At 34.5% G+C, this 101,226-nt stretch overlaps 7 protein-coding genes across 18 annotated transcripts; 5 read left to right on the forward strand and 2 right to left on the reverse strand.

Annotated features, from left to right (window-relative positions):
• The first annotated feature begins 3,019 nt into the window (after positions 1 to 3,019).
• Positions 3,020 to 7,200, forward strand: LOC132177203 (pfkB-like carbohydrate kinase family protein). The gene is made up of 9 exons (XM_059589456.2): positions 3,020 to 3,133; positions 3,260 to 3,385; positions 4,151 to 4,253; positions 4,617 to 4,664; positions 5,465 to 5,562; positions 5,665 to 5,779; positions 5,967 to 6,049; positions 6,294 to 6,846; positions 6,972 to 7,200. Exons 1-9 carry the CDS (start codon positions 3,050 to 3,052, stop codon positions 7,028 to 7,030), a joined length of 1,269 nt encoding a protein of 422 aa, XP_059445439.2. The 5' UTR covers positions 3,020 to 3,049; the 3' UTR covers positions 7,031 to 7,200.
• Positions 7,201 to 8,121: 921 nt separating this feature from the next.
• On the forward strand, positions 8,122 to 11,098 carry LOC132177179 (LOW protein: PPR containing-like protein). The gene is made up of 2 exons (XM_059589427.2): positions 8,122 to 10,412; positions 10,902 to 11,098. Exon 1 carries the CDS (start codon positions 8,263 to 8,265, stop codon positions 10,294 to 10,296), a length of 2,034 nt encoding a protein of 677 aa, XP_059445410.2. The 5' UTR covers positions 8,122 to 8,262; the 3' UTR covers positions 10,297 to 10,412; positions 10,902 to 11,098.
• A 144-nt stretch (positions 11,099 to 11,242) lies between these two features.
• Positions 11,243 to 14,221, forward strand: LOC132177188 (arabinosyltransferase RRA3). Of its 2 annotated transcripts, none has more exons than XM_059589436.2 (2): positions 11,243 to 12,100; positions 12,851 to 14,221. In XM_059589436.2, exons 1-2 carry the CDS (start codon positions 11,909 to 11,911, stop codon positions 13,982 to 13,984), a joined length of 1,326 nt encoding a protein of 441 aa, XP_059445419.2. In that variant the 5' UTR covers positions 11,243 to 11,908; the 3' UTR covers positions 13,985 to 14,221. The 2 variants fall into 2 exon arrangements, with proteins under 2 accessions (XP_059445419.2, XP_059445426.2); XM_059589443.2 differs by having other exon boundaries at positions 12,866 to 14,221.
• Positions 14,222 to 38,041: 23,820 nt separating this feature from the next.
• Positions 38,042 to 62,260, reverse strand: LOC132187299 (uncharacterized). Of its 11 annotated transcripts, none has more exons than XR_015911363.1 (11): positions 61,961 to 62,257; positions 59,443 to 59,475; positions 59,122 to 59,248; positions 58,290 to 58,358; positions 53,219 to 53,462; positions 51,609 to 52,986; positions 51,252 to 51,419; positions 40,645 to 40,759; positions 38,968 to 39,219; positions 38,823 to 38,862; positions 38,042 to 38,229 (listed from the first exon to the last, which is right to left on the reverse strand). XR_015911363.1 is itself a non-coding variant. In XM_088512930.1 (11 exons), exons 3-6 carry the CDS (start codon positions 59,126 to 59,128, stop codon positions 52,983 to 52,985), a joined length of 324 nt encoding a protein of 107 aa, XP_088369056.1. In that variant the 5' UTR covers positions 59,129 to 59,248; positions 59,443 to 59,475; positions 61,961 to 62,260; the 3' UTR covers positions 38,042 to 38,229; positions 38,823 to 38,862; positions 38,968 to 39,219; positions 40,645 to 40,759; positions 51,252 to 51,428; positions 51,609 to 52,982. The 11 variants fall into 11 exon arrangements, 7 of the variants coding, with proteins under 7 accessions (XP_088369056.1, XP_088369052.1, XP_088369055.1 ...); XM_088512930.1 differs by having other exon boundaries at positions 51,252 to 51,428; positions 61,961 to 62,260; XM_088512926.1 differs by lacking the exon at positions 51,609 to 52,986 and adding an exon at positions 39,333 to 39,368 and having other exon boundaries at positions 51,252 to 51,428.
• Positions 62,261 to 65,664: 3,404 nt separating this feature from the next.
• Positions 65,665 to 68,544, reverse strand: LOC148587417 (defensin-like protein 19). The gene is made up of 2 exons (XM_088512599.1): positions 68,523 to 68,544; positions 65,665 to 65,852 (listed from the first exon to the last, which is right to left on the reverse strand). Exons 1-2 carry the CDS (start codon positions 68,542 to 68,544, stop codon positions 65,665 to 65,667), a joined length of 210 nt encoding a protein of 69 aa, XP_088368725.1.
• A 13,160-nt stretch (positions 68,545 to 81,704) lies between these two features.
• LOC148587418 (uncharacterized) lies at positions 81,705 to 82,810 on the forward strand. Its single transcript, XM_088512655.1, has 2 exons — positions 81,705 to 82,131; positions 82,649 to 82,810. The coding sequence occupies exons 1-2, from the start codon at positions 81,711 to 81,713 to the stop codon at positions 82,693 to 82,695; spliced, it is 468 nt and encodes a 155-aa protein (XP_088368781.1). The 5' UTR covers positions 81,705 to 81,710; the 3' UTR covers positions 82,696 to 82,810.
• Positions 82,811 to 95,034: 12,224 nt separating this feature from the next.
• Positions 95,035 to 96,049, forward strand: LOC132167554 (uncharacterized). Its single transcript, XM_059578565.2, has one exon. The coding sequence runs from the start codon at positions 95,257 to 95,259 to the stop codon at positions 95,899 to 95,901; it is 645 nt and encodes a 214-aa protein (XP_059434548.2). The 5' UTR covers positions 95,035 to 95,256; the 3' UTR covers positions 95,902 to 96,049.
• The last annotated feature ends 5,177 nt before the right edge of the window (positions 96,050 to 101,226 follow it).

The raw sequence follows: 101,226 nt of genomic DNA on the forward strand, positions 1-101,226 counted from the left end.
TTGGGTTATTTTTTTTATTTATTTTTTAACAATGACCGATCTAAGAGTGGATTGTCATTACCAAGTTAGCATAGTAGGATGAGAGTGTGGTATTTAGCATTATACTAAGGAGTAATAGTAAGATCCCGTTTGGTTTGCGGAATAAACTCTTGAAATGAAATGGAATAGGCATTTCTTTATTTGGTAAGGGCCTATTCCTATGAATAGTTATTCCCGTGGGAATAACTAATTCCTTACATAGAAGAATAGCTAAAATGAGAGAAACAACTATTCCTTAAGAAATGTAATACATTTTTCAATATTACCCATATTATTTTTTATTTTATTTTAAACTTAACATACTTTATTTTCTGTGTTATTTTTTTATTTTTTATTTTTTTTTAATATAAGTTGAAAAAACTAAATAAAAAAATATGGGGCTTTTAGTAATTTTGATTCAATTTCAGTTAGAGAATGTGTGATGTTACCAAACTAAGGAATATGAATAACTATTAAATTCCATTCTCCTCTATTTCTAGTAATAAGTAATAACTATTCACTTTTCATAATGGAATACGCATTCCATGAATCAAACGGGCCCTAAATATTACACCCTCATTTCACTTGCATCCCACTATGCTGACGTGGCATTGTCAATTAACTATTAGATTATTATTATTATTTTTTCTTTTAACAAGGGCTAATTTAAGGGTAGATTAATAATATCATCTTAATATAGTGGGACAGTGGTGTGTATATAGCATTACTCTATACCACATTTAATCCCATAACTATTCCACAAAGGCAATCCCAATCAAACCTTGATTTTTTTTTTTTTTTGTTTAACAATGACTAATTAAAATTAAATGGTTGGTTTGGACTACCACATAGGCATTGTGAGATAAAATTGTGGTTTCTAGCATTATTCTTATGCAAAAAATCATCTTAAACACATTAAAACAAATGCTGATAATACATGAAGCAATTTGACACGCATAAGGTTCTACATTCACATTTTGGATGAGGAGGAAATATGATCTCAATTCTCACGTCTCTAATGCCATATGTAGTTGGTCACTAAATAATAAATTTAGGGTTAAATACTTAATACCCTCTAGAGTTTCATTTCTTTATTTTTTTACCCCTTAGGGTTTGATTTTTGATTTTTATTTTTTTACCCCTTAGGATTTGATTTTTATCACAGGAAGTAGGCCTGGATATCGGTCAAAACGGTCCGATTTTGGCTCTTATCGGTTATTAATCGATAATTTTCGGTTAAACGATTTATTAACCAATACCGAACCAATAAAAATTTTAACCGAAATTATCGGTTATAACGGTACACGATTAAACCGTGAGCTTTATATTGATTTATTTTGTTAGGCCAAAAATGAGTTTTTTTTTTTTTACTTTTGAGAGCCCAAATACTTTTTGTTGGGCTAAAATAACTTATTAAAAATGAGTTGTTTTAAGGTCCAAATACTTTTTGTTGGGACTGAAATATTTGTTTTTTGGGCTAAAAATTGAAGCTTTTTTATATTGATCCACCACAAATTTTTTCTTTATATTATAAAATACATTTTTCCAAAGCAAATGGACTAATTAACATAATGAATGCTAGTTACTAATTAGACTAACAAAATTAGTTAATGAAAAATGCTTTCACCAAAGGCAAAGAAATCCCATCTAATGCCATCACTAAAAAAAAAGTCAAACCTACTCAATCCCAAATTTAGATAAGGTGGTTACATAGGTATATATATAATCCCAAAACTACGTGGTTTTGGCATCCCTACTTAACGGCTTATATCAGTTAAATGGTTAACCAATATGAAATTTCTAACCGAACCAAACCGAACCGATAAGCATATCGGTATAAAAAAATTAAATGATAAGGATATCGGTATATCGGTTCGGTCGAAACCGGCATACGACCGGTAATCGGTAACCGGTTAATCTGCCCATCCCTAACAGGAGGTACCTGTAATTTTGATAAAGACCAAATTGGTCATTTCGTTCATTGATTGTTAGTTGACTTAACGGAAGTCCATGTTACTGACACGTGGACCAATGGGTCTTGGGGGTGGTTTCGGCTACCTCCTTGGTGCCCTCGGCCACCCCCATCCGGCCAGATAGAGGTGGCCAGGTCACCCCCATGGCCAAATGGCAAGGCCCCAATTTTTAATTTTTTTTTTTGAAAAGAAATATTTTTTTAATTTTTTTTTTAAAATAAAAAATTTAATTGGTCCACATGTTAGTGACATGGACTTCCGTTGAGTCAACTAACGGTCAATGGACGGAATGACCTATTTGGTCTTTATCAAAACCATTGTGTATCTCATGTGATAAAAATGAAACCATAAGGAGAAAAAAAAAAAAAAAATGAAACCCTAGGGGTATTAGGTATTTTAACCCTTAAATTTATTGGTCAAATTTTGTTGTTTAATTTTTTTTATTTGTATAGCAACATGTGGCACTCTTATGGACTGCCAACGTAATATTATAAGAAAAGAGTAATGTTAGGTACCATATTTTTATCCTCCTAAAGTTGATGTGGCTTTTAAAATCACTATTAAATTTTAAATGAATCATACTTAAATTTTGATCCAATAGTAATTTTAAAAGCCACATCAGTTTTAGAAAAATTTTAGGAGGATAAAAAGATAATACCTAACATTACTATATAAGAAAATTGTCTATACCAAAAGCATGGCAAATATAAGAAAATTGTCTATACCAAAAGCATGGCAAAACGTGGCACTCTTATAGGATAAGTAATAGATTCCTAAATAGGCCCAAAACTTGGATTGATTAGGTTCCAAATTAGGGCCAACTTAAGCGGATTTGTCTGTTAATGGTGGGCTTTTTCCAGACTAGTCCGAGATCTGCCCGGCTTGAATCAGTCGGATTCTTTAAATCCGGAGCGGTCCTTTAAGCCTAAATGAGACATTCGGCCCATAATGTCTGATTGAGGCCCAATTTCTGATCCACCAGGATTTTCTGTCAATTTTACTTCATAGCTGATCACAGAGTTGCCGAGCAACACCTACAGTCTCACAGAGATGCGAAAATGGAGAGCAGTGTTCAGAGGCGAGTGGAGGCTATTTACCGTCACCTGTTACTGCCACGTGAACCCATTTCTGTTCTTCATACGGTGAGATTATTTCATGAACAATTTTTTTTTTTTTCCTAATAATCGAGTATATGTAGCAAATATTTGGACTGACAATTTTTGTTTTGTTTTGTTTTGTTTTGTTTTTGTTTTTGGGGTTATTGTAAGGTTTCATTAAAGGGTGAGGAAGTGAAAAATGGTGAGGCTGAAGCTGTGGTCATAGGGGGTATGGTGTTGGACATTCATGCCACACCTTCAATCCCTGCAAATCCCAGAACCACCACTCCTGGCAAGGTAATTTCTTTTTCTTTATATATATTTTTAATTTCTTCTTATTTCCCATGTATTTTTAATGTTTATTTAGATTTTGATTAATATCTGCAACGGTGTTTCTGGTGGATTTATAAACTGTAAGTTGATAAACATGGCAAAGTCTTATGTTGTTCAAAAGTATGCAATTTATGAGTGGCTTTGGCCCAACAATTCATTGTTAGACTATTTTAAAAGTAGTCTAAGGCTCTATTTTTTCAAATAGGCAGGTTTTATTAAAAGCTTAACTGTGTTTTTAAAAATTGCATTTTGAAATTGCAATTTTTTTCAAACCACATGATTTAAAACTGCTAAACCAAACAGACACTATGTCCTTTAACTATAAAAGATAGAACAAGAACCCCATTTGAGTATTGTTATTCTAAGCTGATCTGGAGTAATTGGATAGTTTCCAGAATATCAGTGCACCAAAAGACATGCTTTTCTTCTTCTTTAAATTAGAGCTTGACATTAAATGTTGTTAATTGATGAAGAGTTAGTTTAAATTCCAATACAAACATAGGTGTGGATTCATTTATATCTGATGATAACTTGTGCATCTCATTGCTAAAATGAGAGAAAACAAAGATGCTAAAATCAAGTTGCTCTATATATATATATATATATACACACACACACTTGATACTTAGCCATGTTCTTGGGATGTGCCCCTATGTGCTTTTAATAAGATTGAATTATTTATCAAAAAATATATTCATGATACTTACTGTTACAGAGTCTTCTGCTCAGGTTCGTTATGCGTTAGGAGGTGTCGCAAGGAATGTTGCAGACTGCATGTCGAAGGTTGGAACAAAGCCTTTCATGATTAGTGCTGTGGGGCTTGATATGGCAGGTTGGTTTTTGCATCCCTTTCTTTTGGGTTATCTTGATAGTTCTGTGGCTTTTACAGGAGGCATGCCACCTCCAGGTGATAGTGGCACTTGTGGTTTGTTCACAGGTGGGATTGTGTGGGAAAACTATATGTCGGTTTAATCATTTTTTTTTTTGGTTCTTTCTCTTTCTCTAGAAGTGTTCTATGAATAATATGGTGAATTTGTTAGAAGCTAGAACTTTTTCATCACATATATGGATTGATTAAAATGCATAGCTAATAGGCCTGTTGGTGAATTTATTTATTTGTTTTTCTCCTCATCCAATTCGACCAACAGCAAATATAGCTTCTTCCAAATCTGACAATTTTTACTTTTCTTTATAGGAAATTTGTTGTTGGAGCACTGGAAATCTGCTGGGCTATCTACAGAAGGTTGTTCTTCTCACATTTACGACAGCCTTTTGTTATTATCTGTGGAGATCATTGCTTTTCAATATTGCTTAAATCCTTGATTCACATGTAAATTTGAATGTATTTAAAACTCAATAAGCCTGTGTCTTTTACTCCTATTTTGACTTGGCCATGAAACTGTAAAACTCAAAACAATCTTGTTGTAGGTTGGGGTGGTTTGATCTCTGGCACAAAAATTTTTGTCACTAAAACAAGGTAGTCTCACTCATAGTCTTCGCAACTCCCAGTTCAATGGTGGACATCTTGGTTCCACCATGATGTTTTCCTTGAACATTTTTCATGCTGGATTCGCTGGTGTGACTACTATAATTAATAATTTAGTACTTTGCATAGTTTTATTGGCTCTGGTAAAATACCGAGAATAACTTGGGAATTTTAGAGTGACAAGAATAATTAGAAATATGTATGAAGGAAAAAAAATTATAAAATGAATTAATGATACAGAACCTCAATGAGGGAGATAATTATACTTGAAAATTTAGGAGTTCTGAGATAAATAGGAATGTAGTCCTAATTCATATATAATCTACTGGCACTCTGTTTGATAGAAGTTTTAGGAGCTGAAAAAAAAAATTACGTTTTAGGAGAGCCAGTTCAATGCTAGCCACTAGTAACATTGCAAGTTTTGTTTTCTTCACATCTTAGTGGAAGTCAAATTGAAGTATTAATGAATGAGGTTCAGTCCTCTTTCCTCCTTGAATATGGAAATAATTCAGTACAAAGCGTCCTAGTCTATTCTTACATATTTTTGCTTGGAGTAGGGATTCGGAAGCAACAAGATATTGGGACTCCGGTTGTATGCAACATACTTGATGTCAGTGGAGAGTTGGCGGCTGCTGTTGCAAGCGTGGAAGCTATTGTGAGTTAATTTAGGTGGCTTTAGGTAATCTGCCAATTTATACAAGCTTAAGAATAGTACCTTCAGGGTGTTATATATTTTTTTCCTATTACCTTGACACAGGAAAAGTTTCTTACGCCTGAGTGGATTAGGCAATTCAAGTACAATATATGTTCTGCTCCAATATTGATGGTTGATGCAAACCTGAATCCTCCTGCTCTAGAAGCTTCTTGCCAAAGTACTTCCAAACTCTCTCTCTCTCTCTCTCTCTCTCTCTCTCTCTCTCCTCAATACATTTATTATTTTTAATTGTTGGCCGTCAACTGTGCTGATTATATTTATTTCTCAATTTTCCACTCTTATCTTATCTTTATTATTATTATTATTATTATTTCTCAGTTTTATTTTCATTTGGGTGTTCTCAGTTGCCGCAGAATCTAATATTCCAGTGTGGTTTGAGCCCGTATCGGTTGCAAAATCCAGAAGAATTGCCTCGGTTGCCAAGTATGTGAGTGCTATGCTTTTTGGGTGCACGCACATTTACAATCAATTCTTCTTAGCTTAAAGCCGAAACTTGGGAATTTTTGAGAAGGTGGTCATTTATGTTCTGGGTTCTACTCTGCCACCTCATTCTGTGTGGCACATGCTTAGGACTTAATTCAGCCAAACTTTTAGGATATGGAATTTGTGTAGCACATGCTACCCTTGATCCTACACTTTATTCACTTATCTTTTCTGGAGGTTTTCTGCAGGTAAGTATTGCTTCACCCAACGAAGATGAACTTATTGCCATGGCAAATGCTGTGTCTTGTGCAAATGCATTTCCTCCAATCGAAAGGGGAAATAAATATTCAACAGAATCATTGTTCCAAAAGCTAAAACCAGCAATCTGGGCTTTGCTAGAAAAGGGTATCAGAATAGTTGTTGTGACCCTTGGTTCAGATGGAGCCTTCTTATGCTCTAGAGGAGGGCCAAGCTTTATGAGAGCTGTTTTAGAGAGAATCAAACCACATGGTTCTAGCAGACAGTTCTATCAGATTGTGACATCAAGTTGTCCTCCGCATTGGTATGGTGCTACAAATTTGGAAAGGGATTCTCATCTTTTCGCTGTGCATTTTCCCGCGCTTCCTGCGTCAGTGGTGAGGCTCACAGGGGCTGGTGATTGCTTGGTCGGCGGAATGCTTGCTTCTATTTGTGCAGGTTTAAATGTTATGCAGAGTGTGGCGGTTGGAATTGCGGCAGCCAAAGCTTCTGTTGAGGCAGAGACCAATGTGCCGACTGCATTTAATTTGGCCAATATTGCAGGTAAGTGTTCATATATTGTATTTACAAAACTGAATGGTAATGTTACAAAAGAAAGGATTCATCACCAAAATAACTAAAAAGTTGGTAAACATTGCCATTTTTTTAAGTGAATTTCTTCTGTGCAGATGACGCGAGGTCAGTGTACTCCGGTGGCAAAGTTGTATTCAATCAATCGATGTTGTAAAAGCATCATAAAGTAATTTGACTCTGAAATTGCTAGCTAAACTGGTGCATGTGTTATTGATCTGATAGAAATTTCGACTTGAACACCATGTCAATCTTTCTCTTTTTTGCCAATAGTCTTTCTTATCTTTGGTTGTTAAATATGTTGAGGCTGTCTCTGGATTGATCCTTGATTTTTGGTTGATATTCATGGAAACATCATTCAGCATACCCCTTTTATGGGGATCCGGCTCCTCTCCGGTCCTGTTGGACTGGAGAGGCCTCCAGTTAATGGCCAAGATGGCCCTAGGAAAAATTCTAAGGCCATCATTCTGCCACGTGTTCCAATATTAAAAAAATAATAAAATATTATTTACTATTTTTAAAATAAATAAAAACTAACATATATATTGTTTGTTATATTGCCCTTGGGGGTGGCCGGACCACCCCCAAGAGCCACCGTTTGGCCATGGGGTGGCTCCCTACCCCCAAGGGCTCAAATAAAAAAAAAAAAATTATTTGTTTGGCCTTTGGGGGTGGCCGAACCACCCCAAGGGCCACCGTTTGGATGAGCCCGCCACCACCACCACCAAATGAATCCCGCAGCCGCATTACATTTTCATGTGAGCATTACATTTTTTTTTTTTTAATTTTATTAAAAATGCATGTAAGAATTATGTGTTTTAAGGCTGTATATTTAGTTTGATAAATTGAGTTGGATAAATTTTGTCTTAACTCAATTTGGAGAAAAACTTTGTTATCTTTTTTTTCTTATCCCAAACAATTAAAGAATAAATAAATTTGACCATTTGGTAAGTAAAAGATTTGATCTTGTCAATTTTTTTTTTTTTTTTAATTACGTGGAACTTACTAAGCATAGCCTTTTTGACTCATGGAGAATAAACCTTGAATACCCGACCCCACTTGCAGAATCGCATATCAAGTAATAAAAAAAAAAACACTAATTAGTTAATGGTCAACAACTATATGTTCTTAATTATTTCACTAATTAAGGAAATTTTATACGTTTTTCATTTTAATGGATCAAAATTCATATAAAATAAATAAATAAAAGAAAGCGAAAATTGACGTCATATATATTTTTTTCTGCTGACATGTCATTAACTTTCTCGTCCACTCTTAGACGACGTCGAGTCGGTTCTCAACAAGAGGAAAAAGCAAGAAAAAGAACTCGCGCTGTTTTTCCTTTTCTTCTACGTTATTCAACTCTCAGATCGTATTCATGCCTGTGTGATGTGGTCCCTGAAAGAAGGCCTTAAGTATCAAGTTCAAGCCATAAAAGCTGCTCTTACACCAACCATTTTCACGTCCAATCAACTCATTCACCTGTACTCCAAACATGGCCTTCTGCGTGAAGCTCGCAGACTGTTCGAAGAAATGCCTGAACGAAACGTCTTCTCTTGGAATGCAATAATCTCCGCGTATATAAAATCAAAAAACTTGACACAAGCGCGAGCATTATTTGATGGTGCTTCCCAAAGAGATTTGGTTACGTATAATTCAATGTTATCCGGGTATGTAAGTGCTGATGGGTATGATTATGAAGATCAGGCACTCAAGTTGTTTATTGACATGCAGTCGGCACGTGAGGGGATTGGATTTGATGAGTTTACTCTCACGACGATGCTTAACTTGGCTGCCAAGCTAAGTGTGGTATCATATGGGAGGCAGTTACATTCTTATATGGTGAAAAGTGCTAACGATTTAAGCAGGTTTGCGGTTAGCTCTCTTATAGATATGTATTCTAAATGTGGTTGTTTTGAAGAAGCATTGTGTGTGTCTAGTGGATGTGGTAGTGGGGTGGTTGATTTGGTTTCCAAGAATGCAATGGTGGCAGCTTGCTGTAGGGAAGGCAAATTGGAGATGGCTTTGGATATTTTTTTGAGAGATCCCGAGTTAAATGACACGGTTTCTTGGAACACATTGATCTCGGGATACACTAACGTTGGTTGTGAGGAGGAGTCGTTGAGGTTGTTTGTTCGTATGGCTGAGAATGGCTTTAGATGGAATGAACATACTTTTGCGAGTGTTTTGAGTGCTTGCTCAGGGCTGAAAAGTATGAAGCTTGGAAAGGAAGTCCATGCTTGGGTTTTGAAAAATGGGTTGAGTTTCAATCCATTTATAAGCAGTGGCATTGTTGATGTCTACTGCAAGTGTGCAAATATGAAATACGCAGAGTCAGTTCATGCAGCAATTGGGATTGAAAACTCCTTTGCAATCACTTCGATGATTGTGGGGCATGCATCACAAGGCAACATGGTAGAAGCCCGAAGGCTTTTTGATTCATTACCAGAGAAGAATTTTGTTGTCTGGACAGCTTTATTTTCAGGTTATGTCAGATCACAGCAATGTGAAGCTGCAATTGGACTTTGGCATGAGTTTAAAGCTAAGGAAGAAACTGTTCCTGATGCTTTGATCCTCGTCAGTTTGCTCAGCACTTGTGCAATACAAGCTGCCCTGGGGCCTGGAAAGCAGATTCATGCTTATGTACTAAGAGTGGGGATTGGGATGGATGAGAAGCTGATCACTGCTTTGGTTGATATGTACTCAAAATGTGGGAAGATCGCATATTCAGAAAAGATTTTCCAAAGAGTTATTGTCAGAGATTCAGTGCTTTACAATGTAATGATAGCTGGTTATGCTCACCACGGGCATGAAAATCAAGCTATCCTGCTTTTTAGGGAAATGGTGGAGAGAGGTTTCAAACCTGATGCAGTCACCTTTGTTGCACTTCTATCAGCTTGTCGTCATTGTGGATTAGTAGAACAGGGTGAGGAGTTCTTCCATTCCATGAGAAAAGACTATAACATATTGCCTGAAATTGACCACTATGCATGTATGATTGATCTGTACGGAAGGGCTACTCAACTAGAAAAGGCTATAGCTTTCATAAGAACGATTCCAATAAAACTGGATGCTGTAATCTTGGGGGCATTTCTTAATGCTTGTAGGATAAATGGAAATACAGTACTTGCTAGAGAGGCAGAGGAGAAACTACTAAAAAGTGCAGGAGATGACGGCGCTCGGTATGTTCAGTTGGCCAATGTCTATGCTGCAGAGGGCAATTGGGATGAGATGGGGAGAATAAGGAAGAAGATGAGAGGGAAGGAGGTCAAGAAGCTTGCTGGTTGCAGCTGGGTATACTTGGAAAACAGAGTTCACACATTCACTTCTAGTGATATGTCTCACCCTAAAACAGAGGATATGTATAAAACCTTAGCCTTCTTGACTGAAGAACTATATGAAATATCCAGGACATCACTTTGAGGTCATCTTCAAATTTCAGCATGACAACATGATTGATTTCAGATGCTTTTGGATATAGAAATTCCTGGTCTAGTTGGATGTGGAAAAACTAAGAGACCGCCATTCATTTTCAAAAGGTATCTCTCCATCCTACTGACCTCATACAATAGAGTCGGATTCTATTTTGTTCCTTGTTCTTTGTCATGCAATGTTGTTACGGTGCAAATGATTAAGATTCTTTTATTCTGAATATATCTCCATGCTCATTCATTCATAACTTGTTTATCTATCAGAAAGCCTAAACATGGAGAAAAGAATATGTGAATATTGGACTCAATGATAAAAAATAAAAATAAAAAACCCAACTGAGGCAGGAACAGTCCAGATCCTGATTTTCTCTTATAGAAGAGAGAGACCACTCTTCTTGTCATTCTACTGCACTTTGAGGTATACTCCTCTCCCGCTTTTCAGGCGGTGTTTCTTTAGGGTTTGGCATATACAAAGAAATGAAAAAAGAGGATCTCCAACAATTAGAGTGTCTGAATTTCGCTAAGATTCTGTTTGTTTCGACCTAGCATATTTATTGTTAAAAAATATTTTTAAGGAAATTATTTTTTCGGGAAAAGAATTTCAGCTGGAAACATTTTCGGCATTGACTCATACGGAAAATTAGTCACGGCAATCGTAACGGCAATGGCAGTGACAATGACTTCCGACGACCTCGGCGTTGGAGACAATTACCAGCAACTTTTGAAGACCTTAGGCAACGGTGGCTAATGGCAGTAGAAAATGAACGGTAAGAAAGAGTGTGTGCGAGAAGGAAATCTAGTATTATGGGTTGAGAATAACAAATTCAAATTCAGAAAATGGTTTACAAAAAAATAAAAAAACCATTTGATGCGGCTTAAAGGAAGTTTTCCTAATGAATCGAAAATATTTTTGATTTAACCAAGATAAAAAAAAATAGGGTTCGAAACAAACAATAACCTAAAATTCGGACACTCCATATACAGGAAGTGTAGAACTCACCTTTCTTGGCCAGTGTAGGGGGCTAGGGTAATTTGCCCCACAACCTCTTTTGTGTGGGCTGTCCAAATTTCAATCCAGTTGTAGAGAATCCCATCCTTAAATGAAAGCTGTTTTGTTTGATTGACCATGCACCGAGTTGTCCAAATTCTTGCACTTGGTCGTAATCTTACCATACCAAATTATAAGCTGATCACCATCATCTTATAATCTAAAAAATTACTTAGACAAACTAACAGGATGTGTACCCTGACTAGTCGTTTCTCTTGCATTTGGACATTACACAACCAACTCTCATTAAATTAATCAATTAAATAAGAATTAAAAGCTCATTAATTTGGTCAACTCTGCTTGTTACCTTCTTTCACTGCTCCATGATTCAACTCTACCTCCCCCAGGCTATTGCTAGCTCTGCCCAACCACCCTCTGAACTTCCCATACAGCGAAGTACCGCTCGCTCTCTGACACTCAGTTGCCCACAATCTCTCTCTCTCTCTCCTCACAAACCCAGAAATGTCTTCCTTTGCCGACAATATGAACTAACTCTGCCCACTTGCTTTCCTCTCCCTCTGAGACCCCGAGTCCGTACACCCATTAAAGCCCACCAATGAGTAGCCGGAGAGACGGGCCCTTGATGCGGAACACGGCGCAGTCGCTTGACAAATCGAGGGTCGCAATCACCGCGGCGATCGGAGTCGGAGTCCTGTTGGGTTGCGTCTTCGCCTTCTTGTTTCCTCACGGCCTCTTCTCCCCAGCCCGTGTTTACACTTCCCGCGTCTCCAATTCTAACAATGCGCAGGTTCGGATCTCCATGCCCGCAGTTTAGTTTTTCAATAAAAGAAGGTTCTTTTTGTTTTGGGATATTGAATTGTTATTTTCCAACTGGTGGTTTTTAGTGTTTGATTGTGAAAGTTTGGTGATCCGTGATTGGATTGGTGGGTCTGATTTAGGATCCTGAAATTTGGTGGGAACGAAGTCGTTGACTTTGAGTTTCTGTTGTTTGACTTTGAATTCAACTAGCAAATAATCTCTGTATGCCCTTCATCCCAATTTATGTGTCTTGGTTAGAAATGACAAGATTATTGAAGTATAATAAATTTTACTTAAGAAAGAGGACATGCATTTAGGGACGTTGCAAAAAGGAAAGCAACACATTTAGATTGGGACAGAGGGAGTAATTTTGGACGGTTTGGCTGAGTCTGTAATAATGAAATGGATGAGACACTTGGTGCTTGTTTACTCTACTTTTCTGTTTCTGGGAATTATTTTTAAATCTTAAATTCTCTGATAATTCACTGAGAATATGTGATTGGTATATGCTCAGTCCCCATTTTGGTCTTTGTGTGAAATGTGAGATGAGGGGGAGTTCATTTCATTCGTGCCGATACATCTCATATAGTGTGCATCTTTTATACGGTTTTTTTATAATCTTTTCATCTTGTGGCCATGAGTATGGTTTGTATGGAGTTGCCATGGTTTTGAATATATGAATTCAGTAGATTCTAAGAAAAACATTTCAGGTCTATGGAAATAATATTCGTTTTTCTAGTTGTTTGTTCACCAGGTTGGTTCAGCCCCTTGTGAATCGTCTGAACGGATGAACATGTTGAAATTGGAGTTTGTTGCAGCATCGGTGAAAAATGCCGAGTTGAAAAAAACAGTCAGGGAGCTTACTGAAAAGCTTAGATTGGCTGAACAAAGGAAGGATCAGGCGCAGAAGCAGTTTCTTGTGTTGGGTAAACAGCAGAAAGCTGGACCTTTTGGTACTGTCAAGGGCTTAAGAACCACCTATACCATGGTGCCTGATGAATCTGTGAATCCAAGATTGGCAAAGATACTAGAGAAAGTTGCTGTTGAGAGAGAGCTTGTAGTTGCTCTTGCAAACTCAAATGTGAAGGACATGTTGGAAGTCTGGTTCACTAATATTAAGAGAGTGGGTATAACCAATTATCTGGTTGTTGCTTTAGATGACGAGATTGCTAGGTTCTGCAAGTCAAATGATGTTCCAGTGTATAAGAGAGACCCGGATGAAGGTATCGATTCGGTTGCGAGGAATGGAGGGAACCATGCTGTCTCCGCGTTGAAGTTTCGTATTCTGAGGGAGTTTTTGCAGCTGGGTTATAGTGTTCTTCTATCAGATGTTGATATTGTGTATTTGCAGAATCCTTTTCATTATCTCTATAGGGATTCTGATGTGGAGTCCATGACTGATGGTCATGATAACATGACAGCTTATGGCTACAATGATGTCTTTGATGAACCTGCAATGGGATGGGCGCGATTTGCTCATACGATGCGGATTTGGGTCTATAACTCTGGTTTCTTCTATATTAGACCAACAATCCCTTCAATTGAGCTTCTGGATCGTGTAGCTGGTCGACTTTCTAGAGAGCCAAGGTCTTGGGACCAGGCAGTTTTTAATGAGGAACTGTTTTACCCTTCTCATCCTGGGTATGATGGGCTTCATGCTGCCAGGAGAACCATGGATTTCTATCTTTTTATGAACAGCAAAGTCCTCTTCAAGAGTGTGAGGAACGATGATAACCTGAGCAAGTTCAAACCGGTAATTGTTCATGTAAATTATCACCCTGATAAGCTTCAGAGAATGAAAGCAGTTGTGGAATTTTATGTTGATGGGAAGGAAGATGCACTCAAACCCTTCCCTGATGGTTCAGATTGGTAACATGTTTCTGGAAATGCCTTTAACAATTTAAGAGAGATTTCATCTTTTGTGAGTTTTGCTCTTTTTTGCTACATTTTAAATTTGTGAATTACTTTTGAAATATATTCCTTCTACCATGGGAAGGAACTGTGATGAATTTTTTTTTGACATGTCCGCACAAGAGGGGGGAGGGGGATTCGAATTAGTGACCTCCGCTTCATTTAAGCGTGGTCCCAATCGATTGAGTTACCTCTTGGGGACGGAACTGTGATGATATTGTGATTACGTCTATGTTTTCCAAGATACCATCCAATATAACTCTTTGTTGGTTCTCTTTTAAAAGCAATCCAGGTAGCAAAATTTTTGAAGATCTTTATTAGGTTATTTTAGAATATAGAAAATCTTCATTATGTTCTTTCCTATTGTATCTAAAAACGTATATTCGTCAATAATTAAAGTACCATATATGGAAATTAGATTGCAATATTTCAATTTTCATAATACATAATTTCATTTAGATTGGAAAATCAAAATTACTCCAAAATCAAATGGTTTAAAGTATAGGATTCATATAATGGCATAGTACCAACTAAAATCGTGACTTGTGTCAAATTGTAAATCAGATAAACTTTTAACTAGGTCTGAATCATATAATCAATTATCAACCATCACATTAAGTATTAGAAAACTGATCAACGACCAAGATTTCTTCACATATTTAATATTATTTTTAATTCAATAGCCAAGATCTAATATTGTGAAAATCGAGGATTTAAAACAGAAAGGCTCATATTATTTCTTCCATTTAAGCAAAATCAGGTTGCACATAAAATCTTCTTTCAAGCATTAAAATCTTCATAGAGAAATCTGAAAGGCTCATATTGTTTCTTCCATTTAAGAAAAATAAGGTTGCACATAAAATCTTCATTCAAACATTAATATAACTCCCCGTGAATATCAATTTATTGGTAATTGACTCTATGGTTTGTCACACAGCTTTGTTCATCACAGAACAAAACTCAAGAATTATAATATATCCTAAGAGAGGCTACAACGAAAGACTCTAGCATTATATATATATATATATATATATATATATATAGTGTTTCTTGCTTTTAAAAGAGAACTATGAAATAGAAGTAGCGATTGTTAATTATTGACCAAGATACATTAGGAAGGAACATAACGAAGATTTTCTAGATTTTTTAGAATAACCCCATACAAATCTTTGAGAATTTTGCTTCTCGAATTGCTCTTAAATTTTTTTAGAATAACCCTCAATTATTATTATTTTTTTGAAGGTTAGGAATTTTTTGAAATTCATCATCACAAATTTTTTTGAAATTTTTTTTTTTTTGTTTTTGTTTTTGTTTTTTTAAGATTGAGAAATGCTAAAATCTAATAAAAATTTCATATTTTGCTCATAAAAGTCCATGTGGCAAGATGCTACATCATCTTTTTTGTAGAGAGAAAAAGATCAAACAAAAAGAAGATGATATGGCATCTTGTCACATGGACTTTTATGAGCAAAATATGAAGTTTTTATTTGATTCTAACATATCTTTTGAAGATTATATCTTCGCAGTTTTGTAATGTCAACCTATAAGTTTACTTGTATAAAAAGTTGAAAAGTGCTAGAGAGCCAAACAAATGAACACAGAAAAATTTCCAAACTAACGTGACAAGGGTTTTTAAATTAAAAAAAATGTAATTATTTCTCCTTTGTTTGCCACTCACGGTCTGTCACGACAGTTTAGAAATTTTTCTGAGCTCATTTGTTTGACTCCCTAACACTTCTCTAAAAAGTTATATGTGCTTGGGTATTAAATTAGGGGAAGTGTTGGATTTACAAACAAATTTTACAGAAAAATTTTACAAACTGATGTGGCATAACACGATTAGGTTTTTCAAAATTTGAACTTATCTTATATCCAATCATGTTATACCACATCAATTTGTAAAAGTTTTTCTGTAAAATTTGTTTGTAAGCTTAGCATTCCTCTTAAATTAGATATTATCTTTATATTATAAATATATTTTATATATGGTATTAAATTTTTAACGTTAACATAATAATACCTACCACAGGGAAATTAGGCACCTGCCTTTCCAACTAGTGTTAAAAACAAACGCCCCAAAATGCTGCGTATCGCAACATGACAATCTAAAGATGACACCGTCACACCAAACGCTAAATCGTGGAAGCTTGAGTGGCTAAGCCGCAAGACCTTAACAGTTAACACCAGGCCAATTAAGCGAAACCCCTAAAATAAAATAATCTCAGGAGTAAATATATTTACCCCCGTATATGGCTCGATGTATTTTAAGGCGAAAAGTTTTTTTTTTTTTTTTTTAATAAATTAAATAATATTTATTGTAATATTAATATTATATTTATATTTAAAAATCATTCTTTTTGCTTTTTGAGATGCAAAATTTATTGTGGTCCGAAATTTTGGCTGCTCAACACTTCTCACAAGGCCAAAAAAATATTTTACCCGAAACATTCAATTCAAGAATGGAACATTTAAGATTTGGATGGCAATTAGGTCTTTAATTGTTTTTTTTTTTTTAATTTTTTATTTATGTAAATTGTTTTATTAGGATTCATTAATTGAGGGCTTTATTAAATTGGGGGTATTTATTAAATTACTTATTAACTATGATTAGGGGCTCTAATTAAAGAATATGGACCATAATAAGGGCTTATTATTATTTTTTAATGGAAATTATTTTTATTAACATTTATTAATTGATGGCCTTCTTAATTTGAGGGCCCTAGGCAGCCGCATAATCCGCCTAGGGGTTGAGCCGGGCCTTTTCAATTTAGCCTCCAATGTTTAAAAATTTATAAAATACCTTAACAAAGTATCAAAAATTTGCAATGTAGCAATGTAGCAATTCTGTTAGCCATTTCCGTCTTATTTGACAGAAAAGTATTTTAAGGAGTAAACTTTTTAAAATTACCCCTTTTTTTTGTGGAATTTCAAACACGTCCCCAATTAAAAAAAAAAAAAAAAAATCTAAATATCTATAAAATTTTTGACGCCCACTTTTTGATGGGCCTAGCCACCCCCATAAAAAAAAATCTATGAAATTCATTTCATTTTTGATGAAATAATAAAGTACTTGATCATCGTTGGCCTCAATCAGAAATCATGGGCTGAATGTTTCATTTGGGTTCAAAGGACCGCTCCGTCTTACTGCTTTCAATAAAAAAATCTATGAAATTCATTTCATTTTGATGAAGTTAAAAAGTTGCTTAATCTATTATCAGCAAAGCACTGAAATGTGCACATGATTGTCCATTTATGTTGAGATAACTTTAATTAAGGTGAAAAGGCATTTGATGCTTATCCAATTGGCTGCATTGAATAACTTGAATTCATACCACTTTGTGCAAATTCTATCTTACTTCTTTTAATGAGAAGTGTATTAAAAAAAAAAAGAAAAAAAAAAGAGAAGTGACAATTTTTTTTGAAATTTTTGCTGAATTAAGCGTAACCATGCATTGATTGTAATAAGGATTAGGGGGTGGGGCATGGTAGAATTCAGCTTTAATCTAATAAGGATTGATTGTAAATGTGCATGCATTTAATAATAAGAATAATAATAGCAATAAAGAAAAAGAATCATAAAATCTTAATGGAGATGGTTGTGAGATGATTAGGAGAATGAAGTGTTATTCATTTCGTAAAATGTATAAATGGACTAAATATTCTAATTGAAAGAGCAAATTTTTTGTTGAATTAAGCGTAACTATGCATTGATTGTAATAAGGATTTTGGGGGGGGGGGGGGGGGGGGGGGGGGGAATTTTATTTATTTTTGTTGTTGTTGAATTAAGTGTAACCATATGCATTGATTGTAATAAGGATTTTGGGGGGGGGGGGGGGGGGGGACTTTTGCTTCTTATTTAGCCTCCAATGTTTAAAAGTTTACAATATACCTCAACAAAGTATCAAAAATTTTCAATGTAGCAATTCCGTTAGCCATTTCTATCTTATTTGACAAAAAAACATTTTATGGAGTAAACTTTCCAAAATTGCCCCCCCTTTTTTTTGAGGAATTCCAAACACGCTCCCAATTAAAAAAGAGAAAAAAAAAAAAAAACCAATCTAAATATCTATCAAATTTTTGAGGCCCACTTTCTGATGGGCCTAGCCACCCCCATCAAAAAAATTTATGAAATTCATTTCATTTTGATGAAGTAATAAAGTACTTGACCATCGTTGGCCTCAATCAGAAATCATTGGCTGAATGTCTCATTTGGGCTCAAAGGACCACTCCATCTTACTGCTTTCAATTAAAAAAATCTATGAAATTCATTTCATTTTGATAAAGTAAAAAAGTTGCTTAATCTATTATCAGCGAAACACTGGAATGTGCACATGATTTTCCATTAATGTTGGGATAACTTTAATCAAGGTGAAAAAGCATTTGATGCTTATCCAATTTGGCTGCATTGAATTACTTGAATTCATACCACTTTGTGCAAATTCTGTCATACTTCTTTCAATGAGAAGTGACAAATTTTTCTGAAATTTTTGCTGAATTAAGCGTAACCATGCATTGACTGTAATAAGGATTGTGGGGTGGCGCTGGGGGGAGGGTAGAATTCTTCTTCTTCTTTATATATATATATATATATATATATATATATATATATATATATATTTTATAAATGGACTAAATATTCTAATTGAAAGAGCAAAATTTTTGCTGAATTAAGCGTAACGATGAATTGATTGTTAATTTGTTATAAGGATGGGGGGGTAGAATAATTCTTCTTCTTCTACTTCTTTTAGAGAATAACTTATATATGGAGGTTGCACAAAACTCTACTTTTGTGCCCACCATTCATAGCCTGACACATTAGCATGGAACACAACAAGAAAAGAGAGACAACCACACCAGATTATATCAAATATGAGATAAAAAATTATTATTTAAAAAAAAAAAAAAAAAAACCAAAATTGAAGGGGTGGCTGGCTGGCCACCCCTCCCCCACTTGCGGCCACCCAAAGGGAGGCCGCCGCCGCCAGCTCATGGGGTGGCCAGCGCGGCCACCCCATGGCCTGGATGGGTGGTGGCGTGCCACCTTGTGTCCGACAGAACAATCTTCTTAGATACGGTCTTGTCCTTGTTGTTGACATCTTGAGGGGTCTTCAGCTTGGAAGTGAAGGTGAATGAGAGAACTCTTGAACCATGGAGCCTTTGAGATTTGGCGATGTTGGGGACGATTGAGCTGGGGTGTGAAGGTGGAATGGAGAGGATAGGATTTGAAGAAAACGGTCTTGGTTAGAGATGGGTTCAAAGCCTCCATTGGTGGAGATTATGGAACTGGGTTTCTCAGTTTCAGAACTGGGTCTCCCTTTAGGGTGGCTGCCGGCCACCCATGTATTTACATTTTTTTGTTTTTAAAAAAACTTAAATAGTTTTTAAAACTTTTTTTGTTTATATTTGGTATGATCAAGTGTGACTATATCTTTGTTTTAAGTTTTAAGTCTAGTGAAATTGGCTGATGTGTCAATTTTTTATTAGTGGCACAAAAGTCACCTTTTGTGCAACCTCCACACCAAAGATGCTCTCCTTCTTTTATAAATGGACTAAATCTTCTAATTGAGAGCAAAGTTTTTGCTGAATTTTGATTGTAATAAGGACTTGGGGGAGGGTAGAATTCTTCTTCTTCTACTTTTTTGTTGTTGAATTAAACGTAACCACACATTCATTATAATAAGGATTGGGGGGGGGGGGGGGGGGTGGTTGAATTCTTCTACTTCTTCTTCTTCTTTTATAAATGGACTAAATATTCTAATTGAAAGAGCAAATTTTTTAATGAATTAAGCGTAACCATGCATTGATTGTAATAAGGATTTTTGGGGGGGAGGGTAGAATTCTTCTTCTTTGGAGAATGAAGTGTTATTCATCTCGTAAAATGTATAAATGGACTAAATATTCTAATTGAGAGAGCATTCTTCTTCTTCTTATAAATGGACTAAATATGTCCCCAAGAGGTAGTTCAATCGGCTAGGACCACGCCTAATGAAGCGATGGTCACTAGTTCGAATCCCCCTCCCCCCTCTTATGTGGACATGTCAAAAAAAAAAAAAAAAAATAAATAAATAAATGGACTAAATATTTTAATTGAAAGAGCAAAACTTTTGCTGCCTTAAGCATAACCATGCATTGATTGTAATAAGGATTTGGGGACTAAATATTCTAAAGGGTTAAATACTCCAGACCCCCCTGGGGTTTTCCAACTTTATTTTTTCTCTCCTGGGGTTTCATTTTTATCGCACCAAGGGAGTGGCTCGGCCACCCCCAGTGGGTACTGGGGGTGGTTTCGGCCACCTCCTTGGGCTCCAAGGGGGTGGCCGAGCCACCCCCAAATGGCCAAGCCACCCCCGATCTTTTCTTTTCTTTTTTTTTTTAGAAAATACTTTTTTTTTAATTAAAAAAAAAATAAGTGAGTGCCATGTGTCAACATGTGATTGGTCCACGTGGAATTCCGTTAAGTCAACTAACGGTCAACTGACGGAGGACTAACTTGGTCTATTATCAAAACCACATGGACATCCTGTAATAAAAATGAAACCTCATGAGGAAAAAAATAAAGTTGGGAAACCCTAGGGAGGTCTGGAGTATTTAACCCTATTCTAAATGAGAGAGCATTCTTCTTCTTCTTCTTCTTATTATTATAAATGGACTAAATATTCTAATTGAAAGAGTAAAATTTTTGCTGCTTTAAGCGTAACCATGCATTGATTGTAATAAGGATTAGGAGGGGCCATGGTAGAATTCTTCTTCTTCTTCTACTTCTTTTTGCTGAATTAACCGTAACCATGCATTGATTGTAATAAGGATTTTGGAGGGGGAGGGTTAGAATTCATCTTCTTCTTTTATAAATAGACTAAATATTCTAATTGAAAGAGCAAAATTTTTGCTGGATTAAGTGTAACCATGCATTGATTGTAATAAAGATTTTTTTTGGGGGGGGGGGGGGGGTAGAATTCTTCTACTTCTTATTTATCTTCCAATGTTGAAAAATTTATAATGTACCTCAACAAAGTATCAAAAATTTGCAATGTCGCAATTCCTTTAGCCATTTCCATCTTATTTGACAGAAAATCATTTTATGGAGTAAACTTTCCAAAATTGCCCTCCCCCCTTTTTTTAAGGAATTCCAAACACGCCCCCAATTAAAAAAAAAAAAAAAAAATCTAAATATCTATATAAATTTTGAGGCCCACTTTTTGATGGGCCTAGCCACCCCCATCAAAAAAATTTATGAAATTCATTTCATTTTGATGAAGTAATAAAGTACTTGATAATCGTTGGCCTCAATCAGAAATCATTGGCTGAATGTCTCATTTGGGCTCAAAGGACCGCTCCATCTTACTGCTTTCAATAAAAAAAATATGTATGAAATTCATTTCATTTTGATGAAGTAAAAAAGTTGCTTAATCTATTATCAGCGAAGCACTAGAATGTGCACATGATTTTCCATTAATGTTGGGATAACTTTAATTAAGGTGAAAGAGCATTTGATGCTTATCCAATTGGCTGCATTGAATAACTTGAATTCATACCACTTTGTGCAAATTCTATCTTACTTCTTTCAATGAGTAGTGACAAATTTTTCTGAAATTTTGGTTGAATTAAGCGTAACCATGCATTGATTGTGATAAGGATTTGGGGGGAGGGTAGAATTCTTCTTCTTCTTCTTCTTCTTCTTCGTCAGATTTTCACTGACAATAGGTGTTCCTCAGTTAGCAAGCCAAATATTGTAATCATCGGGCCTATAAATTATTCCTAAACATGAAACACCATCCGGACTTTGTGATAAGCATAATTAGAATTTGCCATTAGTAGAAACAAGCACCCCCTTGAGCGAAGAATCGCATTGCCCGGTTTGATGGTGTTTGTTACCTAAGCATATGAAAGTTGGCAGCAACACCAACATGAGAAGAATGAGAGAAATATTGTTGTTGGGCTAGCCATTGTTGCTAGTTGTTTTTTTTTTTTTTTTTGTTGATTACAAATATGCTTGCGAAATCTCGTGAACTTTTGAGTCAAATCCGTGGTCTTGCAATCATGTGAACATTTATCAAATGTTAATGTGAACTCAAGACCATGGATTTAACTCAAAAGCTCACGAGATTCTGCAAGCATATTTGACTCAAAAGGCTATATAATCTACTTCTGATTCACTTTAACAAAAAAAAAAAAAAAAAAGAAAGTCACAACTCATAACGTTGCTTTTCAAAGATGCTTTAAAGCTTTAATGAAATGCTGGGCTTTGTAACTTGAGTAGGGGCATTAATGTGATGGGACTCTAGCCCAGCCCAATTGGTCGGGTTCTGGAAGCTTCTCTCTGGCCTGCCCGTTCCAAGCAAAGAGTTGATCCATGCTACTTAAAAAAGAAAGCCTTTAATGAAATGACGCTTGAATGAAACGCTCCGTTTCAATTGTTTTCTTCGTGAGTTTTGTCTTAAACTAATCTCTGCAACTTGTGCTCTAATCCTCTGAATTTGAAACCAGAAGACAAAAACAATGAATCGGGAATGGGAAGCAAAGCAAGTGTCTTCTAAGACTTTCATCTATACGTTAGGAAATCTTTGAAACTGGTTTCCATTTCAAAGACTTCCTAAAATATACATTCCCTTGGCGTAGACAGCTTTACAAGCCCATGGTGAAAGTCTAATAAAATAAAAATGCTTCCCATCTCTAATCAAGCAGCAGTAAAACTCAGAAGCTCCAAGCCAATACAAGTATGCAATTTATACTGTTGCGAGAAGCGATTGAGAAGCTTGCCTCAAGACCCAGTGGCCCAGTGTGAGAGAGAAAGAGGAGTCACAAGTATGCAATTTATACTGTTGCGAGAAGTGATTGAGAAGCTTGCCACAGACCCAGTGGGCCAGTGTGAGAGAGAGTGAGAGAGAGAGAGAGAGAGAGGAGTCGCAAGTATGCAATTTATACTGTTGTGAGAAGCGATTGAGAAGCTTGCCCCTGGACCCAGTGGGCCAGTGTGAGAGAGAGAGAAAGAGAGAGATCGCTTCTCGCAACAATATAAATTGCATACTTGTATTGGCTTGAAACATTTGAGTTTTACTGCTGCTAGATTAGAGATAGGAAGCATTTGTATTTGATTAGACTTTCACCATGGGCTTGTAAGGCTATCTACACCAAGGGAAGGTATATTTTAAGAAGCCTTTGAAATGGAAACCAGTTTCAAAGATTTCCTAACGTATAGATGAAAGTCTTAGAAGATACTCACTTTGCTTCCCATTCCTGATTCTTTGTTTTTGTCTTCTGGTTTCAAATTTAGAGGATTAAAGCACAAGTTGTAGAGATTAGGTAAAGACAAAACCCACGAAGAAGACAATTGAAACGGAGCGTTTCATTCAAGCGTCATTTCATTAAAGGCTTTCTTTTTTAAGTAGCGTGGATCAACTCTTTGCCTGGAATGAGCAAGCAAGAGAGAAGCCTCTAGAACCCGACCAATTGGGCTAGGCTAGAGTCCCATCACATTAATGCCCCTACTCAGGTTACAAAGCCCGACATTTCATTAAAGGCTTTAAAGCATCTTTGAAACGCAACGTTGTGAGTTCTGATTTTTTTTTTTTTTTTTTTGTTAAAGTGAGTAAAATGTAGATTATATAGCTTCTTGAGTCAAATATGCTTGCAGAATCTCGTGAGCTTTTGAGTCAAATCCGTGGTCTTGGGCTCACGTGAACATTTGATAAATGTTCACATGATTGCAAAACCACGGATTTGACTTAAAAGTTCATGAGATTCTACAAGCATATTTGTAATGAAGAAAAAAAAAAAAAACAACCAGCAACAATGGCTAGCCTTACAATAATATTTCTCTCACTCTTCTCATGTTGGTGTTGCCGCCAACTTTCATATGCTCAGGTAACAGACACCATCAAACCGGGCAATGCGATTCTTCACTCAAAGGGGTGCTTGTTTCTACTAATGGAGAATTCCAATTAAGCTTATCACAAGGTCCGGATGGTGTTTCATATTTAGAAATAATTTTTACAGGCCCAATGATTACAATATTTGGCTTGCTAACCGAGGCACACCTATTGTCAGTGAAAATCTGACAATAGGTGCTAACGGTGTTGAAGATTCTGCACGATGGAGGGAGCCCCATCCTGTTAAATGCTAATAGCTAAGCTCTAAACACCATCGCTACTACTGAAAATTCTTGCAATTTCATAGTGAAACAGGTGAATCCCGATAGATCTATCATGAAGGTTCTGTGGCAAAGCTTCGATTATCCTACCGACACACTACTACCTAGTATGGAACTAGGCATGGATTTCAAAACAAAGTGAAAATCGACGCTCAATTCGTGGGTAAGTGGCCGAATCCTTGCTTACGGAGGTGGCTTTTCTCTCGAATAAAGCCCTACAACTAGTGGAACAGGACAATTGATTATGAGTTACCAAGGACATACATATTGGGTTAGTGGGATCTGGGATGATTCTCACTTTCCAAATTTTTCGATCAAGTTTGGTGTCAATTATAATTTCATTTTTGTCACCATTGAAAACAAGAGTTACTATATGTACTCTGTTCCAAATGGGCATGATTATGATTCGATGTGGGTCTTGGAGTTTGATGGGCTACTTAATGATCAAGCAAATCTTCTTTCGTGGGATAGTAACACGTGTTTTTTTAATTTTTCGTACATTGGTTGTGTGGAGCAAAATGCAACCAAGTGCAACAATGGCAATCAACCCTTCAATCAAAAGAGGGGTTCTTTTCAGAGACAAACACATCGTCTAGATTACAAATCAAGCTTGATTATCAGTGATTGTTGGGATCAATGCAAGAGCGATTGTTCATGCATTTACGGTGTCCAAAATTGATATTGGATGCTGCTTCTACAAAAGTGAATTTGTAGAAGAAAAAGATGGCAATCAAGAAAAAACTTTTGTTCGTGAAACTGGTAAGTAGGCCTCATTTGCAATTTTTTAAAGTCATTTTCACTTAATTTTGATTGGATTGGTTCAATTTGAAACTAGGAAGCTTATTTTGAATATTGCAAAGGATTAAGGAGGATTAGAGATAGAAACTAAACCCCTGAAAATTCTATATAGGAAAATTTTATGCATATAAATGTATTGATCAATGTTGACATATAGAGAGTCTGTTATTTAATTAATTAGTGGCTTATTCTGAATATTGTAAAGGTTTTTGCTCGGTATCCTCCGGTCCATCAAAACTAATTTTATGTGTATTTTGAATTTTTCTTCTAAGATTTGCTTTTAAGTTTTTGCTTACGTGAACCTTACATTGTCAATAGACTTTTGGATGGCTAGTTGTATGTAGATTGAATGTTTGTTTCATTTTTAGCTAACTTTTTGAACCTTTTTTACTAAATGTACTTCATAAACTTTTGATTATGAGACACTAGTAGAAAACAACCATAGTGGATGTAGGTTATATCAGCAGTAGCCGTGGTTGCTTTAGTTTTCATGTTGGGATGCTTTTGGTGTTGGAAAAAGCTTCAAGGTAAGATTTTAGCTACTAAATATAAGATCAAATCATTTATAGACCCATATAAGCATTGGGTTCAACTATGAATATTTTGTGCAACAGGGAAGGATCAAAATGACGAAGAAGAAAATTTGTTTGATAGGATACAATTTCAAGTGGAACGATTTACATGTGTGTCCATTTTGGAGGCCACTGGAAATGCGCCACAACAAATAAACTTGGAGAAGGTGCTTTTGGCCTTGTAATAAGTTATGGTTTGGTCTACTACAACTTCCATTGTGCTTTTGTCAACAAGTTTCAATGCTCTCTCTTGTATCACTAATTCAGGGAACATTACCGGGAGGGGGCAAGAGATAGCTATCTAGAGTATCTAGGCAAAGACAAGAAGTGTTTAAGAATGAGGTTCATATCATTGGCAAACTCCAGCCCGTGAACGTTGTCACATTTTTGGACTTTTGTGTTAAAAGAAAATTGGGGATTTTGTTCAATAGGGTGCTTAATTTTTATACTTTCCTTACTTGACATTCAAGTGATTATATCATGTAAAGATATAGGTGGCCACATTTTTTTTCTTAATTAAATTTGGTACAAACTTTAGTAGAAAAGAAGACCGAGCCACAAGTATTGGGAATGGTTGGAGAGCAACAAGTGACATTGGAGACAACTGGAACAGGTAAGATAAAACTTAGTTTTCATTTATTAGTCATTTTGAGTTCTTCTGATGTTTTAATGAGACTAAATTAGGTTATGGTTCAGTTGGATTTGAGGAAGCGTCCGTGGTTCTTATCGTTTAGGTCCCTCCTATGCGACTACCAACTAGTTTCTCCACCTGCCTTTTTATTTTATTTTTTAAAATATCAGAAAATATAGTTTAATTAGTTTCTACTTTACCGTGGAGTTTGTAAAATCTTATCCATTATTTTTAAATTAAAGGAAAATGTTTGGATTATTCTAACTTTTACTCTAAAGTAATTTATAAATTGACTTATAGATTGATGGTCCATAATTAATTGCCATCTAGTGAGGAGAAAGTAACGTACACTCTTTAATCAAAGTACACGTGGAAGTAACTCTAGAAACTTAGAAAGAAATTAAACAATGTACAATACATTGTATAACAAACCAAAATTAAAAGTGATATTTAGTAGACTCTCATATGATTGCCATATAATTATGATGACGTGACTGTGAATATCAGTCATTACAATATACATTTTTAGAATTGCTTGTAATTAGCAAGGGGGCGCATAGTAGCAAAAGCATGCGCTATTAATTACCCATGATGCTTGACATGCTCCCACAAACGCGTTTTCACCCAATGCTTGCACTGTTGATTACAGCTGTTGGATGAAAAAAATGAACAAAATCCCATCCACGTTTTGCTTTTACGTTTACAAAGTGGAGATTGTGCAATTGCCATCTCTGCATGATCATGCATGTGAAGAAATCATAGAAAGTTAGTAAGATCATCGTACAATAGAAGCCTCTAAAACATGTTCCTCCACAAGAATACGATGAGAATTTGATGTTAATTAGAATATGTTGAATGATTCTGCAGTACTATGAATATATGATATGAATGTTTATGACTACTTACTCATGTTGGTGGAGAGGATCATGAAGACTAAAAGGATGGGTAGCAAGTGAATAGATTTGGAAGTATTAACCATGTTTAAGGTGTATAAGAAGGGTAATTAGGTGTTATCTATGTGTTCTATTGATAGCATAAGATGCTAATTACACAAATAATATGCTACGGCTATTACTTTTGAGCAGTATTAATGAATATATCAAAGCATATTGCAAGTTTGTCCCTTGGATATAATGAAGTGTTTTAGCCAATCAACTCTAACCCAAACACTACTGATTAATCCCTCATGTGAGTCCAAAAAAAAAAAGTGTTTGGATATGAGTCATGAGAAAAAGTCTAGAGCTATATATATATATATATTCAGGCCAAACAAAAACCTATAGTATATATATATACTCCTGTACGTATTCCACCCCATAATTAAGTGTTTGTAATTCTATTTCCATTTTTTTTTTTAAAAGAAATATTATTCTTTTTTGGGAAAGTGCCAATAATAGTAGAAAAATGTCAATAAATCTAGCTAGCTAATATCTTGATGATTCATTTGATAAATGATTAACAATAGATTAACTAGAGTTTGCAGCGCTACTTTGGCCTCTAAACCAACGAAGAGGTCGGTACATATTATGTATCAACCTCTTTCTTCTTGTGACACATGACTAACGGTTACATTTTTTCTTCTCAATTTTTGGACATAAATTAGTAATCAATTCTTGCCCAAACAAATTAAAAGAAGAAGTATTGTAATTGGACCTCACCTTTTATTTATTTCAAAAAAAAAAATTGAATTAGCCTTTGCATATATATTATTTCACGAAGTCGGCAACATCTATATATATAGCAGGTCGGTAGCCCTCTAGAGCTCTCAAAGAATCATTACTTATCATGAAAATTTAAGTAGATAGGTAAAAATTAATTTATTAATTTAATTAATATTTAAAATTATTAAATTACCACCCATTTCAAAAATTTAAACTAATAAAATAATTAATTATATTTAATTATTTAATTAATATTCCCTCACTATGAGTTTAACATTCCTAAAGTGGACCCCCCTCCTCTATATACAATTGTTTACTCACAAGCTGCTATGTCATTCCTTTCCTCTAAAAAAAGAAAATTAAATCTCTCTCAAGTTGCTCAACCTTTCCTATTCTTTCTCTTTCTCTTTCTTTTTCTCTAATACTTGAATAACTTTCAGACCCTAATTGGAAGAGAAAATGGCAGTTTCTTCTTTTTCTTTGAGGGCCTTTTTTTGGAGTTTTGGCCTTCTTTGCTCTACTCTTTCCTATTGTTTTGCCTGCTTTGGCTCCTACTCCTGTTCCCGTTAAATGTTTCTTTTCACTCGTACTCTACTTGTATGCATGGATGGGTTGTACACAGGTTTTAATTTGATGGGTCATTTGAGTTAATTATTTGCACATATTATGCAATTTTTTATTTTATTAAGCATATATAGGCATTCTAATCTCTTATTTATTTATTTATGTGATAATATACAGTAACGAGGCCACCATGTGAAAGTTTAATTAAGCAAAACTTGGCATGGGAGATGTAGTTCCATAGGAAACTATAATGAGCATTGCAGGAATAAGGAGAAGGCAAACCATGGGGCATGTCATGGGTTTTGCCATAAAAAGTGCTACTGCTATCTCACATATGCTGAGTGCAATTGGTAGACAATGAAAAGTGTATTGTTATTGAATATTTGAGTTGTTTTTTTAACAAAAATAAATATACTGTTGGGAATAAATTCACACTACAAGCCCACCAAATTCTGGGCCCAATGGCCAAGGATAGGCCTATGAAGATATTAATTAAATGACAAGAGCTATTTAATTAATTAATAGTCTTATATTCCAATCAGGATAATATTGGAATAAAGACGTCCTACTTATCTCTACAAGATAACTACTCAAGATTATCTCTACATGATATCTGTTGAAGGTTTATCTCTACATGATAGCTGTTGAGTTCTATCTCAACTCTGGACTCTCAAATCAATTCAAATGAGAAGGTCCAGTCCAAGTCTACTTCAACAGCCCGAGCCTCTACATAAGGTACTGAAAGATGTTAGATCTTGAATACTGAAATATTGTCACATATTATTGAGTTAGAAACTTTCTGACTTTGGCATCGGAGTGTCCCCGGTTCCTCGGGGACCCCCTTGACAATATTATTTTTTGTATTGAAGACTCCGAAGAAAGCGCATCTACCGTGTTGAAAACTGTTCTAACAGTTTGGCGTCGTCTGTGGGAAAGATTATTTGTTTCTCATTAAAAAAAAAAAAAATCATCACGGTGTGCATTGGCAAAGCAGATCTGCCTCTTACATTGCAGATCCACGTTAACTGAAGCCCAAACGATCAGTCCCGCCGTCACTAACCCACATTTGCGCATCGAAGAAAATCGTAGAAGAAGAAGCCTCTGTGCGTAAAGTATCTGGTAGACAAAAAAGAAAAAAAAAAAAAAAAAAAAAAAGGGTGCTGCGCAGGGGAGAGAAGAAGAAAGAAAAAGAAAAAAGAGAAAAGAAGAAAAGAAAGAAGAAAGAAGAAAGAAGAAAAAGAAAAGAAATAAAAAAATATATATATATAACAGCACGTGAAGGGCTGTACGTTGGAGGAATTTGGAGAAGAAAATTGGCATTTGACAACAGGTTTTTATGATTTAAGTTTATATTCCTATTCTGGTTTAGGAATAGCTTATCCTGATTTAAGTTTATATTCCTATTTTGGTTTAGGAATAGGTTATTCTGGTTCAAGTTTATACTCCTATTTTTGCTTAGGAATAGGCAATTTTGGTTTAAATTCCAAATTTGGTTTCGATTGGTTGTAAGAATAAGGTAATTCTTATTCCAAATTATTACATTCCGGGGATACTCTATCCCGAATAAGAAGAACCGGGTATATCACTCCCGGATATCCGCGGATATGAAAAAGGAAGAACCGGGTATATCACTCCCGAATATGGAAAAAGGAAGAACCGGGTATATCACTCCCGGATATGGCAAAGGAAGAGCCGGGTATGTCACCCCCGGATATGTCACCATCGGAGACAAGGAGAAAACGTTGGTTAAAAACAATTAACGGGAGACAACCCGGTAAAAAATAAGAAGATTCACCCCGGAGACAAGGAGAAAACCTTGGGCAAAAACAAGAATAGGGAGACAACCCTCTAAAACAAGGACAAGGAGAAAACCTTGGACAAAAACAAGGATAGAGAGACAACCCTCTAAAACAAGGACAAGGAGAAAACCTTAAGCAAAAACAAGGATAGGGAGACAACCCTCTAAAACAAGGACAAGGAGAAAACCTTGGACAAAAACAAGGATAGGGAGACAACCCTCTAAAACAAGGACAAGGAGAAAACCTTAAGCAAAAACAAGGATAGGGAGACAACCCTCTAAAACAAGGACAAGGAGAAAACTTTGGGCAAAAGCAAAAACGGGAGACAACCCGGCAATAAACAAGGACAAGGAGAAAACCTTAGGCAAAAACAAAACAGGAGACAACCTGGTAAAAAATAATGAGCTACCCCAAGACAAACGGGGAACAAAGGTTAGTCTGTTGAAAGATTTGTGAATTATTGTTTGAAGATTATTATGCAAGTCTGGAGCATAGTTTGTAAAAACGGGCATTTGAGAGATGACCGGGCATGATCCCCGAGTATCTCAAGGATATGACAAGCTTAGCCCCCAAGCAAAGGAAATAGTTGGGGTACTCTCGGCAATCATGAGACAAGGAGACAACCTTAGGCTAAAAACAAGCAACATGAGACAATTCAGTCACAAAACAAGGTGAACGAGGAACAAATGTTAGTCTATCGAAAGACTTACAAATTACTGCTTAAAGTTTATTGTGCAGATTTGGATTATCTTAATGAATTGGAGAGGGACCCGGGCATGATCCCCGGGTATCTCGAAACTTGGATGGGTTTAACCCTCGTGCAAAGGATAGAGCTGGGGGGTGCTCCCAGGAACTCAGGCGATGCCAAAAACAGAGCAGAAAAGCTCCAACTTACGAGCTCAAAGCGCACTCACTAGGGAGACACGAGTCTCGGATAAGGTCAAACAACAAGCCGCCAAAAGGCTTTGACTAAATTCTCATTACCCAAGTACCTTGGCTAAGGGAATTGGGGGTAACTGTTAGGAATAAATTCACACTACAAGCCCACCAAATTCTGGGCCCAATGGCCAAGGATAGGCCTATGAAGATATTAATTAAATGGCAAGAGCTATTTAATTAATTAATAGTCTTATATTCCAATCAGGATAATATTGGAATAAAGACGTCCTACTTATCTCTACAAGATAACTACTCAAGATTATCTCTACATGATATCTATTGAAGGTTTATCTCTACATGATAGCTGTTGAGTTCTATCTCAACTCTGGACTCTCAAACCAATTCAAATGAGAAGGTCCAGTCCAAGTCTACTTCAACAGCCCGAGCCTATAAATAGGCCTCTACATAAGGTACTGAAAGATGTTAGATCTTGAATACTGAAATATTGTCACATATTATTGAGTTAGAAACTTTCTGACTTTGGCATCGGAGTGTCCCCGGTTTCTCGAGGACCCCCTTGACAATATTATTTTTTGTAGTGATTTGTAGTGCACGACGACGTATTGAAGACTCCAAAGAAAGCGCATCCACCGTGTTGAAAACTGTTCTAACATATAGTAATTAATCTTGGCTGCTCATACGTACGATTAATTTTGTTGTATTAAAATATCATGTTTAATTTGTTTGTTTGAAGACGATTTTCTAAATTTCCCTGTCCCATGTACAATATTGCTGATCAAATTTAATTTGGTCATTCTCATATATATATATATATATATATATATATATATATACCAATACTGGAAAAATAAATAAATGGTTGGAATTACTAGCTATACGTACAAGAGTTACGTGAAAGATGATGTCTCACATACAATTCATGCCACACAAGAATATCCAATATAATCAAATTCAAGCATGAATTAATGCCTGTGCTCATGATAATGCAAGTTTAATTCTTCTACTCATCATTTGGAATGTTGAAGAAGATATCAGTAGTTCAAAGTTACTTCAAACCCTTCAGATTTTTGCCATATTCACATTTTTGCAATTTATTTTGGGTCCACTTATTAGTTCAGGATTAAAAGGTTTAGGCGAAAGAATAGTGTAACTGTTTTATCTCAATTGTTAATGGTTTCAACTCAAATCAAAAAGATGTTCACATAGATAACGTGAAATGTTATTAGTCAATAAGTTTTCTATATTTTATTTATATTCTCTTATAAATTCAGTAGATCAACCATTAGATTTGTGGGGACCATTGACTTAATTATGTAGAGTTTACATAAGTCAACAAATCTGATGGTTGATTTGTAAGATGAGATGGGCCAAATATGCGAAAAATATTGACCCCTAACATTTCTCAAAATTAAAATATAGAGTTGAACAAAATTTGATTAAAAGATTAAAGAATATAACTAACTAATTCATTAAAGAATTCAACAAAATTTAATTATTGTTTAAACTATAAATATGTAACGTACTTTATTTTTTCACTCTCAGTGTTAATTTATGAAGTTATCTTTGACGAGATTTCATATTTTCAAATCATTGTTGATAGTTTCGAATATATCGTTTTCAACATATATGACCAAAAATCATTCTTTCATTGATCTCCCACTCAATTGTGTAAGTGATTTTTAACATTATTCATTGTTGAAAATGCTCTTGCAATAGTAACTGTCATAATTGGCAAAATCAATGGCTCCAATGAATAAACTTATAGATACACAATGTCCTTTTATTTTTTTAGAAAAGAAAAAACAAAAACAAATTATCTATACCATCTTTTTGGCAAGCTGTCCACTTTCTTTTAAGGGTTACAAATTCTTCACTAGAATGCATATTAAGGATATATGTTTCAAACTAGTAACATGTTGAACTAAAAAAATCATTCAGATGAAACTGAGGAAGTTGAATTAATTCATCCTTATTGTTAAAGGCAGCAAATTAATAAATTAAACTATCTAAATTTAAACACGCAATACCAAGTAATTGTTCAAAATTCACTTCATTAAAACGACTTTTATGTTCTCGAAGTTTCATATCTATATAACAATATAATAAAGCTACACACAATATGATGTGAACTTTTCATGCTTTGAGTATTTTGTCGTAATCGCGAATATTGGTATATATAATTTCTGTGAGGGACTCATCAATGACAAAATATCATGTTGCTTCCCATTTAAAACACAAATGGTTGCATGATCCCAAAACTTGGGATCCAACTCTTGATGTCTTCATACCAAGATTAGCTTTGTATCGAGCTTATGAATGTCACTATATATGCTACAAGACGTTTCAATTGTAATAATAATCAAAATTAATCATTTAAAAAGTTACACATAAGGTGTTAATTTCCACTTTCTAAAAATTCAATGCAGGGCCGGCTCAATATATGTATATATATATGTGTGTGTGTCTTTCAATTTATCAGATACTTCCAAAATATCATTTCAAAACGGGACATCAATTCATTAGTACGTGGTTCATTATTTTCTTGTTGAACATCAAGAAACGCAACAAACTCATCCACGCTGGCAATTGTCTCCATTCTTGTCAGCCACTTAAAGATGGTGCTTCTCTTTCGTTTGTTAGCTCAAATATGGCATGCATGCAAATTTAAGCATGCATGCATGCATGTTTAACAATTGGATATAATGAAGTGTTCTAGCCAATGAACACTATTAATTAATCCTCCTCATGTGTGATCTACCGATCAAAAAACAAATTGCTTAATTTTAACCAATGAATATATCAAAGTGTGTGGATCTGAGTCATGAGAAAAAAGTTTGGAGCTATATAGCGTCAGACATATATTAAAAAAAATAATAAAAAATAATTTTGTTTTTTTTTTTTTGGTTAGTTAAATTTTTATGAGTTAATATTTAGTTTATAATGCATCAAAACTTGTTTTTGGATTCAAAACTAAAACTTAGGGGTGAAAGGTTAACCCTTTAGAGATGGTATCACCAAAAAGGGATTCGATCATCTCAAATTTGGTGCTAATACCTCAAATTTAGATTCCTCTTTAATATCTCTCTTCTTCAATTTACCAAAAAAAAAAAAAAAAAGCAAGATGTCTAACGCTTGGCTGCCTCAATTTGGCAGCCAGAAATCTCTATTCTATGATATTAGTCAGATAGTTGTTTGTATAAGGCTCGAATTGGTAGTTGCTCACATAGTTACTCATATTAATATTAAAAATTGATGATTTTCTTTTTCTTTTTCTAATAGCATCCTTTTATTATAAAATGATGCATATCCTCTATCTTCGAAATCAAATACCTTGCTGTATTGACTTGGCTAGTCAGGCTAAACAAATGCTCATATGCAAGCTGACTTTTTAAGCCGTTTAACAGTACTTGAAGTTTAAATTTATTATTAAAAAAATTAAATTAAATTAAATATATGATCGATTTATTATGAGCTCGAGATCGTTTACACCCCTATTAACTAATACATGGTGTGTAAGTCCCTACTATTCATCTCAAAATCAACTTTAACATTCTTACTTTTTAAGTCACATCAATCATTTTTTATTAAGAGTACATTAATATACATAATTGAACACAACTCTAACCCAAAAGCCTAAGCTAATAGGCTAAGGTCCACTTAGGTATATTAAGCCCTCTTTTCTTTTATATTTTCTCAACGTGAGACACAATATTCACGAGAGCACTCACAACAACAACATTTTTTTTTTTTTTTTTTTTTTTTTTTTTCACTTTTTCATACAAAACATTATGGGAAGTCTAAAGTGATGGGGGTATTGTAGCCATTCCGTGATAAGTGCTATTGCAAAAGACTAGTTTCTAGCTCGTCAAACGGATACGTGGCAGCTAAGGAAGAGAGCCAATTTGTCTTCGCTTACCACTTTAGCTTACACTTATCTTAAATTACGGGACGGCCCCACACGAAATGTTTATTTACGAGGTTATCAACCTATTATTCACATAAATCAGCACGCGGTTTAGGGGGTATTATAGACACTTACCCTATATAAGATTTGATCATTTAAGTAAATCCATCATTATTATAAATCTGAACGGTGGTGAATGATCCTTCCTGCTAGAAACAACAACACAGTACTTAAGCAACCTTCTAAGTTTTACACTCTGCCGCCTGAAATCAACACACAAAAATGATCGGCAACAATGGCTAGCCTCAAATTAATCCTGAAAACAATATTTCTCTCCTTCTCATGTTGGTGCTGACTTTCGTACGCTCAGGTAACAAACACTATCAAACGGGGCGAAGTGCTTCTTCACTCAAAGGGGGCGTTGGTTTTAGCTAATGACAAATTTTAGCTAAGCTTCTCACAAAGTCCGGATGGTGTTTCATATTTAGAAATAATTTACGGGCTGATGATTACAATATATGGCTTGCTAACCGAGGCACACCTATTGTCAGTGGAAATCTGACAATAGACGCAGACGGTGTGCTGAACATTTTGCACGATCGAGAGAGCCCCATCTTGTTGAATGCTAATAGCTCAACTCCAAACTCCATCGTTACTATTGAAAACTCTAGAAATTTCAGAGTGAGACAAGTGAATTCTGATGGATCTATTAAGAAGGTTCTGTGACAAAACTTCGATTATCCTATTGACACACTACTACCTGGTATGAAACTATGAATGAAATTCAAAACAAAGCGAAAATCAATACTCAATTCCTAGGTAAGTGGCCGAATCCCTGCCTCCGGAAGGCTTTTCTCCCGAATGGAGCCCCACATCTAATGGAACGAAACAATTGATAATAAGACACCAAGGACATCCATATTGAGTTAGTGGGATTGGGAATGATTCTCACTTTCCAAACTTTCAATGATGACCAGTATCGATTACAATATCAGTTTCGCCACCAATGAGAATGGGAGTTACTTTATGTACTCTGTTTCAGATGGCCATGATTCTGATTTGATATGGGTCTTGGAGTTCGATGGGCTATTTAAGGATCAGAAAAACTTCTTTTTTTTGGATATTAACACGTGTTTTTTTAATTCTTCTTACCTTGGGTGTGTGTTGCAAAATGCACCCAAGTGCAGGAGTGACAATCAAAAGTTCGATCAAAAGAGGGGTTCTTTTGAGAGACAAGCACATCGTCTAGATGACAACTCGAGCTTGAGCATCAGTGATTGTTAGGATCAATGTAGGAGCGATTGTTACTGCATTGGTTTCAGTAGGCTGCCCAAAAATGGAATTGGATGCCGCTTCTACAACAGTGAATTTGTAGAAGAAAAAGACAGCAATCAAGAAAAATTATATGTTCGTGAAACTGGTAAGCAAGTCTTATTTTCAATTTATGTAAATCATTTTCACTTAATTTTGCTTGGATTGGTTCAATTTGAAACTAGGAAGCTTATTCTAAATATTGCAAAGGATTAAGGAGGATTAGAGTTAGAAACTAAACCCTAAAAATTCTAGATAGGAAAATTTTGTGCAAGCCTATTAAATGAAAGTGAATTGATCGTGTAGACATATAGAGTTCATTATTTAATTAATTAGTGGCTTATTTTGTAAATTTATCGCACCATATTTGTCCTCCTCGTTGAAGAAACATGCAATATATAAAAAGGGTTTTTGCTCAGTATTCTTTAATCCATCAAAACTGATTTTATGTGTATTTTGAATTTTTCTTCTAGGATTTGCTTTTAAGTTTTTGCTCACGTGAACATGACAATATCAATAAACTTTTGGATGGCTAGTTGTGTGTAGATTGAATGTTTGTTTCATTTTTAGTAGACTTTTTGAACCTTTTTTTGCTAAATGTCCTTCATAAACTTTTGATTAGGAAAAACTAGCAGGAAATCACCATGGTAGATTTGGGTCATATCAGAAGCAGCAGTAGTTGTTTTAGTTTCCATCTTGGGATGCTTATTATGTCTATGTTTCAGATTGGTAACAAGTTTATGCTCCTCCGAAATGCCTCAACAATTTGAGAGAGAGTTCATGTTTTGTGAGGAATTTGAGAGAGAGTTCATATTTGCTTCATTTTAAATCCCTAAATTAGTTTGAAATATCTTCCTTTTGCCATTGAAACTGTGATGTGATGATATTGTGTTTATGTCTATGTTTTCCAAAATACCATCCAATATAACTATTTTTTTTTTTTTTAATATAATACTTTATTAACTAAAGGACATGATACTAAGCTTCTTTTCTGGGAAGTGGGCTCCTTTTATTCTAGCAGTTTAATTATGCTACAATTGAAGACTATCGCCTATTCAGAGTGGAAGATTGTCACATATTTACAGTTGAAGTCTATCACATATCTATAGAATAGTTTAAGAAAACTGATAAAAAAAGGTTTTTGAAAAGACACGTTAATACTATTTTGTTTTGTAATTGAAAGTAGTAGGTGTTAAAGTATATTATGGCGTTCAATAATCTGTGACATAGTTGAAGACTATCGCCTATGCATAATGGAAGACTGTCACAAATCTACAGGTGAAGTTTACCACATATCTACTACTCAAATCTACAGTTAAAGTATATTCTGGCTCAATAATCCATGCTACAGTTGAAGACTATCGCCTATTCAGAGTGGAAGACTATCACATATCACCATATGAAAATTGGTCTTTAGTGTCGTCTCTCACATGGTTGCAAATGCTCCGTCGTTAAAGACTAAACAGTGACAACATGCAATGTCGTCGCAAATAACTATCAAAATTTGTTGCTGAAAATGCCTCTTAAAAGCCAATGGCGTCACCGATGATGTTTAGTATTGTAATTGCCAATAATAAATAATTTTTTAAAAAATAATAAATAAATAAACGTTTTAAATTGTCGTCAACATCAAATGATTTTCTTTTTGGCTGAATAATGTTTTAAATTTTAGTCTTCCCAAGGTCTTTAAGCAATGCATATATCGATGTTATGAGATACTGCTTAAAAGAAATAAGAAAAAACAAGAGATTACTCAAATGCACTCCCAAGTGCCAAATTGTTTAAACATAACAATCATTCTCAAAACGAATTGAAAAACTGAGTCTTCCTCGTCAGATTACATCTCTAGGTGAATACATTCAAAAAATTACCAACTATAATGTAACCTAAGTCAAAAGAGTGCAAGCGGTGGTAAATTCACTGTCAAAAGAACCAACAAATAATCAGTCAGCGAATCGAATCACATGGCATAGATATATCATTGTAGCATGAATACAATTACAAATTATTGTAGAGTTGGGATGCAAAAAGTAAGCATTTTTATCTCAATACATGAAGGTGAGTTTGGCCGCCAACCATCAAAGAGAGAAAAGAGACGGTGGTTATACTTCATTTTCAAACTATTTTTGCAAATCAAAAGAGGAAAAATAAAAAAATAAAAATCATTGTAGGATCGAGGCCTCTCCAAATGCTTGCCTGTCTGATCTGAAACAAAAAGGCTAGCCTATTGAAAAAAATCTGTATAACCTCTGAAGTGGTCTGAATAGGGAGAATACTTGATATGCTAGGTTTGCTAAAACCCTACATATTCCATAGAGAACTAATGCCAAAAAAAAAAAAAAAAAAGGGAACTCATGAATCAGAGCAAAGTGACACTCTTATACACAGTGCAAAGCAAAATCATAATTACTCCACTTTTCTGAATAATATATAAAAGAGTTCAACCAGTAAGAGTATAGGAATCAAACACAATAAATCACTCAGATAAATACAAGGATTAAAACAACAATCACCTTCTATTGAGTCTGGCATGTATTTTGCAATTCGGTATTTCTACAACATTAAGAAAGGGGACAAAGAAAATAAATTAAGATTTGTGCAGGAAAAATAAAACCAGGTTACAAGCAACATCTAAACTTGTTAAGAAAGCTCTAATACCTGGAGATGACTTTTCACGTGAAAAATGGTCTATCCATCTGAGTCCATCAACTTCAGTATTGTCTTTGGCGTTGCCTCTACAGTCGATCATTAGAGAAATTGTCAGAAAACGATGGATTTCTTTCTTTTTGAATATTTTGACAAATCCTTTATCAAATTGCTTGCTTTCAGCACCCCCAAGGCGATTAACACACTCAACAAACTTCTCATGAAGATCCTGAGTCCACCTTATTCTTGTTTTACTTGAGATTGCTGCACTGGTTGAAGTCAATTTTAATGACAAAAATGAGGTAAACATGGCAATAATATTCCTACAAGATGTACTCAGTGGAAAATGTAGCACAAAATGAGATACTTTCACTTACTCCTGTTCTTTGTTGATGATTGCTCACGAATAGCAGCTAGATTTCAAATTAGCAGTGTTAGGGAGAGTAATATATGAGCATATGTAATTATATTTCAGATGTCAAACTAAAACAAACCCTTTAAGCATGGCTATTTTCAGAACATTAAAATAATTGGCCATGAAATAATTGTCATGGCCAATTGTTGAATATTGAAAAGCATAATTATCCTCCACCCTTTTAGCCAAGCTCATGGTATTGGTTCCATTACCTAGCTAAGATTATATATAAATATCACCTCGAATTAATTAACAATTTTTAATATGATGACGTAAGATTTAAGTATGTCGATGGTGTTAACCATCATCAACTAAGGAGGAAGAATTAAGATGACCACTTATAGTCAGGTGATAATGCAAAATTTTCAGTTACGCAAACATTCTCACTCACATTGTTTATACCAGTCCTTGTTCTCCATCAACCACAGGCACAAGGGGAATAAGGCACGGACAGAGGGAGATAATTTATGTACATTACCAACTATCACTTAGAAAATTTTAGTGAACATAGACTCAGAGTCTCACTCCATGACTGAGAATATTTAATGGTTTAAGACCTCAGACAGGGCACCCAACGCACCCAATCAATTATCAGAATTTGGCAGGGAATCTGACTATCAGAACCACTGCCCATTGCCAAGCATTAGAAAGCCAGTCAACATCATCAAAGCCCCAATTTTCCATCTCCAATCCTTTATCTAATCACCACCCCAACTGCATAAAGGTTTCTTTCTGCTGCTGAGGAGGGACTTCACTCACTACCCTCCCACTGTGTAAACATAAAAAGAAAGGCCACCAAAGGCCTCGGTACAAGACAGGTACAGCTAAGGAATAGTGCACTCAAAGGAACAAATCACCAAAGTGTTCCCAATATACATTGTCGAACAGTACTTAAATAATTGAACCTAGTTAAAAGGGTCCTATCATAAAAGATAATCTACTCAGAATCCAATAATGCACCTAAAACTAAAATTGCAGCAGTGTTACACTGCAAATTTGTGCTAAAACAAAAGCAGCATCAGCAAATTGTTCAGAATTAAGATGGATAGTTACACCACAGATGCTCAACACGCAAACACATGTTTATTATTGTAAAGACTGCAAGTGGAAGTAGTCCAGCATGTTTGACCAGCAAATAATTTTCCATAAAGAAAAAAGCTTAAAAGAGCATTTGAGTGGAATGCCTAGTAAGCACGAGGAACAAGGGTAGTAAATTTTCCAGTAAGGTTTAGGTTTAGGTTTACCAATACGAATTCACTCATAAACAGACCTACCCAATCAGCGAGAATCCGAGCTTTATTTGGAGTGCCAACACCAACAGCAACTAATTTCACACCCGCTGCATCAAATCTCTGTTTGCATTCTTTCAAAGCAGAAGCAAGTTCCCAACTGTGAAAGAAGAATGAGCAAAACAAATGACAAATCAAAACAAAGTCCAGCCTTTTCTGATAACAAATGAGAATAATACTACTGCAATCCACAATTACCAGCAAGGGCATCCAAAGTGCCTCAAAAGTGCAACAACAGCTACTCCTCGGAGAAAAATGGATTCATAAGCAACAATCTTAGCGTTTAAAAAAAAAATTTTAAAATAAAACGAAAAGAGTTCCCTATCATGCGTGATAACACGAAAATCAAATAACAAAATATTGTATGCTCATTCTCTGCTCTTTCTTTCGCTCTTTTTGAGAGAATCCGCCGTAAAGGTAAAAGGAAGAAAATATGAGAGAGAGAAATCTTTCTGGAAGAAGAGAGATGGAACAAGAGCACAACAACAAAAGAAAGGAAAATAATATCTCATTCTTTTGCTGCTATCAACAAGAGAGAGAGAGAGAGAGAGAGATAAATTACCTAAAATCCTCTCGGAGAAAGGGAATTTTGCTCCACTATGAGAAAAGGACCGTCCCTCTTCTTCCATCCGAGAACCTTCTATCCTCTTGGCCGTTTGATTGTGAGAGCTAAAGCAAAGCACAATCACGGTGAAATAATTTTTGGCACGGCTTTTCGCGCGTGAAAAAGAATTATTCCAGTGTTACCGACAACATCTAGTCGTTGCTGTTTTCAATTTTCTTTTTTTATGAAATTAGTGACGACAACTGATAGGTGAGCAATAACAACGACTTTTGGGTCGTTGCAAAAACTATGGTCGCTAAAGATAAAGCCTACTTACATATTTTACTAGAGACACATCGCGTTCAAGATAAATGTGACTAACTTTTGACCGCTAATGATTTCTAACATTATCACTCCAAAACTATAGACATTAGATTTATCCGAGAAAGTACCTTGTGTTACATATTCAGGTGACATGTAACTACTGCAACCAAGATTTAAGCTTTTTAGTATATAATGTAAGGAAGATAAAGTAGGGACATAACAATTTGACAAGGCTTCTTGCTACATAGAAATTGTCGTGCTTGTCTACTTACTATGTTCCAACAACACTTCTTGTGGTTATTGGATCATTGTCCCCCCACAAATTCTTGTTATGCCAAAGTTGGATATTTTTGGATTCATAAAGATATCAAGCAAGATGTTTCTTGCTTTCAAATCTCTAGGAATTATTCTCATTCTAGAGTGTATATGCAAATACACTATCCCTTAAACAATGCCATGAATGATAGTGTGTACCTCTTAGTCCAATCCAAAAGGCCCCTTTTTGTTAGATCTATAAAACATTTGTGTAAACAATTAGTACGTCCTTAAGTTACAAGTAAATATTTAAAGTATTACGAACAAATGAAAGAGATGAAGTATGACGAACCAAAGAGGTAATAGTCATAGCTTTCGTTAGGCATATATCCATAAACTACCATTTTTTCATCTCCGCTAACACAAAAGCCAAAAAATGAGAGGTTCCTGTGCTGGAGTTTGCCAATGATATGAACCTCATTCTTAAACTCCTCTTGTCCTTGCCTAGATACTCTAGACAACTATCTCTTAGCCCCCTCCGGGTAATGTTTCCTAAATTAGTGATACAAGAGAGAGCATTGAAACTTGTTAACAAAAGCACAATGGAAGTTGTAGTAGACCAAATCTTACCTTATTACAAGGCCAAAAGCACCTTCTCCAAGTTTATTTGTTGTGGCGCAGTTTCCAGTGGCCTCCAAAATGGACGCACATGCAAATTGTTTCACTTGAAATTGTATCCTATCAAACAAATTTTCTTTTTCGTCATTTTGATCCTCCCTTGTTGCACAAAATATTCATAGTTGAACCCAATACTTATATGGGTCTATAAATGATTTGATATTATATTTAGTAGCTAAAATCTTACCTTGAAGCTTTTTTCCAACATCAAAAGCTTCCCAACATGAAAACTAAAGCAACCACGGCTATTGCTGATATGACCTATATCCACCATGTTTGTTTTCAACTAGTGTCTCATAATCAAAAGTTTATGAATTATATTTAGTAAAAAATGTTAAAAAAGTTTGCGAAAAATGAAACAAACATTCAACTACATACAACTAGCCATCCAAAAGCCTATTGACAATAAGCAAATCTTAGAAGAAAAATTCAAAATACACATAAAGTCAGTTTTGATGACCTGGAAGATACCAAGTAAAAACCTTTGCAATATTCAGAATAAGCCACTAATTATTAAATAACGAACTCTCTATGTCTACATTGATCAAAACACTTCCATTCAATAAGCATGCATAAAATTTTCTTATATAGAATTTTCAGGGGTTTAGTTTCTATCTCTAATCCTCCTTAATCCTTTGCAATATTCAAAATAAGCTTTCTAGTTTCAAATTGAACCAATCCAATCAAAATTAAGTGAAAATGACTTAAAAAAATTGCAAATAAGGCTTGCTTACCAATTTCACGAACAAAATGTTTTTTTCTTGAGTGCCGGCTTTTTCTTCTACAAATTCACTTTTGTAGAAACGACATCCAATATCAATATTGGACACCATAAATGCATGAACAATCGCTCTTGCATTGATCCCAACAATCACTGAGGATCAAGCTCGATTTGTAATCCAGACGATATGCTTGTCTCTGAAAAGAACCCCTCTTTTGATTGAAGGGTTGATTACCATTGCTGCACTTGGTTGCATTTTACTTCACACAACCAGTGTACGAGGAATTAAAAAAACACGTGTTATCATCCAACGAAAGAAGATTTGCTTGATCATTAAGCAGCCCATCAAACTCCAAGACCCACATCGAAACATAATAATGCTCATCTGAAACAGAGTACATAAAGTGACTCTCATTTTCAGTGGTGACAAAAATGAAATTATAATTGACACCAAACTCGATCGAAAAATTTGGAAAGTGAGAATCATCCCCGATCCCACTAACCTAATATGTACGTCCTCGGTGACTCATAATCAGTTGTCCAGTTCCACTAGTTGTAGGGCTCTATTTGAGAGAAAAGTCACCTCCGTAGGCAGGGATTCAGCCACTTACCCATAAATTGAGCGTCGATTTTCACTTTGTTTTGAAATCTATTCCTAGTTTCATACCTAGTAGTAGTGTGTCAATAGGATAATCGAAGCTTTGACATAGAACCTTCATGATAGATCTATCGGGATTCACCTGTTTCACTATGAAATTGCCAGAATTTTCAGTAGTAGCGATGGAGTTTAGAGCTTAGCTATTAACATTCAACAGGATGGGGCTCCCTCCATCGTGCAGAATCTTCAACATTGTTTGCACCTATTGTCAGTGTTTTCAATGACAATAGGTGTGCATTGGTTAGCAAGCAAAACATTGTAATCATCGGGCCTATAAATTATTCCTAAATATGAAACACCATTCGGACCTTGTGATAAGCTTAATTGGAATTTGCCATTAGTAGAAACAAGCACCCCCTTGAGTGAAGAATCGCATTGCCCAATTTGATGGTGTCTGTTACCTGAGCATATGAAAGTTGGCAGCAACACCAACATGAGAAGAATGAGAGAAATATTGTTGTGAGGCTAGCCATTGTTGCTGGTTGTTTTTTTGGTGTTGATTACAAATATGCTTGCAGAATCTCGTGAACTTTTGAGTCAAATCCGTGGTCTTGCAATCATGTGAACATTTATCAAATGTTCACGTAAGCCCAAGACTACGGATTTGACTCAAAATCTCACGAGATTCTACAAGCATATTCGGCTCAAAAGGCTATATAATCTACTTTTGACTCACTTTAAAAAAAAAAAAAATTCACAACGTTGCGTTTCGAAGATGCTTTAAGGCCTTTAATGAAATGCCGGGCTTTGTAACCTGAGTAAGGGCATTAATGTGATGGGACTCTAGCCTAGCCCAATTGGTCGGGTTCTGGAGGCTTCTCTCTGGCTTGCCTGTTCCAAGCAAAGAGTTGATCCATACTACTTAAAAAATAAAGCCTTTAATGAAATGATGTTTGAATGAAACGTTCCGTTTCAATTGTCTTCTTCTTGAGTTTTGTCTTAACCTAATCTCTGCAACTTGTGCTCAAATATTCTGAATTTGAAACTAGAAAACGATAACAATGAATCGGGAATGGGAAGCAAAGTGAGTATCTTCTAAGACTTTCATCTCTATGTTAGGAAATCTTTGAAACTAGTATCCATTTCAAAGCCTTCCAAAAATATAAATTCTCTTAGCGTAGACAGCTTTACAAGTCCATGGTGAAAGTCTAATAAAATAAAAATGCTTCCTATCTCTAATCAAGCAGCAGTAAAACTCAAATGCTCCAAGCAAATACAAGTACACAATTTATATTGTTGCAAGAAGCGATTGAGGAGCTTGCCCCAAGACCTAGTGGCCCAGTGTGTGAGAGAGAGAGAGTCACAAGTATGCAATTTATACGGTTGCGAGAAGCGATTGAGAAGCATGCCCCCAAACCCAATGGACCAGTGTGAGAGAGAGAGAAATCGCTTCTCGCAACAGTATAAATTGCATACTTGTATTGGCTTGGAGCATTGAGTTTTACTGCTGCTTGATTAAAGATAGGAAGCATTTGTATTTGATTAGACTTTCACCATAGGCTTGTAAAGCTATCTATGCCAAGGGAATGTATATTTTAGGAAGTCTTTGAAATTGAAACCAGTTTCAAAGATTTCCTAAAGTATAAATGAAAGTCTTAGAAGATACTCACTTTGCTTCCCATTCCCAATTCATTGTTTTAGTCTTCTAGTTTCAAATTCAGAGGATTAGAGCACAAGTTGCAGAGATTAGGTTAAGACAAAACTCAAGAAGACAATTGAAACGGAGCGTTTCATTCAAGCGTCATTTCATTAAAGGCTTTATTTAAGTAGCATGGATCAACTCTTTGCTTGGAACAGGCAGGCCAGAGAGAAGCCTCCAGAACCCGACTAATTGGGCTGGGCTAGAGTCCCATCACATTAATGGCCCTACTCAGGTTACAAAGCCAGGCATTTCATTAAAGGCTTTAAAGCATCTTTGAAACACAACATTGAATTGTGACTCTTTTTTTTTTTCTTTTTTTCTTTTTTGTTAAAGTGAGTCAAAAGTAGATTATATAGCCTTTTGAGTCAAATATGCTTGCAAAATCTCGTAAGCTTTTGAGTAAAATCCGTGGTCTTGCGCTCACGTGAACATTTGATAAATGTTCACATGATTGCAAGACCACGGATTTGACTCAAAAGCTCACAAGATTCTGCAAGCATATTTGTAATCAATACCAAAAAAACAACCAGCAACAATGGCTAGCCTCACAACAATATTTCTCTCATTCTTCTCATGTTGGTGTTGCTGCCAACTTCCATATGCTCAGGTAACAGACACCATCAAACCGGGCAATGCGATTCTTCACTCAAGGGGGTGTTTGTTTCAACTAATGGCAAATTCCAATTAAGCTTATCACAAGGTCCGAATGGTGTTTCATATTTAGGAATAATTTACGGACCCGATGATTACAACATTTGGCTTGCTAACCGAGGCACACCTATTGTCAGTGAAAATCTGACACTAGGTGTAAACGGTGTTGAAGATTCTGCACGATTCAGGGAGCCCCATCCTGTTAAATGCTAGTAGCTAAGCTCTAAACTCCGTGACTACTACTGAAAATTCTGGCAATTTCATAGTGAAACAAGTGAATCCCAATGGATCTATCATGAAGGTTTTGTGGCAAAGCTTCAATTATCCTACTGACACACTATTACATGGTATGAAACTAGGAATGGATTTCAAAACAAAGTGAAAATCGATGCTCAATTCATGGGTAAGTGGTCGAATCCCAGCCTACGGATGTGGCTTTTCTCTCAAATAGAGCCCTACAGCTAGTGGAACGGGACAATTGATTACGAGTCACCGAGGACATACATATTGGGTTAGTGGGATCGGTGATGATTCTCACTTTCCAAATTTTTCGATCAAGTTTGGTGTCGATTATAATTTCATTTTAGTCACCACTGAAAACGCGAGTTACTTTATGTACTATGTTCTAGATGGGCATGATTATGATTCGATGTGGGTCTTGGAGTTTGATGGGCTACTTAATGACCAAGCAAATCTTCTTTCGTGGGATAGTAACACGTGTTTTTTTAATTCCTCGTACACTGGTTGTGTGGAACAAAATGCAACCAAGTGCAGCAATGGCAACCCTTCAATCAAAAGAGGGGTTCTTTTCAGAGACAAGCACATCGTTTGGATTACAAATCGAGCTTGATCATTAGTGATTGTTGGAATCAATGCAAGAGCAATTGTTCATGCATTTACGGTGTCCAAAATTGATACTGGATGTCGCTTCTACAAAAGTGAATTTGTAGAAGAAAAAGACGACAATCAAGAAAAATATTTTGTTCGTGAAACTGGTAAGCAAGCCTCATTTGCAATTTTTTAAAGTCATTTTAACTTAATTTTGATTGGATTGGTTCAATTTGAAACTAGGAAGCTTATTATGAATATTGCAAGGGATTAAGGAGGATTAGAGATAGAAAATAAACCCCTGGAAATTCTATATAGGAAAATTTTATGCATGCCTATTGAAAGGAAATGTACTGATCAATGTACACATATAGAGAGTCCGTTATTTAATTAATTAGTGGCTTATTCTGAATATTGCAAAGGTTTTTGCTCGGTATCTTCGGTCCATCAAAACTAATTTTATGTGTATTTTGAATTTTTCTTCGAAGATTTGCTTTTAAGTTTTTGCTTACGTGAACCTTACATTCTCAATAGACTTGTGGATGGCTAGTTGTATGTAGATTGAATGTTTGTTTCATTTTTAGCTAACTTTTTGAACCTTTTTAACTAAATGTACTTCATAAACTTTTGATTATGAGACACTAGTAGAAAACAACCATGGTGGATATAGGTCATATCAAAAGTAGCCGTGTTTGCTTTAGTTTTCATGTTGGAATGGTTTTGGTGTTGGAAAAAGCTTCAAGGTAAGATTTTAGCTACTAAATATAAGATCAAATCATTTATAGACCCATATAAGCATTGGGTTCAACTATGAATATTTTGTGCAACAGGGAAGGATCAAAATGACGAAGAAGAAAATTTGTTTGATAGGATACAATTTCAAGTGGAACGATTTACATGTGCGTCCATTTGGGAGGGCCACTGGAAACTGCGCCACAACAAATAAACTTGGAGAAGGTGCTTTTGGCCTTGTAATAAGGTAAGGTTTGGTTTACTACAACTTCCGTTGTGCTTTTGTTAACAAGTTTCAATGCTCTCTCTTGTATCACTAATTTAGGGAACATTACCGGGAGGGGGCAAGAGATAGCTGTCTAGAGTATCTAGGCAAAGACAAGAAGTGTTTAAGAATGAGGTTCATATCATTGGCAAACTCCAACCCGTGAACCTCGTCACATTTTTTGGCTTTTGTGTTGGCTGAGATGAAAAAATGGTAGTTTATGAATACATGCCTAACAAAAGCTATGACTATTACCTCTTTGGTTCGTCATACTTCATCTCTTTCATTTGTTCACATTACTTTAAATATTTACTTGTAACTTAAGGATGTGCTAATTGTTTACACAAATTTTTTATATATCCAACAAAAAGGGGCCTTTTGGATTAGACTAAGAGGTACACACTATCATTCATGGCATTGTTTAAGGGATAGTGTACTTGCATATACACTCTAGAATGAGAATAATTCATAGAGATTTGAAAGCAAGTAACATCTTGTTTGATATCTTTATGAATCCAAAAACATCCAACTTTAGCATAGCAAGAATTTGTGGGGAGGACAATGATCCAATAACCACAAGAAGTGTTGTTGGAACATAGTAAGTAGACAAGCAAGACAATTTCTCTATAGCAAGAAGCCCTGCCAAATTGTTATGTCCCTACTTTATCTTCCTTACATTATATACTCAAAAGCTAAAATCTTGGTTGCAGTGGTTACATGTCACTTGAATATGTAACACAAGGTACTTTCTCGGATAAATCTGATGTCTATAGTTTTGGCGTGATAATGTTGGAAATCAACACATAACCTCCAACTACCATCAGCTTTTCTTATCAGTAGGACAGGGGATGAAAATGGACTTTAGCTAAGTCTAATTACCCCTGATTGTAGCATATTCTTCACTAACGTTTCAATTTCTGTCTTCTGGTACAATGGGTAGCGGTATGGCCTTACACATATAGGTGGGGCACCTTCCAATAGAGTAATTTTGTGGTCATGGGTTCTAGGAGGAGGTAGACCAGAAGGTTCTGAAAAAATTTCAGAAAATTCATCTAGGAGTGTCTGAATTTGTGGAGAGGTTGGTTGAGGGTTGGATTCTATTTGGGCTGCCACTAACTGCAACAAGAATCCCTTCCTCTCAATTCTGCTTAGCCTACCAAATCTCCTTCCATCCTCCAAAATATGACCCGAAGGGCATAGCCCTTGCAACACTATCTAACACTATCTTCCTTTCTTTCAACCGGAAGGTTATAGTCAATTTGGAAAAATCCCATAGAATTGGACCTAAGGATCTTAGCCAATTGACTCCCAGCACAACATCACACCCACCTAAGGTAAGTAGGTAAAAGGAAATTTGGAAAGTGTTACCTTGCATGGTTAGTTGGGCTGCCCCACAAAATCCTGAGCAAGGTAGCTTCTCTCCATGAGCAACCATCACTAACAGCTTGCAACTCTCCTGTACAGCCAACTTTGCTCTCCTTGCCACCTTCGGGTCTATGAAGCAATGGGTACTACCCGTGTCTATGAGGATCACCACCGGCTAGTTGTGGATCTTTCCTTACACTCTCATAGTCTTAGAGGTGGGAGTCCCAGTGATAGCATTCAAGGAAATTTCCAATTGCTCATCCATCTTACTGCATAGCTCATCAATTTCATTTTCCAGCGGAGAGATTTTTGGAATAGAGGGCTCAGTTGCCACTTCTCTTTCAAACTCTACTCCTAATAGGTATATTTTTGGCTTTCTACATTTGTGTCCTGGGACCATTTATCATCACAAAAATAGCACAAACCTTTCTCTTTTCTCTCCCTCATCTACTGTTTGTTGATTCTTTGGATGGGTAATGTAGTTTTTCTAGGAAAGTTGGGGGAATTTGGGATGGAAGGCAAGGCTTGATTGCTGGGGGAAAATTGGAAACATGTGATACAGTTTTGTACCTTCTAATTTAGGACCCCTTCTACTTGAAGGCTTCCCTTTCCTCCTGCAACCTGCTGCTATGAGGGTACATGGCCTGAATATGGTCACTGTAATCCTTATCTCCTCCTTCAGTCCACTAATAAAACTACTAACCTTAAACTCCTCATTTATCCCTTGTATTTTGTTGGACAGGACTTCAAATTGGAACTGGTACTCCTCAACCGACCCTGTGTGTCTCATCTTTGTAAAGGCTGCTACTGGATCCTCAAACAAGGACGGGCCAAACCTCACGGTCAGAGTTCGGGTGAACTCTTCCCAAGATGTCAACGCTCCAAACTCCACCATCCATTGATACCACAGTAAGGCTCTTCTCTCCATGTAAAATGATGAAATAGTAATCCTTTGTTGGGCTGGAATTTAGTGAAACTCAAAGAACTGTTGCGCTTGACCGATCCAACCCGTGGGGTTGTCCCCATTGAACTTGGGAATATCCAGCTTAAGGGAACGCCTTGGAATACCTTCTTCAAAATTGTGATTCGCCCTTGCTGATTAGAAGACCCTTCTCCATCTTTTTCCCTTCTAGACAAGGATTCACAGCTAGAGGCTAGGGTGCCGAGTTGTTGAGTAATTTCTGTAAGCATTTTCTGGTGAACTTCTTGATATGTAGCTTGGTTAGCCTTAAGTTGACTTAAGGCCTCAAAGAGCTGGTTCATCTTTGTACCTTCTGCCATCCGAGGATCGGGTGGTTTGTGAAAGGAAATGAAATTGAACAGGTAGACCACTTCGAGGGGGTCTCGTCCTCCACACTTTGCTTTTGGGTTGCAAATTCAGAAGCTCTTCTCATTCACAAAGGCAATTAAATAAGAGTTACACTAATTGACCCATTAGTAACGGACCAGTTACAATCCTTATTTATTACAATTAAAACAGAAACATTACTGGCAGTAGCCAAAGGACACATTTATTTGATAAACACCTTAACAGTCATAGCACAACCACGTAACTGATCAAGGACACGTGGATCTCATGAAAATCAAGTAACAAATAAATCAACAAAAGAGTAATCTTCTTTGGAGCTGGTATTATAAAGTGTTTCTTTAATGAACTATTGGGCTTTACAGATAAGCAACAGAGTGAATCACAAAGAGACATGCATTATGCAAGCACACACAAAAAAAAAAAAAACTCTAACAAGATGCAAACAAAAAATTAAAAAGCAATTCAGACCTAAGACAGAGAGTGGTCTGAGAGAGAGCACCAGATTTGTGAGAGAATCATCAAAATTTTAAAGCACAAATAGATGTCAAATTAAAGCAAATTGAACAATAATTCATAAAAAATATCACAAAAATTAGAAAATTATTTGAAGTTGATCTCACCTAACCGAACCCAAACCGCCGTTGTCGGAGCCCAACTGCCGAATCTGTTGAGAGAGCTAGAGCTGGAGTCAAACCGCCGACGTTTTCTGAGCAAGACAACCCCCGGCAGAGACCACCACCTTCGTTTCTGGAGGGAGACAACCCCGCCGGCGTGGCGTCTTCAGAGCACTAAAACATCTTATTAGGAGACAAAGTAAGGATTTAAAATATAAAAATAAAAAAAAATAAAATAAAATAAAAAGTGTGGAAAATCTCAGCTATAAGAACCAATTCGAAGCAAAAATTTAAACTACAATTAAAATAACCCTACATTAAAATCCCAAATGATCAGAACAATTAAAAGAGAAAAATCCTTACTTCGTCTCCTACGAAAGGGCACCCATAGCCATCAACAACCCAAACCTGAAAACTCGATCTCTCAGACTCGTCTTCTCTCACTCTGTTCATCTCTACTCGCGGTTATAATAGCTTATTTGAGACTGAAACGGCTAATAAGAAACGGGATTGGTAGAAGAAATCGTCATTCGGTTTGGTGTTAGAGAATGAGAAAATTGAGAGGAATTTTGAGAGAAAATCAAGATAGCAAATCCTTTTTTTGATCTTTTTCTGTCAAAGAAGAGTGTGAAGAAAAAAAAAAAAGAAGTAAGGTATTTTTCTGGAGTAATGCTTGGCGCAATGGAAAAATCCGGGGGAAATCCAGAGTTGCCTATGTGGCCGTAGTTAAACCAACTACAGTTAGGTTTTTTTATTATTTTGTTTTTAAAGAAAAGATACTCAGAAGATGCTCTCTCTCCTTCCCTCCCTCCCTCGCTATCGTGTTGCATCAAAATATCCAATTAACATCTCTATATGAGAACTACATCTACATGTTACAAGTTTCAACATGGAAAAGAATCACTCCTTTGAATATAAAGTTTTCCTGTTAGAATGAAGGAATAACCTAAAAATACAAACAAGGTAAAAGACAATTACGTACACAGTGTAACAGAAAATTGTCTTCTCCTTTGCTATTGCTTTGGGTTGCCTCTCCAATAACCACGGTGTGTCAATACTTCCATCTCTTCTACCTCAAGCAAAATAAGTGTGCTTTTTTTTTTTTTTTTTTGGGTAAAACTTCACGTTAAGCAAATTGCAAACACCTGCTCACAGTGGTGTAGCAACATTTAAATATAATAGACACAAATGCTTGAAACTAAAGGGAATGGAGAAAGAATTGATCCAAAGGAGAATTAATGGGAAACCTCACTTCAGTAATCTGAAGGCAGGGGAGAACACTTACCAAAAAATCAAATTTCATTTCAAAATCATAACTTAAAAGCCCTAAAATTCTTACCCATTTTCGAAATCAAACAAAACAACCACCAATTGTAGATAAACAAACAAATCCAAACCCAAATCAAAACAAAAACCAAAGCAAACCCATTTAGGCAATTAAATCATAAATAAAGAAAAATCTAATCTTCATATAAAGGAAAAACCCATTTTCTTGCATTCACATGGGGAAAAAACTTGGTGGTTGAAGTGAGTTGGGTTGATTTTCTGTGGGTTTGTTTTGATCTTTCCTTTGATTTTTTCTATGAACTGAATGGGAAGCAAAAATGTTTCCTTTGGAGCAAGATTTTCCAACCAATTCAGTGAAGCAAAATCAAACTAGTGGAGCAAAAGAAACCCAGCCCCCAAACTTGCCCATTCGGCCATGACAGAAAGTTTCTCCCCATGCCCAATCGGTGCTCAACTGAAATACAAAGGAAAAAACAAATCATAACTAACTAAAATTTCATACCCATTTTCGATTTAGCAAACAACCCAAAGAAAACCCATTCAGTTCTTATAAAAAATCAAAGGAAAGATCAAAACAAAACCCACAGAAAATCAACCCAACTCACTTCAACCACCAATTTTTCGTCCATTTAAACAAAGCATAATAATATGATAACTTCAACAATTAAAAGAGAAGATAAGCTCACCCAGCAAAACCTCCGTCGGACCGAAACCCACCTTCGTTTCCAAACCCAGTCAACCGACGCCGGTGAGTTTCACCGTCACCGTCACCGTCTGAGAGAGAGACCTCAAAGAGGGGAAGAGAGAGCATCTGTGAGGGAGAGAGAGAGCCAAACCGCCAGCGTCTTCTGAGCAAAACCTCCGTCGGACCCAAATCACTTTTGTTTCCTAACCCAGTGAACCGACGCCGATGAGTTTCACCATCACCGTCTGAGAGAGAGAGAGAGCATCTGTGAGGGAGAGGGAGGGAGGGAGGGAACGCAATGGTGAGAAGGAAAAGAAAGAAAAACAATGACGAAGAAAGAGTCTGCTGCGTGGGAGGAGGAGAAAAAAAAGAAAGAAAGAAAAGAAAAGAAATATGTGGCGTGGGAATTGGGAAAAGAAATGGTGAGAGGAAAAGAAAGAAAAACAATGAGGAAGAAAGAGCTTGCTGCGTGGGAGGAGGAAAAAAAAAAAGAAAAACAATGAGGAAGAAAGAGCTTGCTGCGTGGGAGGAGGAAAAAAAAAAGAAAAAAAAAAAGAAAAGAAAAGAAAAGAAATATGTGGCATGGGAATCGGGAAAAGAAAAGAAATGATTAAGTGGGAGAGTGTGTGAGCTGTGTCGGACTGTCGGCCAAGTGGGAAAGAAAAGACAGAGAAGAAAAAAAAAAAAAAAAAAGAAAGAATGAAATTTAGACAGTTAGACTAGCTTTGTTAATAAAAAATGGCCACCCTAGTGGTTCGAACCCACAACCACAAGGTTATGAGCCTTATGCTTTAGTGTCCTACCCATTGAATTAGACTGTTTTTGTTAATAGCCTTCCCCCATACCGGTTCTTATCGGTTAAAACAGTTAACCGATAACAAATGGTTAACCGAACCGGACCAATAAGAATTTCGGTACAAAATTTTTAACCGATAAGAATATCGGTTAAACGGTTACAGTTAATATTGGTTTGGTCGAAGCCGGTAGACAGTTGGTTAAACGGTTAACGGTTAATCTGTCCACCCCTAGAGGGAAGGAGAGAGAGCGTCTTCCGAGTATCTTTTCATTAAAAAACAAAATAATAAAAAAAACCTAACTGTAATTTGGTTTAACTACAGCCACAGAGGCAACTCCGGATTTCCCCCTGATTTTTCCATTGCGCCAAGCATTACTAAATTCTGTTGAAGAAAGAGTGAAGAAGTTGTTGGAAACGAAAACAAAAAAAAAAAACAAAAAGAGAGCTAAAATACCTAAAAAACCAGCAAAATATCTTATTCATGTGAAACGCAACAAGGACAAACTTGTAATATGGCGCTATCAAAGTTAAGTAAGAATGTCAAAGAAGAAGGAAGAATGTCCGGAGTGGAAGATAAGAAAAGAGGGGTGAATTATCCAAAAACCCAATCAAATATTTAATACATCTGAAGACTAACGAGGACAAATTGGTAACCTCATGCAATAGGACAGAAAAGCCCATTGAAAAAAATGCTCTTCAATAAACAAAAGGGTAGTAAGGTATTTTGCAATTTAAAGGCCTAAAAGACAAAATAACCCCAGACAAAAATCTTTAACTCTTTTACAACAGGAAGGGTACAACAGTAATTAAAACACTTAAAAGACAAAAAAGCCCACCTAAATTTTTTAAGTCTTCAGATTAAAGAAGGACCAAAAATGTCTTTTAATCATCAAACAAAATTGGCACTATTCCTGTGGAATCGGTGCTTGTTTATAGCTTTAGGTAAAGACTAGTTAGGAGGCACATGCTTGGTTCCTTTATTCGATAATAATGAATGGGATTAGGATCCCCTACAATTTCTTTAAAATTTTAGATTCTTAAATTATGCACTTTTAGCTATTTTTAGGCATTAAAACGCCTGAAAAATGTCACATATTAAAAATGTAGTATATTACAATTGAAAATTAAGTATATTTTCATTAAGTCCTCGCTCTCTATGTTGTAAAAAAGTTTTAGGCACAAAAGTGTCTTTTGATTTTATGAATAAGAAACGTTTCTATAAAAGTGAAAATAAAGCCTTTAAAAAGAAAATTCTTTATGGTTATCTCAATTAACACGCCACATTTTCAATAGGTATCATTTTTCAAGCGTTTTGATGCTTAAAAATGGCATAAATTACGTAATTTGAGAATCTAAAATTTTAAAGAAATTGTAGGGGATCCTTATCCTAATGAATGTAGTTTGATAATAATGAATGTAGTGTATGTCAATAGCATATGCAAAAAGTATTTACAACATAAAATTAATACCTAAATCCTTATACAAATACATTCAAATTCTTAATAATTCAATAGCATATCATTACAGAAGTGAATGGATATTATATACATCAAAGCATATAAAAGAAAATAAAACCACACTGACAAGAAATAAAACACTCAATTAAATATTTATAGAAATTATAAAAACATAAACAAAACAAAGAAAAAGAAAAAGAAAATTAAAGTAAACAACAACAAAATAAAAATTGCAGCATCAAATCTCTGCAAGCACATCTGAAGCATACAAAAGCAAAGTGCAGTAACTCCACTCTCTGGATCCCTAGATATCTTTGATACACCACAAAACCAAAAAAAAAAAATTTGTCAGAAACCCATACAAGCCCACAAAAAAATATCAAGCACATAAATAAACACTAAAAAAAACAGAAATTAATTTTTTTTATTTTTATGAATCAATCCAAGAACCGCACCAAATCTCTGTTAAACACATGTTCTAAAACTGAAGTACACAAAAGCAAACTAACAAAAAAAAAAAAAAAAAAAAAACCACCAAAAATGTTATCAAGAACCCTTCAAACAAAACCTCAAAAAAAAATGTCAAAAACCCATACAAACCCACCAAAAAAATCATCAAGCACATAAATAAACACTACCCTTATGAATCCTTACAAAAATAAACACAACAATAAAAAAATCAAGTTTTTTTTTTTTTTTTTATGAATCAACTCAAGAACCGCACCAAATCTCTGCTAAGCACATGTTCCAAAACTGAAGCACACAAAAGCAAACTAACCAAAAAATACTCACCAAAAAAATTATCAAGAACCCATACAAAAAAATTATCAAAAAAATATACATACCCATACCATGACAATAACTTCCTCTCTTGATTCTTTGATACACCTAGGTAAGGATTCATAAAAAAAAATTGATTTTTTTTTGTAATGTTTATTTATGTGCTTGATGATTTTTCTGGTGGGTTGTGTATGGGTATGGGTTTTTGACAATTTTTTAGGTGGGTTTTGTTTCAAACAGGTGTATCAAAGAGGTAAGGATTCTAAAATAATAATAATAATAATGTTTATTTCTGTGCTTGATTTTTCTGGTGGGTTTTCGACAAATTTTTTATGAATCAAGGATTTTGCTAAATTAAAATTGAAACTACAATGAAAATTACCCTAAATTAAAATCCCAAATGATCAGAACAATTAAAAGAGAAAAAATCCTTACTTTGTCTCCTACGGAAGGGCACCCATAGCCATCTCATGAGATTTATTATTTTGAAAAGTGTGTCACCAATTCATGAGATGGTGACACATCATTTGGGAACCAAATTTTGAAAAGCAAATTTAAAATGTGTAGTATTTATCAAAGAAAATACAATGAGGTGCCGGTGTGAAAGGGTAAAAGTGGAGTAGTGGAGTAAAAGAAAAGAAATTATAAAGAGAAAGTAAAGGGTGGTGAATGATGGTGAGTCGGTGACTGGTGGGAAAAGTTGAGGAAAAGAGAAATTACATGGTGGGAAAGTGGAGTAGGTGGTTTATAATTACATATGGGTGTGCGTGTGAGGAATAAGAACAAAACACACCAAGAAAATCATCAGGCAGATGTTAGGGAAAATGGGGGGAGGTGAAATGGTTTTGGATGAGATGTAGGAGATAATGCAACCAAAAGACAAAAATGTCCAAATAACTTTTCAAATCCTTTTCATTCAGGAAGGTCAAAATAGACATTTACCTCTCAAACAAAACAAAAAATGTTTTGTTGTGACCAAACAAACCCCATCAGCTTAAAGTATAAGGAGAAGAAATTGAGGGCACAAACGTCATTTCATCACCCAAGCAAAATACACAAAACTACACATGATTCCTCATCAAATCAACCGAGAGTCCGCAAACCATTGAACGGCAAAATGGTCTTTTAATATCAAAGAATTTCAAATGCATAGAGGCTTTTTAAGTATAAAAAGAAATATTAAAGAATTTCAGATGCATGGAGTTTTTTTAAGTACTAGTTGGGATGGCACGTGCAATGCACGTGCTTGGTTCCCTGTGTTATGTATCATTATAATTGTTAACATTATAATTTTAATATCATACATATATTATAAAATATATTTAATATCTAGATTATTAAAAAGTATATATGGATTTAAAATTTAAAAAAATAAAAAATAAAAAATAAAAAATAAAAAAAACTATAAAATTAAGTAAATATGATATACCAAATGAATTCAAATTACACCAAGGGATGCCACCCATCTATGCGAGAGAGAAGAAACAAACAAAACAAAAACAAATATTAAAAAAATAAAAATAAAAATATAAAATATAAAAAGAGTAGAAAAGTGTTTAAAGAGCATAAATCCATCAGAGTATCCATGACTTTATAACAAAATAGTTTTGGCACTAGTAGCACCAAATATCATTGGTTACACGCGAAACATGACCATATGTCACAACTAATTATTAATCAACAATCAAATCTTTCTTTTTGATAGAAAAATTATGTAATACCTGTAATTCTGTTACAAAGCAAACCTAACATACAACAATGACCATCCCATGAAATTATAAGATTGCAAAAGAATGCTGAGTCACAACAAAATGGATAAGGAGGAACTTTGTGCATACATGGTATGTAACTAAGCTACATTAGTATGCTGCTTTACTGATTTACAAAACAAAAAAACATCTACAGTCAAATTCAAGGCCGCTTCTTTCTCCATGGATTACGAAAAAGCCATTAATTAATGATTTCGATTCATGGCTAGAAAGATTGTACATAGAAGAGTAGCAGAAGTATAAGCAAACAAACATATTGACAAGCAATACCCTTTTTCCGAGCTGGATGACCGGAACTTTTTCCCAATATGCTCTTGAAATCCAACTCCAATTCATTTTCTGCTTTCACAAGAAAAAATACCATCATTGCACTTAATAGCACACGTGAATATGGTAAAATTCATTACAAATCTCTGTAAGATTCACCAGGCAATAAGGTGGAGAACTAAAAAAGGAAAAGAAAAAAACTACTACTTTTCAAATTGAGAGAAAACCAATGAAATTACTCGTGTGTTTTCTTCCCTCATATAGGCGTTTAGGGAGGTGCAAGAACCCTTTTGCAAAATCAAAACCCCATGTTAATACAGGTCCCCATCTTAAAGAAAAGGGGGAAAAAACTTTAGACAAGGTTAGCATGCATATAAATAAAGAGGAAGGCATACAGAAACTGTGCCATAAAAACTCTTAGATTGCTCACATAATTTAGCAATGGAAGATATTTTTCTTCGCAGCACAATTAACACCTTAATATTCCCACAAGAAAACATAAGGCGATAGAGTATCATCCATCATAGCAACAAACAATAACATCATCCACTACTCGGTGCACATTGCTATTAATATATTTTTAATTTGTTATGAAGTGTCTAAAAATCCCAAATCATATATTGCTGAAAGCTTATATATAGATATTACAATATTGGAAAATGTGAGAATAAGTTGAATATAGAATGAACTTCATAACTGTTCCAATGTCGAACAATAGCCGAGGTATAAATTATATGATGGGAAATAAAATCACGTTAGAAGTGTAATATCACCAAAAGTAAGATATTCTATACAAACTTGTGAGTATAGGGACAAAAAAAAAAAAAAAAAATACCTGTCATGAAGGTTTAAACCATGTCCTCACAAAATAAATCAACACGGGATCATTTACAGCAAACAAAAACCATCTTTGTTTGGCCTCTCCAACATTTCATGATATGACCAAATCAAGTCATCACGTTCTGTGTTCACAAATCAAAATTATGACGTAGCAAACCACAATCAGTTGAAATTTATAGTTTTTTCTTAGCTTAACAAGGGAAACTTGCTTCTAAATCATAAACATAATCAACAAATTATGAGTATTCTAATTCGGAGAAAGGAAGAATTAGTGTGTTGGGGCTTGCAAAGAAGAAGCAGAAGGAAGAAAACTCACTGTGGGGGATCAAAAGTCCTCACAAACAATGACCTGCAATTTCCACATGTGAGAAACACAAATATATGAATAACACCATATGCTAGACTATTGTCAGAAGGCAAATTTGCATTTAAAATCAACATCATTCTTCCACCCATTTTTCTTTTTCATAAATATTCTTGCATGGTATGCCATTAGTGAAATGATATTTATGCAATATTTGGAACTATTTATCCCAATAATGGGGAAGAAGAAACAGAAGCCAAGAGAAAATTGCTTATGCATCCAACTTTGACGTTTATAGCAGATTTCCTCCAAAGAGTTGCTTCAAGATTTATATATTTCATATAAGTGTAACTTTTTACGAGCATTGCAAATAATTCCAAACTTACTGCCAGTGATGGCATCATGGCAGAACGAAGAAACTAAAATAAATTGCGGTGACAAAGTTAAATTTACACATCAATTTCCTATATTTTCCTTATATTTCTTTCTAATCTAAAAAAGAGACCATGAAATAAATAAAAGGAATAAACCATGGATTCAATTTAAAATACTCCAATAAAAGAAAATAGACCATGGGTTCAATTTTTCAAAAATAATAAACCCATAGCACGAGATGAATTTACAAAAGAAATTTGTAAAAAATGTATTTTAAATTGATGTTAATTTAGTTCGAACGAAGAAACTAAAATAAATTGTGGTGACAAAGTTAAATTTACACATCAATTTCCTATATTTTCCTTATATTTCTTTCTAATCTAAAAAAGAGACCATGAAATAAATAAAAGGGATAAACCATGGATTCAATTTAAAATACTCCAATAAAAGAAAATGGACCATGGGTTCAATTTTTCAAAAATAATAAACCCATAGCATGAGATGAATTTACAAAAGAAATTTGTAAAAAATGTATTTTAAATTGATGTTAATTTAGTTCATCAACTCAAGCCAACACTATCAAGAAAGGAGAGCCCTAGTATCAAGATGAAAGCATTGGATCTTATTAAAAAAAACACACACACACACAATCTACAAGGCACTTCCAGTTTGCCCTTTCCACTCAGCGTCAACGTCCTCTTCATCGCTTATCAGAACATGCAACGAAAAATGCTTACAAGCATTACATCCAGTTCATCAAGTTATGCTAGAACAACTCCACGTAGATAACTAAAAAAACCTTGTTCTCTTTGTGAAATTTTTTTTCTTTCATATAATTAATTCTATTTAATTTCATGGCTTGTTTTAATTTTTTTTGAAGATCAAAAAATTTAGAAGCACCCAAAGAAAAAGGAAAGAAACAGACCACCCAAAAATTACTAAAAAAACAGACTACCCAAAACTTACAAACAAAATCAACCACCCAAAAAAAAAAAAAAAAAAACCCAACCACAAGCAATTTCGCCACCCGCAAGCAATACACAACTTGAAACATACAATATTTCTACTACCCATTATCCCTAAAAGACGGTGGCTTTGGGCAGTGGCTATGGTATTATTAGATAATTCTTCTACTCACATTATCTTCAGCATAAATAGTCGCTGGAACAAGATTATATGATGAAAATTCAATGAAATTAGAGCTCTCCCCGCCAATGACAACATTCACAATCTATCAAATCCTAAAAAAGATGCATTCTCTTCTTATAATAAACCAATATTGAGCCATGAAAGAAAAAACCTTAGTGAAAATAATAACATAACAACAAAGCTATGTACTAAACCAAACCATAAGCGCCCAAACTTCATTTACAACAACCAAACTCAACATGGCAGGCCCTATACAAAAGCAGGATAACCCCAACTTCCCTATAGAGGCGTGCTCCCCTTCACTAAATTAATTCCAAATAATTGCATTCACAAACCCGTCTTATAGAGCTCTAACATTCCTTCCAATTCCACACTATTCAAAAAGAACAAACCCCCAAAATTATAAGACCCTCCTAAGCACTCATAACCTGCCCTATTTACACTATTTATTTAGAAAATCCCTCAAGCAAGAGAACAACAAGGCAACCCCCACAAGGTTCAATCATGATATCTTCTAGTCTTCAGCATCAAATAACGCAAACCAACGACTTAGAACTCATTTACAAAGATTAAGGCAAGTTCAACAAAGAAGTTTGTAATATTCAACCTCATGGAGGTCCAGTCATCAGAAGCCCAAAATCAAGAAAACTAACATCCAGTAAAAAGGTTAATTAATTTCAAATAAATCTATGACCCAGTCGGGTTCAGAGCTACTCGGCTTGACAAAGATATGTAGAAAACGAGGATCCATCTATCTATGCGGAAAAGGAAATGACCAAACTCAAAAATGGATTTGCAAAAAATAAAAGAGCGAGCTTGCAAAATTTGGAATCCAGATGGTTAATAGACCATAACCTTTTATATATATATATATATATATATATATATATATATATAAACATCATTTATAAGAAATAGATCATAACTTTCTTTGAAACAAAACCTGGTACGAGTATGTATAGTGTATATTAAGACAAAGATGAAGATGAATAGACAATTAACATACCATAATCAGAGACCTAATGATCGCTCAAAGAGTGACATAGCGATTGCCTGTTGAAGAGGCACTGCGAGATTTTGAGAAGAACAGCTGCTCCTTCTCACCGATGGCTAAGAACTGATTTTTTTGCCCTTTCATCTTTGTCTCGCTCTCTCTTCAGCGACCGAAGCACGAGATTTCTGGCCGAAAATCCAGCCAGCCTTCAACCTCTCTCTCTTCATCTCTCTTCATCTTTGAGTGAAAAGGAAAGAGAAAAAAGAAGAGGTGAGACTGTGAGTGTCGGTAGTGGAGAAGGAAAGAGAGAAGAAGAAGAAGAAAAAGAAAGGAAAGAAAGTGGGGGGGGGGGGGGTGGTGGGGGGTTTGGGTACGCATGCGTGCGGTGCAGAAATAGTAGTTGTGTATACTGAAAGACAAAACTAACCTTTGTCTTATATAACTATTATGAAGAAAGATAAAGTGCAAATAGTAATTAAGACAACCAAAAGACGAAAATAACCTTTCTTGATTTAAGCATGACGAACAAACAAAATGGGTAAAATTGTACAGATAATTGCGTATAGTGAAAGACAAAAATAACCTTGTCTTATATAACTACGATGAACAAAGATGAAGGGCCATATAGTAATTAAAACAACCGAAAGACGGAAATAACCTTGCTTGAGTTAAGCATGAAGAACAAAGAAAGTGGACTAAAGTGTATTTTCCTTATCAAACAAAAGTTACTATTTTGTTGTGCATTGGCTATTTTTTATGTATAAAGATAAAGAGATAAATATATGCCATTAAAAGTCTCTCACAAGATTCCACGTAATTATTCAAATATTTTCATGGATTCTACAAATTAAAATAATAAACGAATAAATGGTTATGCCACTGAGACCGGCCATTTTTTTGGCATAAATATTAATTCAACTCAACAAGCTAGATTTATATGATATGTTTTTGCTAAACAACTTTTATATTGTTTGATTAATGTTGTAGTTAATCATTTTAAAGTATCTAAGTATTTTTCTAAGATTAACATTTGGTTTGGTATCAGATTAAATTATTACTTATGTTAAAAGTTTAAGCTAATAAAAAAGATGAATCTAATCATTTAATTAATATTTTAGACAATATCTTTTTGATTAGTTTAAGCTTTTTAGGATAAAAATGCTAAGAAATTGATAGCATTTATATCCCTGCAGTTCTTATGCAAAAGCTATCTATGTATGCACGAAAGTTGTTACAATAAGGAAAAGTTTGATGAGTGAAAAAGAGAAGTAGCTTTACATCAAAGCAAAAAAAAAAAAAAAAACCGACGTGCGTTTCATTCATTGCCATGGCCCATGGGAGCCGCTGCTCTTTCAATAGACAAATCCGTTGTATTATGTCCTGTTGGTACTCGTTCTTGCTACTCTTGTTGACATAATTAATCATGCTAATCCCGAAACTAGTTTATTTATTTAACTGATTTTCTACTATTATTTACAAGTTATGTTATTGTTTTAATGATCATATATACATCAAATCAGATTCTTTTTTAAAAAAAAAATTAAAATTAAAATTAAAATTCTTTACAGAAGATGAAAGGTTGACCTGTTTGTCTGTAAAAAAAAAAAAAAAAAAAAAAAAAAAAAAAAGCCATTTACAAATAATTAGATTCTTTAAAGATTTAAGGAAAACGAAAAATCAAATTATTATTACATCATGAAATACCCTAATAATTTTGGTTTCAATTTGTTCATCTTTTCACTTAACCCTCTTAAACTTTTATTATTTTTGCAATCACGTTTAGTATATTCAATTTTAAAAAGTTTGTAATATCACACATCCGTTTTAGGATTTTCGGAGGCCTTATAAATTTTCAAAATATTATTTTTTTAAAAAAAAAATTGTTCAATTAATGCAAAATTATAAACGTCATTTCATACATTTTTTGTCCGATTTAACCTCAATTAACTCTAATGAGATGATATGACATTGTAAACTTTTTAAAGTTTGATATATTAAACGGAGAGTTTTTAAACTTTGAGGAAATAATTATAAAAGTAATGAAATTTTAGATGGGTGGATTGGCCACCCACCAAGGCCAAATCAAATTTATTTATTTTTTTATTTGGCTCTTGGGGGTGGTCGGACCACCCCCCAGCCCCAACTTGGATGGCCAGCCACCCCTTAATTTTTTATTTATTTTTTAAAAAAATTATTATTTTGTTTAGTTATTTTAAAAATATATAAAATATTTTATTATTATTTTATTCATGGGACAGATGTCTAATTTATGGTCTCAAGATCTCTCTAGAGAGATTCTGACCATTAACTAGATATTTGGACTAGAGAGGATCCGAATCTTGTGCGTGAGTGGTGGGGGAGAGGAGAGAGAATGCCTTAGAAATGCCTTCTTCTTCTTCCTCCTCCTCTTAGGTATGCCTTTCATTTCGACCTCTAAAAGCCCGTCTTCCACTTGGCCAATATAGACGAGAAGTTCTATGTCTTCCGCAGTCTACTAACTCGTCCTTCCTTTTTTGAATAGCTGGAGTTCGGATCGATCTTTCAATCTTTCTTTTGTTCCTATCTTCAAACCGTCTCCTCCATTAGCCCCCTATCGTCTTAGGCTCTAAGCTTTTGACTGAATCACAGACCAAGAAGAATCAAGTCTTACTTCCTCTTCGTCTTCTTTTTCTTCTTCCTCCTCCTAGGAATGTCTTTCCTTTCGACATCTAAAAGTCAGTCTTCCACTTGGCCAATATAGATGAGAAGAAGTTCTATGTCTTCCGCAGTCTACTAACTCGTCCTCCCTTTTTTGAATAGCCGGAGTTCGGATCGATCTTTCAATCTTTCTTTTGTTCCTATCCGAGACTCCTTCGGACCATCTCCTCCATTAGCCCCCTATCGTCTAAACTCTTGACTCAATCACAAACATCATAGATAGACTAGGAATAGTATAGTTTATCTAAAAGAAAATTGGGGATTTTGTTCAATAGGGTGCTTAATTTTTATACTTTCCTTGCTTGACATTCAAGTGATTATATCATGTAAAGATGTAGGTCGCCACATTTTTTTTTTTCTTAATTAAATTTGTTACAAACTTTAGTAGAAAAGAAGACCCAGCCACTTGGCCCACAAGTATTGGGAATGGTTGGAGAGCAACAGGTGACATCGAAGACAACTGGAACAGGTAAGATAAAACTTAGTTTTCATTTATTAGTCATTTTGAGTTCGACTGATGTTTAATGAGACTAAATTATGCTATGGTTCAATTGGATTTGAGGAAGCATCTGTGGTACCTACCGTTTAGATCCCTCCTATGCGACTCCCAACAAGTTTCTCCACCTGCCTTTTTATTTATTTTTAAAAAAAATATCATAAAACATAGTTTAATTAGTTTCTACTTTACCGTGGAGTTTGTAAAATCTTATCCATTATTTTTAAATTAAAGGAAAATGTTTGGATTATTCCAACTTTTACTCTAAAGTAATTTATAAATTGACTTATTGATCGATGATCCATAATTAATTACCATATAGTGAGGAGAAAGTAACATACACTCTTTAATCAAAATACACGTGGAAGTAACTCTAGAAACTTGGAAAGAAATTAAACAATGTACATAACAAACCAAAATGAGAAGTGATATTTAGTAGACTCTCATATGATTGTCATATAATTATGATGACGTGACTGTGAATATCAGCCATTATAGTATACATTTTTAGAATTGCTTGTATTCAGCAAGGGGGCACGTAGTAGCAAAAGCATGCGTTATTAATTACCCATGATGCATGACATGCTCCCGCAGACGCGTTCTTCCAATGCTTGCACTGCTGATTACAGCTTTTTGATGAAAAAAATGAACAAAATCTCGTCCATGTTTTGCTTTTACGTTGACAAAGTGGAGATTGTGCAGTTGCCATCTCTGCATGATCATACATGTGAAGAAATCATAGCAAATTAGTAAGATCGTCGTACAATAGAAGCCTCTAAAACATATTCCTCCACAAGAATATGATGAGAATTTGATGTTAATTAGAACATGATGAATGATTTTGCAGTACTATGAATAGATGATAATTATGAATGTTTATAACTACTTACTCATGTTGGAGGAGAGGATCATGAAGACTAAAAGGATGGGTAACAAGTGAAAAGATTTGGAAGTATTAACCATGTTTAAGGTGCATAAGAAGGGTAATTAGGTACTATCTATGTGTTTTATTTATAGCATAAGATGCTAATTACACAAATATGCCACCGCTATTACTTTTGAGTAGTATTGAATATATCAAAGCATATTGCAAGTTTATCCCTTGGATATAATGAAGTACTAGAGTTTTAGCCAATCAACTCTAACCCAAACACTACTGATTAATCCTCCTCATGTGAGTCCAAAAAAAAAAAGAAAAAGAGTCATGAGAAAAAGTCTAGAGCTATATATTCATGCCAAGCAACAACCTAGAGTATTATATATACTCTCGTATTCGACGTACCGCATAATTAAGTGTTCGTACGTAATTCTATTTCCATATATATATTTTTAAAATATTATTCTTTTTTTTTTCTTTTTTTTTTTTTGGGAAAGTGCCAATAATAGTAGAAAAATGTAAATAAATCTAGATGATTCATTTGATAAATAATTAACAATAGATTAATCTAGAATTTGCAGCGCTACTTTGGCCTCTAAACCAACGAAGAGGTACATAAATATCAACCTCTCTGTTCTTGCGACACGTGACTAACGGTTACATTTTTTTCTTCTCAATTTTTGGATATAAATTAGTAACAAATTAAGGGTGCATTTGGGATTGCGATTTTACAAGAATAGTTTGTGATTTTAAGAGATATCGCAAAACATAAGGTGTTTGGCATTGCCATTTAAAAAATATTTAATCTAAAATAGGAAAACAATTTGCGATTTCTATAAGCAGGTTATCGAGTGTTTATTTGAAAAAACGCGAATTTAAACCAAAATCATGATTTTGCGTAACAAATATTTGATAAAAAAAAATTTTTTTAACATGTTCTACCAAACGCCTCTGCGATTTTAAAAAGTAGCGATTTTAAAAACGCAATTTTTAAAAATGCAATTTTAAAAATTGCACTTATTAAAACCGCAATCCCAAATTGACCATAAAAGTAGAAGTATTGTAATTAGACCTCACCTTTTTTTAAAAAAAAAAAAAAAATGAATTGGCCTTTGCATATATATTATTTCACAAAGTCGGCAACAACTATATAGCCAATCGGTAGCCCTTTAGAGCTCTCAAAGTTCAATATATTTCTTTATGTTTATAGGAATTTTATACTAAGAGCTTGTTTGTGATTACATTTGAAAAATTGAGCAATTAAGTCAAAAATAACTTTTTCATTTTTAAGCTTTTGTCAAAAGTTTTTTTTGTCATTTTTAGGCTTTTAAGACACTTAAAAGCTCTTTTAATTTTGTTACCAAACAAGTACTTTTCTCTTCAATGAACTTTTGAGTGTTAAAAGGACTTTTAGGTCCATCAAACGTAATCCAAAACAAGCCTCAAATCATTAATTACTTATCATAAAAGTTTAAGTAAATAGGTAAAAATTAATTTATTAATTTAATTAATATTTAAAATTATTAAATTACCACCCATTTCAAAAATTTAAACTAATAAAATAATTAATTATATTTAAACATTCCTATTCAGTTTATGAGTTTAAATATTAATTATATTAATATTCCCGCATTATGAGTTTAAACATTCCTAAAGTGGACCCCCCTCCTCTATGTATAATTGTTTACTCACAAGTTGCTATGTCATTCCTTTCCTCTAAATAAAGAAAATTAGTCCCCAAGAGGTAGCTCAATGCTTAATGAAGCAGAGGTCACTAGTTCGAATCCCCCTCCCCCTCCTTGTGCGGACATGTCAACAAAATAAATAAAGAAAATTAAATCTCTCAAGTTGCTCAACCTTTCCTATTCTTTCTCTTTCTCTTTCTCTTTCTCTAATACTTGAATAACTTTCAGACCCTAATTGGAAGAGAAAATGGCAGTTTCTTCCTTTTCTTTGAGGGCTTTTTTTGGAGTTTTGGCCTTGTTTGCTCTATACTCTTTCCTATTGTTTTGCCTGCTTTGGCTCCTACTCCTGTTCCTGTTAAATGTTTATTTTCACTAGTACTCTACTTGTATGCATGGATGGGTTGTACACAGGTTTTAATTTGATGGGTCATTTGAGTTAATTATTTGCACATATTATGCAATTTTTTTTTAATAAGCATATATAATAGGCATTCTAATCTCTTATTTATTTATTTATGTGATAATATACAAGAGGTTAGAGGGGGACAAAGAAAAACAGGGTGAAGCGATATGATGTGTTGGGGGACAAGAAAGCGGCTTTTTATTTTGGATTGCCGGGTACAGAACGCGACAGGTAACTTCCTTCACACGCGCACTTGATCGCGCATGGACCACCCGCCAATCACACATCAGACTCGATTCGGATTCACCTGGGACCCAGACTCGAGGAGCAAGTATTATGTGCTGGGAATGGCTGCTCGCGCGGGAGTCTGGTTGTGGACGAAGCTTTTTTTTCCTTAAGGAGGGAGATTTACTAACCATCATTAACTGTCACCACCATCGCACGCTTTGCCCTTAAACCATGCATACACTGCATCATATATCCATGCTTTGCTTGGCATAATCATCGTCGTCATCATCATCATAAAGAGGTACACTATTCTTTGCCATTACTACACGCTTGGCATATGATACTGAAAAATATAGAGAAAAGAACAACATTCAGTTCAAAACCAGAAGAAAATACTTGGAGGGAAAAAGAAAATTATCAAAATACCCTTAAAACCTGAAAAACTTGACATGGGAGATGTAGGTCCACAGGAAACTGTAATGAGCATTGCAGGAATAAGGAGAAGGCAGACCATGGGGCATGTCATGGGTTTTGGCATAAAAAAGTGCTACTGCTATCTCACATATGCTGAGTGCAATTAGTAGACAATGAAAAGTGTATTAATTGTTATTGAATATTTGATCGAGTTGTTTTTTTACAAAAATAAATATATATAGTAATTAATTAATCTTGGCTGCTCATACGTACGATTGATTTTGTTGTATTAAAATATCATGTTTAATTTGTTTGTTTGAAGACGATTTTCTAAATTTCCCTGTCCCATGTACAATATTGCTGATCAAATTTAATTTGGTCATTCTCATATATATATACACCAATACTGGAAAAATAAATAAATGGTTGGAATTACTAGCTACGTACAAGAATTACGTGAAAGATGATGTCTCACATACAATTCATGCCACACAAGAATATCCAATATAATCAAATTCAAGCATGAATGATTTCTGTGCTCATGATAATGCAAGTTTAATTCTTCTACTCATCATTTTGGAATGTTGAAGAAGATATCAGTAGTTCAAATTTACTTTAAACACTTCAGATTTTGCTATATTCACACACACACACACACACACACACATATTAGTTTTTATGTAATTTTTATCTAATTTAATCCAACATTTACTTGATTTTTTTTTTTAATGATTTTGGGGGAAAAAAAAATTCCGTCCAAAATTGTGCAATTTATTTTGGATCCACTTATTAGTTCAGGATTGAAAGGTTTAGGCGAAAGAATAGTATAACTGTTTTATCTCAATTGTTAATGGTATCAACTCAAATCAAAAAGATGTTCACATAGATAACGAGAAATGTTATGAGTCAATAAGTTTTATATATTTTGCTTATATTCTCCTATAAATTCAATAAATCAACCATTAGATTTGTGGGGTCTATTATTGACTTAATTATGTAGGGTTCACATAAGTCAACAAATCTGATGGTTGATTTGTAAGATGAGATAGGCCAAATATGCGAAAAATATTGACCCCTAACATTTCTCAAAATTAAAATATAGAGTTGAACAAAATTTGATTAAAAGATTAAAGAATATAACTAACTAATTCATTAAAGAATTCAACAAAATTTAATTATTTGTTAAATTATAATTATGTAACGTACTTTATTTTTTCACTCTCAGTGTTAGTTTATTAAGTTATCTTTGACGAGATTTCATATTTTCAAATCATTGTTGATAGTTTCGAATATATCATTTTCAACATATATGACCAAAAATCATTCTTTCATTGATCTCTCACTCAATTGTGTAAGTGATTTTTAACATTATTCATTGTTGAAACTGCTCTTGCAATAGTAACTGTCACAATTGGCAAAATCAATGGCTCCAATGAATAAACTAATAGATACACAATGTCCTTTTATTTTTTTAGAAAAGAAAAAACAAAAACAAATTATTATACCATCTTTTTGGCAAGCTGTCCACTTTCTTTTAAGGGTTACAAATTCTTCACTAGAATGCATATTAAGGATTTATGTTTCAAACTAGTAACATGTTGAACTAAAAAAATCATTCAGATGAAACTGAGGAAGTTGAATTAATTTATCCTTATTGTTAAAGGCAGCAAATTAATAAATTAAACTATCTAAATTTAAACACGCAATACCAAGTAATTGTTCAAAATTCACTTCATTAAAACGACTTTTATGTTCTTGAAGTTTCATATCTATATAACAATATAATAAAGCTACACACAATATGATGTGAACTTTTCATGCTTTGAGCATTTTGTCGTAATCGCGAATATTGGTATATGTAATCGCGAATATTGGTATATATAATTTCTGTGAGGGACTCATCAATGACCAAATATCATGTTGCTTCCCATTTAAAACACAAATGGTTGCATGATCCCAAAACTTGGGATCCAACTCTTGATGTCTTCATACCAAGATTAGCTTTGTATCGAGCTTATGAATCTCACTATATATGCTACAAGACGTTTCAATTGTAATAATAATCAAAGTGCTCATAATCAAAATTAATCATTTAAAAAGTTACACATAAGGTGTTAATTTCCACTTTCTAAAAATTCAATGTACGTGATCATATTTCGTCACAAAATTATCATCTATTTGTCACATTGGTACACCAATGCCTTTTCGGACCAAACAGCGCAATCCAAGCTTATAAATTCACATATAAATTTCATGATGACACTGCTATATATATCAAATGTGTGTATATATATATGTTGGAAAATGACTTGATTTCTCAAGTCTTGTGGTGGGCCCCACCCCTTTTATTCCTTTGGTTGCAGCTTTGTGATTTTTTATCCTTGAGCCACGTTTTACCTCTTTTAGTTTACTTCTCAATGAAGTATTTTGTTGCTTTACTTCATGGTGAAGTACTATGACCAACCATCAATTACTTGGTCAATTTGGTCTTTAAATGGAGAGCAAAAGTGTGCAGCAAGGTAGAGAGGCAGCAGCTTTCTTCAAGGGGAAGATTTCTTTTACTGAAGTGTGAAGTACTTTCACTACAAATTTTTTTTTTTTTTTTCATTGGAGATTTCTGACGTTTTAGGGTGTTCGACGCATCAGGAAATTTTTTTCACGTGTCGTTTCTGACGCGTGTAAATTGTCAGAAGCATAGGTGACAGAAAATTTTTTTTCCTGACGCGTCAGTGGGTAAAACGTCAGAAAATTATGACGTTTTGGTGTATCACACGTCAGAAAATGTAGAATTTTTTTTAAATTTTTTTCTGAAATTTTTTTTTTCTCAATTAAAAAATTTATTATTTTAAATTAATTTTCAATTAAATTTTTTTTTTTTAGGAATTTCTCTGCACCACGAGTGGTGCAGAGAAACGAAAATAAAAAATCTTCTTCTCTGGTGCAGAGAAGAAGATTTCAAAAACCCAGATATTTGGGTTTTTGATTTTAGGAATTTCTCTGCACCTCTCTTCTTTTCTCTTTCTCTCTCTCTCTTCTTTTCTATCTCCATTTTCAAAAACTCAAACCCAAAACCCAAACCAAAAAAATCTTCAAAAAATCAAAAATCCAAATGTCAAACCCAACAAATCTTCAAAAACCCAAAAATCTTCTTATCTTATCTTCTTCTTCTTCTTCTTCTTCGTTTTTTTATTTTTTATTTTTTTTTTATTTTTAACGTACCCAGCTTCTCGATCTTCTCCTTTTCTCTTTCTTTTTCTTCTTCTCTTCTCATTTTCTTTTTCTTCATCTTCTTCTGCTTTCTTCTTCGATCTGCTGCTTTCATTTTTTCCCTCTAGATCTAGAGGGAGCTGCCGTGCAGTGTGCAGAAGGGAGATTGAGAGAGGAGAGAGAGAGAGAGTGTGGGGAAAATAAATGAAGAGGGAAAGAATAAGAAGAGTGAAAAAGTTGAAGGGAAAAAGAAGAGGGAAAAATTTTAAAATCTCGCATATTTTTTTATGATTTGTTAATATCAGGTATCGAGGGAATTTCTGACGTGCCAGGTGTCGCATGTCAGAAATTTCTGACGTGCGACATCTCGCACGTCAGAAAACTACTCTAAAAAAAAAAAAATCTGATATATAATTATCTGATATATATATATATATATAGTGTTCTAACAGGAAGATGGGACGCGGGGAGGAGCTCAAGATAATTTCCTGACGTGCCACGTGTTGCACGTCAGAAATTCCTGACGTTTGACACGTGGCACGACAAAAAACTAATATAAATATATATATACATAGAGTTCTGACATGGCGACGTACCACGTCAGAGCGGTGTGCCACGTCAGAAATTATATCATTTTTTAATTTCCTAAATCTGTAACATTTTTTCTGACGCTCCAACGTTTAAAACGTCAGAATTTTCTGACGTGTCTGTTTAGATTTTCTAACGTGTCACTCTTTACACATTAGAAAAAATTTTCCTGACGTTTTAAAATTTGCACGTCAAAAAATACCCTTTTTTGTAAATAGTCATTTGGCCATCTCGGTAGAGCTGGGCTGTAGCTCCATTTTGAAAGGGAGAAATATGTGAAAGGGTGAGTGTGTGCTGCAGCTTTCTTGTGGGTTAGTGAGAAAAATGTAAGAGGCAGCAGCTAGCTCCGTGTGAGAGAAAAACAGCAAGCTCTTAGAGAATTTAGAGAATAGTTTTCTCTTTTGTGTATTTGTGAGCTAATTAGGTGTATTGGAGCTTTTGAGTTTGAATGGTTTTATTTATTTGTACTACTCTTTTGTACTCCATCCTTTTGTTAGTAAATTTCTCATAAATCGTCTCTACCAGTACATGTAAGCTTATTAAGTCGAACCACTTAAATCTTAGTATCTTGTATGACTGTTTGTTATTTTACTATTCTGTTACTTTTCTGCTTCATTGGTGATCCTATAATTATTTTATCTCAACAATATATATATATATATATATATATATATATATATATATATATATGTCTTTCAATTTATCAGAAACTTCCAAAATATCATTTCAAAACGGGACATCAATTCATTAGTGGTTCATTATTTTCTTGTTGAACATCAAGAAACGCAGCAAACTCATCCACGCTGGCAATTGTCTCCATTCTTGTCAGCCACTTAAAGATCGAGCTTCTCTTTCCTTTGTTAGCTCAAATATGGCATGCATGCAAATTTAAGCATGCATGCATGTTTAACCATTGGATATAATGAAGTGTTTTAGCCAATGAACACTATTAATTAATCCTCCTCATGTGTGATCTACCGATCAAAAAACAAATTGCTTAATTTTAACCAATGAATATATCAAAGTGTGTGGATCTGAGTCATGAGAAAAAAGTTTGGAGCTATGTGCATGCCAATAAAGTTTGGAGCTACATTCATTTGATGAATGACTAATAATAGATTAATCTAGAATTTGCAATGGCTTGGCCTCTAAACCAACGTGTTAAGCTTTACGTGTTTGAGCCCAAACATGAAAAGGTAATGTTAAAGTATTTGATTAAATGATTAAATTTACTTCTTCCTATTAGCTTAAATTTTTAAAATAAGTGGTAGTTTAACGGCACGTGGTTTAATTTGGCCTCTAACCCATACCTCTTTGTTATCTTGACACACTAACACGTAGAGTTTTCTTTCACAATTTTTGGGCATAAATTAGTACATATATAATTCATGCCCAAACAAATTCAAAGTAAAAGTATTGATATTGGACCTCACCGTTTTATTTATTTTTTAATTGGACTTTGCATATATTCTTTGTCACCAAGTAGGCAACAACTAGCTAGCCGGTCGTGGCCCTCTAGAGTTCTCAAAGTTTATTTGAAGTTTTCAAACTGATGTTTGCAGAATAATGTGTCAAATAGTGGAGATCAATCAATCATATTAGCTTAATTAAAATCTTTTTCACTAAACGTATACAGTTTTTTTAAGTGAAAAATATAATTTAGACCCCCAAACTACCAGCCATTTGCGATTTAGCTCCATAATGTTCAAAAAGTAATAAAATAGCCCCTCAAACTACCAATCAGTTACAATTTGGCCACTCTGTTAATGGTTACCGTCAAATAGGACGAAAAATTCAATACGACGTCGTTTTGGCAAGGTTAAGTTACTAAAATGACCTTTTGGGATAAAAATCAATTAAAAAAATGCATCCCAAAACGACGTCATTTTGAGAAAAAAATAAATAAAAATTAAAAATTAAAAACAAATTAAAAAAACGGTGGTTTAGTGCCCATGGCTCCAGAATTCGACCAATATTTCCGAACCGAACCATATCTAGACAAACATCGCCGTTTAAGGTTACTCTATGAAGCAATAACTCAGATGAAGGAAAACACATGCAAATTAGCATGCCGCCAACTGGGGAAAATTCTCTGGCTGAGAAATAAAAATGGGTGGAATATGCACCGGATTGACGCCACAGAGGTGTTTCTAAAGCACGGCGGCAAAGAAGCCGAGGAGGCATGGATGGAGCATGTCGCCGGACCGAGCAATCAAATTGTCAAACACTTTCTTTACAATAAGCACGGTCCAAAAGACCCAATTCAAGCATCAAATGCCCTAATTCAAAGAAAATCCACAAAGCATTAAACAAACAAGAAAAATAAATCCATAGAAATTGAGAGAGAGAGAGGAGGAGAAACATACCATAGCGAATTGGCGTTGATTTTTCTCGATTCGTCACGTTCCGGCGAATTGGGTCACCGGAGAAGACTGTCCAACAGTGTTGTCATCACTGTTGGGATCCACAGGAGAAGACCGTCTAACATCCCCAGTGGATCCCATGGGGGTGGCCGGCGAGCCACCCCTAAACTACCGTTTTTTAATTTTTAATTTTTTTTTTCTCAAAACGACGTTGTTTTAGGGGCATTTTTTAAATTAATTTTTATCCCAAAAGGGCATTTTAGTAACTTATCCTTGCCAAAACGACGTCGTATTACATTTTCCATCCAATTTGATGGTGTTGACTAACGGAGTGGCCAAATTACAACTGATTGATAGTTTGGGGGCTACTTTATTACTTTTTGAACATTTGAGGGCTAAATCGCAAATGGTTGGTAGTTTGGGAGGCCTTTTTATATTTTCCCCTTTTTTTAATGATGCAGTCTGTCTCTTAAAAAAAAATAGTGTAAATGAAAGGAAAATAATAAATAATAAAACAAGTCAATATAAAAGATAAAATAAAATAAAAATTGAAAAATAAGCTAGAAAACTATGAGATATTCCCTCATATAAATTGTCATTAAAAGGGTGCTGTAATATGAATTTATCGATATTTTTGGTCCTTGAAATTTGGCCTAGGTTTGATTTTTTTACTATCTATCATTAATTATGAATTAAAGTAACATAAAATTGATATGATATATGTTTGTATTCTTTTGTGACATTCAGGAGTGACGAATAGAGGTTATGTCTTTTATTTCTTTATTCTCCCACTGCAATTAATCTCTCTCTCTATATATAAAGAAAATCTCTCTCCTGTATTCATATCAAGCTTCCTATTCTTTCTCTTTCTCTAATTCTCTGTGAAAAGTGGGATACTTCACTAATTTTCAGACTCTAATTGGAAGAGAAAATGAAAGTTTCTTCATTTTCTTCTAGGGCTTTTTTTGGAGTTTTGGTGTTCTTTGCTCTACTCTTTGCTATTGTTTTGCCTGCTTTGGTTGAGGTTTCGATCCCTCCTACTCCAGGGAAATGTTTCTTTTCACTCTACTTGAATATATGGATGGGTTGTACATGTTAAATCACCCGTTATTTAAAAGCTTAAGTTGATAGAAACAAATAAATTTAATTATTTAATCAATACTTTTAACAGTCCTCCTCATGTATAGGCTTAAATCTTCATTAAATAGGTGAAACCTAACACGTAAAATATTTAATTATCTCAAAAGCTTTAATGGATAGCTATGTAAGATCAAATGTTAAAGTAATAATTAAGTGATTAAATTTACTTCTTCTTATCAGCTTAAGCTTTTGGGATAACTGGTAATTTAACATGGTATCAGAGCTAAGGGTCCTGGGATCGAACCTTGACTCCGTTAAATTACGCCCCATTTAAATTAAATATTTCACGTGTTGGGCCTCACCATTAAAAAGGAGTTTGAGCCCACACATGAGGGAGAGTGTTAAAGTAATGATTAAGTGATTAAATTCACATCTTTTGAGATAACTGGTAATTTAATATCAAATTTAATCATTTCATCAATACTTTATCCGTACACAGGTTTTGAGGAGTCATTTGAATTTGCATATTTATATACCTTCTAATCTCTCTCTCTCTCTCTCTCTCTCTTCTTCATTTGTTTATGTGATAATATACAGATGAATAGAAGGGGCCATTGCCATTATGTGAAAGTTTAAGCAAAACCTGGCATGGGAGATGTTGGTTCACAGATCACTGTAGCAAGCATTGCATTAAGCAGGAGCAGGCAGAAGGTGGAGCATGTCATGGCGGGGCTTGGAATAGAAAGTGCTACTGCTCTTACAGATGTTCCTGAGTGCAAAACAATGAAAAACGCGTCCGTATTGAATAATTGAATTGAATTTTTTTTTTTTCCTTTCAAGAAATATAGTAATTAATCTTGACTGCTCATACATATTAATTTTTTTTTTTAGAAGATGTTGAATTTGTTTGTTTGAAGACAATTTTCTAAATTTCCCTGTCCCGTGTATAATGATCAAATTTGGTGATTTTCATATGCTTTTGGAAAGAGGAACAATTTGAAAATAACGTTGATTAACTGCAATCCATTGATGGTTTCTAATATATATATACCAGTGTGTTGAAAAAATACTACTGCATTAAAATGGCTGAAATCTCTACATGAATGACATGAAAGACGGTGTTTTTACTTGAAAAAATGAGGCACATGTATGTCTTCGATCCTTTTAAGTGTGATCGAGCTGCATGCATCGTGTATTTATTTCTTTGTCTCTAGTTTGAAGAGTTTTTTTTTTTTTTTAATGGATATTTGTGCAATAAATCTCGAGAAAAAAAATGGGCCGAGAAACTTCATTTAACCCCTCAATCTTAACTTTGAGCATTTTTGTAATCATCTCCTTAAAATTTAAAGAACTCTTAATTTAATGTATCTAACTTTAAAAAGTTTGCAATGTTCACCATATATACCGTTAGGGTTAGAATTTGGGGTTAGATCAAATGGAGTATAAGTGAAATGTCCCTAGCACTTATACCCTTGTAATTAAAAATTCCAACAAGAAATAGAACCCATGGCTTAGCCGTACCAGCCCAACAACATTTTTTTTTTTAAAAAAAAATTATTTTTAAACAATTTGACGATAACAAAAATGTCTTGAGAGAAGATTTGGCCTTTAACAAATAATCTTTATGGTGGTATTTGGCTGGTCACATTTTGAGGCGCGCCGATTTGTGAAAGCTCTCATGTGAGAGTTGACATAAAAAAGTTATTGGTATTAGGATAATGGTGCTCAACTAAGTTTATCACCCCATGTAAGAGTGTGATTGAGGAGTGATGGTAATGTAAATAGGCGATCTCACCATAACAATGATGGTCACCCTTGCTAGGTGAATCAACTAGTACTAAAACACATGAAAAAGATATGTGGCAATTTTGAGGGAGCCGTGACCTCTAATCTGTTGGGGATGAAGCGTGCATAACTAAGTTTATCACCCCATGTAAGAGTGTGATCTAGGAGTGATGATAGTGTAAATAGGTGATCTCACCATAACAATGATGGTCACCCTTGCTAAGGTGAATCAACTAGTACTAAAACACATGAAAAAGATATATGGCAATTTTGAGGGAGCCGTGACCTCTAATCTGTTGGTGACAAAACGTGCATAATTAATTCTCTCAACCCAAAAGTTTTTTGGTAATCACGCATTCAACTTCATGTATCTCGGCTTTTCAAATAGTGTTTTATATATTCATCATTTCAATAACTCTGTTCTGATGTGAAGTCTCTTTAACTGTGAAATGACGAGTAATATATGCCTTTTATTTTGCATAATTAATTCAAGAATGTAGTGTCTCTATACTCCAATCCATTGTCAGATCTAAGATACGTCACTTTTCTTCCAGTCTAATTTTTCGCTTGTGTCTACCACTACTTGAAGATGGTGAAAACGTAAGACTTGTGCTTCATAAAATAAACCATACATTTTTGGAAAAATCATCAATAAAATTGACATAATAATGTGCACATTTGTTTGAAGACATCGCTATTGATCCTCAAATATTTAAGTGAACATAAGCAAAAACATCTTTGCTTGTATGAGATGTCAACTTAAAATTGACTCTTCGTTGCTTCTTATACACATACTTGTAAAAACCCAATTTACATGATTTTACACCTTTCAACAAATTCCTTTTGTAAGGCTCAAACATATATACTATGCTCGCCTAAATATACAAATTGCTAGTTTTTTTTTTCTTACTCTTCATTATCACCAAGGCAGCTTTAGTTATGTTTATAACTCTATTTTTGGCTGAATAACCATAGAACAAAGAAGTTTTCCTTAAGGTCTAAAACATATTTGACATTAGTAAGTATGTATCCTCACAATCCCATCAAACATTCTAACCTTTAAGATATCTATTCATATTGGCCGTACGTAGACCTAGCCATCATCATTGCCCATTAGAAAAGTACTAACAATACAAAATTTAAATACACCCTATTTAGACACATATGGCATGAACAAACAAAATCCATAATCCAAGAATCTATGAAAAAATTTGTACATGTATGGAAGAAAATCTATACAATTTATTTGTTATTGTAACACACTAACCGTTACAGTTGTCTTCACAATTTTTTATCTTTTGACATAAATTAGTAAATATATAATTCATGCCCAAACAAATTAAAAATAGTGATAGTTTAATAATTAAGAACGTAAATTAATAAACTACTCAAATATAATTTTTTTTTCCTATCTATCAATTATGAATAATTCAAGTAACATAAAATTAATATGATATGTTAATATTCTTTTGTGACATTCAGGAGTGATGAGTAGAGCCGTAGAGGTTATACCTTTCCTTTCTTTATTGTATTGATCTCCCACTGCAATATTTAATCTCTCTATATAAAGAAAATCTTTCTAGCTCTCCTGCATTCATATCTAGGGTTCTTTCTCTTTCTCTATTTCTCTATGAAAAGTGGGATACTTAAATGACTTTCAAACTCTAATTGGAAGAGAAAATGGCAGGTTCTTCCTTTTCTTCCATGGTTTTTTTGGGTGTTTTGGCCTTCTTTGCTCTTGTTTTGCCAGCTTTGGCTGCGTATCCGATCAAATATATTCCTGGTAAATATTTATTTTTATTGTACACAAATTTTGAATTTGCACATGCCTTCTAATCGATCTCTTTTTAATTTTTCCTGTCTCTTGATCATTTGTTTATAATTATGAGATAATTTACAGTGGTTGCGCTGTCACCATGTAAAAGTTTAAGCAAAACTTGGCAAGGGGCATGTTGGTCCACAATAAACTGTAGTGAGCAATGCAATAATCTGGAGGAGGCAGAAGCTGGAGGATGTAAAGGGATTTGGCATAGAAAGTGCTACTGCTTTCACAGGTGTTTATCCTGAGTGCAATGAAAAACACATGGTTATTGAATAATTGTATTGTTTTGTTTGGTTTTCTCTTACAAGAAATATATGTACAATGTTGATCAAATTTGGTTATTCTCATATACATATATGCTTTTGGAAAGAGGAAAACTTTGAAAATAGCCTCAATTGATTCAGTGCAATCCATTAATGGTTTTCTAATATATTATATATCAGTATTGGAAAAATACTTCTTCTTTAGAATGGAGAGTGAGTAGATGATCATGAGTTTGTCCCGTAACAAGAGAAACTATGAAGTGGTGAGGCTCTTAGTAAAAATGTCTGCAAGTTGATGCACTGTAAAAATATAACGGGCTAAGATTTCTCGATTGACAATTAATTTGTTCACAAATGAAACGATGATCAAGTTCGATCAATATGTTTTGTTCTTGCATTGAAAACCGGATCGGAAGCAAGAGGGAGAGCCCCAAGATTATCAACCCGTAAAGTTGGAGGAGCAGATAACATGATTTTCATTTCTTTAAAAATAGACGAACCCAATATAATTCCGTAGCAGGAATTGCCATAGCACGATATTACCGTGAGTTGCTTTTTAGCTGTCCAAGACACTAAACAAGGGCCCAACAAAATTTCATATCCAGTCGTCGACAGGTGATAATTAGGGCTACCAATTTGAATCACAAAACCCATTTAATTGCAATGATCCCTTTGCGTATTGAAGTTCATAAAAAAGAGTGGACTTAAGATACTGTAAAACCCTCTTGGCCGCAATGAAGGTTTTTTTTTTTTTTTTGGGGGACATTTCCGCCTAATAGGAAGGAAATGAGAAAAATGAATATTTGAACTAATTTTTCTGTTTTATGAGACATAATACTCAGCCAATTGAGTTATCTCTTGAAGACACTGCAATGAGATATTGAGTTATAGGAGCATGAAAAAATAGACAAAGTTGACACTACAAAAAAAAGGTCGTTTCTTCACGTGTCAAACAGTAACATTTTTTTGGCACGTCAGTAAATGCTGACGTGTTAAAAGTAGCACGTCAGCAAATTATTTACTGACGTGTTAAAATGTACACGTCAATATTTACTGACGTGTTGAAAACAACACGTCAGTATTTACTGACGTGTTACTTTGGCACGTCAGTAAATTTGAACCAAATTTAATTGTGACATCATTTTAAAATTAATAAATAATTGGCTGATTATTTACTGACGTGTCAAATACTGACACGTCAATAAATATTGACGTGTCAAATTGACACGTCAGCAATTGTTGACGTGTCAAATTGACACGTCAAGATTTATTGACGTGTCAAATTGACACGTCAAGATTTAATGACGTGTCAAATTGACACGTCAATAAATCTTGACGTGTCAATTTGACACGTCAACAATTGCTGACGTGTCAAAGAGACACGTCAGTAAATATAATATATATATATATATATATATATATGATTGATCCCAACATTATCAGATTAATTTAATATTGTACAATATGATTGAATTCCAATTAACATTCAATAAAATTAATTTTTAGAAAAGAAACACCGGCCAGTACTTTAATATATATATATACTTCTCTTTTATAACACGTACCGTAACCCATGCCATTTGAACATTCAAAATTAAAAAAAAAAAAAAAAAATTCCCAACTGTTAGCCATGTTTTACTCGAGATACCGTATATATATATATAGCAAAACCATGCAAAAGGATATATATATAACATGGCTATTTAACGTGCATGCATGGTTCAAATTAGACTAAAGGATATATATATATAACATGCATTTTTCTCGATCTCATTCATTTAATTATGAGATACCAAATTTGGTATTTCATTAATTAAAATAATTAAAGTAACAAACGACGCATTCGCCCAGGCAATGGGAAATAAGCCTGAGTATGCCGGTAGGGTTCGGATGGCCGGACCAAATATTCTGCCTGTGCGGGGGACCATACACTCATACTATACACCGTCACAGGCACGGTCAGGAAACGTCAGGTATTCCACGATATCACAAGACACACTTGATAGAGCGCTTGACGCGGAGAGGGCGAAGCACAAGGAAGAGATGGATGCGTTGTTGGCCGAGAACAATGCGCGGGTAGCCCAGCAAGTGGCGGAGCAGATGGCTGAGAACAATGCCCGGGTAGCGCGACAGGCAGCTGAACAGGAGGCTGAACGTCAGGCAAGGTTTGACGCCCGTTTTCGCCAACTTGAGGAAATGATCCGGTTTCACACCCCACCAGACAATGCTTCCCCACCCTTTGCGATGGTGCGATCGTCGGTCGACAGTGGATCAGGTACTGACTTTTTTTAATAGTCAATTTAGTTTTATAACTGTCCCTATATATATATATATTTAGAATTTGGATTTGTTGTAGTCATTCTAAATAATTAATGATGTTGTAAATCTTGCTTAAATTTGGTTTATATATCATGGTTGGTTTGGTGATGGATGTGGGTTAGAGTTTTGCTGGTTGAGATAATTATTTAGAGTTATTCATGCACGTATAAATGGATATAACTGCATGGCACGAAGCAATACATGCATATCAATATCATCAAGACCAGTTCTTCATAAACTTAATTTTGTAACTCTAAATATAAATATATATAAATGCACTCAATGCTAGGGAGGGCGCTTTCCCTTTGTGTTTATCATATCTTCCATTGAACCCCCAACATTAATAACCTATATGGAAGTTCTATAATTGTATTCGGGCTCAATGATTGTTTGTATTATCATCTAACGTTAGTGGATTTTATTTGTTTGGTGGTTGTTTTATTGGTGAATATTGTTTGTTTTATCATTTGCAGGTAATGGACATCGTCGAGAGGATGCTATGGATGTCAATGATCGCTAGTCTGGTCGAGAATTTGAGGCTATTCACAGTTGTGTATAAGTTGATGTAATTGTATTTGTGTATATTATGTTAGTATGTGACATTTTTGGTGTGTTGAAGTTAGTTTATATATATATTTGTGATTGGTGTATATATATTATGTTATTTGTGTTATTATGGTGTGTTGAAGTTAGTTTTGATGGGTAGTTTGTGATTGATGTTAATGGATATGATGTATGTTATTTGATGGAAAAATTGTATATTATTTGCATGGTTTTGATGGATAGATTGAATATCAGGTGAACCGTAACACAAAATTCGGGTATAGTCCTGAAAAAAATCACAAAAAATATAGGGGGGAGGGAAAAAATCTGGTTCAAAACGAACCAAATTTGCCGACGTGTCAAAAATTGACACGTCAGTAATTACTGACGTGATAGCAGCCTAGGCGGATGATAGCAGCCGGAAGAAAAGCCGATCGCGTGCTTGCCGGAAACCAATGCGTAGATGGCGTTGGAAGCACATCGCGGTGGGGACGCGTGAAAAGACCTAGCAGAAGACAGTAAACGGCAAAGCTGGCGCGGAAGACATCGGCGGCGCACTCGAAGAAATTGGGGGGAAGTTTGAGTGAATCCCCCATGAGCGACACCTACAAAGTGTGCCCAAACAAACACCTAGCAAGAAAAAATAAACAAGCAAACAAAGAACAACAACAGGGAAAAGAAAACGAAATCCAAAAACAAACACAAAAAAAGAAAAGAAACACAGATCGGGGAAGAGAGGGGGGGAAGGAAAATGGGGAAGGGAGGGGGGAACAGATCAAGGAAAGAGAGGGGGAAAGAGAGGAGGGGGGAGGGGGAGAAACCCCTCCCCCTCGGCACTTCCTTAAGCTCTACTAGGATTTTGGGATTTTTTTTTCCTCCTTTCTTTTTGCTAGTGTTAAAAGACAATTGCTTTTGCATTACGCTAAAGACAATAATCATTAAAATCAATAAACTATAATCTTTTATTATTAACGCTGAAAGCAACGGTTAACATTTCTATTTGTCATGACGTCGAGTTTTGTATCATCTCTATCGTGTTATTGATCATGCAGTCTGTCTCTCAAAAAGAAAGAAAAAAAAAAAAAAAATTGGAATAGAAGGTAGAAAATTACTAGCTACTGTTTATTATTAAAAAAGACTTTTTGCTATTGTTTAATTGGCTCTTGAAATGACAGTTTCTTCATTTTCTTCTAGGTCGCTTTTTGGAGTTTTGGTTTCTTTGCTCTACTCTTTGCTATTGTTTCACCTGCTTTGGCTGATCTCCCATTCCTATTCCTGGTAAATGTTACTTTTTACTCTACTTAATTGTATGGACATATATACACAGGTTTTGATGGGTCATTTGAATTTGCACATATATATATATAAAGGCCGTCTAATCCTTTTTTTTTTTTTTTTACTTTTTTTTTTCTTTTTTTTTCTAATATTTTTTTCCCTTCATTTGTTTATGTGATCATAAGGGCCACCGTGTGAATATTTAAGCAAAACTTGGCATGGGAGATGTCGGAAGACAAAGTACTGTAATCAGCATTGCATTTTTCTGGAGGAGGCAGAACATGGAGCCTGTCATGGGATTTGGCATAGAAAGTGCTATTGCTATTATTCCAAGCCATGCAAATCTTCTCTGTAATAGTGGAATTAGTGGGTTGAACTATTTTGTTACAGCAAGACAATGAAAAACGCATCCTTATTGAATAATTGATTTTTTATTATTATTATTTTACAAGGAATATAGACTGTATATAAGTAATCTTGACTGCTCATGTGCAATTAATGTTGACCTAATTTGGTAATTCTGATCATATATATGCTTTTGGAAAGAGGAAAGATTTGAGAATTAAGTTAGAACTTTGAAAAGACAATAAGGGGAGCTTAATTAGAACTTAATTTGGTGTTATTTCTGATCATACGCTTTAATTTGGTTTGTAAGCTGCTATTTCTAACTGTTGTTCCAATGGACTGCCTCTTAAGATGGAGATTTAGGGTTTTGGCATAAACATTTTGAGAAAATTTATATGTTAAACTTGATGAGATTCAAGTTAGGGTACTTTTTTTTTGAAGTGAGTGGCATGAACCCATCACAATTCACATCATTGGTGGGCCCCAAATCAAATTATTTCAGGTTTCAGTGGCCGACTTTGCATAAAATTGGACCGTTGCAACAAAAGAGAAGTTTATACTTTTTTTTTATTTTTTATTTTTTTTATCTCGTTATTTCTTTTGGGGGGGAAATATTTTTGTGCAGGGTGAGATTTTGCTATATTGGAGTTTTGGGTTTTGATTGATTTATTTTTCATTTCACTATTTTTGTATTCCATCTTTGGTTAGTGAATTTCTTTGTAATTGTCTTCACCTGATCGAGTACAACGTTACATTCAAGAAACCACCATGTAAATTTTGATGTTCTTGTGTTTGACTTCTTCTTTTTTTTTTTCTTTATTTACTGAAATTGTGGTCTTTGGCACAATATATACCATCCAAATATCCATTTAAAAATATTGTTTCCACATTTATTCTGTGGATTTCAAAACTAATTACGGAAGCCAAAGATATCAAAGTTCTAATTGATGAAATCCTATCCACCGGGCATATATGAATATATATATGCCAGAAATTGGAAAGAATGTATGGCCAAATTCATGCAAAAGAGTGTAAATGCAAGATTGGAAGAGCAAGACCCTCAAAGCCACCATTTCTCGATTGGTCCTTTGTGCATCAGTTTATAATATTTGGTAGCAAGCCCAAAATTGAAGAGCAAATTCTGCAGAAAGATATCTTGGGAAACGAGAACTAGAAATTTGGCCGGTAAGGGAGATTTTAGAGGAGCTATGAGAATGTTGACCTATATGTAGGAATTGGAGTCTCAAATAAGAGATTTTGTTGTAAGGGTAGTATCTTTGATGTCTTTGTCTTTCTGTAGACATGTTCTCTGCTAAGTGATTTCTGTGTAAATGTTGCTGCAGATGTAGGTTGTTGTTTTGTTTCTGATACTTGCTTGTTGCTGAAGTGTTGTAATGTGTCTGTACGTTTTGGTAATGAAGTATTCATTCATTAAAAAAGAGAAAAAAATAATAAAAAATAAATAAAATAAAAAAGCTTCATAAAGAGCACTTGAATGCATGGCTTGTTCAATCCAATGGATCAGAAACCTTTACTCTCAATGCTCTAAAGTTAAAGTTTGATGTAACTTGTGACTTTTTTCCTCCCTTTATTTTATTTTTATTGCGAGATGTTAGAATATAAATTAAGTGATCAAATTCATCTATTCCATCTTAGCTTAAGCTTTTAAAATAAGTAATAATTTAATATGTTGTTATAACTAAAAGTCTTGAGTTCGAACATTGTCTCCGTTATTCATCTCCCATTTCAATTAAACATTAACTTTACATGTTATAACTTACTTATTAAGGGGGAGTTTGATCCAACATGTGAGGAACAGGTTAAATATAAATTAAATGATTAAATTCATTACTTTCCTATTAACTTAAACTTTTAAGATAAATGATAATTTGATACGAGTAGTGATTCAAATGGGAGAACATCCTTTATTTTTCGACCGTAAAGACCCTCCTCAGGCAAAGACAATATATGAACCAACAAAAATACCATTATTGCCAAATGATGCTTAGAGAGAGAAGAAAAAAATTACCCTATTGCCAATGATGAGAGGAAGTAAACATTGTAATCAAATCATCTGTGGAATGCCTAGGAAAAAAAGAAAAAGAAAACAAAGGATATGTGGAAGGATATCTAGAAAGGTAGACAAGACTCTTAATAACAAATGCATAGTACAATTTTTAGACTTGTTTGTATTCAGCAAGGAGGTTGGTAGTAGCAATAGCATGAACCCCAAATTACAAGACTGCATCCTCCGCTAAACGCGTACTCCCAATTTCTGCATTGCTTGGCACAACTATTCGACAAAAACATTGGACACGCCCCCGACCATGTTTTGCTTCTACGTTCACAATTAAACTGTGAAGTTGACCGTGCAGTTACCATCTCTGTATCATGTGAAGAAATCATAGAGAATTAATAAGATCATCGTACAAATATAGGCCTCTAAGTGCAGGCAAATGAAAACACACACACACACACGCATATATATATATATATATATATATATATATATATATATATATATATATATATATATATAGTTTTTTGGAAATTTTTACAAGACAAAGATCCTGACAGATCGAATAAGTTCATACTTAAAACTACTCACTGATGATTTTGGCAGAGAGGATATTGAAGATTAAGAAGATGGCTAACAAGTGAATATATTTGCAAGTCTTAACCATGCTTAAGCTGTATAAAATTAAACGCTAGTTTTATAGCTGCATAAGATGCTTAGACAAATATGCATGCTAGCCTTGAATATATATATATATATATATATATATATCAAAGCATATATATGCATGTGCTTGTTTAGCCATTGAATATATATAATGAAGTGTTTTACCCAATGAACTCTAACCCAAACAGCAGATTCCTCCTCAAGTGTGATCTTCATGCCAGAAAAACTAGAGTCTAGATCTGTTGAATAATAAACTTAATTTTAATATTTAGTTGAGTCTTTTCATTTCATATTTTCATATGTTACTAAGTAAGTTGAAGAGATTGTGTCTTTTAGTTTTTCAAGAGTTATTTTACATAGGAGTTACATGAAAGTTATATGAGATGTAAATGAATGAAGTTATTGTAAAAAAGTTAAAAGGGTCATTTGTATCCTATAAATACCCATGAAAGCAAGTTATTTTATCAAGTTGAATAAAGTTGAATATTCCTCTTCCTATTTTGTGTCCTCTCTTAGTGAGTGTTATTTTCAATTTTCAACAAGATCTATTTGTAATTCTTTTTTGGGAAGGTGACAATAATAGTAGAAAAATATATTAATGTGAATAAATCTAGAGCTACCTTGATAGTATCTTGATGATTCATTTGATAAATGACTAACAATAGATTAATTTAGTGTTTGCAGTAGTTTGGCCTCTAAACAAACAAAGAGGTACGTACGTACATATAAGCTCTTTGTTCTTCTGACACACTAAGGGTTATATTTTTCTTATAAATTTTTGGACATAAATTCGTAAAATATAATTCATGCCCTTTTTCACGTATTGAAAGAAGAAGTATAATTGGTATATATTATTGTACCGCACCCTTTATTTATTTATTTTTTTTAATTGGCCTTTTGCGTATATAGATCTTTTTCACGTACGGTTGATGAACACAAGTTATAAGTTACCTTTTAATTGGAGGGATGAAAAACATATATCAAACTTAATTTAAAGATAAAAACATTCCTTTCTTTTTCTTTTTCTTTTTTGAAGTGAAAAACATTCCTTAATTTCTTTCTTCTTCCACTGCATGCAATCCTCTATATAAAGAAATTCTCTCTCCTGCATTCATATCAAGCTTCCTATACTATCTCTTTCTCTAATAACTTTCAGACTCTAATTGGAAGAGAAAATGGCAGTTTCTTCCTTTTCTTCCATGGCTTTTTTTGTAGTTTTGGTGTCCTTTGCTCTACTCTTTGCTTTTGTTTCGCCTGATTTGGCTTCGGCTCCTCCTCTATATGGTAAATGTTTCTTTTCACTTTTTTGTTTGTTTTTAATATGCATATTTATAGGCCTTCTAATCTCTTTTTTCCTTTTCTTCTATCACTTAATTTATTTGTTTATGTGATAATATATATATAGTCTTGAATCAACCATGTGAAAGCTTAAGCAAAACTTGGCACGGGAGATGTCGGAGCACAGAAAACTGTAATAAGCATTGCATTGAGAAGGAACAGGAAGAACATGGGGCATGTCATGGGTTTTGGCATAAAAAGTGCTACTGCTATCACAGGTGTGCCTAAAAGTGCCCCCGAGTGCAAGACGACATGTTGACGGATTAATTTTGTTGTTGTATATGATGTTTAATTTCTTTGTTTGAAGACGATTTTCTAAATTTCCCTGTCCATGTACAATATTGTTGATCGAATTTGGTGATTCTCATATGTTTTTTGGAAAGAGAAAAAAATAATTGACCTGGACTAATATAAGAGCTAGCATGGTCCATTAATGGTTTCTAATGTATCAATATGAACTTGTTTGTCCAAGAGAGTATGTGGTTAATTCCTTTGCTAGCCTGTGGTCGCTAGGATTTCATAAAGGGCTTTCAATAAACTCCTTACCGCTTGTGCCAATTTTTGGACTTATCTAAATTACATGCATTCTGTCACCATTAGAGCGGTATATACGTCCTTGTGTTGTTCAAACTCTAGGGTTTTTCAACTTATTGTATGTGGCTTCAAGCGATACCATTTGAACCGTTGCTTTATATCGTCTGAACGGTAGGGTTTCACTTTCGTCTCATGTGGCTTCCCGCCATACCGTTGGAATGGTTACTCTATATATCTAAACGGTAGGGTTTCCTTTACCCTATGTGGCATACAATTCAAAAATACACTGTTAGAACAATCTTGAACAGATTCCGGTAAGTGTTTTCCAAACCCATTTTCCTAGTTTTTATCTTAATTATTGTCTTTTATTTATCTCTTAATATTAAGGCGTTCTTAGTTCTAATTGGAGCAATTAAGCTGAATCTTATGAGAAAGAAATAAAGGTGAAAGTTGGAAAGAAAGGGAAAGCAGTTGTTAGTGAGAAAGAATGAGCCTGGAATCCTTGTGGTAGTAATGTCGGTTGTCTTGTATGTTTTCCATTTGGCAAGCCCTTAAACCAAAAGGCTGCCAAGTCACCATAATTCTATTTCTAATCATGTCAGTTTAATTAATTAAGTTTATGATCCTATAAGATTAAGTACGTAGCTATCCTGCAACAACTATTTCATGGTGGTTGTTGCTTTTACCGCTTAGGGCTCTTCATTGAGTCTTTTTACTATTTATTACTGCCTTCTGCTATCCGTAAAGAAGCTCGGCTCATTTATGATTATTTTGGGATCATGAATGAAACCATTGTCTACTATTTCTGTGTTTGCTTGTATTGTCTTTCTTGTTTTGGCTCTGTTGTTGGGGTGCTCACCCCATTATTGTTATTTAATCTCATGTAACCCATTTCCTTTATTTGAATATATATATATATATATATATATATATATATATATATAGCATAGTGTAAAGGGGTGATCACGTACACCATAAAAATGGTGGTCACCCTACACCTACAATCTCCATGAATGATGATAACTTACATAGAAAATAACCATGAGGGGTACATGGAAGAGGGCATTATGGTTTGTTTCATCCAATTTTTTACCATTTCGCAGTCTTTTTTTCTCCTTGATTTCCACCCTAAACGAAACAATATAAAGGTGGTATTTTTATTAAAAACAAAAAGTTGCAAAAACTCGTAACATTAATTTGGCAGTGAAGCTAAATTGTTCATTAAATTGGAATGATGAATCAACACATATATCGGAACAGGATCCTCTCCAGTCCATAATGGACTAGAGAATATCCAGTTCATGGCCAGGATTTCTTCTCAGAAATCCTATGGCCACAAATGAGACACATATCTCATCAATAAAAATAATAATAAAATATTATTTTAAATTAAAAAACAAATTAATAAAAAATAAGAAAAAAGAAGGGAGTGGCCATTTTGGGTAGGGAGCCACCCCCAATGTCCGGCCAGGGGGTGGCTCGGCCACCCCCATAGGCCATGGGGGTGGTTCGGCCACCCCCATCTTGCAAAAGGGGGGTGGCCGAACCACCCCCAAGAGCCTTGGGGGTGGCCGAGCCACCCCCTCTGGGCCAAGGGGTGGCTTCGGCCACCCACAAGGCACCCTTTTTTTTTTTTTTTTTTTTTTTTAACTTGGCCCAGAGGGGGTGGCCGAGCCACCCCCAAGGCTCTCTTGGGGGTGGTTCGGCCACCCCCCTTTTGCAAGATGGGGATGGCCGAACCACCCCCATAGGCCATGGGGGTGGTTCGGCCACCCCCTGGCCGGACATTGGGGGTGGCTCAAGCCACCCCCTACCCAAAATGGGGGTGGCCGGCCACCCCTTTTTTTTTTATTAATTTGTTTTTTAATTTAAAATAATATTTTATTTTTATTTTTATCGATGGGATATATGTCCATTTGTGGCCATAGGATTTCTGAGAAGAAATTCTAGTCATGAACTGGATATTCTCCAGTCCATTATGGACTTGAGAGGATCTTGTGGATAATGGACTGAAAATGATCTTGTTCCACATATATCCATGTAAACCTTAATGCGAGGAAGAAACATTGTAATCAAAGTAATATTCCTAGTAAGAAAGTACGCAACACAAAACACATAGAAATGCTACACAAACAATTTCTTTTACGATACTCTCAATTGCGTACTTCCTAACATGGCAGTTGCAAAAAGAAAGCAAATAGGATTAAAAAAACGTTGAAGCAGAAAGCTAATTAACTTGGCAGCTGCCACATTAGGGATTGGGTAGAGTTTGTATTGATCAGCCAGGAGAATGGTAGGAGCAATAGCATGATGAACTCCAAGCTCCAACATTAATGCATGCTCCTTTTGATCATTTGATAAATAACAAACAATAGATTAATCTAGCTAGAGTTTTCCGTGGTTTGGCCTAGCTCTAAACAAGCAAGTAAGTGTTAAATCATCACTGGCTTATTCCATAAACTTAAGCTAGCTAATAGGAATTAGTAAATTTAATTATTTAATTTATAGTTTAGTACTCTTTCTCACGTGTGAGCTTAAACTCTCCATTAATAATTAGTAATGCCTAATGCGTTTAATTGAAATAAGAGATGAATGACGAAGACAATGTTCAAATTGATCAAGTCTTTTGCTCTTATGATATCATATATGTTAAATCATCATTTATTTTATAATTTTAAGAAAAATAAATTTAATTTATATTCTAGCTTGTAAGAGGTTCATTTTTCTTCTAATTAAATTTTTGGACATAAATTGGACAGCGACTTTATTTTATTTTATTTTTGAATTGGCTTTTGCATATAAAGACCATTTCACGAATTGAAGTTAATTAGCAACAACTTGCCGGAAAAAGAGTCTTTGTTATGCACAAGGACGTAAATAAATGAAATCATTTTCTCTCATTAATTAATTTTCTTGTATATATGCTTTATATTAAATCAATTTCTTAAACTCGAGAAAAAAACTCTTCAAAGTATGCGAAAACTATTTACTTTTTTAATTAAAAAAATACAATTGCTCTTGCATTACACGAAAGACAATAATTAAGCATTAAAATCAATGGAATTAACCTCTTATTAAAGTCTGCCTCTCCCAAAAAAAAAAAAGGTAGATGAAAGAAAATAAAAAATAATAAAACAATTCCAAATAAAATCCTCTATATATAAAGAAAATCTCTCAAGTTGATCATATCTTCAGACTCATAATTGGAAGAGAAAATTACAATTTCTTTCTTTTCTTCCAGGGCTTTTTTTGGATTTTTGGTGTTCTTTGCCATTGTTTTGCCTGCTTCGGTTCAGTACTATCCAAACGGTCGTATGCCTGGTAAATGTTTATTTTCACAGGTTCTTGAAGAAAAACATAATCAACTGAAAAATAAAGGCAATAGAAGAAATAAGAGAAAATAGAGACAAGAGATTTTACGTACGGGTCCACCAAATAGACTAGGCCGACATGCAAAAATGAAACGGTTCCTCCATAATATCAAATAAATCATTTTTATCTTTGGTAAATTTACTAGTGTGATCCTCCTATTCAACTACTTCAACCATTTTCGAACACTTCATAGGATTTTTCGGGCATTCAAGGCTTCTATCATTTATGTATGATTTGATTTGATTTCTAGTACTCTACCCCTTCCTTTCTTTCTAATGGGTTTCGAATATAAAAACCATTTATTGGTACAAAACCTGATCGAGGTACAAATCTATGAACTCAATTCAGCTATTCTTTGCTAATCTTAATAACCGCCTGAACAGTGAACCTTGAATTGTCTTGTCTTATGACTAATTAATTAGATAGATGAGTTTTTTGAAAGAACTATTCCAAAAAAAATAAAAGATTCATTTTCTCGCTACCAGTCGATCCCCAAATACATTCCTCTCGTTCCATCAACTAAGCTTACTCTTGAATCTCGCTTGTGAAATTGTGGTAGGTAAACAAAATACAATATCGTACGTAGTTTGAGATAGTATCAAATCAGATTTGAATACAATCAAATATGATCATATATTCTAACAGTTTTGGTGGGTCATTTGATTTTGAACATTTATACACTTTTTTTTTTTTTGTTCTTTCTAATAAGCAAATATAGGCCTTCTAATCTATTTTCCCCTTTCATTTGTTTATTCGGTAATATATATAGTCATATATCAACCATGTAGAAGATTAAGCAAAACTTGGCATGGGAGATGTTGGAGCACAAGAAACTGTAATAAGCATTGCATGAAGGAGGAGCATGCAGGAGGTGGAGCATGTCATGGGGTTTGGTCTAAGAGGTGCCACTGCTACCACAAATGCGACTGAGTGCATGCATGCATACAATGAAAAATGCATTATTATTCAATAATTAATTGTGTTTTTTTTTTTAAAAAAAAAAAAAAAACAATAATGAAATTTTAGATTAATTTTATGGATCTTTGTACAATAAATGAAGCTTGAGAAAAATACAAATATAGGGTTATATGTATCTATTACCATCTTGATGTAACGTGGTGTATTAATTTTACAAGCACACAACTCACAATTCTTTCCACAAAACTAAGAAAGTTCAAGGATTTTGTTTTCTCTTTTCAAAACAAAAATATCAACAAATTAACAACAAAATACTCAAAACTACTTTCATTTTTATGTCACATGATAACATTTTTTCAATAAAAAGAAAAAAAGGAAAAGAAAAAGGCACCCTTACAAAGTATAAACAAACGGAGTTAGACGTGATTCCTTAGAATTCTACGATGTTCTATGAAAAAGAAAAATTCTTCAAACTGGGTTTATAAAATTGTCATGTACCCCTTAAACATGTGAGAAATACATGTTTTTTTTGAATAGTATTAACCGAGTTTGAGGAAATTTGTTAAAAATGCATGTGATTAAAAAATATTTTCTTACATGCTAAGGAACACATAACAATTTTAGAGGCTGGTTGAAAGAATTTATTACTCTTTAATTTGAAAGAGAACATGGTCCTTTTTTTCTCAAATTGATTTTTTTTTTTTTTTTTACATCAACATTATTAGTTATTACCATATTTACTTTTAAAAATTCAAATTTTGCCTTACCCGTATTTTCCCATATACATAACCTATGTATAAAAATATTTTTCCTTATATAATCCGAACATTTACTTGAATTTAGCTTTTGAATAATTTAAAATAAATTTTAAAAAAAGTCTATGTATTCCAACATTAATCACTTTGTAAGGTGCCTTCTTTCTGAAGATAAAAACAGTATAACTGTTATATCACAATCATTCATTGTCTCAATCAACTCAAATCAAAGAAGAGAGTGCAACACATAAAGCAAGTTTTGTCTGAGTAGAGATTTTTTTCAGGAATATCATAAAGCAAAAGGCTGCACTTATTGGGCCCCTTTGAAGACCAACTAACCTGAATCTTAAAAGAAAGAGATCACCTGAATGCCAAATAAACCTGAAAGTACTTGGAAATAAAGGAAAAAAGCATCTCTTACTTGGTGTTTTCTTAGTGAGTAAGATTAATGAGTCTAGACTTTACAAGATAGGTTTAATTGTTTAAATATACATTATTAGTTTTGATATCCGCAACCATAATAAATAAAAGGGTTTAGCTTGGGTAAACTTTATGTGAGAATTAAGTCGATAGGGATTGAGGCACGTGTTTCATAATAGGACACAAATGAGTAAGTGTTTAGATCCCACCAAGTCCACTTTCAACTAAAAGTGAACCCGAGCCGAAGCCACATGAAGTGCATTAATATGTTCACATTTCACAATGAGATAACCCAAAAATCACACTAGATTGTGATTTTCAATAATTTACTATCTAAATTTCTAAAATTTAGACCAAAGAACTTATATTGAACTTTGAACCCACTTGTTTGAATAAGTAATTGAACAGTTAAAAATATTTTAGACAATAAACTCTCTCAATTACTGAGATCCTCGATCTTTTGAGTCAAAGTCTTCAAGAGTGAGCCCACAATTTGCATATTTGAAATAAAGTAAATAGAATCTTAATGAAAAAGAAGAAATAAAGCGAACAAATGGAATAAAAAAAAAAAAAAAAAAAAAGTAAAAGCTAATAATATGTTTTACAGCCTATAAATGACAAACCCGCTGAACATAAAGAGTTGAAGAGCAATCAGTATCCCCTGTCGGACAAACAGGGCATACAGTTCACTCTGTTTTCCTCTACAGCCTTTGAATCCCCTGTCTCAATGCTCCGAAACCTCAAATCTTCCTTCGTGTCTTTTCTCATGGAAGCAGTTTTCGTCTTCTCTCTGTTCAGAGAAATGGTTGCCAATGAAGCTTCCATGAAAACTCAATTCCCTTTCGAGTGACAACTCCAAGAACAAAACAAAAAACAGAAACGTTCTGCTCTTTCCTTTATGCAAATGGATTCATTGAATTTCTTCGACTTCAGAGCTGAGAAGGCGAACGCGATGCAAAAGCATCGCCAGCTTCAAAAGATGGCAAGCTTGTTCAGGGTAATCGAGGTATGCGTTGTTCTTGTCTTGATTTACAGGCTTTACATGCATCTCCCTTTTGCTGTCAACAACTCCGGCGGGTATTTCCATGACATGACAGTCTCCTTCGTTAAACCTGGCTTCGTGTTCATCATCGGAAATGCTATAATCTTCACTCTTTTCGCCAAGTCCGGGCAGTTTTCTGCTCGAGATTGCACAACAAAGCCCTCAGGGTTTGATCTTTATCAGGAGTTCACCAAGAACAGAGAAAAGAATCAGAAATTTCACCCAGAAGAGACTTGGCTCCTTTACAATCACAGTATATCTGATCAGAGAAAAGCTCAGGATTACCGAAGAACTCAGAGTTACTCTCAGATATCAAACAGCAGAGTGTGTGAGAAATCTCCCCATGTACTACGACGTTTGGAGACAGAGAAATGCAGGAAAAGTTCATATTCTGAGGATGAAATGAGCAACGAAGAGTTCCAGCGAAAGGTGGAGGCTTTTATTTCCCGGCAGCAAAGGCTTCGAAGGGAAGAAGAGTATTCTAGATCTCTATGTATTTGACTACTTTCCCCAAATAGGGTCAAAACAATTGTCATAGAAATTCCTTCCACCCAATTCGGAGATAACTCTCTTCTTTGAAATTTACTTTTCTTTGAAATCTCCCAACTTCTTGTTTGAAATGTTTGAAAACTACAACCAAAAGGCAAAAGCAAAAGGGTAATGCAAATTTCAAGGAATTCATGCTTTGGAGATTTATTATGAGGATAAGAGAATTTCTAAATTCTCTGGATAAGAGAAAATAAGGCATTATGAGAGGAATACATTCTAAATTCTATTTAATATCATATGGGTCATCATAATGTCACCATACAGAGAAGCAATAGTGGAACTTGAATCTATGCAACATTTTTATAATCCACCCTATCCAGTGGAGAGCTAATTTTGTGGGTGTCATAATTCTCCCCATTCAAATATCTAACGTCCTCATCAAGGTTTATGTCTATTAATGATGTTTTAGCAATATGTCACTATTAGTTATATTGGTGCTATTATTTCAAAATAGAGATCCTTAAAATCACTTATAAAATTCAATTTCGCCTAATAAAAAAACCAATATTAGATTTATCAACCATGCAATATATTCACAATCCACCCACCCAATATTAAACTTTATCTTCCAAGGCAATATGCTATGTTGGGGGCATATATATATATATATATATATATATATATATATATATATATATATATTCTTCGCCTTTTTGTTGCCACTGATTTTATATTTTATTTCATAATTGTCACTTGTGCATCTTTCAGGAGTATCTGATACTTTAGGAAGCAATTGGGCTGCTGATTTTGCTTACAATCAGAGATGATGTATATACTAGGTGATGAAGAGATGCTTGCATTTGTTCTGATGCTTTTGGTAAATGAGATGATCTGGGTCACATTTCAGCCATACTATTTGTATAAAAAGTAGTTGTTGGTTTGTAGAATATTCTAATTAAACCTTTAGTGACCAAAGCCATAAACTTTCTTTAATTAATTAGTTCTCAAATCAATTATTTTACATTTGATATGTTCTCAAATCAATGGCATCAAAGGGTTAATTTATAGGTAATTCAATCATTTGTATTTCATGAATAATCTCCTAGCCATATAACCTATGTTGTCGTTTAGCGGAGAGAGAGAGAGAGAGTTTATGGCTACATCTTTACTATATTGAATTATATGAAACAATATTACATATGTATCTATTTATAGATGGGCAATGAGTAGTGAGCAATAAAGTCTAGACTAAATAAAATATGGAATAAACCCTAAGATACATAAAAAAGGAATAATATAAAATATTTTTAAAAAGGGTCAAGGTTCAATGCAATTCCTTCCGTATGGCCTTACACCAATCTTAGAGAAACCTATGGTTGCAAACATCTTGAAGTCTATTAGATGATATTTTTGGGCATAGGTAATTAGTTTGTCTTGCACATGTTGATGTCATTTTGGTTTGGGGGCAAGGATATGAAAGGAGAGCTCTCCTACCCAAAAGTTATTAGCGGCCACAATAGTCGTCGTTAATACTAGACAATTAGCGATGATGGTTGATGTCGTCGCTAAAATTATAAAATAATAATATCTTGATCCATATTAGCGACGATACGTAAGTCATTAGTGACCACTTTAAGGCCTTAAACAACTACTTTGGGTCGTCGTTAAAGACCGTTTTTTCATGTAGTGACGATAGGCTCGGGAAAAAACTAATTAACAATAAATCATCATAAAGTTTGTAGTTCATGATTGTTTGCGCACACAGGCACCCGTATGCGTGGGAAAATAAGCATCAACATTGTTTGCCGGCATCTTTTTTAAAAGAACTATTGTCAGCGCCTTCTGAGCACCATAATTAATTTTTACTTTGTTGTTGTATGTGTGCTAAAACCAACTAAGAGACACATAACTTGTGCTTTGTTTTTGTGACAAATAAACACTCTCTAAGGTTAGGAAAACCAGAAAAGTAATTGAAAATATACAAAATTGAGGCCTATTTGAAAGTCACCTAATTTCTTAATTAGTTCACATTTTGTTAAAACTTTAACTTATATAAAACTTTAATTCCAACTATTTGGGGTATGCTCCATGAATCATTTCAAGAGAAGTGGAGTTGGCTATATGTGCTTTTCTTTTTCTTTTTCTTTTTCTCTTTTGAATGTCGGTTGGATTTATAGTTGAGTTCTTTTGTTATGAAATCTGTCCCTTGCCTTTTGTGTAATTTGAGGAGTTTTTACTTATTTTTCCTTAGTGTTTGGCAATTTTTAAGAGTTTCTTTTGTCATCATCATCAATGTTAAAAGTAGAGTCAACCGCTACTTAATTAAACAACTTAAGTGCTGCAAGCTCATTGATATAGAATTTAGTCCTTAACTGCAAACTTACATGGAATTTTGTTCTTTAACAAGGATTGATCGACACCGTCACATTAGTAGGGGTGAGACTGTGGTAGAATAAAACGACGTTGCTCGTAGTGGACAAGGCCGGCCGATTCCTCTCTTTTGTCCTCCACTGCAAGCCTCTATATAAAGAAACTCTCTTACCCATACCTTCTTTATAGGAAGAGAATGGCAATTTCCTCATTTTCTTCTAGGGCCCTTTTTGGAGGTTTTGCAGTCTTTGCTCTAGTCCTTGCTATTATTTCGCTCGCTTGGATTGAGGCCAAGACTCCTCGGGTTTCTTTTACTGGTAAATTCTTTTTCTCACCAAGTTTGTATATATAGATAGTGTTAAATTACCAGTTGTCTCAAAAGCTTAAGTTTATAAGAAAAGATAAATTTAATCACTTAATCATTAGTTTAATACTCCCCTTCACGTGTGGACTCAAACTCCCTTTTAATAGGTGAGGCCTAACACGTGAAATATTTAATTTAAATGGGGGTGAATTGACGGAGTCAAGGTTCTGTTGAAAAATAATCCCACATTGCTTGTGGACAAGATCTTGAGCATGTTTATAAGAAATAGATAACCCTCTCTTATTGAACCGGTTTTATGAGATAAGTTAGGCCCACAAATTTCTTCATGATATCAAAACCTACCACATGATGAATAGAGCCCACACTACTTAACCCCGTGACAATGACCAGGAAAAATATTGGCTTGCACGCGATGAAGGGTGTTGAGGAATAATCTCACATTGCCTATGGACAAGATCTTGGGCATGTTTATAAGGAATTGACAACCCTTTTTTATTGAATCGGTTTTATGAGATGAGTTAGGCCTACGATTTTCTTCAGATAGTTCTTTTGCATTTGCACTATATTTCTGCACTTTTTTGTTTTTTAATATATATATATATATATAGTAATCTCTTTTTGTTTTGCGTATGACTTTGTTTAAATGGTGATGATATAATAGCACAACCAGCATGTGAATCTTCCAGTGAAAGTTGGCATGGGAGATGTGTAAACGAACAGCACTGTGATGAGCATTGCCGGAACATTGAAAAGAAAGACTATGGAGCATGTCATGGGATTTTGCATAGCAAGTGTTACTACTACCGCTATGGCAAATGCTGAGTACATGATCAGAGCCAAGACCAAGTCTTTATTTGGGTCTCTAAATACATCTTCTAGGGTTGATTATATCTTGCAGATCCTTTGATAATATTATGAACAAAGTTTTCCTTCAAACGAGATTGAAGAAACATTGTTGTCGTTGGAGTATGTGATTGATTTTCACGTTATTTTAAGGATAGGTGTCAACTCGATAGACTCGGTTGGAAAAAGTTGCTTTAATCCCGTTTGGAAAAAAACTTTGTTATAATATTAGTGGTAGTGATTTCTTGCTTTCTCTGTATGTTTGTAATTAGCCTTGCATGGCCGGTTGTTGCTGATTAGTTCACTTGTTGTTTTGTTTTTTCTTTGATTGAGGGGTGTGAGGGCTTATTTGAGTTGTTCTCCTTCTGTGGGATCTGTAATTTCTTCTTTAGTGATATTTTTGTTTTGTACTAGGGATATTGTTATCTTGACTGTTCATAAGGTTTAGGCATTTTTATAGGATTTTTTGTTTGCTTTAGGATAATTTTCCAAATTTCATTCATTTACAATGTTTATCCAGTTTGGGGATTCTCATTATGGTTCTGGAAAGACGAAAAATTTTAAAATAACTTCAACTAAGAGCATATTTGAGATTGTGTTTGAGGGTCCTAAAAGTACTTTTAACACTAAAAAAACCCGTTTGAAGAAAAAAGTACTCATTTGGTAAAAAAAATTAAAAACACTTTTAAGAGTCCAAAAAACCTAAAAATGGCTAAAACGCACTTTTAGCAAAAGCTTAAAAATGAGGTTTTTGCCCAAAAGCTCTTTTTGACTTAAAAACTCTATTTCTCAAACGCAATCCTAAATAGGCTCTAAGTGCAAACCATTAATGACTTCCAATTTACCGATAATGGAAAATATTCTTCACGAAAGGAATAGGTGAAATGAAACGGAAGGAATCCATTTTACGGTTCAAAATAGATTTCATAAATCTAATGGTGTTATGATATGGACACCATTATATGCAGCGAAAGAGAGTCACTATTAGATTGACGTCTTTCTTTAAAACACGTAATTCTGACATGCATTTTTAAAACTTTGTCCAATTTGAATACAACTTCCTATAATCTACCATTATATCACCTTGTGTGGCACCTTCATTTAGAAGATAAGAACAGTGCAACCTTTTTATCTTAATCGCTTGTGGTCTCAACTGAACTCAAAAAAGACAGCCAGACAAGGCAACACTAAAACCTAATTTTGAACAGATTCTTTCAAAAGTGTCATAAGGCAAACAGCTGCACTCTATTATTGGTGGGTATCTTGGAAGAAACATTAAGTCATATGGGCAAACTGAATCTTATTGGAAAAAGAAAAAAAGAGAGTAACTGAAAGGCAAGTAAGGGTGAAAGTTTGAAACAAAGAAAGAGAAAATGGTGTTTTCTTAGTGAGTAAGAAATAAGTCTTCTGCATGATATTGTTGCCGGTTGTCTTGTTTCCTTGCCAATTTTGTCATGTCTCACTAGAAATATAAGAGAAAAGTTTTAGATAAGTCTTAAACATACATAATCTGCTTTTTTATTTCCTGTAATCATAAAAGCTTTTAGTCATTTATGAATTATGATCATGGCTTGTGTTTAATAAGTTTTGATTGTTCTATTTATGAATAGGATATAACGGATCGAAATTGGATACAATTCCCCTGTCCGAGCAGGTGTTCAGGCACATTGGCCGTATTGGAGGCCTCTCACAATTGTAGGAATTCCCTACAATCTCAATTATGTCTACCATTAAGAAAGAGCCTGGTAAAGTTACATCTTGTGATATTGACTTGAATATATATTTATAATACAAATGAC

The sequence above is a fragment of the Corylus avellana genome, chromosome 2 (assembly GCF_965113065.1).
Source record: "Corylus avellana chromosome 2, dhCorAvel1.hap1.2, whole genome shotgun sequence".
Lineage (NCBI taxonomy): Eukaryota > Viridiplantae > Streptophyta > Magnoliopsida > Fagales > Betulaceae > Corylus > Corylus avellana.

What these genes read in the sequence shown, in the direction of transcription:
- LOC132177203 (XM_059589456.2), top strand. Translation starts at nt 3,050, where the DNA reads ATGGAGAGCAGTGTTCAGAGGCGAGTGGAGGCTATTTACCGTCACCTG. An exon ending in TGTGGGGCTTGATATGGCAG is followed by an intron (nt 4,254 to 4,616) that starts GTTGGTTTTTGC and finishes TTTTCTTTATAG; the next exon opens with GAAATTTGTTGTTGGAGCAC. An exon ending in TTGCAAGCGTGGAAGCTATT is followed by an intron (nt 5,563 to 5,664) that starts GTGAGTTAATTT and finishes ACCTTGACACAG; the next exon opens with GAAAAGTTTCTTACGCCTGA.
- LOC132177179 (XM_059589427.2), top strand. Translation starts at nt 8,263, where the DNA reads ATGTGGTCCCTGAAAGAAGGCCTTAAGTATCAAGTTCAAGCCATAAAA.
- LOC132177188 (XM_059589436.2), top strand. Translation starts at nt 11,909, where the DNA reads ATGAGTAGCCGGAGAGACGGGCCCTTGATGCGGAACACGGCGCAGTCG. An exon ending in CCAATTCTAACAATGCGCAG is followed by an intron (nt 12,101 to 12,850) that starts GTTCGGATCTCC and finishes TCGTTTTTCTAG; the next exon opens with TTGTTTGTTCACCAGGTTGG.
- LOC132187299 (XM_088512928.1), bottom strand. An exon ending in TCATCCAGCTCGGAAAAAGG is followed by an intron (nt 53,463 to 58,289) that starts GTATTGCTTGTC and finishes TCTCTCTCTCAG; the next exon opens with ACGGTGATGGTGAAACTCAT. An exon ending in TCCGACGGAGGTTTTGCTGG is followed by an intron (nt 51,429 to 53,218) that starts GTGAGCTTATCT and finishes TCTCCTAATAAG; the next exon opens with ATGTTTTAGTGCTCTGAAGA.
- LOC148587417 (XM_088512599.1), bottom strand. Translation starts at nt 68,544, where the DNA reads ATGGTGGTGACAGTTAATGATG. An exon ending in GGTGGTGACAGTTAATGATG is followed by an intron (nt 65,853 to 68,522) that starts GTTAGTAAATCT and finishes ATGATCATGCAG; the next exon opens with AGATGGCAACTGCACAATCT.
- LOC148587418 (XM_088512655.1), top strand. Translation starts at nt 81,711, where the DNA reads ATGGGAAATAAGCCTGAGTATGCCGGTAGGGTTCGGATGGCCGGACCA. An exon ending in GTCGGTCGACAGTGGATCAG is followed by an intron (nt 82,132 to 82,648) that starts GTACTGACTTTT and finishes TATCATTTGCAG; the next exon opens with GTAATGGACATCGTCGAGAG.
- LOC132167554 (XM_059578565.2), top strand. Translation starts at nt 95,257, where the DNA reads ATGCAAATGGATTCATTGAATTTCTTCGACTTCAGAGCTGAGAAGGCG.